Genomic DNA, 143,501 nt, shown 5'->3' with positions numbered 1-143,501 from the left:
CTGAACCCACACTTGCCCCCCGATGTGTCCATCGGGGTATGAATGTGTGTGAATGCTTAGTTTCCTGCACTATGCCCAGTGCTGTATGAATGTGTGTGAAAGGGTGAATGTGACCATTACATTGTAAAGCGCTTTGAGTGGTCCAAGAGACTAGAAAAGCGCTATATAAGTGCAAGTCCATTTACCATTTACCATTTACCATTTACCACTTACTGAACTGTGAGGAGTGTTTTTTTTAAAAGAGATTTGACATATGAGTTACTATCAAGTGACTTTGCTGTAGGAAGTCACTAAATGTGTCTTATTGATGACACTCAGTGAGGAGCTTTTTGACTTGGAGCTTTTTCAAAGACCTCTGCAAGTTTGATGAATACAGTTCCCTGAAAAATAGAATTTATTGCGTCTTCATGAACCACAACTCAAACCAACACTGTTGTAAATATAAAGTGAGTCATACACTGCAGCTGCATGATGTGTTTTTGTTTTGTTTTTTGTTCCTGAGACCAATGGTTGAGGATAATTCTGGGAAATGTAGACACAAACTGTTGTGATAATTCTCTTATTGCTGTAGAGCTTGTAGGTTCACACAAACTTCATTTAGCACATAAATAAACATGTCTGTGTGTGCCTGTTCATTCAGTTGTAAGCGGTGTGTGTGATTTGGTGTTTGTGCTTGGAGTGTTTTGGGGGCCACAAACAAACTCTTGTGTAGGACCACCAAAATTCTAGGGGCAGCCCTGTGGAAACGTGTTTATATGTAAGTAAGTTACCGAGTGTAATGTCATTTTATTTTATTTTATTAAATACAATTCTATTTCAAAATACCACTTGTAAATGTAAGTTTATATTTAATATGTTTTTGTTTTAAAAAATGTTTTAAATAATATAAAATCTTGCCAATTTCACCTCTATCTGTCTCTGACAAGAGTTGAATCCACAGGTTCAGCAGCTGCCCCTTCAATTGAATCAACATAGGCTATATATTGACATATAAAATATACTGTGTGATAATCTCACAAAAAAGGACAAACGTTGATTAACCTGCCCAATCTTTTTAATGAATGCTTTAACAGATCTGAACAGATGGACGGTGGTCTCAGCGTCCCTGTCTGGACCACCAACCTGAAAAGAAAAATCACATGTATCTGTCTCTGCTCAACACATTCATAAGCTAACTGTGGAAAAAACATCACTGCTGCCAAACAGGTGTATTAGTCCACAAAGAAAAGAAAAGAAAGACATGTTTTTCCTTGGCGAGGGGTTTATGAGAACATGGCCTACATAACTCCTGTGACAGACAATTTGTAGATGAATGACTTATTTTACTTGGCTCATGGAGTTCTCTGGCTGGAGTTTGTTCACTTCTCTTGATGACAAACACAGGATTGTGCTGTACTGTAACTGTTCGTTAATTTCCCAGAGTGACAAACAAATCTCATCAGATGTGTAAGCATGCAGTCTGGAGTCAAAACTGATGTTAATGGCCTGACTAGAGTTTGAATATTTGAAATTTGAAATGAAACACTATAGGCTCTATGCACAGCTCCACTACTTCCTGAACTTAAGGCAGCTCCTTTATTTCCTGTCTTACATTATTGGACAAACTGATTAATCCAGGTGTGTCTGAGTAGTCACAATGGTCAGACACACCTGGATTAATCAGTTTGTCCAATAATATAAGACAGGAAATAAAGGAGCTGCCTTAAATTCAGGAAGTAGTGGAGCTGTGCATATGAGCCCATTGCTTCTTCTACTTCATTACACCTGTAGCCTATGCAAACAGAACTCCATAGCTTGTATCAGTTGACTCAGCGCTCCCTCTGGTGTCTCATCATGTCAGATCTTTGAAATCATGTTTTAATGTTTCATAAGTCTTGAGGCTCTGTTCTTGTCCCAGGAGAATAATATGTATAGAAATATGAACAAATATATGGCTCAACCATATTCCCGCACATGTATTTAGCTCACAAACTGTTGCTGCTGTACTAAGGAAAAGTACAAAGCCCATAAGCTTAGAGTGTGACTCCATTGCTGTGGTTGACATCAATTCTCTTGGATGAACTCACTTTCTCTGACCAAGGCCCAATCAGCCAACTTTACTAAGGAAGTGAATAGCTGTTTTATTTTGAAATTCCCACCCTCCTGTGATTACCTCATATATATCACCTGTGTCCCATTTCCCCCTTGTGTATTTTACCTCAGTGTTTTCCCACTGCCTGTTGTTGGTTGGGGAAAAAAACAACCAAATGTGGCAAGAGAGGTGGGATGGAGAGGGTAAAGGGAGATGTTCAAAACAGCATCAACGGCAATTGGGCAGGTATTGGACACAGGACAGAGGAAGTTGTGATGATAACTAAACCTTTTACCAACCTTATCATTGATAAGGTTAAGGCTAATAGGTTACTGTACACTAAACAAGTCATGGAATATCAGACAGGATTGTGTTAGAGTTGTTGTGGTTTGATTCCCCACTTCTGCTCGCAGCATGTGGAAGTGTCCTTGGGAAAGACACTGAACCCACACTTTCCCCATTATGTGTGCATTAGGTGTGTGAATGGTTAGCTTTCAAGCACTGTGTTAATGCTCTATGTATGTGTGTGAGAAAGGTGGATGCGACATACAGTACAGTGTTAAGCGCTTTGAGTGGTCCAAGTGACTAGAAAAGTGCTGCTATATAATTGCAGGTCCATTTACTATTTGCCATCGTTAGGAGGAAGAGTGGAACATGTATTTCTAAGGTGTATGGGGCATAGAGAGAGGTGATGAGGAATAATCTAAGGTAGTAGGTTCGGGAATTCAATTTTAAAGGATTGCTGGACCTGATTGAGAGGGCATGAATGGGTGGTGGTGGATCTTAAAGGCCATTTCCAGTCGCATTGTTCCAGAGAACAAAGGCACGGAGTCCCTCTACTGTTGTGTTCTCTGACCCGGAAAGGAACAATGTGGAAGCCGTGGTAAGTCTGAATTTTGATTTAATTTAAAGCAAATTTTAAAATTTAAATGATGGTCAAAAGGACAATTACCTGCCACCTCAGAACAATTTTAAAATTAGTCCAGAGCCCATTAATGAACATTGAAAAAACGATAGATTCTTGAACAAAAACTAATATAAACGTCCACACGCTGCAGTTGGGAGTAGCCTATGGATGGTATGAAATGAACTAGCCCTTTAAGGAGCACAAGGACATGAGGTCAGCTAGAATGTATAGGCTATTATGTGTTTCTGTAAGAAAAACAGTATGAGTCTATTCTCCACTCCAGAGCAGAAGGTGGCGTTAATGCAACAAAGGCTGGGTGCAAACCGTCAGAAACCTACAAGAAGAAAAAGATTGTCTGTTGTTGGTTTGTATACGTTCTTCCTCTGTGTTGCCTTTGTGTTCCTGCCAGCCAGTTATTTTGTGTTCACTGCAAGTAAATAAATCACGTCTTCATTCTACCACATACCTGTCCTCCACATCTGAGTCTGCATTTGGGTCCAGTTCCTCCAATAGCAAAAACTGAAAAAATACCAAGGCACTCATCTTGAGGAAAAAATTCAAATGCTTTTATTTAATTATGGGCAGAACATAGTAAAAACAAGACACATTTTGGCTGGGAGCCATCTTCAGGAAGTGACTAGTTTGACTCCAAGACCAGTATGATTAAAATCAGCTGTGAGTCTGGTGTAGGAATTTGACGTATCAATTGCACCTTGGCCGACAAAGGTAGCCATTACCAGAACAAGACAGCAGAGGAGCTTATAACCACCTAGTCAAGAATATTATCACTACCTGTAAATACTGTAAAGTGTATTTCATGTATCGTATGCTTTACTACTGTGTTTGTTGTTGATCATCTTCATCGGGAGGGTTTTCTACTTTGATCATCCACTTCATGGCGAAGCCAAAATGCTTCCAAGTGCTTGTTAGGGCCACGGGCCATCGCATCGGGCACTGGCCCCTACAGCTATGAAATTGTTATTGTGTGTATATGTTCTTATTCTCCCTCTTCCGGACACAATTTCGTCCCGCTACTCGGGTTGCAGGACGAATTATATATCAAAACGCAAAAACTCTGTGTCAGAGTGCGTGACATCATCGGTTAGAGTGGGAGAGAGGCCAGAAAAATTCCAGATTTTTTCTCTTTCCACACTTGGCCTAGTCTCGCCTGCCAGACCCTCCTCCAGAAAAGAAGGAGACTTGGCCCAGTCACAATTTACAATCTACATAGGTACAGTACATGATTTTTTCCTAATTTGTTAGACAAATTTGTTCTGTTTCTCACCATGCCCTCTGAGTGCAGCCACGTCTGTCTCTGCTCCTCACTGACTCCAATACAAAGATTTTCTGACAGAAGCAGCAGCATGTTTTAAAATTGCCAGTGTCTCCAAAATATTTACTGTAGAAAGACCAAATCATACCAAATTTTTCAGGAAGTCCTTACAGCAGCGTTGATCTGTGTTTTTTTCTGATAGGAGTTACTGTTTTGTCACAGTAAGCCTAAATATGAGACCGGGCAGAGGCAGAAAATCGCTCTTTTTCTCGATGTTTCTGTCTGCCTCAGCCTGGGGGGCCCCTATCGTCATTGGCAACCACCTCAAGTTGCCGTGGTAACGTCTGATTCTCAGACCAGAGCTCGTTAACTTCATAAACAATTTTTAGTTTAGTTTATTTAGTTTAGAAGGACAGTGTGCAGTGACAGTAACTATTACAATCCACCTGGATCTCGTTTAGATGTTTATAAACACACACACACGTTAAATCAGACTAACACAGGATGCAGCTCATAACATGTGTCAAGTCAGTCACACACACAGACTCTAGAACCGGCTCTGGAAACTCTTCTCAGATCAGATTGAGCCACATTTACACAAACAGGTCTCATACAGTTCTCAGGTCAGACTTTATTCCTCCTGTTGCTTCCTGTTGTATTTAATTGACTTCTCTCTCAAAGCTCTGTGCTTATTATGGGCTACTTTTTTTTTTTTTGTACTTTTATACCATTGCTTCAGGCACCTTAGTTCAAGTCACTGTCAAACACAACCACACACACACACACACACACACACACACACACACACATCAAAACACCCAGGTAACATTCACATGTGCGCGTATGCTCGCACTCCTCTCCCACACTCCAACACACACACAGTAACTTCATGTGATAAAAGTTAGAGAGAGAGACACACACACACACGCAGATACACACAGGTAACCTAATGTGGTTACAGCTCCTCCTTTATAGAAAGATGATCATGTGTCTGATCAGCTCTGTCTTGACCTTAAGATCGTGGGTTTGATTCCCATGTTGACAGAGATGGCAAAACCGGCCTTAGCTCCCGTGGCCCTCTCAAAATTTCCTCTGGGAACTTTTGAGAGCTAGTTTTTATTATGTTCTGCCCATAATTAAATTAAAGGTTTTTTGTTTTTTTTTGCTCAAGATGAGTGCCTTGGTATTTTTTCTGGTTTTCCTTAGTCCTTAGTAGTTCCAGGCAGCAGTCATACTCTTAGCCGTTTTCTTCCAACATCGTGCTGAATTGGAAATGGGTTGCAAATGCAGAATGAATGACTGGGGAAGTGGGGCCTGGACACTGAGCTTCAGGCCTCCCAGTGAAATCCATCATGTTCCCCCTGTCATGATGGAAATTTGATTGCTGATAATCACAGAACCTGTTCCCCCTTTTCCTCATGTTGGGTTAGCAGAATGAAAATCAAAGGACTTGGGCCAACTGGCATGAGAGCTGTGACGTTCCTTTCCTTCTGAAGCTCTCCATTGGCCTTTGGTAGTGTTTGGATGGCGGTGGGGCTGAAGGGGAATGAGAAACAGATCTAATATTTTACGTACACATACAAAGCCAGGGATCAGTTTGCTAGTATAGAAATGAAGCATGATAATAGTGTAAACTGTGTCTTCCTGCCTCTTCCTACCCAACCTACTTCCTGACTGTCACAGGTGTAAGCTGCTTTTATGAGTTTGTTGTTTGTGTGTAATTATGATTCTTCCATTTTGTTCTGATAAGCTTTTGGGCACACAGGAACGAGTAACCCAGAAAAAGCATCAGCTGCATGTCACTGCAATGTTCAAAAGTTCATGCAGAGCAAACCACAGCAGAAAGTTCAGCCTGTAAGACATTTTTCCCAGAGACCATTTTGCCACAGAGGAAATGCACAGATGTGTATAATAAAAATGATTTATGAATTCCATGTTTGTGCTAGTTATTTCTCCCTACGTCTGAATGCTGCCCATATGCTCAGGTTTCTCCTACAAAAAGAGAACTGACAACCTGATTTTACGACTTTCTGGGGATAATGAACAAAACAGAGGCCTTTTTTTATGTTATTTGTGACACCTGCACTTCTAAGATATCTGTTGTGGAAAAAGGTCTATTTTAGCCTCAGCAGATTTTGTTGAACCTTTAATGAGCGTCAAAATCCACATACTGCATAGGAAACAAACCCTTAATTCTTTCAGTCCCTGACAAGCTAACAAGACTGTATCATAGTGGTTACTTACACAAATAGAAGTCTACTTTTGAAAATGCAATTGTACATATTACATGTGGAAGAAATGAAGAAAACATTCCTTCAGTTGCAGTTTCTTTCATTCTTCCAGTATGTGCCTGTGATGGAGTTGAAGAACCACAAGAGGGTGATATTTGGTAAGAAGAGATAAGGTTGACAGCGCGTGATGAGCAGCTTTTGGACAAATGGCAGTGGGCTTTTTAGTAATATCAATTATGTTTAAAGCTGTGAATTGCCTTGTTGCAAAAAACTAAAGCACACTGAGAATTTTAAGAAATTAAGTTATGAAATTTTAGTTTCTGTTTTTATTTCATTGTTAAGAATTTTTTCTTACACAAAATAAATATAGTTAGTAAGGAACATTAAAAACAGTTTTCATGTCAGGACAGTCAGACAGGAACAGCTGCTGCAGAAATAATCAAGCTTTTTTTTTTTTTTTACCACATGGCAGCACTTTATGCTGGTATCCCCCAACTTAAGTGCACTAAACCCTTTTCATAATGTTACTTAATTAGTGGCTGTAATTAAGTCTTCCCCCACAAGCAGCTGCCTTCAAATTTAGAAGAAAGCCTGTACAGGCTTGGTTTTAAGGTTTCTTCTGTTGGAGTTTGGAGCAGTTTGACAGCTTGCCTGGATAGAAACCAGATTTTCAGATGCAGAACTCAAAGCAGATGCAATGATATAATATGTAAAGTCAAGAGAGCGACTGTGTTGTCAGTGCTTAATTTTGCAGACTTGCACCACGTATACAGGAGAAATCTGGAAATAATTCTTTAATGTTGTCAGTTGATACAGTATGGAAAAATAAATGATTGCCTAGCCTCTTGGTCTACATAAAAAATATATTCTGTGAAAACAATATACATCCAATTGTAATGAATAAACTTTTAATTAAAATGTTTTCTTCTGACAATCTGCCCTTTTTCAAAGACATCAAATGCTTAAAGCAGAAGTAAGCGATCCGGTCGTTTTGGCTAACTTCTTGTCAGCCGATGGAGTTAGCAGTCCCCGCCCTCGTCCCTACGTCACCACATTCACGCGCATCCCTTGGCTGCACACACAGAGAGGACCGCCCCTTTATGCCGTTCTCTCTCCTCATTGGATAAAGGTTGTAGGATACAAGGAAAGTTTTCTCCTCGGCTTACAGCAGAGCAGAGTGACTGACAGACCCGTGTTTCAGACCAAACACTCTATATAAGTGATTGCTGTCGGAAGATATAACTATTTAAGACTTATATTAACACAAACATTCCGCTTACTTCTGCTTTAAATGTTCTGACCATGATCATCTAAAATGTTCTAATATGGAACAACTATTTGCAGCCAGTGGTTTATTATCCTATGCTTCAGTGTTCATCAACATTAAATTCAATCCTAAGCTAACAGATCAATTTAACTATAAGCGCACTATCTCAGCTAATAAATTAAAACCCAACAGTAAAGGTCATATTTGAACATGCAGCTTAAAGGGATAGTTCAACATTTTGGCAAAATGACCCATTGCCATAATCTCTATAGTTTTAGGAGTAGGTTTGTTACCTTTAATTGTCGTTGCAAGCTGTTTTTAGAATGGCGGAGCAGAACCGCGAGCTGCTCAGAGCTACGGAGGCGAATGGGATTTCTTGGTTTCCCTCATCAAACTCATCAAATACACAATCCAACAACTCCAAAACGCTCTGGTGGACAAGTTGTGACCTGCACATTCACCACGCTATGAGTGATAACGGAACGTTTTGAGACAGAGTTGTTTTCGAGGCAAATGCAGAGACTGCTTGCCGAAAAACTGCCTCCAACGGGAACGCGCATAAGCGGTTTTGCACAAATTTACCTCTGTGGAGCTGCTTTGGTTTCCCAGCTGCCCAGGAACTGCCGGGAAATAGAGGAGCCCTTCAAATACACTGCCATAAATAATGCTCTTGTATCATTATTGCTAAAGGAGGATTCAGGAGGGATAATTAAACTTAAGATACCCTGAGCAGAGAGAGCAGGAGTGAAAATGTCTGCAACAAGACTTCATTTATGTGACCACTTCTATACATTAAATAGTAAACACCTATTTTTGAAAAATTGTGCTACATCCTGCAGTTGAAGAAAATAAAGGCTAAATAGACAGAGGCTCCTATGATCACTAGGTGGTGCACAGGCCATGGGGATCTTTTATTCTTGGGCTCACATCTGCCCTGTGGTGCTTCTCTCTCTCTCCCTCTCTCTCTCTCTCTCTCTCTCTCTCTCTCTCTCTCTCTCTCTCTCCCTCCCTCTCTCTCTCATATCACTATGGCTGAAGTAAAGGCAAAAGCCTGAAAAAAACTTTAAAAAAGAAAGACACATGATACATGAGCTGCACTTCTAGTATATAGCGCTTTTCCGGTCTTATTGACAAGCCACATTTACCCATTCACACACACATTCATGCACAGCTCTTTTTTCTACACACACTAATGCAGCACCAGGCATCTAATTAGTGGGCAACCTGCTCCACCTCCTGAACCACAGCCACCCCAAATGTAATGCTTGGTGCTACTTAACAACCTGCTTAATGTGAGCACGTTAGCATTGTCATTATGGGCATGTTTTCATGCTGATTTAGCTCAAAGCACAGAGATGCTAGCATGGGTTAGCTCATTTAGACTTGATCTGATTTGTTTCTGTCTTTTATTCATAAATGTGATCATGATAGATTCTAATCTTTATGTTAATTACTAAATGTAATGACTTACAAGCTCTTTGTCAACAGCACAGTGGATGAGCACATTCTACATTTGTGCTGCTGTACACTGAGCAGGAAATCAGCATTTTGAAGTGTCTGCTGGTGCTTACCGGCCACTGGTTAGTGCCTGTTGACCTGGATAATATGTGTGAGCCCTCCAGCTGTGGCTGCTGAAGTGTGTAAAGAGATCTTAGTAGGGTGAGTAATACCATCATTGTCTCTTGATTTAACCCTCCATGTGAATTAGATCCATTTTCAGGAGCCAGGATATAGTTCATGATTTCTTATTGTGGAGTTGATTGTGTGAATCTCATTGAAAACAATGTGGTGCCATTCAAATTTATTTGAAAAATACATGTATTTTAGTGACTACCTTTTAATCGGTAAAAGAATTAGCTTCTCGTATACCTTGTGCAAAATTAAACCTCTCTGCGTTTTGCAAGAACAATGGAAGCTGGAACAAAATGAGCACTCAAGACCAGCAGCGTCTGTAGGCATATATTATTTATGTTAATTGATTCTGGCAGTTTGGAGACAGTACCTTGTAATGCAACACCCATCCAGGACAGGAAGACGATAAACACACACTAGTCTCCTCCAGCATGCATACTGAACAGGCTGCTTCCTGCTCACATGACTCCTCCCTCTCACATCAACCTGAAACAGCGAGAAACTGAGTGACTCAGGTTTTATTCTGGATGCTGGGGTGTGTTTGTATTGTTAGAGAAACTTGTTTCAGTGTATATAGTGATCTTTAGGTGGGGAGTTGTTCATGCAGCTAAAATGACCCCGTTGGTGAGGATTTGGGGTGTACAGTAGTGTTTTACATATTTATCCACCTACACATATTGTTTTTCATATCTCAGATGGAATAGTCCCACATTATGCAACTTACTGCAAAGCTACAAGCTGGATCTCCCATGCCGAACACATGTGTAACATTCACCACAGTTCATGTGAAAGATGCTCATATCCACAAACGTAATGCAACAAAATGAAATGCAGATTGTTCTCATGGGATGTGGGAAATGCTTTGAGGGGTTTTCTGCTCGTTTCTCAGTTCTTTCAGATCTAAACTGTGAAAATTAACTGAGTCCATGTTTTCTCCGACATCCTTTTATTTAATCACATGCTGCTAAACTGACTAGAGCCAAGATGAGACGTACACACTTACTTGGTAGAAGTGGAATGAGAGAAAAAGAAGGTCAAATGCATCCTCGTGTAGATGGCAGTGCACTCAGAAACGTGCTGCAATTAAAATTTAATGAGGCCTTTCCATTCTGCTCAGCTAGAGCAGTCAGATGTTACTGTGCAGATTCACAGTTCCTCGCCCTCTACCCCCCCCTTTTGTGCTTACAGCCTCATCACCTACTAGCTTCTTTTTTGTCTACTGGTATCCAATTTCAAAACAAACCCACATGAAAAATAATATTCAGGTTAGGCAGCTGATGAAAATCTCCAGCTCAGATTGATCTGGATCTTTGGAGATGGGGGTTGTGTTTCAACTACTAGGATCAGATTTCTTTATATTATTAATGTGAGATAACAAGGGAAGATTTTAAAACCTACCTCTCTTCTGAGACATATGGTTAGACCTGGAGTATTAACCACGGAAAGAACATCCTGTCTTGTACTGAAACACCTCCTGATACATTCACTTGTGCTTAGTGAATCCTGGATTCAGAACATATTTATTGTCATCCCTGTCAAATACGCTCCAATATCATGTGTTTACTGCTTGCCTTTTTTTCACATTCATACACAAACACACACACACACACATATACATGCCTACATGCACACATACATTCAGACAAATGTAAAATATGTAAAATGTACACTCTGTCATTTCATCATCTCTCTCTGTCTCTCTCTTTCTCCCTCCCTCACACATTCACACAACCCCCCTGCCTGAGCCTAATCGTATTTCAACACGGTGGATGACACATAATTACATATTTTCCATGTACTAATCTGCAACAGTGTCCTCATGTTAATTATGAGGTGGAGGAGCATTTGACACAGATCTGATAATCTGTATGGCAAACTGGGATGAGGGAAAGTGGCTCCACTGTAGTGGTTGAGTCACATTTATATTGTCAAATGCTTTTTTTTTCAGACTGGATTTTAAGCATGCTGGCAGCTTTTTGGATAGCAATGTTGGTCAGTCAGACAAGTAAATGGATTGTCATGGCACTTTGTTCAACATGGTTTGTGGTCCTCAGAGGATGAATCCTACTTCGCCCCGAATCCTCCTCTGGCACCATGTGGCATGGCATCGATGGTCTTGAAAGAATTGCAAGAGAGAGATGGATTGAGAATGAATTAAAATCTGCATCATTTGAACATTCATGTTCCCCCTAGGATGAAGTGTTATATTGTTGGTCTGTAGCCAACAAGTCTGAAACAAAACCCCCCAAAACAATCACATTATCAGCAGCGTTACCAAACTAACATGGTGAACCTGTGGAAAGACCTTCACAAATTCATATTTAATTCAGATTGTATTGTCAAAGCCTTGGCACAGCAGCAGCTTCAGTATTATGACTGACAGTCATCAAGGCGAGCAGGTGTTCCTCTCAGAGGGAAGCACTGTCGCCTCATTTTGTTTCAGCTGAACTGCTCCGAAAAAAACACAACAAAATGTGGTATTCAATATGAGAAACTGTGGAGATAAAATCTGTTATAATTTTAGTGGAATGAAGAACTTTCGCAATTTGCATGACTTCTTCGCATTTGCATAATTTCCATTATTCCATAAGAGGCAGCTTCGTAAAGCTGCTCTCATCTGTTCCTGCTCTCCTCTTGCAGCAAACTGGTGTTCTGGCTTAGTTTTACTAGGAAAGTCATAGGTGGACCGTCAACGGCTCCTTATTGATCAACTGCTAACAGCTGAAGACTGACTCAGCATGGTTGTTGTCTGTCTTGTGTTTTGTGATGTTAGACCTCTCCGTAACCTCCTCATGTGGAGACATTAAAGTGAATGTGATGTGAGCAGTGTTTTCTAACAAGCTGTCTCATGGTAAATCTGAGGTAAAATCTCTGTTTCTGAACTGAACAAACATGTTACTGTGTTTGAATCATGAGAAAGATACCTGTATGTTTTGACTAACCCTTTTGTATTGCAGTCTTTTGACTCCTTGCCTGCAGCATTTGGTAGAGAATGAGCACCGACAGTTTCCCAACTGCTGGAAAAATGCCAAGAAAAAAGGCAACAACAAATTAACCAACTGCCTTTGTTGTCTGAATCCAAATGAGCAAACTTGAGCAATGACCAAACACTTGTCAGCCTGTTTAAAAGGAACAGTTCAGCATCTTAGCATAGCAGAAGACTGATAGGAGGAAACTGTCCCCGTGCCAATCAGTCTGAAGGGAGGATGGGGCCTGCTGGGCTGTGGTTATCTCCATACCAATCATCTGCACCAATGTGCAGCACCCCCCACTTGCTCCACTATTTCTACAGATTAGTAGTAGGCTAAATAAGATGACACGTAAGGAGCAGAGTGGCCTCTTCATATAACAGGCAGTCTGATAGCAAGTAGGCATCAAGTGGTCGTGATTCTAGATCCTGTCTCTTAAAAAGAAGTGATTTCCACTCAGTGAAACTGTGGTCAATACACAAATATGCATCCACTGAAAAGTGCATATAGACTCAAATTTGTCAGAGCACGCTTGAGTCCCGTGATGGATTACAAGTAAGAAAAGCTGAGCTTTCATTTGGCTGTCAGGAGGAGCTGCCAGCTTCAGCAGTTCTATAACCTCTTAAAAAATGAGCAGCTTTATGGTAATTGCCACAAAAGTACTAAGGCAATAAATAACCAAAGGGAACTGTTGCAAGTGTTTTAACAAAAGCAATACACACATTAGCTGGTGTAACTGTTTTGTCACATCATTGTTGTGGAACTTTGCATTGGAATACATTATTGTCAGACGAGCTGTGACTTTGTTTAGACTCAATCAATATCATCGTCTGTGGTGCTCTCTGTTGATATTTGCATCCATTTGTACAAAACATGTAATCACAGTGCATTTAAAATTTGTATGATTCATTTTTTTGAATTTTTTATATCTAAGGCACAGTCAGCTGTACTGGAGACACAACTGCACAAAGAGTGCCTTTGTTCATTGATCTAAAGTCAAAGTGGAGTGAGTGAGAATGGATTTGCATATAAAGATGCAAAACTGTAGCCTCTTTAATGCTTTGGTTTTTAAAAGCTTGTTTTTCTCACTCAGGGGCCATTTTTCTTTTGCTTTGTTCACTGGTTCAACAGATACATATTTTTTTCATTAGAGGGAGGATGGCTAACCAAATATTTATATATAAAAAAAAAAATCAACAAACCACTGTTCTCTCTTGGTGCCTCTTTACAATGCTCCACTTAACGTAAGGGAAAGTTAGGTGGATTAAAAAATAAAGGTCTAAAAAGCCACAGGAGATGAATATTTCATGACCTTGAGAGAGCAGATAAAGTGAAAGACAAAAGCTCTGCTCGTGGTGCACTCTGGACGCTCAGATCAATCAAATGTCGGTCGCACTCATCTCTGTGTTGAATCTTAATCTGAGCAGCTGAGACTCGGACATGCAGCGTCTTTGAGGGATGCATCAAGTAAAGGGTTTTTGCTGCAGAGGGAGTGAAATGTCTTATATGCATGACATGCAGGATATTATGTAAAATGAGTGCAATGAGTGGCTGTGCAAGACCTGCAGAAATGTAGGGACAACATTCAGCAGGAGCTTTGTTTAACTGTCTCTTCCCTATGGAGTCTTATTACACTGTAGTGTACACCACAGTATTGTTAACAGAATTTGCATTTAAAGCTAAATACAGACATAAATATGATATGATTTGACTCATTCAGAAGATTAACTGGCATATTTTGCATAGATATATAAAGCTTTATTTTTACAGTGTTATAATGTAATACTCATAATGCTTAGTGCACATTGTTCCAGATGTATAGAGAAAGATTTTGTGATCAAATGTTTATTTAACAAAAATACAAGTTACAACCAAAAAACATGACAATAGAGACAGTAGAAAATTGACTGTAACAATTACATCTCAAAATAATAATAGCAATAGTGTTAACCTTGCACTTCAGTAAGGTGCAAGCTAAACCAAACCAAACCAAAGGTACATAAAAATAATAATGAATAAAATTATTAACAATAATAAAAAAATAAAAAAATGTTTAAAAAAAGAGAGAAAAAGGGCACCACCCCCCACCCCTACCCCAGCAATGTATAGAGAAAGATGTGTTCTTTTCTAGTCCTTCCTTTCAAATTCTTTAGTATAATGTTACATGTTGTATGTTTCACTTCTGCAGCAGTGTGTCTTATAAATCCATATGGGCTGGATACTTGTATGTGTTTGATGCAATAAATGACACAAATAACAAACACATCTGGTTCAGTCTCAGTTTTCCTTGAGCATCTGGACCCTGTCACACGCTTTTCACACAGCAGATAACTCCCAGTAAATATATAAAGAAATATCTTTTTTTTTTTTTACCTGTTGTTGATGAATCTGTTTCAGTGTGGCACATCGAGATATTCTAGGGACAGCTTGCAGGCGATTCATTTCTAAAGCCAACTGCATACAGGCATCCAGTAGCTATCACTAACAAGGTACCTTGTATGAAAATTAGCACTTGATTATTCCCCTTTGCTTCTTTCTTCATTTCTCCATTACCAGCACAACTTTATCATTCTCAAGGACTTAAAATGTAAATTAGCACTGTAACTAACAAACTGTTATCAGTCTGACGGGTCTCTGTGGATGTTTATGCATTTTATGAGGACAGGAAGCCAATCTTCATCAGTGCCGGTTCTATTACAATCAGGTGCAAAATAAGCGTGTTATGACTCCTAAGTAAAAAAAGAAAAAAGAAAAAGGAAATAAATCAGTGAGTGGCAGCGCAAACTGTAGAGCTTTGAAAAAGAGATGATTACACATGTTACACTGATGTAGCTGTACAAGAGAGAAGTTTACTGTGAACGTGTCCATCTGCAGTCCGACCCCAACCCCCACCTCCACCCGCACCCCCCATATCCTCACCTGACTATCTCCTACAGCCGTCCTAGCTCTGTCTGTCTGTTCACTTCTCTTTCTCATGCTCGAGGTTGATCTACGATACTGAGCACAGCACATTAAAGCCTGTTCTCTTTTCCCAAAACTTGAAATGAGAAACACACTAAGAATACAAATAGCCGTAGATCAAATGAATGGTTGGGGGATTTTCAGGACCTTATCTCACTCGGTTAGTCAGTTTGGAGTTGGCAGAGAGTGGACTATGGCCTCAGAGATCCTCCCAGCTAGCCCTCTGGCTGCGCTGGAAACAGGTATCACTCACATATCAAATATTAAAGGGACAACAAGGAGTTTCTATTCGGTTATAAAAAAGTCTCACGTTAATGTGGATGAATCTCCGCTACCCACACTTGTTAATGGGCCCATTTTCGATAAAGATATCGTTCTGTCTCTATCGTTATTTTGTTATTATTAGTGGTGGCGGAAATGCTGGTCGAGCCAACCAGCGTTTCCTTCGTGGCGAGTCATGAGAATAACGCAGCCGACTCGCCGTTTATGGTCGGAACTACGACGGTATGTGAACCATGTCTTGCGCCGGTCAAAGAATTTTACAGTGCGCGCGGAGGCTCATAAATGTAGTGTGAAAACGCTTCGCTTTTCCAAAACTCCTCGTTATCCCTTTCAACTTATCTTCAAATTTTTTATTATTTTATGAAAGCTTCTTGGAAGGATTTCTCCTTTTTTTTATTTTACATTTGCCGTATTTTGTCTATCTGATGCTGAATATATATTTCGTTTGTTTTTGAAAAGTTGACCCAAGAGACGCTATGCAGCATCTTTAAGAAGGGATTTTTTTTAAAGGCAGACATTAAGCCCACTAATCCCTATGTTATGCTTCTGTTGCTCTGGAATGATTTTTGACAGGTATTAAAAGTGGGGCTGGTATTTGAAGTTGTCTTTAGTCCACAGTTTGACGTTGGAGGTAAGTACAGACTTTGAGAGTTTGAGCCACTAAAAAAAAAAAAAAAAAACTAAAAAAAGAAAAAACCCACAGAAATCTCTTCAGCTGTGATGTGTTTAATCAGCAGTCATCATCCAACCATGAGAATTTAAAAAAGGGCCTGTTAATTTCCATAAAATTTCAGTTTAGTCAGGATTGATGGAGGGGGCTGCTGCTGCGTGTCAACCAGAAATGTGATTAAGTTCTGAAATATTCGCTGTCAATTGCAGAACCCTTATTGAGCTTTCACCAAAAGCAACTAACACGTTTGCTCACTCGTTATGCCTTCTACAGCAGAGGAAATGAAAAGAGAAAATTATCTGCTTTGAATAACCTTTGTTTAATCCCAAATTCAGCTTTTGGAGTCTGCACTTTTACTGGCAGAACATCCTCCGATGGTGCCCAATATTACGCTGCATAATAGGGTATACAGATAGGAGCTTCTTTCTGTTATCAGTCCTCTTGTTTTGGATATAGTTCACCTAAATTACAATACAACGTCACAAGCACACAGTACAATATCAAATGACCCTCTGCAGCCATGTGTCAAAACTGCTCTGTAACAATCAAACATCCTGTTCAAAGTAGATCATGCCTCTTTTTAAAAAAGAATAGTCCAGTGTTGGCATCCCCTTAGGTGATTAGGAACTGTTAACTGATAACTAGGAGTCGTAGAGGATGAATATACCTCACACTGAAAATAAAGCTCCACATAACACTGTCCTCCCACAGTCATTTTCACACAGTGCTTTAGGGAAAATGTATCACCAAGGGATTCTTTTTTTGTAATAGAGGAATATTACAGTGCCTATAGAGGAGCAACATAATAAAACAATGACAAATCTACCTCTAAGAACATTTCTGCGTAGGAAATTCACAAACAGCTCAGTGAACATATTTCCCCCAGCTCCCTGATTAATTTGAATGATCATCATATTTTGGGTTCATATCTGACTTGGAAAGAATAAGCAACAAAAACAGAGAGTCTACAACCATGCAAGAGGCATTCTAAGGCAACATCACATCACAATGCAAACATGTTCATGTTTAGCACGCATACTTTTTAAAAAATGATGTTCACTATCTTAATCCAAATTCAACAGATGACGGTGATGAAGTTGGCATTAGTTTTACAGGGATTTGCTCATGAACCATCATGTTAGACACATTTCTTTTTTTTTTTTTTACTAATGGTGATGTTACATTAATTTATCTTCCCAGGAAATGTGTAGGCTACCACTAATTAATTTAATTAATATTTAATATTCATCAAGGCATTCTGACAAGAGATTAAAAGAGTTCATCCTCTGGGAACAATGAATGTCTGTACAAAATTTGGTGCAAATTCATGTTGAGATATTAGATAAGAGAAAACTGTCACCTGCTGCAACATGAAAAATAAGGTCACAAAAATCTGTAAAATTCCACCTCCTTTTTCAGCTCTGTCCGTGTCAGTTTACAACTTTAAATAGATCACAAAGAACACCAGCTGACTGTATTCTGGGTTTAATAAGGGCATCAAGAACAGTGATAATGCCAGTCAATTGCAGGGATATGAGATACTCTCAGTGAAAGTGTGTGAGTGCATACATGGTTTTTTCAAAGGAGAGAGATATGCAGTCTTGCATCATATATGGCTGTAGCCTGAGAGCCGTTTCCCGGTGATGATATCATCCTCCTCTCTACTTTTCCATGGTGTTTTATCAGAAACTTGCCATCATGTACTGAAGAGTGGGGAATGTTGCATTGCTTTGAAACTTTGCTGAAATGTCCTCATGCATATTCATGCAAGACACATTCAGGCTCAAAGAAACATTGAAGCAGTTTATGACCATCTCTACATCCCAGTCAAAACTACTGCAGTCTGCAGGACACTGACACTTTGATTTACAATAAGATGGGATAGGTGCATTTATTTCCTGTTTTATTTTTTTCAGGTTTGCAGGGGTAAGTTGAAAGCAAAGGAGGGTTTGTCTTTTAAACACCCTGTTGCAGTCATGACTCAACATTTAAGAACATAACCAATTGTAAACTATAAGGCTACTCAATGAAGTTATATTAAGATTCACAATAAGCCAAAATCAAGAACATTTGACTCCACCTTCCATTGGCTATTAGTCGAAGTGTAGAGGAACAAATGTAGGCTATAGAACAAAATAATGTATATATAGTTTTCTACTCAAATAGTTTTTGTACATAACAGTAGGCCTACATCAAGTAAGCAAACATCAACTGTGTGTCAGAGTGTGAGAACTCATATAGAAATGTGAACACCATAATGTGTCACCAAATCATCATTCAACAAATAGCCTAAAGGAAATGTTGTAGCCTACATTTTGACCTGGATTATGAAAATGTTCAAAAAAAAGAAAAGAAAAAAAGGGAAATGGTTGTATTTTAGATGGGATATGTTAGCTTAATTTTTATTTTGCTTTATTTTGCTTTGTTTTATTTTATTTTACCTGCCAATGCATGTCTCCTCAGCCTTCTGCCACTAAGCAGCCCGCTAATTTGATTGGGTCGTGGGCGTGATGGAACCCTCGTCCTATCTCGCGATACTGAAAATCCTTCCCAGTGAGAAGCAGATCCCGAGCTGCACTCAGTCGCTGTTGTGGCTGGGAGGCGGTACAGCCAGCCACCCTGCTTGGCCCGAACCGAGGTTTTTTAGTCAGAGGAAAAATCAGGACTCTTTTAAACTGACCGACCCACCGAAGACGAGAACCCACTCCTCTCCCGGGACAAAGTCCTGCTCTCCACGACACCTTTGCTCCTCCAGGTAAGGCTGCTAACGTTGCGTCTTGTCGGCTCCCTCTGTCCAGACACTCATATGCAGTGCTAGCTGATATTTCCACAGTTCACTTTCACATCAGCGAAAAAAAGAAAAAGAAAAAAAGAAAAGAAACATTAAAACCCCAGCGGTCCTCGTCTCCTCTTCTGTCACGTCTTAGCCCCGCGAAACACCTGACTGTTGAGTCTTTAATTCAACCTTCATCTGGTCGGCTGCTGACCACGGAGCCCGGGGGGGAGTGCAGGAACTTCAAACCTCACTGTTGACTGTCTGTGAAATGCATACCCCTGTTAGCTTGTATGCTAACGACACATCTGCTTACTATAAAGTAGCCGTCCGCTGGCTCACTAGCTAGCTCCTGGTGTCGCCACAACATTATCGGCGTTTTAAAGTGTTGTCTTGTCTTGTCGGTGAGGTCGAGATGAGGAGGCTACGACACAGAGCCATGACAGGCTGTGTGTGTGTGTGTGTGTGTGTGTGTGTGTGTTTGTGATGTTTTTCTGTGTGTGAACAGACCGGGTCAGGAAACCGACAAACTTTACTCGTGCCACGGGTCGTTTTTAGGTTTAGGTAAATAACGTTTTATGTTTTTTACTACAAGAAGTTGCAACAAAATGATGACAGTGCTTTGTTTGAAACTCGATAGGCTAATTGAGTGTTCAAATGTAATAGAGTGAATAGGCTTTTACTCACCAAATGCTGTGGTCAGAAAAAACAACAAAATAAGTATATTAATAACTGTATTATTACATTCAATCAATACTTAATGGGACTACCTTTTGCATTTAAAATGGCACCACCAGATGTTCTTGGTACACTCCTTGGTTTCCCACGGTGTGCTTGTCAGGTACGCTGTCCCAGCATGTCAGAGAACTTGACATAGTTCCCCTGTTGATTTAAGATGTTTCAGTGTCTTCCGCCTCTTTGTGTAATTTCAGTCTGACTCCATGATGTTGCAGGACTTAAGTTTACCTTGTTGCTGTAGATGCTACAGTAGCTGATATTTTGGGGTGGTGGTGCTGCAGACAGGGTGGATCCGGGACCCATAAGATGCTTCCCTGATGAAAAAGAATCCAAACACCTAAACGTGCTTAAAAATCTGCAGTATTTTCCTTTCTAATTGCAAGTCTCCATCCTCAAAGATTTTTTTTCCCCTATCCTCGAATTCTCCACCCACACATCCGTGCAGCTGTCCTGTTGTTATAGACTGGATAGAAAAGACCACATGTGCAATTGTGCTTGAGGGAGTGCAGAAATTAGAGACGCAATAACGTTTTACTTTACTTTTTAGTAATCAATGCCATCCTTGAATGCACATCTTAAACTGTCTGCCCGTACCACTTCTTTTGAGTCTAATCCCTGTCTGTCTTACAGAACTGCTAACAATGTGTATTGTTAAGGCTCTTCTCTATTTGGTGACGAAGGTGCAAGAGTGAACGATCCCAAAAAACTTAATTCCAAAACCATTACCTATTGAAAATCCGGGTATTAGTTCATATAGTAGCCTATATTGCTACAGGCTTTATATTTCATTGATATGTGATGGTCAGAGGTGTAGTGCTTTGTCTGATTACTGGAGCACTCCTGTGACATGACAAAATAAGCCACCACCCAAATTTATTAAAAACATTCTGTGCTTTGTGTATGTCAAAGGTATTTTGGGTGTTATGTTCATATCAGACTCTATCAGCTCAACTTAGAAATAAACTAAAGACTAAAATAGAAAAGAACAAAAATGAACACATTTTATATCTGATATCTAATTTTGAACAAACACTGTTCACTTTGCTTGTTTTTTTTCAATGCAGTTTCTTGTAACATGTCGACTGGCATGCTTTTACCACTATATCTGCAATATGCAAATGTTGACCGATTTGTTCCAGCCCTAGTGTTATTGATCTAATGGGCAATCATACTTAATTAATCCGTTCATTTATGTGAAAATGAGGATTACCCTAAAGGAAATGAAAATCCTTTGTTAAATGTAAATTGTGCCATATGTCACATAATGAGCCCCAGATACTAGGCTATGTGTATTCCCCAAAAGGAGCTGAGAAGGTTAGACTGTGGATGTGACCGAGGACTTTGTTTCCCTGCTGGTCTGCACCTCGCTCACTTCTCCCCTTTGTGCCTTCAACAGAACAAATAATAATTCATGTTGGTCAACTCTCTGATTGTGCTGATGGTTGTTGCACACTGGGCACACTATAGGTATTTATGGTGGCTGACTATTAAACACCTTAAATGCTTCACGTTTCGCTCAAAATGAAGCAGAAACATGTTTTAGCATATCATAAATCCCACACCTCAGTAAGCTGACGTGTGCACAGCCACAATTTTAAATAACTGAGTTAAAGTAATACAAGATTGCATTTTTAAATGGTGTAAGAACAGGATGATTATTTCATCATATGTTCATATTTTCATCAGTGTCTGGTGGCACTCAAGACCTACTGTTGCTGTTGGTGACTGCTTTTGTGTTGGGGGGGGGGTTGAATCACCCAACTCTTCTACAGACTCTTGTCAGATATGGTGAACACTTGCGAGCTAATAAAGCTGAGAAAATCAGAAGCAGATATTTCTACAAGAGTGGACTCTAGACTCCACAGCTATCTATGTACGTCGACATCCTTTCAAAGCCTTTCAAAAGCATTTATTAAATTATGGGGGGAAAAAGGACTTGTTGAGGCTTTGTTTGCCACATCCACGTGTCAAAAACTGCTTTGTAGGAAAACTGCTTTATAAAGCAGTCAAAAACTGCTTTATAATTATTCCTCAAACTGAATATTACCATTTAAAAGAATAAACTAGTTTGATTGCTGACTTTGAGAATTCTCTAAATTCAAAAGATATGATAGATCTTAGTTAGGAAGTTAAAAGTGAAATATATACGGGTGTAATTATCCAGAAACATTTTTGCTCCAGTCGTAATCTGTGACATTATGGCAGCCATTCTGTCAAACTTGGCAACCAGCAGTGATTCCTGGCAGCCCGTCTGGCTACCATTTCTATAAGTTGCTGTCAGGCACTGTCTGGTTTCATTTGGTGCTGATGAACCAGAAAGGCAAAAAGGAGAAAAAGTGAAGGCAGAAGACTTAAAGTGATGCAGAACACACTGACACTTCAGAGGTGGAAGTGAAGAGCTACGGTTTTCATGGTGCCACTGAGAAATGGTGTAGACAAGATGCACACAATCTAGAAATATAAAAAAAAAAACACCTGTTCATGTAACACATATTTCCATTATATGTCTGTGTACGTGGATAAAGATAATCTAGATACACTTTATTTTTAATTTTTAGAGTTTGTGTTGTTGACCTTTACAGATAATTTTCTAGACTTTTTCTGAAAACAAAAAGCTGCATGGGGTACATCTGATATGGTGCTAGTTTAAACTGTAAATATACTAAAATAAATGTTGGTTCAACTAGCTTTAACCATAGATTGTCTGTTTCCTGGTTTACCCGTTGTGAAATTTCACAGAAGTTGAAGCTTAGTTTGGCAGAATAAGAGCTTAATACTACTTACTGACGAAAGCTGCTTAAAACTAAGGTGCCTGTGTTTGTGCCAGGTGGCTGGTGCAGAGCAGTGGAAAAAATACATGGAAATACAACGATGAAAACAGAGTAACTGTTAATTAATAAGAGTTGGTATAAGGCTTGTGGCTTGGTATATGGTTTCATAGGCAGGCAGGGTGTGAAGAAACGTGCTAACAAAGACTTAAAAACACAACTCTTCCCCGTACAGTGTGGAACTGAACTATTTTTGACTACAAAAGTGTTGGCAGGTTGCTAATTAGGCAGTCAGCGAATAAGACGACAGCACTGACAGGAAGGGAAGACAGAATAGACTTTATCGTACTAGAAAGTATTATAAGTATTAATATATAAATATAGATATAGGTAAATGGTATGTAAGCGAATACTTCATTAGCAGGAGAGGAGATTCTCAGTGATACTTTAAATACCAACAACAAGCTTTTAAAATCCATAAATCTCAGAACCTGGCAAAGTAATCCTTTAGTCACTGGTATTGATCAACAGCTCTATCCGCCCCTCTTAGATGTATTAAGGCCACTTCCTGCTGCGGTGCAAAATGTTCCTCTTCAGAACTCCAGCAGAAAACATTGTGCAGTATCGTGTTGTATTTATGTGCTATCATATTGCAGTTCTGTTCTACTACTATTATTAAATTACTGCTCCATTCGACCACGTTCGTATTTGTCTTTCACGACACCCGTGACTTGTTAAGAGTTTCCCACACAAAGAGCTGATGACGTGTCTCTGACGTTTTGGTTTCTCTTTCACACATATAAACTCATATGGACGCAGTCATTGTCACAAAGACCTATAGATGCAGCTCTGATCTGTGAGCCTGTTGCTGTTTTGTTCACAGCTTCTGTGGTGTCTTGGCAGAGTCTATTTACATGATTTTACCAAATCCTCACGACTCAGTGGCATTAAACGCGGCACAATCGTAGTCTCCATCTTCCCCCATTCAGTTCCTCATCTGCAGTAAAAAAAAATCTGAAACGCACACAGAAGCCTATCTTGTGCTATCTGCCGAGTTTGGCAGAGTGCAGTTTTGATTTATTGTTGATATATGTCCTTCCAAAGCCATTTCAGTCTCTTCTCTGATGAGTGCCCTTAATCAGCACATTTCACCACACTGCATGAAACAGTCAAGTGTCCTTGTAGCTCAAGTTCTCTCTCCTTGTTTCAAATGGTAACCGTGTTTTATGTTGAACTCTACTCCTTTCTCCCTTTCGCTGTGGTATTTGAGCTGCAGAAACTAGATATGCAGCTTGTAGCACGTCCAGGCCTTTGCTGTGTTCAGCGCAGTAATTAGTATCATTAAACCTGGGACCACGGCTCACTCGTCTTTGATCTACCCACTCGCTGGATTATGCAGTTGCCTTTAAATGAATATCACTCCTTGTTATTACATTGCTATGTCTACGGTTTTCTTTTTTGCCATGTCTTAACATGCCCGTGGATCCACGGGAGAAAGATCCGAGTCCAGGACTGATTACATATCCTGACAGTCATCTGCCTGTAGCTTGAATTTCTACAATAATGGTCACAGCGTGGACTTGGATTGAAGCCTGTGTCATCTGAGCAACAACTGATGTCAGCTGACGGTACTAATTTAGTCCTCCTTATCATATTGTATCATATTTTGTGCATGGCTCTAGGGGACTTTCTATTCGGTATATTTCAAAATTTTGATTCAGACCTTTTGAAAGTGTAATTTGCCTTTTCTAAGTATTACATGCTTTTTCTTTTCCTCAACTGATGATTGGAAGGAAATGTAATCTTAATTTTTATCTGTGTTGACACATCTTGATTTTGGAGTGTGTTTATCATCTTAATTAAGCTTTAAAAGAAAGGTCTCAGTTCACTCCTCACACTCTTTCCCATCTGTTTTCCTCCAGCAGCCCCAAAAAGGAATAATGTTGCCAAATGATATGCAGAGATAAGGGACCATTTATATTTCTCATACTGGTGCAACAGATCGTTGTTGATTCGTACGGTTCTCTCTCCACATCGGCACACAAGTGGTCCGCGGACTGGTCGATGAAAAAAGAAAAGTTGTGCATGTAGTGTGGGAGCACTGAGACTGACGCGCACTGCCTAAGTGTTTCTGCCCACCGCCCCAGCCGAATGACGGACATTTAAAGGGGACCTATTATGCTTTTCCAGCTTTTCAGACTTTTATATATGTTTAAAATGTTGGATAATGGTTCTAGAGGCCGTGGAAGTGTCATATCCTGAGGTTAATGCATTTGGAGGTAAACCCTGCTAGATAATTGGGATTTCTCTGCACACCTGTTACACTCGGTTGCGCTGAGTTTTTTTTTACATGAGCTCGCGTCTACGTCATGGCGTGCCGGACTCCCCTACATGGTCATGCCGAGGTCTCTGCTCCAGCCGGCCCCGCCTCCCCTCATGCTGCTCTGTTGTGGCTGGGGTCACAGCGGAGAGCGGAGCAGACTACTTCCTGCTTCTTCCCTGCATGTTTTAGCGCTGTAGCGTCACTTTACTTAGTTTTATTTAGAAGTTTACGCCGATGTTTCATGTAAGTGAAGCTGTACCTGTGTGAGGAGCGACGTACCGCCGGGGCGACGTTGTTCGCCGGACCGACGTAACGCTGGACCGACGGAGCACCGGAGCTCTGGAGCTGCAGCGGCTCCTCACACAGGCAGAGCCCGTCTGCAGGCCTCCTTGGCCGGGCAGGCGTCCGTGCTCATCGCGGTAGAGAAAACCATCACTAATAAACATACCCGCAGGTTTTTTAGACGTTTACCGCCGTGTGGTTAGTCTATTTAGCAGAATGTTGGTCTCATTGATGAAATCTTGTGGCAGTTGAATTAGTTTGAATGAAAAGTGAAGCTGTGAGAAGGAGGAGGAGAGGAGCAGTGCTGCTGTAGTCTATGTGCACAAATCACCATATTTACATCAATAAATAACTGTTTTACAATGAACTGACCATTCTGCATATATTTTTAATTTATTTTATATATTTATTTTTGCATTTTTATATTACATGTTACATGGTTACAGTAGCCTACATGGCAAAGACTACTCCATACCATCTTTGGTTAGGGTGAGACTAGGTCATGGGCACATTTCATTACACAATGTAGACTGGTCAGATGCATACTGGAGATCTGGCAATTTGCCTACTGCAGATTTAGCTTTTGTTTGCATACTACATTTTGGCCAAATCAGTATAGGTACTAGTAGTAGACATCGTCATGGTAACGCAGTGCTGAGGGAGTGGTTCATTTGCATTTAAAGGGAGGGGCCACTGAAACAGACCGTTTTGCAGAGCCCTGTTTTTGAGAATGCTGTGATGTTTGATCTTTGGGGTATTTTGACCAAAGCATGTCACAGACATGTCTTTAAGACACCCAGGAACTATTTTAGTTGGTGCAAAAAGGAGCATAATAGGTCCCCTTTAAAAAAACCAAGGGGGCAGTTGTCGGTCTGAGAAGTGAAGCTCACTTCCGCGTTCAAAAAACTGCAATCCCCTCAGCTGTCGCTGGGGGCTGGCTCCAGAAGGGAGCAACTCCAATCGAGCCCCATGTTAAAATAGCCGATTTTACAGCTTAAAAAAACATATTTACAGCCTGGTACATTTCATTTTTTTGGTCTCAACCGATAGTTTCTACCCCCGCACACACTCTGAGGGGGGTGAATTTTTTTAAAACTCTACCGTTTTACTATTATTAGGTTTAAAGTTCTGGCCAATTAGGGCGCGGAAACGTTGAGTGACAGGTCCGGAGACTGCTGCTACGAGGCCAGTGGGCGGGCCCTCGGCCGGCCAACGGCCGCACCGCTCCAAATATGGCAAGTAGAATCCAACATGGCGCAGCTCAAACCCCCGTGGTAGCGGCACAAAACAGACTCCCTTCAGAAACTGAGCCTTAAATGAGCTGTCACAATTTCCATAATTTTGTGTGTCATTTTGAATACTTCTATTTGAGTATGTAGCCTAGGTGCGTTCACACTGACCAGTATGTCAAAATGCAGTGAACTGTAAGTACCCGCATGGTGCACTCAGAATGGTCAAAAAGTTGAGTGTGGAATGATTTCCCACCTTCGATGATCGCCGTCTTGGCCACGCAACGGAATATAATATGTAAATCAACATACTGGCAGGCCAATGCTTTCTGATAGTAAGAGAAAGGCAATGTAATATCCACTAAATAGGTAGCAAGCAAAAAAACTTAATCTGAAACTGAAATCTACTGTAGATTGTTTTCAGTCAGTCAGAAAACAGTCAGCTAGTGACTGAGCCTGATGGACTTACTGTCTTGTTGTTACTCCAGAAGCCCAGGGAGGTTTAAAATGTTTTGTAATGATGTGTTGAAAGAGGTTTACTGAAATGTTACATTACATTTTTCAACTGGAACAGATTTTACTACAAGGTGTCCCTTCCTAAATTATTTGTATAAGGGCATTTTGGGGAAAAGTTGTAAATCAGCAAGCACAACAACTTTATTGCAGCACTCGGCATATTTTTAAATTAGTGCGATGCACTACTTTGAGTTTGCAGCTACTTTATTCACAGGATTTGCCCAAAACATTCCCACCTGGTTGGATTTAGTTTTCTTTCTTGAATATCAAGACGGTCATCTTGAAATTTGTCTCCTCGACAATGACCGTCAGCCTGGAAGCAGTCAGACCGGCTGCATTGTGCATGTTGGACCTTTGAGAGCTGTTACTGCTGTGACCTAGTATCTGTGCTCTTGTAGTCTCGCCTGCTCAGTGGATATTTCATATTAGTAAAACTGGCTGGTTCTGTATCCACTCTACAGACCTCTGTGTAACCGTCTGCCCCAAACTTTAGAGCCGCCAGTTCAAAGGCTCAAATATTGTGAACATTGGCAGTAAAAAAGGGACAACTGTTCTACTGTCCTTGAGAGTCCACACTGTCATTGTCTGTACCATCCGCACCCTATAATAAGAAGTGCTTGATGTCGCCTCTCACTGGGAACTGAAACACCCCAGCTTGGACCTGCTGGGTGTGAACTTCCTTCTTTCCTCTCAACACCGGAAAATAAACTGCACTATTAAATTCACTTAATGCACCACATACCGCCTCGACTAATCTCACAAAGCAAAGCTCGAGTTGTGTTGAGAAAATGCAACAAAGGCAGCTGAAGTGAAAGAATGTGGCCCAGTATTTGCTGGATAAGTTGCTTTCCATTAAGAATAGCACCTCTTTAACCCTTGGATGCATGAGCTACCAATACCTACACTCTTCCATGAGTGGGGTCAAAAATGACCCCAATTAGAATCAATGCGTTTTTGCAATAAATGTCTTTAATTTTGGTAAAAGATGATGATTTTCATTATATTTTGGTCAACAAAAGAGCGATTTCATTTTTGACTTGTCCATTTCTCACTTTTTATTCACATTTGATCACAAAACATTCAATCAAGTATCAAAAATGTCAAAATCCATTGTTTGTGTGTCCGTCTGTCTGTTTGACTATGGAGGACAAAAAGAGAACATTCAGTAGATCTGGGGACCATAACACTGTCCATACATATGTAAACACACAAACATCTTCTCTCTTCTCAGTGTGCGGCAGGATCACTTGTCAGGCAAGGTCCTCGGGAATCCTAGCTGGCCTCCTGTAGCAGCCATGATACTTTAGATGAGAAAACATAAAAAGGACAATGTTTGAATGGTACATAAAACTACTGTATAAATGAATACGTAGCTATGTAAGTCAATTTCTGGGCATTTATATGTAAGTAAATACACAGACATGCATACACACACACACACAGACACACCATATACATCACATCAACACACCATACATACATCACATCAATAATCATATAACGGGTTAGCTTTTATTATAGGGAAGTTATAGGTATATTAAGAGTCTCACTCTCTACACAACAAATGCAGTTATGTTAGCTACCTTACTATACTAGCTAACATCAAAGTACTAACATTACTTTGCAGTTAGCTAAATTGTGCCTACTTTGTAACAACAAAGTAGGCTAATTTGATGACAATAATACTAACGTTATACTCTATCACAGAAAACTCATGGATGTGGAAAATAAGTTCATAAATGAAGATAATACTTACATATATGTTGCTGTGTAAAAATGACCTCCTGGGTGGTGAGACTGCTGACATTAGATGTTTAAGTGGGACAGTAACAGTATACTGACAGTCAGTGTTGATGAGAATCAAAGGTTCCTTGGAAATTCCATAGGAAATGCTTGGGGTCATTTTTGACCCCGCTTATGGAAGAGTGGGGTAGTGATACAAAAACTGCAATTTCTTAAAAGTAATGAAATATTTTTAAAAAATACAAATGGCCTCATGTCACAAACATGTTTTATGAGGAATACCTGGAATATGAAATTATAATTACTTTTAATTTCAAAGATTTTGAAGAATAACAACGCATGGGGTCATTTTTGACCCCACTTATGCATCTAAGGGTTAAAAGAATGAGAGGCATTAAGAGCTATTGTGGATTGTAAGTTGTTGAAGCCAAGCTATTATACCCTCCTTCTTCAGCTTACCTAAATAATGTTGTGTGATATCTGCCACACCGCTGTAGCTGCTTGAGCTTGCACATGCAGGGATTTATCTTTAAAGGGATAGTTCAACATTTTGGCAAATTGACCCATTGCCATATTATCCCTATAGTTTTCAAGCTATTTTTAGAACGGTGGAGCAGAGCCATGAGCTGCTCAGAGCTATACGCTACGGAGGCTAATGGGATTTCCTGGTTTCCCTCATCAAACTCATCAAATACACAATCCAACAACTCCAAAACACTCTGGTGGACAAGTTTTGGAGTTGTTGGATTGTGTATTTGAGTTTGTTGAGGGAAACCAAGAAATCCCATTAGCCTCCGTAGCGTATAGCTCTGAGCAGCTCGTGGCTCTGCTCTGCCGTTGTAAAAACAGCTTGCACCGACAATAAAACTTGCATCTACTGCTAAAACTATAGGGATTGTAGCAATAGGCCAATTTGCCAACATGATGAACTATCCCTTTAACACAGACAAAACCAGGTTGAAGAAAAAGAAAAAGGTCTGCTTGCATGACACTTCCTGAAGCCTTACCCCCCTGGGGCTCAAAATTAACCCCAGTCACAAGAATCGCCGCTGTGCCCTGATAAGTGCATCACTGTTCTCAGGAAGCTGGCAGGTCGAATGTTGTTTGTCTGTTTAGTTTTGCGAGAATTCAACAACATGAACTGCACAATGAAGGTAAAACGTCGGAGGACATTGTTTCATGCAGGGGTCAGACCTTTGAAATGCTCATCGTGTCCCATTAGGCGATCAGAGAGTCATAAATTCTTACCGTGACTTGGCAGACTGCGCAAAGGACCGACCAATCATAGCTTGTCTTTCATGACTTGATGATTGATGGTCAGGAAAGAGGTGCCATGGACTGATTTCACTGTTCCACCTGACAGCGCCATCATCCTTCTTCTTTTTTTCTTCTCTGGCACTGTTCAGCCACAACAGCATTGCTGCTATGGAGTGCAGAGGTGATGTTGAGTACTCTGTCTGTCACTGCAACAGCATCACAACATCATCACTAAACTGTGCTGGTGCTTATTTGTGATTAGAGGGATGGCTGATCCATGAAGACTGACATATTTATGTAATGTAGTAATGAATACAGAACCCTTGTGTCATCAAACATAAGGTGTGAGCCCACTGCAGAAGGGTCTCATGTTATACTCATGTATGGAAGCTGCTTGACACATTGTGATCCTTTAGGTCAGTGGTTAATTTGTCCATGAGGAGGTCCCAAAACACAGAGGGGAGGGGGGACTATACAGGCACTGATGCACATATGCCCATTAGGCCTGTTCGATTAATCGTTTTAAAATTGTAATCGCCATTATTTAGTTAGGACGGTGTTAAAAACGTGAAATCATAAAATCTATTTTTTAATCTAACAGCCCCCGTTCATGTATCTGGACTGCGTTGGGTTACCTGGTGACTTCCGCCTCCTTCCTCAGCTTGACTCGGTTTAGGTCTTTTTCAAGTACAGCTGAGTTCTTCAGGGGGGGCGGGGTCGTCATATCACGGCGGCTACGGCCACGGCCACGTCGTCTTGCTCTTTTTTTTTCGATCCTCACTCGTCTGCACCTCGATTACGGACCACAGTGTTGTTTTCCACACAGCAGCCATTTAACTCAGGTGACACAATAACAGTCTTGGAACAGATCAGTGGTCGCTGCTGTCGGTGTTTGAAATTTTTTTTCTTTTTTCTTAGATTAAAATGCATCCAAAGTAGGCAAACGGCGATCTATAAGTAACTTCATAGAGAAATATAACACCTACGAAGCACAGATACAATGAGATACACCCATTACACGCAGTTTATGTACAGATTTTGATGATCGAGGACAGATGATCGAGGTTCAGGATCCAATCAAATAGGTAACAGTCCCGACTGGCCAGGTGCTGGATCTTGTTCCGGCAGGATCTGGCACAAATTAAGCACTTCTTAAAGGGACATTGTGTAACTTCTCCTGTTATCTATTCACGAAAATCGATTATTTGGTTCAAAAGTATGTTTTTCATTAATCAGTAGTCCCCCCCATCAACAAACTGAAGTGTTCCAGTAAGCTCTGAATTTGCCGTTCATATCATTCATATAGCGGGTAAGCTCGGTGTTGGCTGCCATGTCGTGTCTCCATGTTTTTACGTTCAGTGGCAGCGTGACGGTAGGAAACCACGGAAACTCAGCGGAGACACCGGAGCTGTCGGCTCAGGTTGAGGCGGCGTCTGTGAAAAGTCACTGCGGTAACGCAGTGAGGAGGAATGGAGCGTTACACTGATGCTGCATTCACCTGCAGTCGGGCAGACGGCCGTTGGTAACAAACCAGATGTCATTTTAGTCACAGAAGTCCAGAGAAAGAAAACTTGGGTCGGGTAAACAATACCACATCGCCATGACAACATATTGTCACTTGTATTGTTTTGTCTCGTGCTGACGGACCACTTGCTTACATAGAGGCTTGTTTATGCCGTTACCTGCAGCGGCTGTCGTCCGTCTGCCCAATTTCATGTGAATGCAGCATGAAAAATACGATTGAGTTGCTTGCGGTATACAACCACAACGCTAGATGGGAGGAATTCCTACACAATGTACCTTTAAGATCAAAGCCAGGAAATATAGAGAGCCTAAGCGGAAGCAGGAAGTAACGGCGCCATGGGACCTCAACTCTGAAAAACTCGCCATTCAAATGAATGAGACTGAACATTTTATTTCGTGATCCGATTGAATTGCGCCATGAGAAAAAAATATGTCCTCTACCTGTTTAAAACATCACGTTTCATGCCGAGAAATCAGCCGTTTATCATAAAACGGCAACAGAAGAATGTATTTTGTGTAAAGACCGCTCCACGGACTACAGATCTGTGTCCCACAAAAAATACGTCACCAACTGACACGGGAAAGGGCGGCATTTGGTGTGTGACGGCACCTACGCGACTTGTAGTCTTTCTGCTTACAGATTCTTCTGAATTCTATTCTACAATAGCTTTACAACAAACGGCTGATTTCTCGGGATGAAACGTGATGTTTTAAACAGGTAGAGGACATATTTTTTTCTCATGGCACAATTCAAACAGATCACGAAATAAAATTTTCAGTCCCGTTCATTTGTATGGCGAGTTTTTCAGAGTTGAGGTCCCATGGTGACCGTTACTTCCTGCTTCCGCTTAGGCTCTCTATAGTAGAATTTATTGAACCAAATGAGACAAGGTAAAATAAATAGACGTGGGAGTGTTTTTTATTTGAGAGTTGTGAAGTGTTTTGATTCTTACCTACAGTATTTTCTTCTACTATGACACAGTAAAAATAAGCAATTTAAAATGGTCTCTTAGCGGCTGTGAGGTCATCCAACCCTCATCCTGACATCACATATTTTGTCTTTTTTTTAAGCATTGTATTTATGCAAGCCACGGTATAAGTGTGTTACAAAGTTTGAATGTGGATTGCCCTTGGAAATTCTTAACAAAATTCTGCTCAGAAGTTCAGAGCCCAACAAGCCCCTTCATAATGGCTGCTTTGTTGGCTTCTAGTTCACTTGTTTCTTGTTTTTCTAGCCTTCATTCTTTGTTAATTTCTGGCAGGGTTTGGAGGAGGGGGGGGGGGTGGTGGTGGTGGATGAGTCCAGCCTCTCTGTGGGACACCACTGTTCTAAACCCTGGCCCTGTGACCCCCACAGTACAACCAGGCATGGCGTGCTTCAAAGGCAACACACAGACAGCTTATGTCTGCATACTTTGGAACCATAACCCTCCCCCAGGCACCCTCCTTTATACCCCTCCTCAGCGCTAAGCACCAACGACCCAGCACAACAAAAGATAGTGGCCCCAGATGCCCCTGAGGCACGCAGACAACAGATACGCTCCCCGCCTCATTATTCTCCCTACCTTTTTGGCTTCCATTGAACACATCTTTCCAAAAAAAATATGTCTTGTATTGTGGATGCAGCCAGGATTAAGAGCTGGTAGGTCCAAACAGGCTTTCCAAGGAATTGTAACACTCTATGGGGAGTGGGATGCTCTGGTTGGCTGGTTCATGATCATGTGTGGACTGCTTGTGCCTCTGCCTTCTGTGCTGTCTGTCGGTACCCGAAACCCAAGAACCCCACTGCCCTGCCCCTCCACACGTTTGGCTTTAACCACACATGTAAGTCAAGAATGAAGTGCATGGTCCTCTCAGCCAAAAGTGTCCATTCAGTGGCGGTGAATGGAAATGCAACTGTGTCGTCTCTCGGCTTATATTCTGTGGAGCCAAAGTTAATAACATCCCTCTTGTTATACTAACAAGATGAATGCTTCTCACTTCATTTTTTTTTACTTGCCACAGACTCATCATTCACTTCTCCAAAGAGCTCCGGTCCATAATGGAACTGAGGTTAAAAACTCAACTTGGCACCAGCTATACAAACAGCATGTTTGCCTTCCCCCGTCCATGATTGTTGGTTATTTGTGCCAGTGGAGTGTCTGTATTGACTCTTCATTGTTTTCCTGCTACTTTGTATTCATTGTGTATTCAAAGTGAAATTACAGCATTATGCCAGTGGGTCTTGCTAACTGTGCGTTCGCCACCTGAACTTGTACTGAAATAAAAATAAGTTGCTGCAATTTGGAAAGCCAATTTGAGCTATTTTTCAAGCCACAATACCAAACATTACCCGATTCCAGCTTCTCTTATGTAAAGACTTGCTTTTTTTTCCTTTGTGTTGTTTGATAGCAAACATACAATCTTTGCATCCTTGACTGCTGGTCGCACAAAGCGAGTGGTTAAACACACCAGCTCAAACATTCAAAACAGTAATTGAGAGATGAAAATCTCAAGTCAACAGTAACTCCTGCTCTGTGCTGGAGCTACAGAATTACTGAGCACTCGCACATTAGAGCAGTCAACCATGATGCCAGTGCAACTCACATGAGGCTGCTTACAGCCATGCTTTGGCCCTGCTCCCAAGCAGGACCTTGTAAGTGTGTGTGTGTTGCATGGTGCTGTGATTTTCTTTTCTTTCTTTTTTTCAATTTTGTCCTTTGTCGGAGAATTTAAGCAGTTAGTCATAGGACTGATTTCAAACCTTCAAATGGTGCTGTATTTTTATGAATGAGTTTCTTTGTCGTCCAGTTTGATGATTAAAAGACTCAGTTCATGAACCTTGTGAAGTAAAATGTCCCTGGACTGCAGTTTTGTATTCACTCTCATAAGAGTCATCCCCTTTTTACTACTCAGGAAGGATAAAGGATGTCTTTGTTAATTGTTTTAATGGCCTCCTCCACAACTCAAATATTGCAAAACTGGGAGACTCATCCTCCCTGAACTGAATTAGCCTCCGTTGACCCTGCTCTGCCATGCCTCTGTGACATTCACGCTTGATTAGGCTTGCAAATGAGGTTTTCCTTCTTTTGAGGTAGGAGGTACGACCTTGGCCCCGGAGACCTCTTAAGTCTTTATTGGATTGACCAGACCATAATAAGCTAGGAAGATGTCCCAGCAGTGTTTTGCTGCAGCCAGTGCACCTGCTTCATCAGCAGTTCTTTCAGCTTTTCTTTGGAACTCCATTGTAGCCTCATGTTTGGACACTTAAGTGTAAGGTAGTGTCCAAGTGCTTTCTGTAAAGATGAACTACCAGGGTCAAAGGAACCCCCATTTCTCATTTGATTATTCTACTGAAGCTTCGCGGTCTCTCAGCCACTTCAACCCACTGACACTGCATACAGGAAGTATTCAGACGCTGTCACATTTTCACATTTTGTTATGTAGCATTTTTGTCATCAGCTGTCTACACTCCACACCCCATAATGACAAAACAACAAAACTGAAATGTACTGAAAAAGGAACAACTGAAATATGGCAGGTGCCTCCCGTTTCTATTGATCTAATGAGATGTTTCTATTGGGGGTATACCTCCCAACAGAGACAGAGTAAAGACATATCCTTATATGGGTGTCAAACTTCCTCCCAAATCAGATTCAAATTTCTAATGCTTCTTATGTTAAATATTCAAATTCCTAATGTGTGTGTGTTTTTTTTTTAGCTCATTATATACACCTATACCAGCTTATTATTACGTCCCGTGTCCACTAAAGGGCATTCCAACCAAATCTGTTATGTAACATTTGCAACACACTCAAGTCTTACCAACTCAATATAAAACTTGAAGAAGGGAAATCAAAATATTGTATTATTATATATTATAAGTAGCGGTGCAATGGATCACAGTTGATCTGTGATCGGCACATAAGTGGTCCGCCTGATCGATAAAAAGAAAAAAAGAATGTGCGCATGTAGCGTGGGAACACGTAGGCGCACCGACCCAGCCAATAAACAGGCATTTAAAAAAAGTGAACAAAATTTGAAGCTGCAGCTCTACAGTATGTCAACAGCAACTAAATAGTTTGTTTTATCAACATGTTTACTACCCCACACATCGCGATGCACTACGTTAATTTGCGTTGTTGTGGAAGGCACACATTCATACTAGGGGTGTCACGATTTCGATTTTTTATCGAAATCGATCGAAATTACGTCACGATCTCGAGCATCGAAGTCAAAGAGAGGATCGACGATCCCGCCCCCCACCCCCCACCCCCCCCGCCCGCCCGCCCTCCCGCAAAGCTACAACTGCCCGTTGTCCCCATTGCGCACCAAGCCTCTTGTCAGTCACTGGCCTGAGTTTCCCTTTACTTTTTATTTCGAGACAACACTCACTCATTCTCTCTCTCTCTCTCTCCCTCTCTCCCTCGCTCTCTCTCTTTTTTTTACCGGCGGTGTCAGCTGATGTGCACGTCTGCAGCAACCCAAACAAATGCACATGTTGACCGGCTCTATTCCAGCCACATGATTGGTTAGGCGCAGCGCGACTCTCAATATCATTGGCTATTTGCCAAAACATGGATGAATGAAAACTATCGACCACGTCTCATTTCTATCGAAGAAAAGTTATTTCACAATTTATAGCGTTTTATCACCCAGCCCTGGTGGGTTATTGTCCCCCTCCTACCTGGGAAACAGGAGGGAGACACAGCTCTAACTACACAACACCGACAAGCACTGAGCCGCATGTTGCAGAGACGTTATAAGATTAAAAAAAAAAAAACCCCGCAAATAATAAGCCGACGAAAAGGTGCAACTTGCCACTTTTTGTCGATGTATTATTTGCGGGGGCTTTCGGGGGATCTGGTGACGGTGGAGGATCCGGGACTGATTGACTGTGGAACACCGCCAGTCTGATCAGGACCTGATCATCAGGTCCATGGCAGCGCTGCAGCTGCAGCTCTGCCCCGCTGTCTGTCACATGACTCTCCGTATCAGCGCAATCTCGTTTACATTACATTAAGCTGACATCAGGAGAATAATGAGACACGACGGTAAATTAATGAAAATTAAATTATGATAATGTAAAGATATAAATATATTTGTTTCAAAACCTTGGGGGCAATTTTGGCCCCTGGATCATGATTTTTGGGGGCATGTTACCTTTATATTGTAAAGAAATTATTTAAATGTGACCATTAGTGCCTAATGTGATACATTATGGAAATTGCATCACTTTTATATGTCTCCCATCTTTTGAAATAAGATTTACTGTACAACATTTGATGAATAAAACCAATGATCGTAGACTAGACTAGTCTGAAAATAGCATAGGCGTCTGTGCTGTAAGAAAAAGAAAAAAAAATCGAGAATCGAATCGAATCGTGACCCTAAAATCGAAAATCAAATCGAATCGAGGATTTGGAGAATCGTGACACCCCTAATTCATACGTCAGTTTTCACCTTTGAATGTTCTCATTTTGAAAATAATTTGAATTCTGTTCGAATAGCGAAGTTCGATCTGAGAGCCCTAAAGAAAACCTGGTCCTGGGTCACTGGGTCACTGGGTCATAGGTTTCACCTCTACAGCCAAGCCGACTCAATTCTGTGGACTCTTTTAAAGGGACAACGAGGAGTTTCTATTTGGTTATAAAAAAGTCTCACCTTAATGTGGATGAATCTACACTACCCACACTTGTTAATAGGCCCATTTTCGATAAATATATCGTTTTGTCTCTATCGTTATTTTGTTATTATTAGTGGTGGCGGAAATGCTGGTCGAGCCGACCAGCGTTTCTTTACTTTCGGTTTCGTGGCGAGTCATGAGAATAACGCAGCCGAATCGCCGTTTATGGTCGGAACTGGTATGTGATCGCCTTCCAACCTCTGACTTTAATTATTGATGAATGAAAACATGAGTCCGTCTTGCGCTGGGCAAAGAATTTCACGGTGCGCACGGAGGCTCATAAATGTAGTGTGAAAAAGCTTTGCTTTTCCAAAACTCCTCGTTGTCCCTTTAACATCTTAAAGGGGACATATGTAAATTTCACTTTTTGAAGTCTTCTGGGTGTTTGTCTTGCTGTCCAGCCCCCAAAATATAAAAATTGACATAAAAAATCTGTAATGTTCAGGCTCCTGGGATTGAAATCCTTGTGGTTTTTACGAGCTGTTACCTAATTTTTCATCCAATGATGTCATTAGTTTTTGAATTACCACCCCTACCTGTGAATACTCATTTGCGTTTAAAGGGACAGACACTGAAACCAGCCGTTCTGAACAAGGCTTTTTAAAATGGATGAAAAGAGCTGTGATGTTATGTTGGTATTTTGACCAAAGCATGTCACAGACATGTCTTTAAGACACCTGGGGACTATTTTGATTTGTGGAAAAGGGGCATCATATGTCTCCTTTAAGTGAAACTTGAAAATGGCTGTCCGCCGATGACCTCACCCAACCATTTTTTAACACACACATTGTTCTCAACTCTGCACCCAGTCTGCAGAATCTCTATGGCCCTGCTCTGTGTGTGTGTGTGTTTTGCTTCCAGTAACGAATGTAAGAGAACCGTCACAAATATTGAAGTTTATAATTGCAACACGTCTGCCTACACTGGTATGACAGGTCACAATGCGCAAAAGGACAAATGACTGTTTTTAAAAGCTTTCACTAAGAGTTACAAAAAGAGTGATATTGATTGGTCTCCTGGATGTCCAGCATTTTGCATGAACTTAGATCGAAACTGTGTGCTGTGCCATTTCTAACCGCATTGACTCTAGATCTTGTTATTGTTAAAAGTGAGCCCAGTGATGAGAAGGGTTCTTTGAATGTGAGCAGGGAGTTGGCTCTAATAGGCCTCTTTCACAGCACACATCCTAACTCGTCATAGGAGCAAGCACAGGTGTTACTGATAAATTGAACAACGGCTTTGTTGTAACTGAAGTGGCCTATAAGTCGTGACAGCACATGTTTTACAGGACCCTGAAACCTAAGCTATCAGCTGCTGTTAACGTGGTTATTTACACTTGTAGGCCTCAAACTAGCACATAGTTATATGAGCTAAAGTTAGTGCCTGTGTTCCCAGTGTAGCCCAAGCTATAAGTGTGTGACTGATGTAAAGCACAGCACTTATTTATCAGTGCTTATTGAATGTCAGACATGAATTTGTCAGATTTAGGTTTAAGATTAGTTAATTAGTTATTTTAGCTAATTATACATTTGTCTGCAATCACCAAAGCTGATAGGATACCATTGTAAGTGTCTGGAGTTTATTTCTTTATTTCTCTTCCACTGTGCATCAGTCTCAGACTTCCTAATTTACCTCACCATTGCTTCTCTTCCTCCTACAAATGAGCAGGATGTTGTTTTGTCATTTCTGCTAATGAGCTTCTGCTCACATTGGCAGGCCAAAGAGTATTTAAGTTGTAGTAGACTGCTTGATTTCAGCCAACTTTTTTCCAAAATGACTACAAAATGAAAACTTGTGGCGCAGTCAGTTGGTGGCGTACGCTGTGCTGTCGCTCATGAAGAAGGGTGCTCTGGTTTTCCTCCCACAGTCTAAACACATGCAGGTTAGGTGAACCGAAAAGTCATCCAGGGCCCTGTCGATGCCCTTCAGAAAAATCAGAAAAATCAGATATTCAATGAATTATTAAAGGGCGGTTGTGCTTGTAAGCATGTGAACTTGTAGCATGCAGTCTTCTCATTTTCAGCTTAGTTTCCTTCAGTTTAATTAAAGGGATAGTTCAACATTTGCCATAATACCTGTAGTTTTAGGAGTAGTTACCTTTAATTGTCGGTGCAAGCTATTTGTAGAACGGTGGAGCAGAGCTGCGAGCTGCTCAGAGCTACGGAGGCTAATGGAATTTTTTGGTTTCCCTCATCAAACTCATCCAATACACAATCCAACAACTCCAAAACACTCTGGTGGACAAGTTGTGACCTGCACATTCACTACGATATGAGATAATAACGGAAGCAGCAAGCAGTCTCTGCATTTACCTCTAAAACAACTCTGTCTGGTAACGTTCCGTTATTATCTCATAGTGTGGTGAATGTGCAGGTCACAACTTGTCCACCAGAGCGTTTTAGAGTTGTTGGATTGTGTATTTGATGAGTTTGATGAGGGAAACCAAAAAATCCCATTAGCCTCCGTAGCGTAGCTCTGAGCAGCTCACGGCTCTGCTCCACCGTTCTAAAAATGGCTTGCACCGACAATTAAAGGTAAAAAACCTACTCCTAAGACTAGGGATTATGGCAATAGGCCAATTTGCCAAACTGTTGAACTATCCCTTTAAAGATAAACATTTGTCGGGTCACGCCTCTATTTTCCCATGTAGACTTGTCAAGCTGGGACACTGAGCTGGGCTACAGTAATAATCATCAGTGTTGTTTATTTATAAGCCCAGTGGACTGAGACAGTTTTTTTTTTTTGCTTTTCCACTAGCATCCCAGCGCGATGTCCGACACAAGAATCAAACCCGCTAATTTTAAAAACACATCTGCGACAGCGACCACTGATCTGTAGCTACTGAGACTGTTGTTATTCTGTCACCTGAGTTAATGGCGGCCTGCCACTCCTAAATGAATGTAGAGGAAACACTGGTGTTGTTTGACATCTGCCTCGTCATTACGAATGCTGCTGAAGCCAGTATGCCGACTGCAGGATAGGGATTGAATTTACTGTCTTATCTCCAGTTACCACATAAGTACAGGAAAGTGTCCTGCTCCTCCAGCGCTTGTAACTACTTTATACCACCACCCGTGCCTGAGTAGAACATTGGCTACTCAGCTCAGCTCTGACAACAGTGACAAATGTGATAGACAACAGCTATCTCAATGTCCTGTCTTCACCCTGCTTTTGTCCATCTACTCTAAAAGACAGTATTTGAATGTCCAAATAAGCAAATACTCTTGTGTTTGTGGGATAACATGTAATGGAATAGTGCTGCTGCCCATTCTCTCACATTAGCTGTTTGATTGTGTGTTCTTTCCTTTTTTCGTGTTATTTACCTTTGACTTAGTGTAGATATTGTGAATTAGTTCATCCTTATACCTGCAGTAATCTCATATTATACATTTTATGTGTATGGTTATGAAAAGGTAACTATGGTGACACAGACACAGATGCGCGCACAGCACACACACACAGACTTCTGTCATGGTCAAAGTGACTGTGGACACATTTTAAAGTTAATGTCACATGAATTGTTCCAGTCATTGTCGTGGATGTTCTGGGTTCCGACCTGACTTGCAAGCTGATAGATTTGTCACCCTTGTCAAAGAAAAGGCCCAGCCTGGTACAATCTGTAAAACCTGAACAACATTGTATTCCTCAATCACCTGAACTGCAAACAAACAGACGTATAATAACATCAAGGCTTTTAACATGCGGCTGCAGAAACTCGTATCACGTAAAGATGATGCAGAGATAGGGGGAGGAAGTGGCCTCAGAGAGGATGAAGAGATTTATCAAAGAGCAATTACGGAGAAGAGAGAAAACGGGAGGATTGGCAGGACACTGCTGCCCTGACTGGAGTAATAATTTGCTTGGAAAGGCCTCTTATAGGTAACTCTGCAGAATATGGCAAAGACAAGGTCAACCAGAAAGAGCAGTTTTTACATCACCCCCAGGCTTTTACCTCTCTCTCTCTGAGCAGGGCTTCTCCTCATTGCCCCACATGTTCAGCCTCGTCACTGGACGACCCACAGACTCTTGACATTTCTGCTGAATTCTTAAGCTCGGCGAGACAAGGTGCTTTACATATTAAGTCTCACCACTGACTCCGTCTTGATTATCTCCACTGCAGCTCTTCAGGTTTTGACAGTTTTGCTCAAGTCGGACATGGAAAGTCTGAGATACTTGAACCAAACACTAATTTTTTTTTTAAAGGGTGAAGGAAGGACATATCGCAAAACACACCACCAAGCTCAAATCTAATCTCCTTGCAAAGTTGATTTTCTCTGCAACAGGAATGATGTTATTAAATCAACAGTTTGTCTTGGAGTAACACAAAGACATACACAGCGCACATTCATGACTTTTCAGCAGGACCTTGTTTCGGTAATTATTCCTGCAAAGACCTCTGGCTATCTAATCATTTATCACCAACCCGACCTTGGATCCCTCTGGAGAAAAACCCTATGAAACACTTCCTCTCCCACGCAGAAACCACGGCAAAGAGTTCCAATCTGCTTCCTGCCTCCGTACCCCTCCTCAAAACAGTGTTTCTTTTTTTCCATCGTCATACCCTCATTACTGCCCCCCCCCCTCCACCCCTCCACCCACCCAGCACTAGGAGAGCCAGGAAACAGGGAGCGGGCTTTCTGTGTCGTCCAAAATGTCATCTCATCTGGTTGTCTTTATCTGCAGCTCCTTCCCTTTCCTCCACAGTACAGACAGTGCAGTGTGTGTGTGTGTGTGTGTGTGTGTGTGGCCTTACAGCACAGAGCATCACACACATGTAACTTATTAATGCTGCAAATGCCGCCTGCATTTAGATATTACTGGAAGTGAGACAACTGAGTTTGGCTTACTTGAGTGTGCCTGTTATGATCAATGACCTGAAACATTTTGGCGTCCCACTTTCTTTTTTCTTTTTTGTCTATTTCCGTCTCTGTTGCGTTCCCCTCCGTCTCTTCAGTCGAAAAGTCTTGACATTTCATGAGCAAGACTCTCTGATTGAGGAATAATGATATATGCATATGCAGAATTTGTTCGGAGAGAAGAAAACCTCCGCCACCCTCCTCTCTCAGGAGCCCTTTGTTCCCCTGTCTTTATTTTTTCATTCCGTCATATCTGCTGGAGATTGAGCGATATATACCATCAAAGCCTTTTTGAAGCCTCCACTCTCTTCCAAAATCCTTTTGATTTCCGACAGCACGAGCTGCTTAATATTCCAAACTAGTCGGTGGCCTTTTCAGAGAACTAACAAGGTTCTGAAGATGCAAGTCTTGTCTTGGTGTGAAAGGCAGCTGGGGCACAGCCCTCTGCTTTTCCAGAGCTCACACCCAAGTGTTTGTGCTTCCAACAAGTTCAGAGCTGTTCGTCAGAAACACACACTCTGATAAGACATGCTCTGGTGTCATTTGTCTTTCTTGTACATGGCTCTGCTAGAGTGCCCGTCCTCTATCCTGTCAAAAACCAAATGTTTTCGCCGCATCATGGTGTGGTTCTTTATTTTTGTATTCTAACGGAGGGGAATATTAGTTGATGTGTGTTTTAATCATTTAAAAAATGTTATCACATTAAGGTGAAATTGATCTGCCTGGTTTTAGAGCTAAAACTAAAATATGATCAACTGAAAATTAATTGGAAGTGATTTTGACAACTACACATTTAAATTTCATTGTACTGCGTGCAATGACAATAAAGGCATATTGTAGGAGCTGGCACTGAACAATGAACATGTGAAAAAATCAATTAAAAAGACGGATCAATCACACATCGGAAAACAAAACATATCAAATGAACACAACAATGAATCTCAATAAATTAATTGAGAATAAATGAGTGCATGTATGTAGTGCTGCCCCCAAATAATCGACCAAAATTTCATGGTTGATTGGTCGCAGGAAAAAAAACAAAAACATTTGGAGCCGTGTTTTGTCAAAATTAAGTCAAAAACAATATGACTGAACTGTATATGGAAGGCTATAGGGCTTTTAATTTGAAGGACCAGCTACAGGAAGTCGTGACACTCCCTATGTGTCCCTATTTTATTTAATTTTTTTGTCAAAAGCAACTTTTTCCGATGTTATTACGTTTCTGGTTTGGAGACTCTTGGATGCTGCTGTTGGGGGGTCAATTAGTCCACTAATCGCCTTGAATGACGACTATTGGTCGACCAATAGAGTCTTTGGTCGGGGGCCCTACATGTACAGGTAATACTCAGAAAATTAGAATATCGTGAAAAAGTTCATTCATTTAAGTAATTCAACTTAAAAGGTGAAATGAATATATTATTTAGACTCATAACAGGCATTGCAAGATATTTCAAGCTTTTATTTGTTAGAATTTTGATTATTATGGCTTACAGCTTATGAAAACCCCAAAATCAGAATTAGACTATCGTGAAAAAGTTCAATGCTGTAGCTCAAATTGTCACAGCCTCGTCAGCCAATTAATCCAAAACACCTGCAAAGGGTTCCTGAGCCTTTAAAAGCTCTCTGTCTGGTTCAGTACAGTTCGCAATCATGGGGAAGTGAATGAACTTTTTCACGATATTCTAATTTTCTGAGTATTACCTGTATGTGCATTGTGCATTTGCATAAGAGTTTTAGAAACTAGCAAGATGGCAGCTTTGCTCTCTGTGCCAGTGTTGCTTGGTTGTGTGTGTGATCTGTGTAGGTTTCTGGTTTTCTCCGTATTACGTCATCGTTATCTGAACGTCTTTGGTGTTTGGACTGTTCCAAGATAAAAGAAGAAATTTGAAACTCGGTCTCTGCAAAACTGATAGCTGTGTTGTTGTTAATATTTTTTGTTCTTTCAATGACAAAGCAATTCGTTGCTGAAACAGTAAATATGCAGAATAGTTGGTGATTAAAGTTGCAGCTCTCTTTATTTAAAAAAAGAAAATCAAGATTAATCTGGTCCTATTCTTTGGAAGTCAGGTCTGCTACAACAGTATCTTCTTTTAAAAGCAGACTAAAACATTTCTTTTCTCACAAGCTTTTAAAAAGTTTTTAATTGTTTTTAATTGTGCTTGTCGTATGAAATGTGCTATATAAATAAAAATTGAAATGAATTGAATTAAATCTGAACCTAACACAGGGAGCTTCACCTCTGGGTCTGCAGCGTGATGTGTGGTGTCGCAGTGGATGCTACTTTGGTTGCTGTGTTTTCAGTTTCAGTTGTTTTGCATACTTAATGGTATACTGGATAATTCCTGTGCCTATAGCTTCATCGCTGGTGTTTGAACCTATTTATTTGCTCAGTCTGTGGTTTATTACTAGAATCTGACGGTACAGTCTTTTCCATCAGCAGCTTTTTCTTACAAGCATGAAAGCAGAGTTCACTAGAGACAGCGCCACAGAGGCTTGACAGGCACCAAGGGTATTTACTCAGCCTCCAAAAACTTCCAAACTCTTATTTACTTTCATCTTGGCTTCCTCTTGCAAGCTTGCCTTTGCTGCCTCCTACTCCAAGTCGTATTCTCTCATCCTGTTTTCTTCACTGCAGAGTTGGAGTGTGAAGCAGGAGACTCTCTCAGACACACTTGAGTTTTCAAGTTTCTCTGTTTTGTACCGCATTTGTGCACCGACTCCACCCGCCTCCCCCAAGCCTGAGTTTTTGTTGCCTCAGCCTTTAACTGTGTCACTCTTAACACTGATATCACCACAGTCTAATGGCTGAATACTAAACAAAAGGAGCTTAGAGTATATGTTTGTTTAAAAGGTTATGAACACATGATGGTGCTACAGGTGAAGCGTGAGAGTGTGTGGTTTGTGGGGAATTCACAAAAAAAAAAAAAAAAAAAAATTCTGCATGGGGGGAAAGAAAGTGAGCGGGTAAACGGCTTCACCCAATCAGAGTGTATTTCTCTGCAACAGATCTGCATTTCTCCACAAGCACAAAGAGAGAGAGCAGTGGAGCCCCTGAGTGTATGCAAAGCACCACTAAATAACATCAGAATCTACTGTCCGTATCCCTGAACGCTTGTGACAGCCACAACGCATCTCTGGTCACGTGACGCAGGCCCCGCTGAAACCCTCTTTGTTCACTAAATCCAGTGTGAAAATTACCCCAATGTTTTGAGAGTTGGGAGAGGGCGGCATGGGGCCAGTGCTTTGGAAGAATATGCCTAGCATTGATGACTCGCTCCAGCCTTTGGGTTTGTGGCTTTTCACTGGGGACTAGGGATGGGTACTGATACCGTACCGATACTCTGTACCTGGGAACCGGTACCGGTACACAACAGTACCTGTTTTTGGTACTTTTGCGTGTATATGTGGTAATTAAAGTTCTGAATTTTGAATATTTATTTCTCAACAACATCACAACTCCTCAGCCATTAAAGGGATAGTTCAACATTTTGGCAAATTGGCCCATTGCCATAATCCCTATAGGCTTAGGAGTAGGTTTGTTACCTTTAATTGTCGGTGCAAGCTGTTTTTAGAACGGCAGAGGAGAGCTGCGAGCTGCTCAGAGCTACGCTACAGAGGCTGATGGCAGTATTTCCTCTAGGATTTTTTTAAGGAGTGACGGAGTGGCTAACACAACGTATAACACACGCGTATAAATTTCACTTTCACCTCGCACTGCTGTCATGCATGCGCGCTTTTCTGTGTGTGTGTGTGTGTGTGTGTGTGTGAATGCCAACATGTGGCGGTTGTGTATTTGCAACAATTAAAGAAAAAAAAATTGAAGGAGCGGCGGCTAGGATTTAGGAATGGCAGCCCGCCACTCCTAAATGAATGTAGAGGAAACACTGTGATGGGGTTTCTTGGTTTCTCTCATCAAACTCATCAAATTCACAATCCAACAACTCCAAAACGCTCTGGTGGACAGGTTGTGACCTGCACATTCACCACGCTATGAGATAATAACGGAACATTACCAGACAGAGTTGTTTTCGAGGGAAATTCATGCAAAACGGCTGATGTGCGTTCCCATCGGAGGCAGTTTATCGACTAGCAGTCTCTGCATTTGCCTCGAAAACGACTCTGTTTCATGACGTTCCGTTATTATCTCATAGTGTGGCGATGGCTGTTTTTCAGTCGAGGCTCTAATATTGGCATCAGACAGACCCTCCTATAGACTACTGACACATGCGACTCGAAGGTGCGTTCAGGTACTGAAGTGTGGTACCGTTTGACTTCACCTGAATCGCTGCTCGTTGCTTTCGGGGGATTTGGTCGGTACCAATGAGAGTACCTACCCTCCCTACTGGGGACATTAATTAAACTCTGTTAAAAGGACTGTCATGGAGAGGTGCACAAAGCAGTGGCCAGTGCCTGTATTTTCTGGGTGATGATGGAAAAACCTTAATTGGTCATATTTAGTTTTTGTGGCCAGGACATATTTCTCTGATTCAATCAGACCAGTATTAATGCAGCTCTACATTACATTCTTTCACTGCAGTCTATATTAGGATGTACCCCCGGCCCAGACTGTCTCATTCTTATTGCTTGTGACAGGTCATAATAAATAGGTAATGAGCAAGAATTTCAATTATTTTTGGAGTGCATTTTTTTGTTTAACCTTTTGGTATAAGCACACATAATGTAAAATAGCCTGAAAAGAGACGCCTTGTCTCTTTTTTTTATTTTTTATTTTAATCTCCCATCAGTGATGGACTGTCTCTTCTAAATTTAGCATGTTGTCCCTGTGTCTCTTTGTACGCACACAGAACAGAGCGGACCACGCGCGTTTATTGGTTTTGACTCGGCACACAGATGTGTGCCTTCAAAAATACATAAATCACCGTATGCAAGCAGACAGCACCTGGAGAAAAAAACAAGGCTGTTTCTCATCCAGCAGCTGCTTTCCTGTTGAACTCACTCATTTTGAGTGTAAAACTGAAATGCACGATACAAAGTGATCCCATTTCATCAGTTTGTTTCCACTCTGCAAGCAAGAACCCCCAATTCCTTGAGCTCTTAACTTTGCAGAGCTCTTGGACATTGCTCTGGGCATCAGATGGTCACTGATAGCTGGCACCGTGGTGGCATCAGTGGTGCGATCATTCAGTGTTTGGCTAGCCACCGTCTCCCCAGAGGAAATATATGTATTATGAATGCCCAACAGATGGGTCCCCATCCCTCTCTCCCCCCTCCCCACTACAAGTCCTGATAGATGTCCGCTTGTGTCAGGATGGCAGCAAATGAAGAGCGACTAAAATAATTAATGACCTAATATCATTCTCAGTCAAGCTGCCGTTAAAGAAATATCCTCGGCCTAATGTTGAAAATGTATTCACAGGAGAGAGCCATAAAGTTGATGTTGGTGATTCATACCCGAGGTGTCAGCGCCTGGCCCAGGAAAGGTCGATTGAATGGGACGGTATGTAAAGGCTATGAAAACAGTGTCAGTGCGGCGCGGAGCTGCAGAGCCACATGCTAAGCCACCTTGAAGAGCTGCAGCAGAGTGCAGCTGCAGTCTGGCTCTCACTATCCTTGATTACACATCCTGAACAGACTATTTCTGCCCTGGTTCAACTTCAACTTTAGAAACGACAACTTCACAGAAATTTTTACATGTAAAAATCTCTTGGGAAATGAACTCTTTCATCATCCACTCTGATGTCAGTCAGGTTTATTTTGGAATATTTCAAATAAAATAGCTTCTGCCACGGCCAAGATGCTAATTTGTGATCACACATCAAAAAAAAAAATCTGAATTTCTGGTAAGTCCAGATCATCATGAAAAGTAACTGGGCTTCTTTTTCTTGATGTACTTTTTGACAATACTCACTTTTGGATAAACACTTACTGAAAATGATAAATGTTCTGACTAAAACATATAACAGCAATTATGTGTCATTATTCAAATTAAAATAGATTAACAAGAATTACTTTTTCATTTACAAAATATAGCTGCATTTTCTGACTCATAAATAAATGAATAATCAATAATCCAAACTTTCGTCTTCTTCTTTAGCCACTGGTCCCGCTCGGCTCTGCACTTCTCCTAAAAAGTTGGAGCAAACTCCCAAACAGGAGTCGTTTGGATGAACTGACCACAGACTGGGGTTACTTTCTCGCATGAAGAAAAAATTAAACTGCTTTCAACTGCTACTGATATTGCTGTCGGCCCCTGACCGTCACCCTCGTGCGCAGTTTGGGATTGCCAATTCGTTATGGAACACTTTTTGCGGGGCGAGCATGAAAAAGAAAAAGCAATTCCCTGTTTTGTTTTTCTTTTTTAATTATGTAATAAATTACAACATCTCCAATTGCTGGAGAATGTTTTGAAAATTACATTTTAAATGTAATTTTCTTCATCATTTTAATAGACATTGCTTTGATAAAAACATTATGATCAAAAATGTTAAGGTTTTTAAAATTGTTGTAAAGCTTTGGCTTCATTCAGACTTTCCCTACACAACAGAGGTTTACAGAGTTGGTCATCAATCCCCTGCTGAGCTAAATCAGAGAGTTCCTGCTTCGTCTTATCTCATCATCACTGTAGGTGATGGTCCAAACAGTCACCTCCCTCATTAAATATGTGACCTTGGCTGTGTTATGTATAGTGCCACTGCTTATCTCCCCTAAAGCTTAATGAGCTTAATATTATATTTTATAAAGTTGTCACAGTTTAATCTGATGAATGTGAATGCGTTCTCCTAAGCCACCTAAAACTAAAAATAGTTTGGAAATGATTACTTGACACATTATGTCCATTTAGTCGGCATCCATGTTGTTAACCTGCGTAATTCCTCTTCTGGTAGCCAAGCCCTGTCTGTGCAGTAAGGGTGTGTCATCTGAGGCCCCTCACGATTCGATTCAAATACGATTCAATTAGTCCACGATCATCACAATATTAATGATTATAACGAATATCATGGTTTTCGATGCATCTTCTCGGTCTGGTCTGGTCTGGTCTGGTTAAAGGGAAAAAGGAAAACAAGGAAAACTGTCTAACCAACCAGTTTTAGCTGATTGCTGTAGGTTAAGGTTAGGCTATGTTTTTTTTTATATTATATTGTCAAAGTTGAATGATAATAGTCATATAAACAGACATGCTCACTAACGTTAGTTAATGTTAAAATTACATTACACAGTGTAACCGATTTGTTAATACAATCGATGTCTCTGTGCATGTGGGTTGTTTCATGCAAGCAAAGCAGGTGAAAATGCAGATGTCAGACATAGGTCACTTCTAATAGAACATGTCAGCAGACAATCAAGAAAAATGATCTGAATCAAGACCTGTAGTGTAAAGACGGCCTTATTCACACAGAGGAAGCTGGTGGCACCTCCACACACTCGGCACCTTTAGTAGAAAGAAAACAGAATGGTGTTATTTTTGCTTGTCTACACACTGCACCACGTACAGATTAGTACTCTTGACCATCTTTTTTTAAATTTTTTTTTACTTGTGACTCAACTGAGATGCTTCTTTAAGGTGTGCGAGGCGATAACCAGATGTTCAGAGAGTGAGAGGAGATACCTGAAACCAAATGTTGCCTAGAAGATGTCTCGATAGCAGGAGTGGTGCAGGATAAGCTCTTAGAAGAAAGAGCCTGGGTGACATTTGCTCTCATTTTCTACCTCTCACCATCTGCCTGCAGCACACCTGCCTCCAGAAAAAAAACAAAAAAAAGCATCAATAGTACGCCCATACAGTAGCCGGGGAATATTGATTAAGACTGCTGACATTTCTACTTCCCTTTCTCTCTGGATGGGTACAACCTGTGCCATCTTTCAGATGAAGGCGGGTTACATACATACATCACTGCATAATGTCCTCGCTGTGATATCAGGTCAGAAACACATCGATGGAACCTAACCTTATGCAGCTTGGATCGTATGTGCAGCTTGTTGCAACAGGCTTTGAACATAAATTACTTTTAATCACAGGAATTTGGCTTCTAGGGCCGGAGCTGTGGCACAGACTGACATGCAGAAAGGCTGCAAAGCTGCTGCATCTTCTGTAATTACGGGTTGGTACCAGACAAGCTGTTGTATGTTATGAGAGAGTTTTAGTTACTTACTTGGTTAGGCATCGGCAATCTGATCTTTTACTGATCTTTACATTCTTCAGATTTATACATTACTTGTATGTACTGAAGAAAGAAATGTGAATCAACATTAAGTATCAGATATTGATGTGCGGTTAATTACACCGATGGCAGTTAAGTGCTACTTTGACTCATTTAACTCATCCCTAATTGGATTGCATAATGATAAAATACCACTGTTTGGACTCGTCTCATTCCTGGCCTTCTCTGTCTGTCTTCTGTGAAACAGCAGTGAGCCATGTGATGACAGAACAGAAGCAAGCCCAGCTGGTTTAATTTTCAACAATATTTAATCTAAGTGCTTTGTCAATAAGCACATTTCATGAGAAGATCAATATGCTGTCTTTGATGTGGCGATTTAGCACCTTCTTTAGTTTAATAGCCTGTTTCGACGGCAGGCTAGAAATACATTGGTGAGATTAATTGCAGTGTAAAGTATCCATGTCACTCTCTGCATATTTGCACTGATAGATTGGTTGTACATTAATGACCCTGCTGTCGGAAAGCCTATAAATTCATCACGGCTGCAATTACAAATATGAGTTTGTTTCTTCATTTTGGTTTACAGTGCATCAGTGTCGCAGTCTATGGGCCATTGATTTAAGGTTCATAATTAGCCTCAGTGGGGGAAAAATAAATAAATAAAAATAGTTCATTTTGTTTCCCCTCAGAAAAAGTTTATATGGTAAAGTGCTTAGCATGCAGGAGCCATCAGTCACATTTCACCTCCAGATACATTGAGCCTGTCAAAGGATTTCATGTGAAGAATGTAGCGGCTGCTTGAACCGAGATGCATGGAGGGAGTACTGACTTAATCCCTCTGTGTGATTATCAGCTGATCTGAAACTGGGACTGCTGCTTTAAACCTTGCATTTGACTTGATTAAAATGAGCCTGGGAGCTTGTCACCTGTCTAGTGTTTTTTCTTAAAGCAGATATCATCGGCACGGCCGTTTCGGCTAATGCTGTGTTCAAGGCAGGCTTTTGAAACCGTAAGTTACAGCTTCAAGTCACAACTACGACTTGGTAGCGTTCCAGGTAACCCGTAGCTCGTGTTTTTACCGTCCTGTTGTCTGTGAAAGTTCCCTATAACGGCCACTCGTAACTTCCGACCCGTGAACTCGTACCAGATCGAACTGGTATGACTTCACAGGAAGGAAAAACACAAAGTACGAGTTTCCTTGAACGCACCATGAGTTAGCAGCCCCCGCCCTTGTCAGGCATCAATTGGTCCTCGTGCTACGTCACCACATTCACGCGCATCCCTTGGCTGCACACACAGCCCTTCATGCCGTTCTCTCCCCTCATTGGATAACACTTGTATCCCACAAGGAAAATTTTCTCCTCGGGTTACAGCAGAGCAGAGTGACGGAGAGACTCGTGTTTAGGCTGAAATACTTCATGTAAGTGATTGCTGATGGAAAATAGGACTATTTAGGACTTATATTAACAAAAACATTCCACTGATATCTGCTTTAACTTTCACACAGTGTGTAGTGAGATCGGTGCCTGAACCTCCATATGACCCTGAGAAAAGCAGCTATTAAGATTACATTGCCAGACTGGGTTTGAAGCAGTTCATTGTTTATCGATGGCCTTGGTCTGTCTCTTTTACATCCCTTCATTTACATGTAAATCAAATCAAACTTTTGTGAGTGCATTTTCAATGATGCACAACACAAACTCAATGTGTTTTACAACAATTAGAACAGTAACAATACAATTGAGGTGCAATAATAGTGCAAATGAAACCTTACATACACATATAGTATTTCTACATAGACACTCAAAGACACACATGCGCACACACCCACCTACAACACAGCACTGTTGTATAATAGTGTTTCCACTCTGATTTTTTAAGTAATAACCCCGCCAACATTGTTTACTGATAACCCCCCTAAAGTGTCTCAATCTGCTGGGCTTATTATTTTTTGTCCGTTTTCCACTAGCGCGACTCGGCTCGATACGTCTCTAGTCTACTCGTTTTTTGGGGGGGGTTTCGCTTTTCCACTAGCACTCGAACGCATTGTCCGACACCAGAATCAAACCCACTAATTTTAAAAACACAGTGACAGCAGCGCCCGTAGATCTGTACTGAGACTGTTGTTATTCTTTCACCTGAGTTCACTGACTGCTGTGTGGAAAACCACACTGTGGCCCGTTGACGGGGTGTAGACCAGTGAGTTTGGAGCTGACGAGAGGATCAAAAAAAGAGAGCGAGACGATGCGGCCGTAGCTGCCGTGATATGACGACCCCAACCTCGCTGAGGAGGAACTATGAAGAACTCAGCTGTAAAGCTAACTAGTAGTGGAAATCCTGCTTTATGTTGTTTTAACATCTAAAAAGAAAAAAAAAAGATCATTTGCGGTGCGCCACGATCAATTACATGCAGAAACCCTGTATAAAGATTTTTTTTTAACCTGTTTTGAAAAGAGGTGACTGATGCTGCTGGTGTCCATTCATGACAGACTCAAGGACTCTTTTGTCCCTGTAGCCATAAGACTGCACAACACTGCCCAGCTACAGCATGGGAAACAATGATAGCACACAACTCGTTTCTTTCTTCCTTTGTACAGTTTTATAGCTTTCTACATTATGCATATTTAAGTTGCTACAGTTTTTTCTTTTTACTGTCTATTTATTCTATTTTACCATTTTATTCATAACATATGACATGTATATAGTGTATATATTTTTCTTACTTTTCTGTGTTATGTTTATATATTGCTCTTGCCCATACTATATTATATGTATGTCTGTGCTACTGGATACTTGAATTTCCTTTGGGATCAATAAATAATCTTTAAGTCTAAGCCTCTTAAGTCTAATGTCATGCATATGAATGAGGATGTATGGTTATATACTGTACCTTCATTCATAACTTTGAGCTGCAGTAGTGGAACTCTTCTTTATCCTCTCATCTACAGGTGCAGACAGTGACAGAAGATCCATCTGTGTCAACACTCTGATGAACATCAAGAGGATGCTGTGCATTTCTTTGTGAATGGATTAGAGGTCAGTGTGTGTGTCCGTGGTTACAACAACAAGCCTGCATGGAGCAGTTTGTGGTTCAGCTCTCTCGGATTCAGTGTAGATCGTTTGTCCGTGCGCACTCTGTGGTTATTATCATGTAGTTGTGACACTGGCTAATTTAGTTTGATGAAATTAAATAACATGCTGCATATGCAGTCTAACCTCTTTTGCATGCAAATTTGGTGCTAGACTTCATTACATGGACAAATTAAATCTTCTGCATAGTCTTCTCTCCACTGTGGAAAGGGCCTGGACTTGCTGGTATGATGAAACGAATAAGCATGGCTGTAACGAGTCGCCCCTAAGCCCTGCATTCCTCCTCTTGTCATCACTGAATCATTTCTGATTGCATAAGGAACGCCAGAGCTCTTTGAACTAACTCTGGGTGCATTAGCTTGTATAACTGGGGTAATTGTGTCTGCATGAAGAAAAGCTGCTGTACTCAGGGCGCTGACACACACCCCGATACAGCACTGCCATACTCACACACATTTTGTACATAGACAACATAATTGGAATGCAGTTTATTATTTGTTTACGTTTTTTTTTTCTTCTTCTTCTTAAGTCGCTGACAAAACAGTTAGCATTCAAGAGCTGCTATTTCCCTGCTAACTGCAGATTCTTATTACAGCCCTTGCAGAGCATGTGTACCAGATTGTACCATAGCTTTTAGCACCTTATACCAGTCCATGCACCATATCTTAGGTCCATATTTGTTTCTATGTCGCTGTGCGGCAAGCAGCTAGCACGACCCGCCTCTAAAATGATGCATTCATTTTTTTTTCTCTTGTCTCCCCTCCATTTGATTAAGAGTCCGCTTAATCCCTCAGTAGGCCGCAGTTATAAGCCTTTTGGTAATGACCTGCTTAATCCTTCAACTGGAGATAAAACACACAGGCACATTAACTTCAAAGCAGTTTACTCACTTCCTCGGCTGCTTCTAAACAAACTTGTGTTACTCTGTTGCTTTATTAGACCAGCGCCTGTCATTCTTTTGAGTTATTCTAGAAGACAGGTGCAGGAAAGGCGTGTTAAGATGGTGCATAGTTTTACAGGTTAATGTGCATCACACCTAAGACCACCATGGAGTTGTACATAATATGAAACTCTGTCACAGTGAATTGATTCACCACCTGACAGGGTTAGGTTAACCTGAAAATTAATCTCAATATATTTTCTTTTTCTCATTAATCATTTTAATTCATTTTACATAATTACTGAGGACCTGCTAGTTCTTTTACACATGTCATAATAAACTGAATATTTCTGGCTTTGGAGCTGTTGAATAGGAAAAAAAAAACAGTGAAAATGATATGTAGACATCACATTGGAATTTAGGGAATTGTTACAAATCATTAATCCAATAACTAGGATGGTATTCTGAGTTTCAGACATGATCTCACTAGATTTAAAAGAGACATATTCTGCCCCCTTTCCACAAATCTAAATAGTTCCTAGGTGTCTTAAAGACATGTCTGTGACATGCTTTGGTCAAAATCCCCCAAGGATCAAACATCACAGGTCTTTTCATCCTCTCTAAACAGCCCTGTTCAGAACAGCTGGTTTCAGTGTCTGTCCCTTTAAATGCAAATGAACCACTGCTTGCCCCGCCCCTTCCACTGGTCCCAGGTAGGGGTGGGGTTATGCAAATTGGAATCCTAGTTACATCACTGGAAGACAACTTAGGGAACAGCTTGTAAAACCACATGGATTTCAACCTAGGGAGCCTACACATTACAGATTGTTTTGTCACATTTTGGGGGCCGGAAGCCAAGACAAACCCTAAATATATGTTAAAGAGCCTTCAAAAAGTGGTATTTCCATAATATGTCCCCTTTAACAACACTTATGAACCATTTAGAACTTGATTTAAAAAAGGGGGAAAAAAGGACATTAATACATTTAAACATTAGTGAAAACACAGTCAGCATCCCCGGTGCTGCCCTATGAATATGCAGGCCTCTCTGCTCGCTGTGACTGCAGCTCTGTGGCATCAGCTGCTCTATGGCATCAGCTGCAGTCCGTGAGAGAGGTGAGAGAGGGAGGATCTGCAGAAACTGGTGACTGCAGATTCTTCAGAAAATGTATGAAATTACATTGATTAGTTTGCTCTGGTTACCAACTGTACAATTTAACCTGACCCGCACACACAGTGAAGAAGCGTAGCAGGATGTGAAGTGAAGGGGATGAAGGGGTTAAGGAAATCTGTATGCGTAGCCTTTGATTTATAGGCGTAGGATTTGATTTGAGAGTTCAGAGTCACATTTCCTCTGCCTGGATCCTCGCTCCTGCCAAACAGGATGTATGTGTTGTCAATGATGGGGCCGTATCATGTTATATCTTCCTTCCAGTTACTTTGTTTACAGTCTTTTATTTGCTTAGTGATACAGAGCGAAGGTGAGATGTACACATATGGTGGAGTACAAAAGTCGATCAGAACCTGTGGGAAGGGACTGAGCCAGTTGGTCCCATCCAACTTTAAATCAGAGTCTGATTGTTTCGTTCACCTGCTGCTTTCCAGACAGACACATGTAGCTGTGGGAGCTCTAGGCCCTTTTCTTTACCAGTGATGAACCCATATCAGTGAGTCAGCTAATCTCATCTAATTTTCTGTCGTTTAAAGCAACACAATGTAACATTTAGTAGCTGTGGTTGAGAAGGGCAACTGTCTACTACTTGCTACTTGCGTCGTAAATAGGACTGTATGCTGCATCCCCAGAGAAGCACAGTAGCCTATGTGAATTTGCTGCCGGTGCCAAGCAAAGAGGGTTTTGTGTGTGGCGGGAGCTCCGGATAACCGACGCTCGTTAACCGATTATTAACTGTTAACCGATAAGATTACAACGTGCTGCACGATTTGATAAAAATGTGCGATTGCGATTATATTGAGATTTGCGATTGCGATTACGATATTGTAAGTCAATGCTGTAATGAGTCTATTTGTTGATTATCAAGCACAACACAGGAAATAACCATATTTTAGGAGTGTATTTCTCAGCTCAAACATAGGCAACACATTTTAAGTAATAAGTGTTTCCTTACAGTATATATGTTCTTCGTATTACATAAAAGCAGGTAACTTTTTTTCCTCCTCTCTCACAACACACGTGCTTCTCACACCGGTAACACAGACACACACACAACGGAGGAGAAGAGAGGAGACAGCAGATGAGTGTGGCTGTTACTTTAAAAAAAAGGGGTCTGCTAAGCTGCAAACGTTAGCGGCTCCGCTCCACACACTACAGGAGAGATAGTCCTGTTTACAGGCTCACACGGTCACACATTTAAATTGCAAAATCGCAGACTTTCGTGCGATTGCATAATTGCACAGCGTGACATCGAGATTACGATTGCGATTCGATGAATCGTGCAGCACTAATTACAACGCTTGCGGGGCGATCACTTTTTTTAGGCTACTGGTACATTTGTTGTCTGACCTTCTTTCACAGGGACTGCACGGCACATAGCCTACTGTCAGTCCTCCTGTGTAACTTTTTGCTGGGAAATATGACTGAAGGCACGTGGAAGTTTGCACGTGTCGACACGCCCCCATGAATTGACGACATAAGGAGCTAATAAAAAGTCATTTTTCTTTTGTTAGTTGTTGCCTACACAGTACACATGATCATAATCAGGCTCGAAAACCAATCATCACCAATCACACATCCACAACACACACATAAAGACCCACATACACCATCCCATCTTCACAGGAGCAAACAGCCGCACAGCTTCAACACAAGCCGATGATTTACAGGCAGTCTCACACCTCTACCTTACTTCACCGGTGGAGGAGAGCGCTGAAAATGTCAGGAGTTTAAGCAGAGGGGCTCCAACACCTGCACCTCGCACATACACCATGGTTTCTGCTCCAACAGCTCCCCAAGGGTGGCTCACCAGCACGCAGCTTTTATTGCTGTGATGACGGCTTGTGATTTTTACGTCAGAGGAGGACAGCAGCAGAAGAAAAACAACTCCATTCACCCCGTCCCCGCGCCGAGCCCTGCAGCAGTTAGACAGCGCTGTAAGTGTTGTACGTTCTGCACCGGGGACCCAGACGGCAGATTAGCAGCTAGTTTCACTCCAAGTGCATTTAACAAGGTCACAATGTGTTTTTATTTTTTGCCTTTGGAAAGGTTGGATTTCATGCACTGCTCGAACTGAGATGTTTCTGTCTCATTATTATCAAAGACCTGCTGATACTAGATGCCCACTAGAATGTTCCCAGCCTTATTACCAGGGATCTGGGGATTAAAGATATCCAAATATTTGCATGTGCTATTAAGTTGTTATCTATGCACAGCAGAATTAAAACCCTCAGGGGTCCCTCGGTCCTTTTTTGGACCTTTTTCCATTTTTCTTTTTTGATTTGCTGAGCATTTTGGCTGTGTTACAGCCAAAGGTTTGGATTTCTGGAAGAAAGTTTCTTTTTTTGTCAGGTCATTGATAGACTGGTAACACTTGTTACACCCTTTTGGGTCAAAAGAACTGCTATAAAATCATCAATATCTTTTTCAGCTGTTTGAAGACATCAAACTGGCATTTAACAGGTTAAAATTCTGAAAAATATTGAATGTTTGGTAGTTTTGAGCAGAGCCAAAGATGGTTTATAAACCAAGACCCCCCATGACGAGTCAGCTTCCTGTATATATGTCATGTGGGTTTTTGCACGGCCACGCCTTTTTAGGAGACTAGCAGCAGCCTTGAGTGTATTGACTCCAATGGGAAAATTGAACGTGAACACAGATTATGGTCGATCCTTTCGCCCCACAGTCACTGAAGTAAATTTTGAACTCATTCCTCACAAGCCACATCTCTTCTGAACATTTTGACTGTCTCAACAACACACTCTTGCCAGATTTGGCACAGATCTCATAGGCAACGTCAATAAACGGCCGCAAACTCCCGTGAAAATTATTTAAATAATTTTCGTCATGCTAAATATGACTGTTAGTAGTGTAAATATTTAATGAAAATATAAATATCTCACTTTCATCTACCTACAAATTTTATAAATCCACGCACGTTCACAGACGAGGTGGGGTGACGGTTGGCCACGCCCATTTAGGAGACAGGAAGAGTAATTTCTATCATTGGAGCAGCCTCTCATGGGCTATCTTGGTAAATAGAGTATCTTTGGCAGAACTGAAGTAGCTTAAGAGATTTATGCCCCCCCCCAAAAATCCGGAAAATATTGATATGTGATGATTTCTTTTGTGCGTCCATTTTTGGCCACTAGGGTGCAAAATTGAAAATCTGACTGACACCACATAGAAAGTAGTAATGCAATGAAATCAATGTTGGTGCTAATTTTTTGACATATCTAGGACTCTAATAATTAGCAATGCCCCAACCCCCCCCTATTCATTTCATATAAAAAATCTCATATTTTGTGTGCGTGTGTTTTTTTTTAGAAAACAAGAGGCAACATATCTTCAAACTGGCAGTTAAAATCCCCCCCCCCCCCGAAAAAAAACAAAACAACATTTGGTAGTTTTGCAAGCAGAGCTGAAGTAGGTTAAGAGATTTATGCAAGAAAAAAATATTGATATATGATGATTTATAGCAGTTCTTGGAGGAACCCACAAACCACAGTTTTTAATCCAGGAGATTGCCTCCTGCGTTTGGTGAAGTGAACGTCAGGACATCAGGAGCTGCACTTGTACCAGTTCATCGCAGCTCAAAGGCAAATTGCTCACAAAGTCCGACGCCTTTGATGATGTGCAGAAGCAGCAAGAAGCAGCAGTGTGTGATTGGACATGTGAGCTCCCTGGGACCTCAGGTTGTCAGGACTGTGAAGTTGCTCGTCTTGCCAGTGCGTATGATCGCACTGCAACCGCAGCGCCGAGCTGTCAACAGTATCATGTAGGATTTATCAGCCTGGGATCATGGAGCTTATAGTCAGACGTGACTTACCAGCTATTTGTTGGTATTAGCGTATTTTCTGCAGGGCCGTTTTGCATTTGGTAAATATAATGGCTCCAATGATTATAATTATATCTCTACGGTTGCAATCACCGTTTTCATTATTGATGAATTTCTTTATTGTTTAATCACAGAAAATGTGTTTTACAACTATTTCCCTCTGGATAGCAACTCGGTGAACGTCTGTGAAATTAGTAGAATGGTAATTATTCTTTTTAAAACGGCACAAGCCTCTCTTAGTTCCTCTCTCTTCCCCCCCTGCGTTCATCAGTACACAGGTTTTCACAATGACTGAGGCCATTGTTTCAAAATCTGAATGTCTCACCTGCTATTTCAGGCACTTTTCAATTTCCCGTGGAAGGACACTGGGTGCATGTAAGCCGAAAAGCTGCTTTTGTTTTTGCAGTATCTTTCACCTTTATCTGTCAAGCAAGGAGGACTTTTATCCTCCGACAGGATTGCCTTCCACCTCCTGTCTAGTTGCATTTATCTATCTTTTTTTTTTCTATGTCGGTGTCGTTTTCCTTCAGGATCACAGCAGCGTTGTTACCAGTGGGATTATATCGATGCAAACTCTCCTAAGAGCTGATAACGAGTGGATTACACAAAGGTCCATCCATGTTGTTTAAACAGCAAATCCTCAGACTTGATGACCAAATAAAAGTAATGCAAATATCCAGAGACAGAGCTTCCTGAACTTGTTTGATCTTTTCTAGTTAAAGATTGTTGGTTAAGATTAGAATAGAAATCCCCAGTGCTGAATTCAGTCTGAACCCCGCTGCCCTAACAGGTTGGGTAGTAGTACAACTTTCTCTGCTGTTGAATGAGAACCGTCACATCTTAACATAAGTCATTCAAGGCTTTTGAACAACTGATACTGTTGTGTTCCCACCGAGAGGGGACTTCTACAAGATGTAAGTGAATCTGGGTCAAAATCCACCGGAGACAACGCAGCTACTGTACTGTCTGTGTAACTGGCCAAATGTTGTTTGTTTGCCTTGTAATTAACTTGTGCACAGCAGCTGATGTGATTTACATCTTCGTTTGTCAAAACCCAGTCAAGAGGACATCAGGAACAGTCTTAACCTGAATTGTTCACACATCAACTTAGTTTACACAACATAAAATAAAAGTTACTCTTTTTTCTACACTCTGGATCCTTTTAAAGGTCCAGTGTGTAAAATGGAGGGAAAACTGTAATATCTAGCGTTCAGATTCTAGGTTGCAGCGCTCACTCACTGTCACACGTCTCTATTTTAGTTGTCAATTCATTGCCAAACATTGCTCTTAAAGTCTTTTTCTGATCATTTTATGCCACTATTATAGTATAAGCCTAAACATAGTTTACTAATACACATACACCTTATGAAGAAGAAGAGACATTTATAGGCTTTGCAACTGAATCCATAAGGCTAATGTCAACAGATGCTCATTGAAATACGATTGTTGTCGGCTAAGGGCTGGGAGAAGTTTCAGAGTCCTCCGTGCCTTCTCTGAGTTACAGCGGGGCTCCGTGCAGCACTGCATGTCCATATGACGGTTGAGAATGGAGCTCACTTTTCTTTGTCCAAAAAGACACACCAAAAAACATCTGAATACCTCCATAGTGCTTGTCTGTAATGTCCCTCTTGTATTGAAGCCCCAACATGAGAAATTGCTCCGGAAAAAAAAAAAAAATCTGTATTTTAAGCTTGTTTGTAGTGGAAGCTCCCAGCACTGCTCTTCCTGGTCCGTCCAAATCTCGCACGATTTGCACTGATGCCGGCGAGTTGGTAGAGCACCCACCCCATGTGTTGAGGCTATAGTCCTCACTGCAGGCGGCCCCAGTTCGAAACCCATGTCGAGCGGCCCTATCCTGCGTGTCATTCCCCCTCTCTGCCTCCCGTTTCCTGTCTCTCTGAACTCTCCTGGTCATTAGTAAAGGCAAAAAAGCCCCTAAAAATATATAAAACAGCCCTGTTCAGAACGGCTGATTTCAGTGTCTGTCCCTTTAAATGCAAATGAACCACTGCTTGCCCCGCCCCTTCTACTGGTACCAGGTAGGGGTGGGGTTATGCAAATTAGAATCCTAGTTACATCACTGGAAGACATCTGAGGGAACAGCTCATAATACCACATGGATTTCAACCTAAGGAGTCCAAACATTACAGATTTTTTTTGTCAATTCTCACATTTTGGGGGCAGAAGGCAAGACAAACACCTAAATATATGTTAAAGAGCCTTCAAAATGTCATATTTCCATGATATGTCCCCTTTAAACCACGGCAGATGAAGCCTGCGCAACATGATGATGTCATTAAAAGAGGACCATGGAACCGTTGAAAACGAGGCGGAAATAGTGATGGAAATACGACATGTTCTGTTTCATCCAGCTGTTTTTTATACAGATGAATGGAAATGATTTTAACATTTAGGCTAAATGATTGCGGTCAGCTCAAACGGCCGCGATCAGGCCATTATTGTGACAGGCCTAGTAACAGATTCATATATTAAAATATTTATTAAATGCTACAATACTGTCCAAAGGTTCTCTCCACGAAGAATCTTGCCGGATGATGTTGTGTTGGAGGAACCGTGATTTTTTTTCAGATTATGACTCAGTGATGTTTTGCCATGCAGTCTATACAAAGTCATGTACAATATGCACTCGCCAGCCTTTCTTCAGTGGAACACTCACTGTGAGCACTTTGTGTTGAGTTGTGTACTGCTCTCTGCCTGGACGTTGCACTGAATAGCTTTGTTTGCAGTCGTTTTCACATTGTTGGACATGTTGTGGACATTGCAGTCCTGTGTTTGTGCTGAATGCAATCCTCACTCTTATCAGTGCAGCGGAGTGGTGAGCACCCCCTCCCTACGTTGCCCTGGGAATGTCTAGAAAAGTTCAGGGTCGCAGTGTATATATGAAAGCAGCTTATGAATACCAGTCTTTTGCTTCCTCTAGCTCTTAAATCTGAACATGTGGGTATTCCACTTTAACAACCTGCATTCAGCTCTGTCCTTGAATTCATAGCATGTGTTCTCCCTTATAAACTTCATCAGATATAACAAGCTACCAGAGGAAAAGGACAAGTTCTGGAGGAAGATGTAGCATCGACTCAAGTGTAGCCCTTTAACTCACTGATTAGAAGCCAGCACATTTACAGACAGGCCTGGTTTACAAAGATAATAATATTAACCTTTTTCTGAGGCCCTGTGAGAAGGCTGACACCCATGTCTTGAGGATATTATCCATCTCTAGATTGGATCCTGTCTTAATAAAACATGCTTGATATTTGCAAGTCTCACTGCCAAATAACTTATTCACAAGTGACTTTTCAACTGTGAGTCATGTATCACATTAATCCGTTTGACTGTTCCTGAGTTTTCTCTGCGGCTATTTTTTTAATTTATTGCAATGAAATATGGAATAAGTAAAGTTTTGGTCGCCCTTGATTGAATTTAGTTCTCTTGCTTGCTTGTCTCTCTTCTGCACACTCTCTGTCTTGGTCTTCAACTTTTTTATAAGAATTGTTAATGTCTCCAGTTGGTTCCTAGTTTGTATTGGCCAGTCTGTTTGTGCCAGATGTAAGAAAAACCACATGAACTTCACATATGAAAAATTTTGCACATGAGAATCGTGTTATTTGCACATGGGAAACATGTGGTTTTGGCCCAATTTTATGTGAGTCACAGGTGAATTCCCATGTAAACCCATTTTCACATGCGTGGCTGGACCGGAATCAGAGAACTCCTGAATTTTGATCCAACTTCATTTGTAATTTGCAAAACCTTTCTGCAACATCCAGTGGGTGTACTGCTCTGACGTCAGGGTAAATAGCGCCTGTGAAATGAGACATGGCTTTAGACGAATCGTCTCCAGTCATTGTGAGGCATTAGGATCCTCTCCATGCTGCAGTGCTTTAGCCCGTGTCTATCCACCTTCAGCCTGAGCTCAACACAAGTGACGAATCACTATAAAAAGAGCCAATTATTTATAGTTGGTTCCCTGACAGGCTTGGTCCTACTTATCTTTCAGGGTGCAGTCCCAGGCCCTCCGCCTCACATTTTCAGCTTTGACAGAGCTCCCGTCGGCCCAATCTTTCATTACTGGGCCAGGCTGACATTTCTCCAAGTATCAATGATAGTTTTTATGTGTGGCAATAATTTATCAGGCACAGAAGACCCACCAAAGCTTTCTTTCTTCCAACACTGACTGGAAGACAATGGCAAAAAAAAAAAAGTTTTAAACCAGCGCATCTTTGTAAGAAAATATTTAAAATGTTTTTTGGGCCTTTCTTGTGGCTCTAGAGTGAATCAGTTGTGTAGTCGAAAAACAATATGTTCTATGCCAGTTTTATTGTTAGACACGTACTAATCCCTTTGTAAAAAAAAAATGCCTTCATTGACTTTTACAGTTTTACTCCTAGGCTTTAATTTAGATGGAGCCCATTCTTCATCTTCTTCAACTCCCTCAGCATTTTTGCTTGTAAAGCACTCTGGGGGTCCTCTCTCCTATTTAAGAGTCATCGGAAATATTAACTTTGTTCAAGAGGCTGCTGCCACTATAATTTGACTCTGCAATGCTAAAGCTGATTACTATTGTCCAATTATTGCACAGTAATTGAGCTGACCTTTGCAGCAGCTTGGTAGGTCTTCTGTCATCCCGAGACCCGGCTCTGTTATCACTGTAATAGTAAATTCTACGCGCTGTAATTAGTGTGTAGGAGAAGACTTCAGTATGGTGTATTGATTTCTAGCTGGCTTGGTGAAAACACCCGACACACACGAGGCACGACACTGACCGACTCATCCATTAACATGGCTGATTGGCTTTGTATGTTGGGTCAATAGATAACTTATAAGAAACCTGGACTTTCCAATTCTGTGTTCAGGATGGGGGGGGGGGGGGGTGGTAGAGTCTTGATAAACATATCGGACAGCTTTTATTTTGAAACGACATGCGGGAAGTTATCTGATGTATCGGTGGAACGCAGAAAACTACGATGACAGGCACCTTGGATAAAGCGTGTGTGTGTGTGCATGGGGGGCATTCAGTGCGTCTTTTGCGCACACACTTTCAATGTAGACGCGCGTTATGCACGCGGTGTGCCATTCATTCGGCGCGCTTGTTTTTCCGTGCACGTCCGCAGCACACAGCTCCATGGACCTGCTTCTACCGCCAGTGTTCTGTCAGACCGGTTCTGCTCCGTTTGAAAGGCGAAGGAAGCTCGTATGTGGAAAGACGTCACCGAGATGTAGAATGTGTGTTATAGAAGAGAAACACACTCCTTTCATGTGCTGCGATTTTCAACCCCCTTAAGCTACATACAATGCTGTGAAAAAGTATTTTCCCCTTCCTGATTTCTTACTCACACTTGTTATTTAAGATCATCAAACAACTTTTAATAGCCTAGACAAAGATGACCAGAGTAAATAGAAAATGCACTTTTTAAATGATGATTTCATTTATTAGGTGGAAAAGAGTTATGCAAACCTACCTGATCCTATGTGAAAAAGTAATTGCCCCCTCTTGTTAAATCATGAACTAACTGTGATAAACCTTTTTATTTTTTTGGAAAGCTGAGTTCAATTTCCACATCCTTTTTACTCTCCAGAGTTTGCAGGTCTGCCTATAGTTTTAGGAGTAGGTTCATTACCTTTAATAGTCGGTGCAAGCTATTTTGAGATCGGTAGAACAGACATGAGCTCTGCATGGCATGTGGTATTTCCGGGCTTTCCCTCATCGAACTCATCAAATACACAATCCAACAACACCAAAACACTCCAGTGGACAAGTTGTGACCTGCATATTCACCACGCTATGTAAACATAATGGAACGTTACTTGACAGAGTTGTTTTCGAGGTAAATACGTAACCGGGACTAAATTCCCGACACAGGTGCTCGGCAGAGTGACTTCAAAAGCAAAATTAGTTTGGAGTATTTGCTTCATGTGTCATAATGTTACATAATTATACGTAATTATCTCATTTTGGGCGTTTTGGAATTGTTGGATTGTGTATTTAGTTTGATGAAGGAATTGTAGAAATACCATGAGCCTCTGTTGTGTTTGCTGAGCAGCTCACGTCTCTGCCCCGCCAATCTTAAAACGGCTTGCACTGATAATTAAAGGTAATGAACCTACTCCCTAAAACTATAGGGATTATGGCAATAGGCGAATTTGCCAAAATGTTGAAATATCCCTTTAATCAGTGAGCTTTAGAAGTACTGGTGGATTTTGCGGCTAGCTGTTTCTTCCTGTTTCTGGACTTGATGCTAAGCTACGTGCAGACAGACATGACCGTGGCAACAGTGTTTTCATCACTCAGCATATTTCCCCAAATGTTGAGCTAATGGAGCAGCTTGTGAGTTTCAGACAGGAGCAGACCTAACTTGAAATCCACCCAAAACAAGAATCAAATATTACCCAAACACTCCAAATACTGCTCCATATTGCAGACAGTGGTTGATTGTTGGGTTATAAATGAGACACCGGTACAGAGTGGCAGTGAGAGCACAGATCAGAGCTTCTCATTGATCATAAACTTGCACTTTTGCACATCAGACCACACGGTTTGATTCTGTTTGGAGCACACAGACGTAATTAGTAACAGACTCTACGTTCACCATCCCTGTCCTGCTCCAGTGCCTATGACTCATCCCCAGCTGGGCTGTCTCCTCACCAAACAAAACTGAGTGGAAATGTGATTGATACAAATTACAACTTGTCATCTATTTAAGGAAACTGCCTCCTCTTTGGCTCTATGTAATCACTGGAGAACAGTTGTTGTCCACTTTCGCTTCTAAACTGTTGGTTCATCTTGATTGTGACTTTTTTTAATTTTCTTTTTTAAATTGTTTTTACCAACCTCATTTAATTGATCTATTGGGTTTAGCCGCTCTTAGTATTAATAAACTGGCTTTTCATCGATCTAGAAAATTAAACTTGCAAAATTAAAAGTGCTGAGGGCTGTTGTGTCGTTCAGAGGTTATGAATTTACATCCGTTTAATTAAACAGGTCACAGCATGTCACATAAAAAAGCAGAATCCTAGTCTCAGTAATCAGGGTAGAGGATCAGAGATTTGAGTCTGGATTTTCTCCTGGAGAAAGCTGCTGTTTTGTACATGGGTATTTAGATAATCTCCAGTCTCACCGTGAAAGATGCACAATGAAGGACCACTGCACAAATGAATGCATCTTTGTTTTCTTGACTGTCATTTACTTCATAGTCTAACTGGATTTGACACTTAAGTAGCCTCTAGAAGTGTAGATGAGTCAGTTTCCTGCTAAATTGGTAAAAGAGATTGTGAGTAACATTCGGCCGTTTGTAAAATTCAATCAATCAAACAAACTTTATTTGTAGAGCACTTTTCATACAGCAAGCAGCTCAAAGTGCTTTATATGATAAAAAAATAATAAAAACAGAGTGGGCATTTGAACATAGACACACAAAAATTAAAACACTGAGGAGATAAAAAATACTGAGGAAACGCAATCTTGACTTGACGATTTGTACTTGTGGGGAGTGGGTAAAAGACTAGAGAGCAGATAAAAACCAAGATAGAATAGGTAAGAAAAAAAAAATATATATATATATAGATATATGTGTAATATATCGATAATTCAAAGTTAAACAATAACAATAAATAGTGCTATGAATCTTAAAGGGATAGTTCAACATTTTGGCAAATTGGCCCATTGCCATTATCCCTATAGTTTATAGGAGTAGGTTCGTTACCTTTAATTGTCGGTGCAAGCTATTTTTAGAACAGCGGAGCAGAGCCGTTATTATCTCATAGCAGGTCACAACTTGTCCACCAGAGCATTTTGGAGTTGTTGGATTGTGTATTTGTTGAGTTTGATGACGCCGTTCTAAAAATAGCTTGCACCGACAATTAAAGGTAACGAACCTACTCCTAAAACTATAGGGGTTATGGCAATGGGCCAATTTGCCAAAATGCTGAACTATCCCTTTAAGATAATAAAATTCAGTTAAACGTTAAACGAGTAAAAAGATGTCCCTATTTTTGCGTTTCAGACATGTTTGTGTTGAGAGGATTTAGTGTGTATTGTCACTACAGATTATCAGACCAACATCTTGTATGCATGTAAATGTTGTCAGTGTATATTATGGAGTGTATGTAGGTCGGTGTTCAGCTCTGCGTCCTCCAGGTTGCTAATGCATCCCTTGTGTTTGTGTCACACAGGCGAGACGTGACCATGCGCTGCCTGGCCGCTCGGGTCAACTACAAGACCCTCATCGTTATCTGCGCCCTCTTCACACTCATCACCGTGCTGCTGTGGAACCGATGCTCCAGCGACACCGCCGTGCGCTTCCTGCCTCGCGCCGCCGCCGTGGCCCCCAGCCCCAAGGCGGGGGACGCCAGCATCAGCAGCCAGCAGCACCCTCCGCAACCTCCGGAGCCCCCGCCCGTCGTCGGAGTCGTGGGCGGGATCAAGTATGAGGAAATCGACTGCCTGATCAACGACGAGTCCACCATAAAGGGGCGGCGAGAGGGGGGCGAGGTCTACCTGCCCTTCAGTTGGATGGAAAAGTACTTTGAGGTGTACGGCAAAGTGGTGCAGTACGACGGCTACGATCGCTTTGAGTTCCAGCACAGCTACTCCAAGGTTTACACGCAGCGAGAGCCCTACCACCCCGACGGAGTCTTCATGTCATTTGAGGGATACAACGTGGAGGTCCGGGACCGCGTCAAGTGTATAAGTGGAGTGGAAGGTGAGACAGAGCAACACAACATGGGATTATGATGAATCTCAATGCTATTTTATTTAAAAACCCAAACCCTTCAAGATTTTAAGATCTTCACATTCCCTTTTTTTTGTTGAGAACATTTTGCAAATGTTTTTTTCAACTTTTTGTACAGTTTTTAATTGTCAGTGTGCAGGCTTATGAAGCTTACAAGTTACTAGGGCATAAAATACTTAACAAAATCCAATAAGACAGTGCAAAGCTTTTAAACTAAATTCACTACATTTGTTATGTTGGTTCCTCCTCCATGCTAACTGAAATAAACAGCTGAGTTTCTACACTCATTCTGTAACTCCACAGATACAACATAAAGTCAGTGTGTGTTGACCAAATACCTGCAACTGGGAGTTTATTTCCTACTAAACTTTGATAATAATAAACCCCATGTGTCTCATTAAAGGGATAGTTCACTCAAAATTGAAATTTCACTCATTATCTACTCACCCTCATGTCGACTAAGGGCTGGGAGAAGTTTCAGAGTCCTCCGTGGCTTCTCTGAGTTACAGCGGGGCTCCGTGCAGCACTGCGTGTCCATATGACGGTTGCAAATGGATACCACTTTTGTAACAAACTTTGTAACAAAATGACACACCAAAAAACATCCAAATACCTCCATAGTGCTCGTCTGTAATGTCCGTCTTGTATTGAAGCCCCGAAATGCGAAATTGTTCCGAAAAAATTAAATAAGTCTATATTTCAAGCTTGTTTGTAGCGGAAGCTCCTCTTCCTGGTCCGTCCAAATCTCGGGGCTTCAATACAAGACGGACATTACATACGAGCAGCATGGAGGTATTTGGATGTTTTTTGGTGTGTCTTTTTGTTACGAAGAAAAGTGGTATCCTTTTGCAACCGTTATATGGACATGCACTGCTACGCCGAGACCCCCTGTAACTCAGAGAAGCCATGGATAACTCTGAAACTTCTCCCAGCCCTTAGTCGACATGAGGGTGAGTAGATAATGAGTGCAATTTGAATTTTGGGTGGACTATTCTTTTAACATTACATTAACTTAATGATGTCTGGTTCAAAAAATATGATGCATCATAAATGCAATGATGTCATTTAAAAATCAATCATATTTAAAAAGAGGTTTCTGCCACCATGTTACTTTAAAGCCAACACCGTCACATCAGCTTTTCTCCGCTCAGATGCTTTGTGCGTCACTTTGTAGACGTCCTGCTGGATCTCCATTAAGTGAATGCATCCTTCCTCGTTCCTTCGCACCTTCTGTCCATCCTCCACGCTGTTTTCTTTTCAAGGTTCCTTTTAAAATAATTGCCAGGGAGGATCAATAGCTCATTTTAAAAGGCTATTAGTTTAAACCACATTATCAGCAATATATTCCGTGCCCCATCGGCTAGAAGAAGTGGTCCTTCATACTTGCCTGGAATTACAAAACAGATATTTATTACCCTTCCCTTTTTGTCAAATAGTTAAAGCCCCCAGTAAAACAAAAGCACCAGTATCACACCAGACGCTCAAAGTGAAGTGTCCATCCCCTCAGAATTTCAAACCTATCAGTGACATCTGTGAAAATGACAGACAGGGTGTGACAAATAGTTATTGGACCACAGTCCTGGGTCCTTTTCCTCTCAGTAGTTGATGAGTAATGATGGCTAGTGTCTGTAAGAGTAATTTGGCAGCAGTAAATTGGTGTTTTTGCTGAGATGGATGGTGCAATTTTCGACATTGACTTTTATTTTTTTAATGTATTGATAGAAATATTCTTGTCTGCTCTTTGCACAAACCTCAAGGCAAAGACAATTTCTTAATATCAAAGTCTGTAAGAGACATGTATGTCATAATGTCATATACAGTTGAATTGGGAGGTAGCTGAGAAAACACTCCTGTTCCATTAGCTTCCCTGACTTTTGGTGTTTTCATTACATTCATTGTTTCTTTTTTAAGTTTTTTTAATACGAAAGAAATGTAGTTCTACTTAACATCCTTTATTGGGTTAGGTGCGCCCAGTGGTAAAGGTAACATAATACAGCATAGCGTATTTTTGGGTGGGTATATATATTATAAATGGGTCAGCCAAATCTGTCAGTAGTTAGTGGCTGAGGAATAGACAAGCTATTCGCACCCTGCAGTGGCCTGCAGAGTTTCTTTTACTACAGAATTAAGGAGCCCTATGCGCACACGCTTGTGCACGCATACACACACAAACACACAATTTATCAAGCTCCATTAATTAAGCCCAAGGCTCTTTGCTATGTAGCACTACACAACTGCAAGTATACACACACCTCTCTTCAACTTAGCATATTTTTATAGGTGAAAATAGCAGTTCATTAATTAGCTTGTCACAGTCAGGGGTACCTCAGGGCTTAATCAAGGTCACGGGAGCATTCTCTCCCAATGCAGGCTGTTACCCACAGAAAAGTTTCCTTTAACAGGACCCTCAGCAATATGCATTTAATGCTGAAATGACCCTTGTACGTCGCTGCAGCAGTCTGGTATTTATCACCTACCTTAATTGTACTGAGAAATCCAGCTCCAGCACTCACCTGCTTCTTTACACTGTGATAATATTTGGATGTAAAAAAGAAAAATATTCAGCCATGAAACACTTTTAAGAACACAGCACTTTTATGTGTTATTACTTGTCACAGCTCCTGGAGGGTTTGTGGTTTTATAGAGGAGGGTTACTTCACCGGAGCCTCCACAAGACAAAGAACAGAAGCTGAGAGAAATGAAGCTCCAGCAGCCGGGGCACTGTCATTAGTGGAAATAGATAATCCTCTCTAACAGCACCCTCTTAAATCACTATCTGCCTCATTTTTGGGTTTTCCCTTCACTTCCTTTATCCTCACACCCTGTTCTATAGCAGACCAACAACACACACACACACACATACAGACCATAAACACGTCTTATAGTCTTTCATGTGCTTGATTAAAAATGCTCACATTCTCTCTTGCAAGCTTGGAGCAAACACATACATGATGCCAGATCTTCCTTAACCTAAACCCTGTGCACACTCAGCCTGCTGACAAAGATAAATATAGCACTTCCTAGAGAAGACAGAGGAGGACTCGGAACAATAGTCTGGGAGAGGAATCCAGGACACTGTTGCAAACCACTGTGGTTAAAGCCCCGACTCCTAACCACAGAGTAATCTAAACAGACAACACTTTGATCCCGGTTCAATCTGGGTATTGTCAAAAAAGAAAATTGGTTGGAGTCGGTGTGCAGGCGTTAATGTTTTCATTTGTGTTGGTCTCCAAAAGGCTTGCAACCCGAGTGCATGTGATTTTCATATGATTACCTTTTGCACACGGGTTACAGCTGGGTCCAGCATTCAGCCCCATATGCTCAGCAGCAGGTAGTGCAACATTCAGTAAAATATCATGACGTAGAATGTCCTGTTATGAAGTAATGCAAATGTTAAAGGTGTTAGCTACAAGTTTAATTCCTCCTCACGTATCGCACTCACACTCGCCCACTCTCGCTCCAACCTTCAATTGTACTGGTTGCCTAGGGAGCGGTTAGTAGCTAAAGCAAAGCTAACGCTAACCGTATTTAACGAGCAGCAGACAGTATTGACAGTGGACTGGAAACACATCTGAATCATTTCACACTAACTCACCTGCAGACGAACCCGACAAACCTGCAGCATCACACCTGCACCGGAAACGTTACAGTACCGGCTGACCGTTAGTTAGTTAGCGTTAGCATTAGCATTAGCGGAATGCCATTTCTCCACAGAGCTATCAGGATCTGGCGAGCTCCGCCTCATGTGGCATCAACGTTCTAATGCTGTTGGCACAGAGATCATTTCATGTCGATGTTGCCAACGTAAATATTTATATATTTGGTAAAATTAAGTTTGCCATTGAAACCATTTGGGCTCCACCAATGTCTGAGCTTGTCTGTTTATCTAAAGGAACCCACTGAGTTGGGTCTGAATTCCCTGTGGTTTCATCACAGTTATCAATCCCAGTGTATGACATATTGGAAATATTGAACATCTAGCCCCTAATAATCAATTTTAATCTCTACTTAGAAGTTTCACTGACCTTTCAGAGGTCAAAGACGGCGACGAAAACCGAGGAAGGGTGTTGTTACACAACGACGGGATGGTGTGGCACTTTTTCTGCTGCATTAACTTCAGTGGGCTTAGAACCTGCTGTAATTGGCAGAAGACCTAGTTTTCCAGATTTCAAGTTCAAGTCCGCTCTCTAGAGTTATGAAAATATGTGTGGGGGGGGCTTAACAGTCAATTCCACATGGATTACTCTGCGTTATTCAGTGAGTAGCACAGCGTTATAGTGTTAGGACTTTGACAGTCATTTGACTTAAGTTGTCAAGGGAGATGCCAGTAACAAGACAGACATGGAGGAAAGTCTGGCAGGGGGATTGGAAGTGTGTGTGTTTGTGTGGAGATGGAGAGTGTGTGTGTTTGAATACAATTTTTTCCTTACTCTTTTATGAACACATTAATCAAATATATCCAGTCAACAGGAAGCATTTGTGGGACTTAACTTCATCAGTGTGGTATATAACCCTGGTCCCTGCTCTGTACTCTTCATATTCAATATAAATAATAAGAAGCAGCATAAATTCATGCTCCATGAGTCAAAGCCAAAGAAAATGCACAGTTTAGATCACTCACTTGCTACAATAAAGCATACTGTGCATGATTAACACTCAATACTCATTTTGTAATTAAAAGCATCGTGTTAAATTCATTATAAAACAACTGTTAATAATTTATCACTAAATAACATGTGTATAAAAACCGCAGATTCACAGTCATTCATGCAACAGCTCCACATGCCACACCATGCCTCTGTGCATTAAGCATGGACATAAAATGAACATAAATACTCGACATAATGTAAAATATTCCTTCTGCCGACCTGTTAACCACCTTAGTACAGGAGCAAGTAGAAGAGGGGCACCCAGGCAGTTGTATCCACCACCCATTCATTCCCCACATTAAGAACCTGGGTGCAGTCCTCAGGGATGGTGCTTGTAGCTGTGGTTTGTCAGGCTGCAGTGAACCAAATGACCAGTGTAAGTGGACGGGACGCCAGGGAGGGATCATGCCCCTGTCACTGCATCCACTCCTGCTGCAGAGGGGGATCAGGGACGGGTGGGGTGGAAGGTTCTTGTTAAAGGTTCTCACTGTCAAGTGAAAAATTGTTAGCCACAACAAAATCTGGAAAATAACATAATTCCGAAGAATCTTGCTGCTTAACCTTAAAGGGATAGTTCAACATTTTGGCAAATTCGCCTATTGCCTTAATCCTTATAGACAATAGGAGTAGGTTCATTACCTTTAATTGACGGTGCATGTTGTTTTTAGATCGGCGGGGCAGAGTCGCAAGCTGCTCAGCTAACGCAGCTAATGGAGGCTCATGGTATTTCCCTCATCAAACTCATCAAATACACAATCACAACTCCAAAACGCTATGGTGGAGAAGTTGTGACCTGCACATTCACCACGCTATGAGATAATAATGTATAATCTTAAAACTATAGGGATTATGGCAATTGGCAAGAGGCGAATTTGCCAAAATGTTGAAATATCCCTTTAATTTAATAATTAAAAAGATAATTAAGTAAGTGAAGTATTATTTTACGTTGATTTATGTCCAGAGTGTACAGTCAAAAAAACAGTGAAGTTTTATTTCCCTCATCCTTTTAACTCATTTTACACAGGAAAGTACAAACAGCAAAGTGACATGAAGTCGTTATAGGATGTGTTTGTTTAGGGAAACAGCAGGAGGAGAGTAGAAGACAAGTGATCAGGTGATTAGTCTAGTTTAGAGCCACATTATCACCAGCTCTAATCTCAGCATATTACACACTTCTTCTCAGAAAGATGGGGTTTGGATTTCACGTGTGCTCTCTCTGTCACAAGGTCTTTAAGTGAACTATCTGTTAATCAGAGTAATTCTTCTGCCTGAGCTATTCCTGGCTGTGTGAAGAGGGAAGCTCGCCTCCGGTGGAACGCTGTAGATTAGCTTGGATTTCACCACACAGCCGGAGCCTGTATCATCATCGCTGGTGTGGTGTTGCTCTAACCTTTTTCTGACATTTTTTTTTACTTTGTTGTCTTGTTTCTGTAGGCCCACATTTGAGTCTCAGCTGGGCTCATCCAGTACTCAAAAGTTTTCCAGCACTGAACTGATTTAGTCTTTCCTCGAGCCAGAAGAGCTTCTATTCAATGAAGGAACATCTACTTGAAATAGACAGCAGAGAGCCTCAAAGAAAAACCTCCACATAAAACAAGATTTATGCTGTAAAAGTGAGGAAAAGGGAGAAAAACAACTCCAGCCGTGGTATTCGAAGTGTACTTTTTCTTTATTTAATTTGACATAATTCCTTCTTATCCTTCTTCTCCATCCAGGCGTGCCTCTGTCCACTCAGTGGGGCCCTCAGGGCTACTTCTACGCCATCCAGATCGCCCAATACGGTTTGAGTCATTACAGCAAAAACCTGACCGAGCGCCCCCCGCACGTGGAGGTCTACGATACGGCCGAGGAGAGGGACAGCCGCGCCAGCACGGCGCCCTGGAGTGTGCCCAAAGGTTGCGGTCTCAGCCGCGTCCACGACAAGACCCGAGCTACCTCTGTGCGCCAGTTCAGCGCTCCAGGTACGTGACCCCCCCCCCCTCCTCGGTGAGCACCACACGGCCTCAGGGCACGCAGCTTATCTGCTTTCACTGAGTCTGTAGGAGGCTCGATATGCCGCTGCACCCCCAGGACAGGATGATAGTCAGGGGTGAGTCACCACAGCGGGGTGAGGAGGAGACAGGCAGGATGACTGCGGACCAGCCACAAACAGCAGAGAGATGGAGAGGGAATGTTAACCCTTTGGGATGACCTGGTTTTCTGCATCGATTGGTCCAAAAAACGTAAAACAGACATACACCGATCAGATATAACATTGTGTCCACCTAACTAATATTGTGTTGGTCCCTTTTGCTGCCAAATACACAACAAACTGCGCTGCACTGTATGTTGTGACAGCTTTCTATCAGAAGCAGCATGAACTTGTTCAGTCTGAGCAACAGTATCTGGTCTGTTGGATGGGAGCACACAGGCCAGCCTTCGATGAGCCTGTGGCCGCTTCACCACTCTTCCTTCTAGGGGTGATGTCGAATAGTCGACTATTCAACTATTCGAGGTCTGATTCGACCATCAACCTCGTCGTCGAATTGTCGCAAAATGTGGTTGTGAAAAAAACAGATATACCATTCTGATCATATAGGGGTGCTCCCTGCTGCTGAACATCTGATTTGACAGAGAATTTCTTCTGTTTTCAAATGAATGAGTGAATGAATGAATGAATGAATATTTATTTTCGTGTCATGCCACCATTGTGGCTCATCCCATATGGGATTACAAGACATATTTACTGACAAATCAAAAACTAGACAGTCCTTCCTGTCACACAAGTGCGACACATTAATAAAAAACGTAAGATTACTTTCAGTACTCATCTGTATATCGCTCTTCGTCTCATTGCCCAGGCATCGTCCAACCACACAAATTCTTCTTATAATATAGGCGAGACTGTTTTGATACAAATATCACAGTGAGTGGTCGAGGACCGGCGCACCAGTCTCTCTCTCTTTCTCTCTCTCTCTCTCTTAACTCTTTTCTCCGGAGTGGAAACAGACGGATATGAGATCATGAATCAACAAGCGGAAAAATAACATGATTCGACAATTATTTGACTATGTGCAAAATCTGAGGAATCAGATTCGACTATAAAAATCCTTAGTCCAGGACACCCCTGGTTCCTTCCTTAGACCACTTCTGATAGATCCTGACCACTGCAGACCAGGAACAGCCCAGAGAGCTGCAGCTGTTCACATGAGAGACCCAGTGGTCCTGGTCAAACTGGATCAGATCCTTACGACCATTTTTCCTGCTTCGAACACATCAACTTTGAGGACAACATGTTCACCTGCTGCCTGATATACCCCACCCACTAACAGGTGCTATGATGAGGAGTTATTCAGTGTTCACTTCACCTGTCACTGGTCAGAATGTTAGGCCTGATGGGTAACCTTGTGTGTCCTGATGAACATCCACATTGAACATTCCTGGCGCTGTTGGAAGTAAAAGTAAAAATTTGACGATTTAATACTTACAGTATTAAATCCAAGGATTCACGTGGAATTTAACAGGCTGAATCTCTGTTGGTGCCAATAATCTCACAACCTTCTTCAGCTCAGATACTTGAGAATCTCTCTTCAGGTGGTCTCACAGCTTCCCTACTAGATTAAGGTCTGGGCTCTGACTGGCCCACCCCAGAAGGTGGAATTTCTTTGTCTGTAGCTGTTTTGTAGGAGATTTTCTTTGATATTTGGGGTCACTGTGCTGCTGTGGCACTCAGCTGCTCCTGAGCTTCGCTGGGTGTTGTCCTGGAAGACATCTTGATAAAGCTGGGAATTTATCTTCCCCTCTACTGTATAATGACAAAATCAGCCCCAGTCAGGATGTTCTCTCCACCTTACTTCACCTGTGGGATTATGTGTTCCTGTGTTGGATTACAGTGAGTTTTTCAAACCACACCTAGTGCTCCATGCTCCTCCCAAATAACTCACAGTTTCATCTGTCCATAAGTCATTTTATCATTAATGTCATGTAATGTCAAGATGCTTCTGGGTAAACTTGAGGGATGAAAGCAGAGTTTTGGGTTTTTTTTAGCTATGAACAATCATGAAAATTTGTTACTGACGATTCTGTGTGTTTTTGGAGCCGTCTTTTCCGGGCTCCCACTTCTGGAGAGTGAAACCACAGAACCACAGAACTGAATCATCTCCATTTATAGACATTTTGGCTGTGCACTGATGGAGATCTAACCCAGGGGTGCTCAATTAAAATTCATAGAGCTCCAGTTAGACACGATTTCCTCAACTAAAGGCCTGGAGCAGGGGTCCTGGGAGGGAGGGGGGGCTGTTGGGTTAAAAATAATAACTTCTCTAATTATAATTAAATCTTCTTTCTCATTTCAAGGTCAATAAGGGCTGTAATTAGTGAAAATACATAACAGAGAGCTGTTTATCTTCAAAGAAATCACTTGAAAGATGAATGCTTTTCAGTTGCAGTTTAATAGATGTTTTGTGAGTATTTAGAGCAGGAGGACACTAGATGGGGGATTGATTTAAAACTACATGTTCACCCACATCAAGTCAAGTTAGCCAATGCAACTGTGAAAGTCACTGGTGCTCTGTGGCACTTTTTTTTTTCTTATTTTGATCAAACCATTTATAAAAAAGTACAGTAAAGTCTGATAACAGAATGTATTTAAAGGGATAGTTCAACATTTTGGCAAATTGGCCCATTGCCATAATCCCTATAGTCATAGCAGTAGGTTCGTTACTGTACCTTTTTAATTGTCGGTGCAAGCTATTTTTAGAACGGTGGAGCAGAGCCGTGAGCTGCTCAATTTCTTGGTTTCCCTCATCAAACTCATCAAATACACATTTCAACAACTCCACAACGCTCTGGTTGACAAGTTGTGACCTGCACATTCACCACGCTATGAGATAACAACGGAACGTCACGAGACTGAGAGAGAGAGTTGTTTTCGAGGCAAATGCAGAGACTGCTCGTTGAAAAACTGCCACAGACGGGAACGTGCATCATCTGTTTTGCATGAATTTACCTCTGCTCCACTGTTCTAAAAAAAAGCTTGCACCGACAATTAAAGGTAACAAACCTACTGATATGACTATAGGGACTATGACAATGGGCCAATTTGCCAAAATGTTGAACTATCCCTTTAAGATACCAAGACAATGAATTGACATTAGATAAAATTTCACTGAAAGCTTTTTGTGTCTTTGATAGTGAATTGATGAGATTCACAAGTATCTCATCCGTCTGCGTTGCCTCTAATTTGTTGATTTCTCCATAAGTATGTGATTAACAGGAGTTTTATCACCTGTAATAAAACTGACTGACTTTGCACCGTGTCGGCTCCGACCAATCACATTTAATTCACCTCGCTCTCTTTGCATCCAAGGCTCACGTGGTGCCGAGGACACTCTGCTCCAGCTGCCCTCAGACCTTAACAGTCATTTGTTATTGTGTGCAGTGTTCGCCGTCTGTAAAGAGGGAAAATATGAAGGAAAACAGACTTTAGACGTATTGTAATTTTAATGATGTCCCAGACAGAGTGGTGTTCAGGGCTACAGTATGAATATACGGTGAGGAAAAATACCGTCTGACTCAGAGCTGGTGAGATTTGAGTTCTCTGTGACTGACTGAAGAGATGCAGCTGCGTATAAATGGTGCTGATTATCCCTGTTCCTGTAACTAATGACAACTGTTTCTGGGAAATCGACTCCACTGCTGTCGCCTAATGTTGAGCTTCAGAGATGTTTTTGTCGTTTCACTTCAAGGGTCTTCTAAAAACCGAACTCCTGATGTCACTAATAAGTGGGTCGCAGGCTGAGTCTTGACCGTGGCGCCCTATCTGAACCTGCACCTCTTCACCTATGAATTATTTAGAGTTATTCAGTGCGACAGTGTTTCTGTTTTAACCGGTGCAGCTTCTCGAGCCTTTGTGGCTCTGGTCACATGATACTGCACAGCCGCAACTCAGGGAGTGAGATAGCTGTGCAAGTGCTGTCACTGCTGGAACTCAAACTTCCCTTTCAATTTTTTTTATTTTTTATTATTAAATTAAGCACTCAATATTGATATGCACATCATTCAGAAGCTCTCTGTTATGTACTCATTATAGCAGCTATTTCCCTTTAAAAGAGAAAAGAATATTTTAATTATCATCATAGTTATGTTTGCCTGAGGAAATTCTGTGTAAATGAACCTGGATTTTTAATTGAATACAGTACTGTACAATAATACCTATCTTAATAAAAAATTCTGTGAAAATTCTGTGAAAACCAAACAATTCAGAGGGACATAAAAATAAGAACAAAAGCAATATTTCATAACTCTAGGCAACGTAACACACAGAGCACAAAAACAGGTGCAGCTTCATTACTGGATCATTAGTGCAGTGTAAATGACAGTCTCAATATCAGTCGGAAAAATTGCAATTTGAATTTAAAGCAGGTCAGCTGTACACACGCCCTGCCTCATCTACATGTGCTTCATGGTGTGAACGTTGAGCTGTAGTCCCAGCCCTCTAAGGTCCTCATCCAGAAGACTGACCCAGGTTCTCTTTTACAGGGCATATTGGTGTGTTGAATTGTTTTCTTGCAATTTAAGGTGTTTCCATTCATTTTTGTACTAAATCACAAAATAGAAGGACATTCATCCTTCGAGCTGCTGGAGTCGTTGCCTGGAAACCACTGAGCCATACTGCTGCCAGCCAAATTAAGTTGGTAAATAGGCTAATGTACAAGTTATAGGCTATGGGCTGGCGATTATAATGCAACATGCCTGTCATCAGAAGACAGTGGCGTGTAAACACCATTTTGATGCAGATGCAGTTTCACCGCGTGTTACTGTAAATACTACGGACACCGGAGGGGCCTGTCACCTGTGGATTGTGATTGGCAGCGCTTAAAAAACACTAATGGGAGATCGTGACACTTCACATGAAGCAAGTCTGTCGCCTGTACACCTGCATCTTTCTTTGTTTACTCCCGCCGTGTCTTTGAACAGCTGGAACACGTAGCGCAATCGACACAAAACATGATCGCAACTCACATTTATCCGGGAGAGAACTGTTTCCATCATCGCATAAACATTGTATCGATCAAGAGAAAATCCGATGAGATCGACCGTATTAACTTTTTATCGATATTCATAAAATGTAATTGCATTTTAAGGCTCTTTAATTCGATATTGCTCAATGCGAATAAAAACGTGTGGATGGAAACATGGTTAGTGTTTAGGTCGACCCAGTTGAACTTTGCCTCAGAAGTGCGGTGCGGGTGGGTCAGTGTGAACTCAAAAGTCAAAGTCAAAAGTCATTTATTAGTCTCCCATGGGAGAAATTTCTCTCGGACAGAGACCAGTGCTGCTTCACAACAAGACAAAAACAGTACAAAAGAAGAGCTGCAGGAAAATACTAAAAACATACAGTAAAAATCATTAAAGTGCAATATGCCTCAGAGTGTACTGGTGGCAGATGTACGGACACACAAACATTCATACACATCATCACACAAGCTGCTCATTCATAAATTTAATGGACAGAGGGATGAACGAGTTTTTGAGGCGATTGTGCCTGCACAGGGGGACTCGGTATCTTCTACCTGAATTTAAGAGCCCATATTCAGGGAGAAGTGCGTGCATAACTACCGCACCGAGACCTGCCTGAAGGGGTGATCTCAGTGCTGCTGCGGTCAAACTCTGGTGTGGTTAGTCTGGGGCCGTCTATTTTGGTAAGCAACCGGAACCAGGGCGAGAGAGACAGGATCCGGAATATGATGGATGCTCCTTTCCATCAAACACCAAGCTACAGAAATGCAGCTTTTTAATAATAATTTACAAGAAAATCCCTGAGCTAGTTAACCTTTTTCTTTTATTGACAACAACTCCACACTATGAGATAATAATGGAACATTACGAGATGGAGTTGTTTTTGAGGTAATTGCAGAGACTGCTTGCTGAAAAACGGTCCCCGACGGGAACACGCATCAGCAGTTTTACATGAATTTACTCGTAACGCTCTGTTATTATCTCATAGCGTGGTGAATGTGCAGGTCACAACTTGTCCACCAGAGAGTTTTGGAGTTGTTGGATTGTGTATTTAATAGAGGGAAACCAAGAAATCCCATTAGCCTAGTAGTATAGCTCTGAGCAGCTCGCGGCTCTGCTCTGCCGTTCTAAAAACAGCTTGCATCAACAATTAAAGGTAATGAACCTACTCCTAAAACTATAGGGATTATGGCAATGGGCCAATTTGCTAAAATGTTGAACTATCCCTTTAACTATATGCCTGATTATCTGTGCTGATAGAGACTGGGAATCTAGCCTAGTTTTATAGCTGTAAAATAACCAAGACCACAAGATAGCTGGCACCAGGCTCCTATCTGGAACTGGAAGAAGTCAAAGTCTTTTATCCACAGTTGTCTGTGGCTCTCATCTGATCCCCTGCTGATACTTCCCCTCTCCCTCTGTCTCTCTCTCTCTGTCCTCTATTGAGCCACCGTCTCTACTGTAATTTTCCCCTCCTCCTAATTCTTCAGCTTTCAGCCTCTCATCATCAACAATTTCTCTTCATTTCACCGCTCCACGCCTTTCTCTCTCTCTCTCTCTGTTCAGCTCCATGCTCACCTCGCCTTAAAGCTCCAGCTCATCACCGCAGCTCCGTCTTTCCTTTGACATCATCATGGTTTCATCATCTCCCCTCAACCCTCCCTTGGCAGTCTTCATTCTCCATTAATCTTCCTGTCTATTGCTAGACTTAAGTCTTCCACCTCTATTTGCTCATTTCTACCCACTTATCACCCCTCGTCCCTCACGTACCCCCCAAAACGTTGCAGTCGTATCTGCCCCGTCCATTTTAATGCCTTGTTCTGCTGCCTCATTCAAACTTCTTTTTGTTTTCCTCCTCTGCTGTCAGTTTCTCTCTCCGTCTTGTCTCCCTCCAGTTCCTCTCCCACTCCCTTCCTTTTGTTTGGGTCTTTTTTCTTCCTTACTGTATCTAGGGCACCGGTGTTGAACAGCCTCTGAAATCCTCTGACAAGTGGATCAATCGTCTGTCCCCTGATAATATCCAACCATCTGCACGTTGCTGCACGAGCGCTGTCCTCCGCTGAGCACCTTTATTTTCCAGAATTTCCTCGTGTTCGGTCGATCGTTCAAAAATGTAGTTTGTACAAACAAACCCCCTGTTTGAATTAGCGGGGTGTTGGCGGTATGCAGATGCAGATGCAGCAGCAGCTGTCACCAGCTCCAGTGCCTTTAAAAAGTTTTCACTAAGCTTTGATGTTTTATTTCCTTGCAGCATTAAATCACTGTAGACAAACCCTAATGATTCCAGTTCTGGTTGATCCCGAGCAGCTGCTTCTTCAGGAAGACAAACATGTCAGTTGGTCAGATGATCTCATGCTGCACTCTGTAGAAGCAGTTTACCAGGGAACTTCAACCCCAGTTTCAACATTCTCCGTACACAGCCAGCTCGCATCGATCCAGGTCGATTAGATCGCACCAAACAGAGCACCCGGTAAATTTCAAAATATAACACAATGGATCATAAAATCATCACTTTGTCAACATCAGTCACACCCGCTGGCACAAGCCACATGTGACCAGTCAGTCGGAGGGTGCTTAAGATAACAGGACCTAATGGATGCAGGACAATTCATCATGGAAGTGGAAAACTGCAACATTTTATGATATGGTGGATATGGCTACAAAACACTCAATCATCAAGAACATAAACAGAAAGTTAAAATTCATTGATTAACAGCAAATCAACCTCAGGAGAGCAAAGTGATCTGTTGTTTACATTTTAATCTCACTGTATACATCATGTTGCTTGCAGAGATGCTAAACAGACAGGATCTTAATTTTCCTGTAAATTCCTCATGTTTTGATTGACAAAACTCCATTAAACTCCACCATCATCAATAAAAGCTATTATACAGATAGATATTTAATAAGTCTACATGAATAGCTAGTGGAGGAGAAATACTGACGTGATGGGTTTGATTTTATAACTTTGATGTCAAAGTGGATGTAAGTTGGCCAAGTCAGAGTCCAGATCTAGATTCTTCTGTTTAAGATTTACATGTAATGGCTTGTTTTCAGATATACATTGAAAAAGGAGGAAAAACATTTTCACAAAGATTCAAGGTTGTGTTCAGACACAGTTAGAGTGGGCACACAATATTGTGAATACATATACTGTGTATATATAGTATATATACTGTATATATAAGATTCAGAGTCTTTCATACTGTATCTAACCCATAAAACCTCCTCTGATTCAGTGTTGTAACATGTCGCACTGAAGCCATGAGTCAAGTAATTGATTCGTCAATCAATAGGAAATAAATAAGCAGCTAATCTCATCATCGTTCAATTGTGTTTAGTCATCTGTCAAGTGAAAATCACCAGAGACAATTTGATGGTTTCAGCTTCAATCTCAGATATGAAAATGTTTATTTTTGTCAATATGCGTTATATTCAAGTTTTATGCATTTTCCACTACTTTCCATGGTTATTTTCAAAGATATAAATAATATCAATTGAGGGAATGACCAATAATAGAAATATGAACATTCAAACTTCCTGCGGGGGCTGGCTGAGTATTTTTGTAGCCACTGACTCCTGTCTGTGTGTGGAGAATGTGTTTTGCTAATCACAAGGGCATTGACTAATGTGTTGTCACTTTCATCTTCTGTATCCACTCACATCCAAATACTTACCGTACGCATATTTTCAAGTGTTCGTCTTTCACACTGGCACTCACACAAGAGCGTGGCTGACATATTTCTAGCTGCGTGTCATCTCCGTATCCTGCCTCACTGCTAAACAGTCAGAGAGCGGTGGAGAGCATAGGAGGTGGAATCTCGTCTATATTCCCTTCCCATCCTTTATTGATGGCAGAGTAATCACAGGGCCAGGGTACAAATCCACTTACTCTCTGCATTGCCTTAAGTAATGGATTTATGAGTGCATTAAAGAGTCGTAGTCATCCAGCGGCCCCTGCCAGACTGGCTCTCTCCTTCATTCTCCTCCTGATCGACTGGCTTTGTGTCTCAGTTGGCCTCGTCTACTTCTGCTTTCTCAGCTCGTGTCATGTGAGATCTCTGTCTCCGATCCTCAATTGTCTTCTCACTATTGGCTCATTTTCACTCTCTCCACTCTCAGCCGTGGCTTTAAGAGCAGTTGTGCGACTCATCATTCCATTACCCTCCTTTTTTCTTTTTTCTTTTTTCCTCCTGACTCCTACATGCGTCCCTCCCATCGTCCTTCGGGGAGCCGTGATTATTTTTTATTTATTTTTTATTTTGCTGTTCAGACCCAGTAACAAGGCCAGAGGAGGGTTAGGATCATTCCAGGAGCTGGTAGTGCTTTAGGCTGTTGAAATGAAATCAGAGCAGCAGCCGAATACTGAGAGTTGATAGAAGTGAAAGAGGAGCCGAGGCGGTATGGAAAATGAGAATCCTCTGAGTTTGTATCTTTGAGATTTGTAGGGAGGAGATGTTGTGGAGGGAAAAGTCACGACAGTGAATCGACTTTTTTCACTCCATCTTGCCGCCGCTCTGTTCTTCTTTCCCTCAGTTTTCTCCCTCTATTCCCCCCAGTCCGTCCTCCTAATTAAGCTCAGTGTGCAGTGACACATCTGTACTCTACATCCCATGAGAACTTGTCTCTGTGTGTCTGTCTGCTCTCTCTCTCCAACACTCACACTCACACCCAGTGAGGCTCTTCACACAGGTAATAATGATACAAGAGCTCAGTAATAAAGAAGTTTTGACCACAGATCATTTTTTAAGTTGTCTGATTTTTATCGGTCTGAGAATGTGATTGCAGAGTGTGAAAAGACGAGGTGTCATAGGAACACACCATCAACAGAGATACGGACGCACTGCAAAAGTGCTTTCAGTCAGTTTGCTAAAAATAGTTCATTGTCATCCAGTAACTGTTGAAGTTCAGTCAAATCAGGTTAAGCAATTTATTTCTGATAGAATTTGCTTGAATGAACCCAGTGGCATTTCCTTTCTCCTGCTGGGTAACACTTTATAAGAAATACACACTATTAAGCTTTAAGCGTTAATAAACACTGAATTCTTCATTTATAACGCATGAATAATTAGTATGTAGTTTATAAATACAGTTAGTGCTTATCAATGATGAGTAAAACATTTTAACTGTGTTTATAAACTACATACTAATGAGTATCCATGTGTTATAAATGATGAATTCAGTATTTAATGCTTAATAGTGTGTACCTATTATAAAGTGTTACCTCCTGCTGTTCTCATACATCACGCCCACTTTTATATCTGCTGCACCCTTCCCCACACAGAGTCCTCAGAGGGCGTGTCCCTCCAGCTGGGGAACTCCAAAGACTTCATCCTCAGCCTGGACATCAAGTTCACCTCCAACGGCAGCGTGTCGGTGGTCCTGGAGACGACGGAGAAGGGCCCTCCCTTCACCATTCACTATGTGACCGGCACGCAGCTCATCGCCTTCAAAGATCATGAAATCACGTACGGAATCGGGCCGAGGACCAGCTGGACCACTCTGACCCGGGACCTGCTCACCGACCTCAGGAAGGGCGTCGGCCTGTCCAACACCAAGGCTGTGAAGGCCACCAAGGTTGGTGCAAGAAATATACATGTAGCCATGTGAAAATACATTTTTCCATCAACTGATAAGGAATCGGCCGCTAGGTTGATCATTTAGTCATTTCAACACCTGGGAAAGTAGGATAAACATTTTTCAATTTTTGAAAACTGCTAATCAATTTATCAAGGAAATATTCAGAAAATCCATCAATAAGGGAAAGAATTCATAATAAGTGTCATGGGACTTAACGCTCTGAGGCACTGACCTTTACAGCTCTGAAATAGTGACATCACTGGCTAGAGTAGACTTTTCTTTGTTCCAAGCCACAAATTACACTCTAATTTTTTCACGATGTGCTCAGAAAAGCAGAGAGACTTCCATAATTTGAACTGTGAGCCTCTGAGTGAGGCCAGGTCCGTTCCTGCTGCCCATTGACTCCAATACAAAGATTTTCTGTGACAAACAGGAAGGACTTCTGCTTTTGACTCGCACAGGTTTCCAAAATATTTACTCTAGAAACAATAAAAACATATCAGAATATTCACAAAGTCCTCTGGACGCTCACGTCTGCTTCTTTTTCTGATAAGAGCTGCTGTTTTGTCACAATGAGCCACAATGTGAGACCAGTGCTGAGACAGAAAATTGTCCTCTTTCTCTGTGTTTCTGTCTGCCTCAGCAGGTGTAAATCGACTATTATCGTGGCAACCCCCTCAAATTACCGTGGCAACCTCTGAGCCTCAGGCCAGAGCCACAGCTGAGACCAATTAATTAATCAGGGAGTCCTCTGATATCACTGCACATTATCCACTTCTGACCCCTATCTCCCATACATTTATATCAAGTCTCTGTCAAACACAACCACACACATACAGGTAACTTTATGTGATTACAGTCACACACACACACAAATGCACACAGACAGGTTGACAGCTCCTCAATGTCAGTGTTTAGAGCAGTGTTTTTCAATCATGGGGTCCCCTGGAATTCAAATGGGGTCACCTGAAATGTCTAGTAATTGATTTAAAAAAAAATTACTGATTAAAATATTTTTAACTAATTATTATTCTTTTAGAATTATGATTAACACCACAATCGTAAACAACTGTATCCTATACTTTCAATTTCTTTCTTCTTTACTTTTCTTGACTATAAATTGAGTTCAAATAAAATGTATAAAAATATAAAAAGATTTGAGCTGGCGCATCTTGATTGACAGCTGCGATCGCAGGGTCGCCAAAAATTTGTGATATCACAATGGGGTCAGGAGCAAAAAATGGTTGGGAACTACTGGTTTAGAGAAAGACCATCAGGTGTCTGTCTGATTAGCAGTTCCTTGACCTTGAGGTTGTGGGTTTGATTCCCATGTTGACTGAGGTCACACCCTCAGTAGCGGTCCCCGTGGCACTCTCAACATTTATGGAAGGAAATTTTCTAGTTAGATTGACTTACCTCTAAGTTAATGGTATCAACAAGCAACAATTATTGCTTCATTGTAAATATTGATCATATGTAGAGGTATTTTTGTAATATTTGTAATATCCATTCATTCATTATTTTATCCCCCCCCCCCTCCTCTCAGATCATGCCCAGGCGGGTGGTGCGGTTAGTCCTACATGGGCGCGGCTTTGTCGACAACGTCACCATCTCCACCACTGCCCACATGGCCGCTTTCTTCGCCGCCAGCGACTGGCTGGTGCGCAACCAGGACGAGCGAGGCGGATGGCCCATCATGGTCACTCGCAAACTGGGCGAAGGCTTCCGGCCCCTGGAGCCCGGCTGGTACTCGGCCATGGCTCAGGGCCAGGCCATGTCCACCCTGGTGAGAGCCTACCTCCTCACCAAGGACCAGCTTTACCTCAACGCCGCCCTCAAAGCAGTAGGGCCGTACAAGGTGCCTTCAGCGCAGCACGGGGTGAAAGCTGTGTTCATGAACAAATACGACTGGTATGAAGAATACCCCACCACGCCCAGTTCCTTTGTCCTCAACGGCTTCATCTACTCCCTGCTGGGACTCTACGACTTGACTGAGACCGCCGGAGAGAAACTTGGCAGGGAGGCAGGGCAGCTGTTCAGCCGCGGCATGGAGTCGCTGAAGGCCATGCTGCCGCTCTTCGACACGGGGTCCGGGAGCATCTACGACCTGCGTCACTTCATGCTGGGCACCGCACCCAACCTGGCGCGCTGGGACTATCACACCACTCACATTAACCAGCTCCAGCTGCTGGCATCTATAGACAACGCCCCCATCTTCAAAGATGTGGTGAAACGTTGGAAAAACTACTTAAAAGGGATCCGTGCCAAGCACAACTAGGTAAAGCGTACCCCACACATGGCATACATCTGAGATGAGGAGAGATGAGCAGAGGAGGAACAGGCTCTATGTACACGGACAGAGTGGATAATTGAATGTGTGGTGGGTGCTCACAGCGTGTGTCTGTGTGCATCCCAGTTTTGGTTGAGGATGATGTTTTAAAAGATGAGTCTAGTCAGCTGCAGCTCTCAACTCTAAAACTTTCTCGTGTGCTCTGTTGCAGGTTTGATAGTTTCTGCAACACTGACTGTAGCGCCCCACGCCTGTGTTTCTTCTTTTTTCTTGAGCTAGTGTTTGTAATTATGCACAGACCTAGTTTCAGAGTATGCGTTTGCGTGCGTGTTTGTGTGTGTGTGTCTGTGTGGGTGTGATTTAAAGTATCTTTGATGTTGGAGAAAGACAAAACTTCTCACATCTCTGACATTCTTCCTCTAGTCTCTTCTCAAACTGTATTTTTTTACCATCTCATCCCAGATTTGCAAAGTTTATTGAGAGAAATAAACTGTAAATAACAGAATATATTATAAATTATTTGGAGAATATTGCCAAAAAGATATTGATATAAGATACTTTTGGGTTGTATTTCAACACAGCAACATTGTTTCATCCCATTAACTTTGAACACGTATAAGGAGGTTTGTTTCTGACGTTGAGGACTCAAACGCTTTATGCTTCCAAACCAGAAACTTCCAGGTCTTTTCTGAAGCCCCTTTTCTCTCAAATACAGATAAGTAATCACAAATAAGTGGGAGGGGTATGTTATTTTGTGCTTGAAATACTTTTTATCTTTGTGTGTGGATGCGTGTGTGTGTGTGTGTCAAGGTGCTTGAAACAAACTTGATTTCTAAGAGTTAAACCGATTCCGCTACCAGTCACTCTCCTTGGTTCCTACCCATAATTCCACTGTGTTTAGCATTCAGTCAGAGTTGCCTGCGTGACCGTGTCTTGACTCATGTGACTTACACTTGCTGTGTTTCAGTTGACATCAGCTCAAAAAAGTCCAATAATAATCTGAAGAAAAGAAAAGAATGAAAAGAGAAGAATGAAAACCATGATAAATCATTTCTCTTAATGAACTGTGTTGGAGCTGCTGTGATGCCATCGTCTCTGTGTGTGATGTTTAGAGATCACATCCTGTTTGCTACCATCCTTAGGTGCTAACAAAAACCAGCTGTCAGCCGTTCAGAAAAACTTAGTGAATAATTAACGTGCTGAAGTAATTAGTTCTGCATCACTCAAAAGTTCAGCTCGATTAGTAAAGCAGAAGTTTCCCATCTCAGAGATCCTGGCTGAGAATCCCAACGGAGCCGAGTCAAGGCTTTATTAACAAAAGGCTAGTGTCTACATGTGTGTATTGCCTTGATGTGACAGACTGTATGACACACAGATAATATTGCTGATCATTTCTTCAGCTCTTTACAGGTGTCTTTTACTGTTGTGACCACAGGGAACTGCAGGTTGAGTTTTAATTAATGTGTGTTAGTGAGTCAACTAAACAGCAGATCAGTCTAAAAAAGGCCCATGGGTAAGGTTAGAAATTACTTAAAATTCAAATTTCTGTTCCATGACATTTCTATAAAAAGCTGCAAATGGATCCCTGTGTTTTTGTTTAAAGGGATAGTTCAACATTTTGGCAAATTGGCCCATTGCCATAATCCCTATAGTCTTATGAGTAGGTTTGTTACCTTGGTTTGAACACCAGCATTATTAGCCGTAGCTACATTTTCTTTCGTTTCCATGCACTCTCTCTGACCTTTCTAGGTTGTTACTTGCCTACAAACGCCTGTGCAAAGCTCTTCTCCTATAATTGAATCTTGCAGATGATAATTGCAGGATACAAGTGTAGGCAGTGTGGATGTCTGCGTCGTGTGTTTGAGGAGAAATGTGGGCAGCGGAGGCACAGCTGCATCCTACCACCATTCCAAATTCATAGCATTTAAATAGACAAAGCCGGAGGTATAAGAGGAGCTGGAGGTAAATTATCGATAAACGACACAGAGGGGCTTGTCAGTCCAGGGCAAGGCTTTCGTTTCTGCCCTCAGCCGCTGTGGGTGCACAAACTCATCGTTTTTAATCCGAGCGCTGCCCTGCTGACCGCTGTACGAGGAGAGATGAGCTCGCCGAGACACTAACAATTCACCGGGCTAATAGGCTGGAGAGCGGTCGCTAGTCAGGGGATGAGTCAGCATTCAATGGCATCGCTCTGGAAAACAAACCAGAGCAGAGTCCTCGGTATCAATGAGGCTTTCATCGATCTGGCTTAAAGATTATTAATGAGAAGTGTGAGAACCAGGCCGCCGCGTTCCTCCAATGGTGGGTTATCTTCTCTTGAAACTGGTGTAAACTTTTTAGATGAGTTCCATTTCCCCACGCAGGCTCATGTCAGGTTGTCACAGTGTGAGCTATTAACACCACATCAGAGAAGCTGGTGATTCATTTCAATATAACAGTGGACAGAAAAGAGCTGCTTTGGGGCCGACCTCGCAGCTTCAACTTGCTTTCAGGGTGAAGTGAGGACTGATGATGCAGTACTGTAGCCTCTGTTAGATACAAACTGTCTGAGACTTAGTCAGAATAATTCAGGAATAAAGTCATAATGATACATGAAAAGAGGAATAATATTAATCGGATGAAAACAGTACCAGTACAGTCCATACTGTATAGTGGATATACGGTATTAGTCATGTACAGTAATACAACCATTCTCTCTCTTAATGTGACTGAAAAATATTGTGACTTTGAAATGTTGTGACTTTTTCTACTTATTTTTTCCCTCGGAATACTGTAGTGTCTCATTCTTCACAGTGGCCCAGATCCTCTTCCACCGAGGTTTCTGTTGTGGATGGATGAGTTAGACTGAAGGTATGGGCACACACACTTGCTGGTGTGTTCATTTCCCGGTGGCATTTTCTTCCCATGGACACTTGCATAATTCATACTCGGCCATTTTGACAGGACAGTAGATGTATGTAGTTTAAAAAAGGGAACATTCAGGACTTGAGGTTTTGTGTGTGTGTATGTGTGTGTGTGTGTGTGTGTGTGTGTGTGTGTGTGTGTGTGTGACATACAGTATGTGGCTCCATTTTGTTTATACCAAAGTCATTTTTTCCAATTACGGTTTGAATTTGTCCACTTTTGTTTTCAAGCCCATTTCCATTCAGCATTTAATGATGAGTCTCCTTGGGGATGTCGCTGAGAGACACTGCCTTTTGACAAATACTAGTTTTGCAAATGTAGGTTGAATAGATTATAGCAAAACTAAGACATGTAACTTGCTTATCATAAAGGGGATGTGTGCAACTAGAGATTAGCATTTAGTCAGCTACTGTTTTAAAGGGAAATGAGCCAATTGTTGCAAGTTCTCCTTGAAAGGTTTTGCTTTTTTTTTGGTTGCTTTTGTTTTGTTTTTTGAGGATATGTGTGGGTTTTTTTTCATCATTTGTTGGATCAATCAATTGCATCAGATGTTTGTTTGTTTTTTAGATAGACAAAAGCACAACTGCCGTTTAATTATCACATTATTTGGTTGTATTTCTATTGGATTTCTTGTTTTCTTTCTTTTCAGGACAATGTGCAACGCCTTCATCAAGAAAGCTGCTATTATTGTTCACTGTGTGATTGATATTTTTCCTCATTTTAGTGGTATTTCTGTCTGTCTTTCCACTATACACTAAAAGACTTTAGCATATGACCACTGAGGTCAAATGTGATTTATGCAATAAAATGTTTACTGGGGTCTTGACGCCACAGGAGACCCAGAGCGGTTGTATAGACTTTGCAATCCAAGCACAATGTGCAAATGCTACCATTTTTTAGTCCAAGGAAGAGACGTGTTTATATACAGAGTAAAAATCTTTGTGCTTTAAAAAAAAATTGCTTTTTAAAGGTGTAAAAAGAATAAAAGCATTTTTCTTAAACTTGTGGTCAAATCTCCAACTCTCCTACAGTATATAGAACATGAACCCAGCAGTGTGATGAAGATGTTTGGATCAGTGTTAGTCTTGTGTGTCTGGTTTATTATCCTGCCACTGTTCATCTGATACAGTTGGCTGAGAAATCAATCAACAGAATCTTCAACTGCAGCTGTTTTTAAGAATGAGTGGGTTTTATTCTCAAACAATGCAAAACATTGTCAGTTTCTGCTCCTCAGTTGTGAGGATTTCTAACTTTTCTTAGTTTTTCATTTGATCAAACACAGAGCGTCCATGTGTTATGAGCTGTTGATCAGACAAAACAAGATGCGAGAAGTTCTGTGAAGACAGCTGCAGCAAATCATGGACATTTTTCATGCAGGCCAAACAGAATTATGAAGGAAGTTGCAACTCATCAAATTATGTGGATGGTGTAAAGATAAAACTTAAAACGCAAATTAAAAACACATAAACGATACTAATGAATAAAAAACCACTAATAAAATAAAACTGACAACCAGTCAGTGAAACGGTGTGTAAATTAAACCCATTAAAATAAGAATAAAGTGTGATTCACAAAAGTTAATTAGAAATGAGTAAGACCAATAAAAGTAAAATGAAATGGTAAATTAAGACCAGGAACCCAGACGATAGATAGATAGATAGATAGATAGATAGATAGATAGATAGATAGATAGATAGATAGATAGATAGATAGATAGATAGATAGACAAAAGATTACAGCTTACGGAGTGCATTTGTGTCACGGTGCGCAGAGACGAGAGCTGGGACACCGGGGCGGCGACCAGGTACTACACTGATGTTGTGCCGTGAGACGCCAGGTGAAGACAGAGAGTCTCCGTTCTCACTCGTAACAAGTCATGAAGTTAACAATCACAATTACTGATCTTTTTAATTATGGTAAAAATGTAGCATAGCCACGGGAAAAATCCTACTTAGTTCCTCTTTAATGTTGGTGCTGTTGAGTCTGATAAATATTGGTTGAGCTGCTCTGGTCCACTGTGGAGCTGCTCTGACTCTGCTGTAGAAAAACAGTTTATACTGAACGTCCTTCTCTGCTGAGAAGAAAAACAATCCTGATTAATAATTTATCCTAATTAGGCTATTCTGATCCGCTGAGAGGCGCAGACACCTGAGAAGGACTGTATCTTCTGCCACCCGCTTGCATTTTTCATTACCTTCTGGCATTTATACAATCCAGCCATAATTTCTGCCTCACAGCCACTCACTTCACCCCACGCATCCCATTCCTCCTCTTTCCCCCGACATTAATGATATTACCATCCCTCCTGACAGCGAGTCTGTCTCCCAGTCCTGTAATTAGCCCTACATAAAGCCAACAAGCTCAGTCTCTTCACAGCCTCGGTGCTGCTGCCATTCAGATGCCTTTGAGATGGCCGTGATAACAGCACTGTGAGTCATTGCTATTCCAGCGTCTGGAGGCCAGAGCCTTTATGGAGTCCATAAATTCACCCTCTTGATGAAATTAACACACTGTTGACCCCTGCATTGTTGGATGTATAGCGTGTTGTTCGGGATCTCAGGGAAGTGGAAGCATCCAGCCAAAAGAGAACACAAACACAGATTACGTTCCCATGAGTCCCACAACATTTTGGAGGTTTCACCTTGATGAGTGTCTTTAATCTCGAGTTGGATATTTGGGGAAAATTTCTTTTGCTTTTTGGCAGTGAATTGAAAATCAATACTCTCACATCTGTCCATTAATTATATACACCTAAGGCTACAGCCTGCAGCCATTCAGGTTAGCATGAGCACAAGAACCTGGAGGGGAAACAGAAAGCCTCCCTTCAGATAGCCAGAAAAATAGTTCATCTTACAGTTGTTTTTTTCAATATCTTCATTGATTTTCTCTATATGATTTTCTTCCTGCGTGGACTATCAACACTACACGTAGTAAACACAACCATATACTCAGTACAAATACACTCGGCCTTGCCAAAAGAAGAAAGAAAAGAGGGAGGAAAAAAAAGGAAAAATACATTTCTGAAGTGACCCTGGGAACTCAACACACTGCAACTTGAGAAAACATGCAAAGACACAAACACACTAAATTCAGCAAACAACTTCAACAAAGTGCTGCAACTGTGGAAGAAAACTCACAACTCACAACTCAACGGAAGTGGTTCTGTGGACTTTAGAAGTCATGAGGTGCGTTGGTCTATTATAAAGGCACTATTATTTAAGCTTATAGCCTTTAGCTGGGTGCATCACTTTTTGTGTCCCCGGAAACACTTAGGTAAATGTCAACAGTTTCTTCTCAAGCTTGTGCATTTCATTATATCCAGGGGGTTGTTTCCAGAGTTGAAAAAAGTCTTTCCACCTGCCCTTTAGCAGTGTAAGTTAGTCTTTCCAGACCTTTTTATATCCAGTCTGTTCCAGACCAGAGAGAGCTCCTTTGTCTATACAGTCATTGAAGGAGCATCCCCATTGTTCCAGCCCAGTGCAGTGTCCTCCTGCCTGAAAGAAGTTCTGAGTCCAAGAGTTTACTCTAGTTTGATGTTTGACATTTTTTGGATCTATTCCAGTTTGGCCTTAAAGGATAACAGACATGTTATAACATTGTTCCAGAAGTTTCAGAGCAACCTTCCTGACTCACATCGGGAACATGTTTTGTGTGTGGTAGCCTACCTGCTAAAACAAATGAAATTGTACATTAGTGAGCTGCAGAGGTGCTGGTGGGTGGGTTTTAGCTAGCTCTCTCCCCCTGTTAAGAGTCTTCATGCTAAGATAAGCTAACAGCCTTTGATTGTAGCTTCCTACTTGACGGACAGACGCGAGAGAGCGTTCAGTCTTTTTTATCTGATTCTTAGCAAGGGAGACGAGTATTCCTTTAAATCCCTGCTCTGTTATCAGCAGCTACCTGGGCAGTCTGCTGTGAAGCTTTTCTAAATCATTAGACAATCAGTGTCTGCTCCCCTGAATCATCCCCAAACTTCACTTCATTTCTTGTTTCATTTGTGCCATTGAGCAGACACAGTCAGATTCAGCTCAGCTTCATCCCCTCTGCCAAACCGAACGCTATAGAGACAGATAAATGGTCATTACACTAAAATGGAATCTCCTATCTCCATTTCCAAACCTGGTAATTGCTGTATTTTGTTCATTTACGAGCAGCTGGCTCTCTTTGGTTTTACGTGGTGGAGAGTGGAGTCACCAGCCGAGTCGGAGACGGTGATGGCGCTGGAAGAGAACAATTAGGAGACAGAGCGGCAGTGGGGGGTAGAGTAAAGTCAGAGATGATGCAGAGATGTACGAGAGAGAGAGCGAAGGAGGAAAAGCAGCAAAAAGTCTGAAATTCAGCAGAGGAAGAAAAAAGAAAAGAGAGCGCCTGGAGTCTAACAACTATTAATAATGTATCAGGAGGGCGGCTGCCACACATGCTCCTCATTTGGAGACACAAACTACACCTCATCAGCCAAAACACCAGGGAGGCACCAACTCTTTGAGCAGCTGCAGTGCAGTCTAACACCCATCTGTCCCTCTGTAACCCCACAGAGCCTCCACAGCACAAAGTCTTGTTATCATCATTACAAATGGTTCAATGTAAAGTCAGAAAACTACTGTCTAATGAAAGAAACGACAGTAAAACATCAGATAATGAGGCATTATTATGCTTGCATCTGAACTTTCTCTGTATAGATTCAGTGTTTTTATTTATTTTATTTTTTTGGTTCTATTAGGGACACCATACTTTTGTTCTCCAAACAGCCTCGGGCCCTCATGTCATGGATTCCACAAGATGTTGGGAACCGTCCTGTGAGACTCAGCTCCATGTCGACATGATTGCATCACATTGTTTCTGTAGAGTTGTCAGCTGAACGTTCAGGCTGCCAACCTCCTGTTCCACCGCATCCCAATGGTGCTCCGCTGAATTCAGATCTGGTGACGGCACTGAGATAGGCTGTGGTACAGTCAGCTGGTATTCGGTTGGTATTAAGGGGCCCAAAGTGTGCCAAGGAAACTTTCCACGGCTTCAACACAAGGCAGGTTGGGTCCATGGATTCAGGGTTGTTGATGCCAAGTTCTGACCCGACCATCTGTGAGATTCAGACAGAAATCCACATTCATCAGACCGGTACCAGGCTGCTGTGCTGGTTCAGTCTTCAGCTGCTGTCCACTGCAGCCTCACACTTCTGATCCTGGCTGTCAGGGCTGGAACCAGTTGTGATCTTTTGCTGCTGTTGTAGCCCCTTCACCTCCTCTGACCTCTCATCTACAGACTGATTCTGTCCACTGAACTGCTGCTCGCTGGATGCTTTTTGTTTTTGTCTCAATTTAACCAACATTCTTTTTTTTTTTATTGTTTTCACAACAAAGAATTTACACTGCATTACAAATGCATTGACAAACATGTCAATTCTCCTCCACCCCCCTCCCTCCAAATTATTCAAATTCTTGGTTGGGGATCAGGTTAGTGAGTTAGTCCATATTAGTTCATTGTATAGGAAGAAAGAAGAAACATATTTCTGCATTAGGTACATAGTAAATAAGGGGTCCCAAATCTGATGGACATGATGTTGTTGATGTTTTATTGTACAGTATGTGTAATTTTCTCTAAGGGGAGAGTTGTAGAAGGCTCAGACAAGCACCTGCTTACATTTGGTCTTCTGGCGTTTTTCCATGAGAGGGCTATTACTCTCTTTGCCATTAATACTCATGAGTCTACAAATATCCGTTGATTCCTTTTAATCTTCAAATTATCTGGATATAAACCTAATATAAACAACTGTGGGACTAAGGGTACTTGAATGACGTCACATTTTTACTTATCCTGATGTTTGATGTGAACATAAACTGAAGCTCTTGCTGAACCTGCAGGACTTCATGCATCGAACTGACTGTCTGGTTAGTTAGATAATTGCAGGGATTAACAGGTGGACAGGTTCCTTATAAAGTGTATGTCCACAGATTTCTTGAATATTATAACCCACACTTGGCTCCTCTTTGTTTTATAGACTGGAGATCTACAACACATCCCTGCATTAGCTGAAAGCATTCACAGAAAACATGTGTGAGGTCGTTCATAATCTTCTTTGTCTCTATGAGGACATGTTCAGTGTTAAGCTGCTCCAGGGGTTTAGCCAGTAACTGTAGAGCTGAGCAAAGAACACCTTGGTGTTTCTTTTTGTGAATGAAAAATTTGAAATACTTTGAATAAAAGAGGAATAAAACATTACTGGTTGTAGTTTACATAAGCCTATAAATTCATTTTATGAATAATACATCCACTCTTTTACTTTTTCATCCAAGACTTGGCTTGTAAAGCAATATTTTTATATTGCAGTTTTCCTATATCTGATTTCATCTCTCCATTTTCTATTAATATTAGCTTATCGTTATTATTGACACAATAACATCTAAGAGGGATTTTATTGTTGTTCAACTCGCCAAAGTGAAGTGAATATTTAAAGTATGACTATAGAAATAGTTGAGACTGATGTTGTGAACTCATCTTGTGTTTTCTCTGTAAAGATCTGAACCTGCAGAGTAACAGCTGTCTAGTAACTGTAGAGGAGGAAGAAGAGCCACCCTGTGAAATATGGAGGAACAAGAACTATAAAATGGAAATACTCATGTGAAGTACGGGTTCTTTTCCACCGCTGCATGCATTAAAATCATAATAGCTCAAGAGTGAGATTAAAAGGCTAATGTGTTGTAAGCCTTTGGACCATCTCACCGCCATCTAAAGTGAACAAAAACAAAGTTATTTCCATGTTAAAGAAAGCAACGTTTGCATCAGCAACAATGACTCGGTGAATGCTTAATGTGAGAAGCCACTTAGTGGATGTGCTGATGTTACACAAACATTTAGGGCTTGCCACAGGAGGCTCAGCATGGCTGCATGGTCTGGAGAGAGAGAGGCGGGAGGAGAGAGGGCTTTTGGCCTGAAGCGAACTTGTTACTTTTTCCTCATTAACAGTCTATAAAAGAAGCGAGAGGCGCTGCAAGACCTTCGAGTCCCTGCAGTGGTGCACTTTAATTCCCTGTGATGTTTCCAAAAAACTTAAGCTTTGTGCCCTAAGGTCACAGAGAAATATATTAATTTAACAAAAAAAAAAAAAAAGAGGAAACAAAACCAAACAGGAAAAGTCTGTTAAAGTCTGAGGACGCCGAGAGTGTTTAAAGAATGAAAAGCTTTTTTTGTTGTTTTTTTAGAGGAATGTTTCAGAGCAGTTTACCTGTTCACAGCAGAACCTGAGCAGCCTCTGTTGGACAGCACTGACACCTTGTGGCAGCACAGGACAGTACAGGCATACAGTATAGTATACACCTCGACATAACAGAAATCCTCCAGCAATTGTTAAATGGACAGAAGATTAAGTAAAATAAGTACAAAGAGTCTACAAACTGTTGTGGAGGGATGAGCAGTGCAAAAACATTGAGAGGAAGGATGATGGCGGTGAGACCTGCACTAATTCTTTGCTGGGTTGTGTTGTGCCTAGGCTACATGCTGTGTTTATGTTCAGCTGGGGGGGGGGGGCTGGTTAAATCCCCCTGCACTGATGATCAAACAGCAGCAGGAGGTCGAGCTGCTGTGATGAACTCTGGCAGAGCTTTGGCAGATCTCTTCTATTTGGATTCAGCTGAGTCTGGAATGTGATTTATCGTGCTGTTGGTGTTTTGTTAACCTGTTACACAGAGGAGACAGGCATGTGCTGTCTGTGTTTTGTGTTGGCTGCCATGTTCAGGTTTTGAAGTAAGTGCACACCTGACCCCACCTAACCACCACACCCATCTATAGAGCAATAGTCCTGAGACACACAGTCTCAGGTTGGTGGTGATAAAGTGACTTGTTTAAGAAAATGTTGTGAGCACATACAGTGACATGCAAAAGTTTGGGCACCCCTGGTCAAAATGTGAACAGTGCAGAAAGTGGAAGATGAAATGATCTCCAAAAGACATAAAGTTACAGATGACATATTCCCTTTACATTTTAAACAGTAACATTTGTAACACTTTGTATTAACTACACACTATTAAGCATTAGTTAAGCATTAAATACTGAATTCATCATTTATAACACATGAATACTCATTAGTATGTAGTTTATAAACACAGTTAAAAATGTTTTACTCATCACTAATGAGCACTAAATGTATTTATAAACTACATACTAATGAGTATTTATGTGTTATAAATGAAGAAATTACCTAATGCTTAATAGTGTGTAGTTATTGCAAGTGTTACCTAACATTTTATTTTTTATCTTTTACATTTTTAAACTGACAGAAAAGGAAAAGTGCCCACAGCACAGGTTTGGCCACCCTGCATAGTTAGTAGCTAGTAGCCCCCCCTTTGGAAACTATCACAGCGTGTAAATAGTAAATATCTTGTCTGATACCATGGTCAAAGTTATCTGAGAGCTCAAGTCTCCTTGAAAACAAAAATAATACACTGATATTGCTTAAAATGTTGCAAAAAAGTGTTTCATGTTTAACTTGATGCCTTTTGGAGATCATTTCATCTTCCACTTGCTGAACTGTTCACATTAACAGAAATTTTGACCAGGGGTCTCCAAATGTTTGCATGCCACTGTATGGTATCAAAGTATATCAAATACATGCAGTTAAAGTGAAGAAGCTCAACAGATGTGTTCAGGTGTTCATCCTCTCTCAGCAGACACAGTGTGGTCACCATAGTCCTATGAAGCAAAATGTTTTCATCACCTGATCTTGTTTTCTATCCTCAGGTCCTCTCGGGACATAACCTCAGCTCACCACTTTGTTTATACTGGTGCCATTGAAAGTCATGATGACTTACATATTAACCGACTGGGAGCCAGACCACAGTGACTTTCAGTCCAACATGCTTCTGTTGGTTTATTTATTGATTGATTTGTCTAAACCTGCACACCGTTGCTCTGACTCTGACTGCTGCTCCGCTCCCCTGAGAGAGAGCAGAATGAGCTCCCAAGGTGCACTGCTGTAGTCCATGTATTGGTTCATCACAGTGAGCTGTTGTGATTGCAGCTTAAATAACAACACGGCGAATGACTGAAAGTGGTTTTGATGAAATGTGCGGCCGGTGGTTTGGAGGGTAAACTGTGGTTTGGACTTGTTCAGCATAACACAACCAAAGAGTTTACAGGAACATTGTGATAAATAAAGTGTGAATGTGTGTAGAAGAGTGTCAGACTTGAACAGTGATTGCACAGAAGCCTCATACTGAGGATTTGGCATTCAAAACCAGACTCATTTAGGTTTTCCATAAAACCTTTGAGATGAAGCATTAACTTATCATTTGTGTTTAAACCTTAGCAAGTTCAAACACAGTAAGATTACAGTAATGATTGCTACAGATTTACCTCGAAAATTAGGTCATAAAATGGCCAAAGTAAAAAAAAAAAATCACTTTGCAAAAATAACTCCTTATTTTTTTACTTCCTAATTCTGCAGCAGCAGTCAGATGTGTTTGCTTTCACCCCTGCAGAGTTTGAACAAGATAAGAGTCCGGGGAGCTGTGTCTGGGCTCGGCCACCTCTGCTGGGTGTGACGGCTGCCGTTCGTCTCAGGGCAGATGGTGACATGTCAGTTTCACCGTAAGACGAGCAAGAAAGTAGCATGAAAGGAACTCTGTTGACTTTTAATGACAGAGCCATTCACGCCCTTTATTCATTCATGGAGCCATGCAGGTTTTATCTGAGCCGCCTGAAACTCAGGACAATTTCTGAGCTGAGCTTCTCTTGCTTTTGAGTTCTGGTTAAAAATTGCAAAAAAAAAAAAAAAAATGAGCCCGAGTTGCACACCTTTAATTCCTGGAATTCACTGAAACCTGCTCTGCTGCCTCGCCTGTCATTTCTTTGTGTCCGGAAGATAATACAAGACTGCAGGACTTTTGTTTTAGAGACAACTGGATTGTTTTATTTTCATGTTAATGGAATGTTGTGATTAGATGGAAGAATAGTGGCCATGAGTTGGATCCCATCCTGAAAAACTTGTCTGTCTTTTAGAGAATTTAGAGAAGTTCTGTGTGTGTGTGTGTGTGTGTGTGTGTGTGTGTGTGTGTGTGTGTGTGTGTGTGTGTGAGCATACACCTGTGTGCACATTCTCTCCACCTCCACAGGGACAGGCAGCCGGAGGGGGGAGTGGCTCAGGTATGCTGGATATTCTCGCTGGGTTTGAGTAAGGGAGGAGATGAAGGGGAGGAACGTCGAGGACGGCATGGCAACAAAAACCTTATAAAGACGGAGGAACACCCCGCCGGCCGCTTCAGACCAGATCACCTCCCAGACAGCAACGGCACCAGGGCCATCATGCTCAGCCTCTTCAGACTACCACGAGTCCTCACCATCAATCAAGTCCCCAAAGTAAGTTCATCTTCTGTACTGTAGGACGTCTAGCTTTCACGGTCAGACTGAGCTGAGATCAGTTAGAAGGGAGTGTAACAGGGAACCGTAAGACAAGAAATGCCTCTGGTTATTTTCTAGAAGTCAGAAAGCTTGTTTGAGAAGGATTCTACGTTTTGAACATCCAGTTCTTACTTCTATCAAGCCCAAAGTTGCTGCCATTGAATGAAATGTGAAGTTCTCGTAAATCTGTGCTTCCACCTTTATGTGGCTTGTGACAGAGAGGAAGGAATTGTTTGAAGGACTTTTGATAGTCCTCAAAAGATGAAGGTTTCCAGCAGCATCAACCTCATCTTAACCTTCCTCTTGTGTTCAGGTCACCAGTGACCCGTTTTTAGTGTTTTAATGCATAAAAGTACCACATAAATTTGTTTATAGCATCAAAGCTTTTTGACTTTGTCAGGAACCTCTATTTAAACAAAAAAAAACAAAAACAATTCACAAAATTCTAAAATGTTCTGGTTAGAATTATGACATTTGTGGTGTTAGGGTTGGCTTTGACCTGGTTATAATGATAAGAACAATAATGGGAGTTCAAACTGAAATCACAAGTGAAAAACCAACCTTTTCATGGATAAGGAAGCCTGACAATGTAACCAAGAGATGAGAAACAAATGGGATGATAAATAATTGTTTTTAATGTGTTTTACCGCTGATTTAAGACTCGGGTCAAAACTGACCTAACACCATAGATGGTAGCAGAAAGCTGACAAGAGGAAGGTTACATTGAAGCCAAGGAGTATACTGACAAAAAGGCCCAGGGGCCCACACCAAAAAATATTCAAACCAATATTTTCATGGATATGAGGCCTAACAATGTAACCAAGAGAAGAAAAACAAATTAGATGAAAAAAATGTTTTTAGTGTATTTTACATCTGATTTCTGAACCGAATTGACCCGAACACCATAGATGGTAGCAGAAAGCTAACACAAGACAAAGGTTAATCAAAACCAGGATTAAGTCATGTGACACCTGATATGAATCTTGGGGGGACACTGAACCACTCTGATAGAAACATACAACTCCTGCACCACTGAACATTTTCCAGTTTTGCGTATTTTGTTACAGTTTGTAAAAAAAAAAAAAAAAAACGTTAAAACAGGCTTTTCCAACTTCTCATTATGACAGTGAACTAACCAAGAGTTTTTCTTTGACAAGGTTTTTCATGAGGACAGCATCATCTCCGGGTACCGACACCCCCGCAGCTCCGCCACCGACTGCATCCTCAGCCTGTTCCAGCTGACCAATGAGACGCTCAACATCTGGACTCACTTTCTGCCCACATGGTACAGCTTGACAGATGTTACTTTTTCTTTGGTGCATCACACGTTCTCAGAGTCATAAACATGTTCACAAACCTGTTCTCTGGATGGGTGCAGTGAAGCCATTCAGGCAAACTGCCCCAGAGGTGACAGCTCAGAGAACAGTGCAGTTTTACTTTACACAGAGAGGAAAAAGTATTGTTGCCTCATCCATGCAACATGTGGTTAATTGTGTGATTTCAGATTTTGTCAAACTGAACACATGATTTTCAAAATTCTCACTGAAAGAGAGTAGAGTGTTCCCGAGGAAGCTTTCTATGGTTCACATTCAGAGGCAAGATCTTGTCAAGGATTAATCTAGAATCTTTTCTGAACCTGTCTCACTTATCATGCATCATAGAGGTCACACGAGTCTGATGCAAGTCAGTCTTCTTTCTGATCACTATGATAAAGAGAAAGAGTCCCTTCTAGGGATGTCACGATTACTTGTTTTCACAATTAATCACAATATTAAACGCCACAATTAATTTATTGTAAAGATTCCTAAATACAGTCACTTTCCAAAAAAGATTATGTTGGAACCATATCGACAGATGTGCACCCAAGTAAAGGTAAATGCATAGATACTGGTCCATTTACCTAACGTAACACTGAACTGGTGTCATTTGTAATTAACAAAACAAAATAAACTTCAACATTTGACAATTTATGACTTGAATATTTCAAACACTTCCCTTTGGGGATTAATAACTGATCCTATATTACAATAATAAATACTTCAATCGTACCAACAAAATCTGTAATCATGACATCACTAGTCCCTCTTTTCACCATACAACTTCAGATTTCAGGCTAGTATCCACTTAGATAAATTTCCATCCAACATCCACATTTTCAAAAAACTGGCAAAAGAAACTGGCAAAAGAAACTGGAAATGAACGCGTGTTTCCACCCATTACTGTTATACAAATATTAGGAGTTGGATAATCACAGGAGATAAACATCTGGTGGGGCTAATTTTCCAGTTGGGTGCCATTAAACCATCGCGGAGGAAGGGAACACAATGGGGTGATGTAATTAAACGAGCAGCGGTCAGCTCAGAAACGATGGAGCACGTATAGGAAAGGATGAGAGAAATGTGACATTTCTGTTTGTTCTCTCTGCTTCTGTTTTTACTGCGTACAGAGGGGGGCTCCAGCAGTGTGTGTTTGTGTGTTCTAGGATTGATAGTAACTACAGAAGCTCCTTCACCTACTAGCCACACTGCACTTCCTCCCAGCTGAGATACCAGTTGCTTTGGTGCTTTAGTCCACAGAGAAAGTGTGTTATGTGTTTATGTGTGAGCACTAGTGTGTGTGTGTGTGTGTGTGTGTGTTGGGGATATACTCAGGTCACTTGGGTGTCTGTATCATGGGATCCAGCATAAACCTACAGGACGGTGGCTAATGAGCACATCTGTGCCTGAGGCTTTCATATGAGATGCCACAATTAGTTAACTGCTCAGTGACGGGGAAAAGCACAAATAAAGTTGATTTGTTAATGAGGTGCACTGAGACGTGGAAGCAGTAGCCACGATACACAAGGCAAACTATAGCCTCCTGATAAGATTACGCTTTTTGTGTAGAACTGTTTGCTGTTGTGTAACTGATGTATGTATGATGTAACTGGGTGAAAACTCCATGATACTTAATTATCAACATCTTGATTTTTCCCTGCACTGCGATGTGCGGATGAGAAGCCTATTTAACATCCATCCATCAGCTTTACCGCTTATCTGTGCATGGGTCACGGGAACTTTTAACCACTGAACCGCTGTGTCCCCCCTTCAGTTACATATAGCTAATATAAAGGGATAGTTCAACACTTTGGCAAATTGGCCCATTGCCATAATCCCTGTAGTTTTAGGAGGTTCATTACCTTTAATTGTCGGTGCAAGCTATTTTTAGAACGGCGGAGCAGAGCCGTGAGCTGCTCAGAGCTACGCTACGGAGGCTAATGGGGTTTCTTGGTTTCCCTCATCAAACTCATCAAATACACAATCGAACAACTCCAAAACGCTGTCGTGAACAAGTTGTGACCTGCACATTCACCATGCTATGAGATAATAACAGAACGTTATGAAACTGAGCCGTTTTTGAGGTAAATACAGAGACCGCTTGCCAAAAAACTGCCCCCAACGGGAACGCGCATCAGCAGTTTTGCATGAATTTACCTCTAAAGAGTGGAAGCAGAGAGAACAGCTCTATCCACAGGTCAACACATTCACAGCTCAGAAATGAACAGTAACACGTGTTTGTTTGATCCTTGAACAACAAAGTTGTGGGTTTATTGTAGGCTTCACATTGTGACTCTGTCAACAATGTAGACTTGAATGAAGGTGTGTTTACCCTGCACTTACACCCATATTTGGTGCATGATGTATAGATGTCACACAGCACATGTTAGGCTACTCCCTTATTCAGTGTTACTACTATGCTACCAGTAACCAATCACATCACCCCCATCTCTGCTCCCTGCACTGGCTCCCCTTAGCCTTCAGATGTCATTAAGATCCTGGTAGTGACTTTCAACGCCCTGCATGGGGCAGCCCCCCCTTACATCTCTGACCTTCTCCAGCCCTACGCCACCTGCCGGTCCCTAAGGTCCTCCGACCATCCTGGCTGACCAATCTAAAAACAGAAGATGACTGAACCTTTCAGTCTGTGGCCCCCAGGCTCAGAAATGCCCTCCCCCCAGACCTGAGAGCCTCTGCCTCGGCAGATATATTCAAGGCAGAGCTAAAAACGTACCTTCTTCAACAAGTTTTTGAATAGCAGGATATTTAATTGTTACATTCAATGCTGTTTTGCCTTGTATTCTGTGTCTTTTTTACTGTTTGTGTGAAGCGCTTTGTGACTCTGAGCGGCAAAAGGTACTATATAAATAAAGATTATTATTATTATCATTATTGAATATTCAAAAGCCTATTAATCTAAATCAATCACGCAGCATCTGATCCAACGTAATCAACTGGATGTGTCTTGTTCCTCCTCACAGGTATTTCCTATGGAAGCTGGTGACAGTGGTGCTGATGCAGGCAGCGTGGCAGGACTCCTTCACCTGGCCTCTGCTGATCTTCCTGCTCTCGTGCTGCATTTACCCGCTGGCGTCCAGCTGTGCTCACACCTTCAGCACCATGTCAGCACGGGCACGACACATCTGCTTCTTCTTTGACTATGGTGCCCTCAGTTTCTACAGCCTGGGTAAGTGCATGTGGTTCACTGTCGCATGGCTCACCAGACACCAGGGGGAGAAATAGTGATACTGTTTTAACAACTTAGTATCAGTAACAGATATGATGTTAAAGGGATGGTTCAACATTTTGGCAAATTGGCCCATTGCCATAATCCCTATAGTTTTAGGAGTAGGACTGTTACCTTTAAAGGGATAGTTCAACATTTTAGCAAATTGGAGTTGTTGGATTGTGTATTTGATGAGTTTGATGAGGGAAACCAAGAAATTCCATTAGCCTCCGTAGTGTAGCACTGAGCAGCTTGCGGCTCTGCTCCGCAGTTCTAAAAACAGCTTGCACCGACAATTAAAGGTAACGAACCTACTGCTATGACTATAAGGATTATAGCAATGGGCCAATTTGACAAAATGTTGAAGTATCCCTTCGAATAATAAATAAAATAACCCTAACCCTAACCGCATGATATACAGTATGAATCTTTTAAAGTGGCAGGTAAGTGAAAATATAAAATGTTGTGATTCAAGACATCAAATTATATCAAATCAAAATAAGTGGTTAGAGCAACATGCCAACATGAATGAGTTGCCAGTGGTGATACTCGTGACATTTTGTGTGTGAATAGTCTTTGAACTCTACAGTAGAACAGCCCTTGAAAATGATGAGTAATTTTGAGGCACTATAGTTTATGACGATGGAGTTGAGCTGAATGGCGTTACCTTGATATCTGAATGTAAATTCTGCTGGATAAAATATATAAAAAAAAGATCAAATGTTCTGGCTGGAGTGTGCTACATCATTTACCTGATATAAAACACACACCTCTTATGATGACACTGCTGATGTTTTGTCGCTGCAGGGTCAGCAATCGTCTACTCCGCTTACGTTTTCCCGGATAAATGGGTAAACGGCCTCTTCCACCAGTGCTACGTCACCATGGCTGTGCTCAACACTGTCGTCTGCACCGGGCTGGCCTGCTACTCCAGGTATGGAGAGAAGATTCCCTTAACCCAGCTCCCACACTCATTCTGTCCCTGTCTGGGTTTGTCATGCAGGTTAAGATGATAGAAAGCTGTGCATCTGTTGTGATGCTGCTTGCATGATGTGCATGTTAACTTTATCTTTTTCCCACTTTCAAGTCACAGTGCTCAGCATTTATTTTTTTGAAAGACAAACTTTCGGTTCCATTTTGAAAAAAACCCACATCTGGTTATAATAGTGCAGGATGAGGATCTCTGCTGATTTTAGTATGAAAACATAAAACAGTGGAAAGTCACATTTCCCATTATATAAAGCTGACAAATACCACTGACAGGATAGCTTTAATTTAGATTCAAGTTTCACAAGATACGCTATAACAGCTTGGATGATAAAGTTGCAACTTGGAAAACAAGTTGAATATGTTTTTGGTATGTAGTGGGTGGGGTATTTTGGAATGGTTGGACAGTTTAAAGGTGTGGAAATACCTTCAAAAGTGTGTTAGTGATTCTGGGTTTCTTAAACAACATTCATAAGAATCAGGGATATTCAGTGGCCTTCATCACTGAGGAGCAACGTGCCACCGCCTCTCGCATTTACAGCTGTTATCACAGTGAGTGCTGTTATTTTCTACATGTACTGAATTAATGTTGGCTTGTTCTTCTTTCACCCGTCTCTCCCCGCTGCTAAGGCTTGGCTTACCATTTCTACAATATAATCATGACACCGTAAAGAGGTAAACACCGTGCACTTGCCTACAACTTGCTCTTTCTGTCTCCTTCCACTCTTCTGTCTCAACTGAAACTTTGGTGTGCCTCAAACGCTACAGGCAGTTTCCACCTTTAAAATGCTGACATGTCTTCACAGTTACATCATCCAACAGACAGTAGGCTACTGACTGGGGCTTCAAATGCAGAATTGAGCAATGCACAGTTAAATCCAATGGGTGTTACCTGAGTGTGGCTATAGAGACCAACACAAAACAGTGGTTAATTGTAGGTGTAGTTCCAGCTGGGCCGGTCAGAGGAGCTGACTAAACCAGTAGCCAAACATGTTCTGTAACAAACTGTCTCTAACTTTAACCACTTTTTTATTCACTTACAATTTAAATAATTGGGTGTTCTTCTAAACAACTTTTTTTTAAGAAAAAAAAGAAAAAACTGCATATGTGACAGTTCTGTGCAGCATATCATTGTGATGGGATATCCAACATGCAACAAAACAATCCTTAAATCTCTTACAGTCTGTCACAAATGTACATAAATTGTTTCAAGCTCTTTGATTCATTTCACATTTAATTAAATCGTTTTATAAACAAATTGTACCTAACTGAGACATCATCATTAGTGATGATGTACAACATGTTGTCATAGCTTCCTCCACGCCTCCAACACAGTGTAACCATGGGGTATATCTTATATTATATTATATTAGGGGTTGTTGTCATTCATTACAGTAAACAATATCTTTCATTTCAGATTCCCTGAATGCCAGAGTCCAAGGTTCAGCAAATGCCTCCGTGTTGTTGCCTTTGCCTACCCCTACCTGTTCGACAACATTCCTCTGTTCTACAGGGTACGGCCACCTGCACACCTCACACACGTGCATCTCCACACATTTTAAAAAAAACACAGAGAAGAGTGTGTAAAAAAAAAAAAAAAAACATAGTCCAGTATAAGGCCCTACAAGACAACTTCAATGAGTGAGTGAGACAATACAGTATTTTACCTGACATAGATCCATCACTGTGTTTTGGTCCTGGTGCCCTGTGCTCACACTTTACATTGTATCAGTGATCATGATGAGGGTTATCTCAGATGTCTTATGACTTCAAGTATGAAAATTGTCCTTCAAATGCACAGAAGGGTGACACAGGCTGTGATGTGTGATATGAATCTGGCCCTGCCACATTGACAGAGTTGTGAAAGAAGTTAAAGAGTTGATGGAGAAAGGACTGTGTGTGTCTGTCTCTTACTATCACTATCAGCATTAAGGCAAAAAAAGAAGGGATTTTTTTTTTTTTTAATGATGAACTTGCTTGGACACTTGTTATTTAACACACAAGTAGACGTTGAACAAGTTCATCCCTGTTTAGTGTCCCCTGGAAACATTTCAGTAGTGGCTGTGTCTTTTCATGCGTTTCCTAGAGTTTGCAGTGCGTTGAGCTCTCAGGACCACCATTCTCTTTACCTGAGATATTTACAAAAATGGAGACTGTGATATATTAAGTTACATTTCTGAACATGCACATTACATACAGTACCAAATAAACAGGTCAGTTTTCTTACATCATTTGGTAGGCTATTAAACTGTTATCGAGCACTGGAGCAAAAATATCTACAGGGGTTTGGATCTTTGGGTAACAACAAACTAAACGGCCAGTGTTTCTTCAATGATGCAATAAATCTGCAGAAAATTCCTTTAATTGGAATAAAAGTCTAACAAACCCTAACTATTGGTAAAATGACCATGAAGGTGTTGTGAGTGATTGTGGGTCTGAGGCTGCAGCAGGACGAACACACTTTTACTTTGTGAAGATTTGCAAAACATTAGCCAACATCAGTCCGCAGACACCTGTCAGCTCCTCCTCTGGGTGGTTGAGTGGCTCCATTTTTAAAGACAAATGATACTTTCTAAAGAGGTTTGAGCCTTGCTGATACATTTGAAGATGATAAAAGTAGTTTCCTGTTTCGTGAATGATGGTGACATCACTGTTGCCTCTGCTCTGTGTGCTGCGTTGGCAGGTGTTCCTGTGTGTAGGGGAGGGATGCACAGACAATGATACCAACATCCTCCACTACAACCACATCGCCTTGGCTTCCCTCACAGGCTTCCTGTTTGCCACACATTTGCCCGAGCGCCTGGCACCTGGCAGCTTCGACTACATAGGTAAGACTGATCTGAGGAGTAGATGTTGTTGTCAGGAGTATGTTAAGCATCTCAGATAATCATCACCCTGCTCTGTCACTTCCCCTCTCTAACCTACTGTGTCTTTTGGCTCATTGTTTCAGTTTTACAATTGATGGTTATGGTTTACTGTTGTTTGGTTCCCTGTCACACAGTGGAGCCAAAGAGACAAATATTTTCTTTAGGAAACTGGTGAGAACCAGAGCAGAGTTAATAGAAGAAGGCTAAATAAATAAATAAAAGTTAAAAGTTGAGCCATAATTGCTGGCTGTGTTTGCCAACAAGTTTCTCATATCAACCTACAAGATGATCACGGTTGACTATCTCACTGTTGTGTTTGCACATTCTTTCCCACTGTTGTCCAACGGACAAAAAGTCAGTTAGCGCATATTTAGGTTAAAAATGTACAGTACAGTCCCGTCAGTTTATTTTAAATATTGTGTTGTTTCCAGAATTTATATAGGAACATTTTCACAATATTTGATCTCTCACCAGTTTTCTCAGCTCAAACATGACTCGACTGCTCCCTCTGCAGGTCACAGCCACCAACTCTTCCACGTGTGCGGCATCCTGGGCACCCACTTCCAGATGAAGGCTCTCGAACAGGACATGGTGACGCGGCGCACCTGGCTCCTCGAACACTCCATTCCTGTCACATTTTCCAACTCAGTGGGTGCAGCTCTGCTTTGTTTGCTGCTAAATTTGACTATTATCATCCTCTTCAGTCTACCACTCCTCTGCTCCTCTGCACCAGCCTGCCAGGAAAAGAAATGTGGTAAAACTCCAAAGAAAACCTCAGCAAAGACAAAGACCTGCCCCTGCTGGTAAACCTCCAGCTTCATAAACCACAGCTGAGGGATCTTAGAGACACATGAACAGAGTGCATGATGGGTGATATGAAAACATTGTAAAGAGCACTTCTCAGCTTAGAAGAGCAGACTTGATGTTTAAAGGAGTGATAGACTGCAGTCTGCACTAAAATCATGGTGGTATTTGTCCATCAGACATCACTGTGATGGCTGCTATCAGATGTGGTGGTAAACGGAAAATAAGGGCATCAGTTGCACAGTTATCCAACTGAAAATTAACAAAAAAACGTTATATACAATGAATCTACCTAAATGTTTCTGACGAAACTTGTTCCAATAAAAAGCTACTAATGTAGCAAATTAGCTACTTTATTGGACAGTGCTTTGTATGTTATGTCAAATATAAAATGTAGATTTACTGTTAATTCCTGCAGACACTGTATCGTTTTATATTTATAGTGCTTGTAGGCTATTTGCAAACAGCTTGTGCTGAAGGACAGTCTGACAGGAAATGTAAATAAGTTATTAAGTGACAGCTGACTGGATTGTAGGCTACAGATTGTAAAACCACTGTGACATAAAACACATCATGACAAAAGAAGGCGAAGATTTTGCTTGGAGCTGCCTGCAAAGGCAACCTAATAAACTAAAAGTTATGCCACTGATGATGTATGGTTTAAGCAGAATGAATGTTTATTTCCCTCACATGATTGCTTTGTCTGTACCACTGGACACTGTCATATTATTATTCTTTTGAAACACTGAAAGTATTTAAGAAGCCTACAATGTTATTTATTAATATTTTTAAAATAAACTACACATGACTGACTGTGTGTCTTCCTCCCTCAAATGAGAGTCCCCAATGCCACAGCTTCATTATTTTTCCTTCAACTTATACACATTAAAATGTGTTTTTAAAGCATGGAAAAAGAACATCTATGCCCTCCACATCCGAATGAGACTTGGAGAGCAATCTTTGCACGAGTTCAAAGATTGACTCCTCTCACTGCTGTGGACAAGCACTCATGAAATTTAGAAAAGTCAAAATATCCTAAATACCCTACATCTATACCTCCTAGGCTTGTGACATGATGTAATTGTCTCCAGCTATTATGCAGCTATTCACTCATCTAGTCTGTATATTGTATGCACTGTGGTGTGTAGCATATTATTTCACACTTAGAATGTAGGCTACTGTTATTTATTGCTTTTCAGAAGTACGTTCTATGAGTAGCCTAGATTTTGTTTTTGTTTTTCAGATAGCCTACAAGGACTAAAGACAGACTAAATATGAATATAATATTAAATACACATAACACATCTTAGAGTGGTGAGTTATTACAGTTTACTCAAGGGGAACTGGAGTAACAATTATTTTTAATGGCTAATCAACGCTGCTGGTCCATGCTCCAACACAGCAAGGTGGCAGTAAAGCGTCTTAACGTGGCCTCCTGACCGCCATTTTAAAAGAGAAGAAGAGGAGGAGGAGAGGCGGGAACTTCCGGTTCGGAACGCCCGGCCTTGCGCTGTGATTGGCTGAAATATCTGACTGTTGGGCCAACGTTTCTCAAGAGGGAATTTTTAAAATCGTGAAGAGGCGCTCTGTCCGAGAGAGAGCTGGACATCAACAATGCAGAGACCAGGGTGAGTACCGCCGTTTGTTCCTTTAAGGTTAATAAACAGCACACAGTCTACAAAGTACACAGTGCGGTAAACATTATGGAGTTACGAAAACTAACCTGCGAGCAACCAAAGAGTAAAACGGACAATGAGAGGGTTTAGTTCCGTAGCGTTAGCGTTAGCTCGTCGTCTGACCAACGATGGCGAGTTGCCTGACAACTGGTCGGTAGTGGCGAAATAATAACTTAACACTGGAGCTAACTTACACCATCTGAGACAGCAGGCACTTTCACACGTGTGAAAGACGCTCTAAGTTAACCCTCCAGGTTAAATTAAAGTTGTAGTTGGTTGTTATATGTCTTTCTGTTGACGTCGTCGTCTTTCCAGAGTGTATTATCTTACGTCTTTTTGTTTCCTCATTCAGCTGTGAGGTGACTCTTGGTTCTTTATTTTGGATCCGTGTTATCTTTTTGTCGCTATGTGGTCGTTTTCATCTCAATGGTTGTTTTGTGTATTTTGTCTCGTCTTAATTGGCCTCAGAGCTCCAGACTGCCCCTAAATTGGGGCATTTTGCCAGACAGTGCAAGTATGGGCACACTAGATTCCTCCAAATTCTGACCTTGGCTTAGCATGTTCTCATTTTTGTGATGAACCCATTTCTCTGTTTCAGTTTTGTGTGGAAGGGTTTGACTGCACCTTCAAGATTAACTGTACCTGAATTATGTGAGCCTTGTGTCCCCATACATGTTACTTAGTTTAACTGTCTCACACACACACTCACCTACACTTGTGCCCTCACTCATAAGTTTAGCTGTGTTCCATATGTGATTTTTGAGTTACTCTTGCTTCTTGATTTTATGTTTCTATGTTTGCTTATTCTGTTTACTGCTGTGGTCTTCTAATTTTTTGTTTTCATGTTACCAAGGTGAGATCTCCTTAAACCTTCCAGGTTTTTTAATCTCATCTGCACATTCTGTTAACTGTATTTTAATTATTTTTGCTTGCTTGATTATAATATTGTACAAATAATAATAAGGTCTGTATTGCTTCATCACATACAGCAAAGGCAAAACTCCCCGGCGGCCAGGCCCAAAGAAGGCATCCAACATAGATAAAGATCCTGTTGGAGTAAGTAAACATCACTTATTTTGCTAATCCTCAAACTGCAACACCATCACACCACAGTCGTGCTAAAAGGGTAACATGTTTCTTTTAGCCCCTCGTGAAATGAAAGAAAAGTTGTACCAATTACCCATTTGACCAAAACTGTATTAAACATGAGCTAGCCTAGGGGTTCTAATAGATGCACAATTTTAAGTGTTAAGGCAGTGGATGACATGTTTTAAAGTTGGCCAAACACAGAATTAGTAGCTAACATTGCTGCCTTGTAGAGCCTTCAAAATATTGCATTAATTAGTTGTTTTTTTTAATGTAGTTCTTCTTCCTGCTGTGATTCTTTCCTCCACTGTATCTAGGTATACTGCCGTATACGACCGTTAGGAGCAGGAGATGAGGAATGCTGCATTGAGATGATCAGCAGCTCCACTATTCAGCTGCATGCTCCAGATGGTCTTAAAGCCAACCGCAATGGGGAATACAAAGAGGTAAATGTGTTGCTGCCCTTGCTGTCTGACCATGTAAGACAAATCCATTGTTGCATATCTGTCGATCTTTGGCACTAACCAATTAAATGCATGATCATAATGTATGATAACATCACATTTTTGGTTTAATTCTATCGATGTGTGCTGAATGTTTTCTCTTTGTTTATTCATTAGACGCAGTACTCCTTCAAAAAAGTATTTGGTATTAATATCACTCAAATGGAGCTGTTTGAAGACGTTGCCAAGCCGCTGGTAGATGACCTCATTCACTGTAAAAATGGTAAGTTTATTGCAAGGCTTGTACTGTTACTGTATGACATGTCATGTGCTGTGCAGAAACTGTAGGCTATTTATCCCCTGATGGTGAAAGGATTTGTCCATCGGTTTAAAGTTTGTTGAACAATTTAGAGCTGATGAGTATTAAAGAGCACTCTAATCTTTTTGTTATTGTCACGTTCATAGGTCTGCTGTTTACGTACGGTGTTACTGGAAGTGGTAAGACATTCACCATGACTGGCTCACCTGGAGAAGGTGGACTCCTGCCCCGATCTTTAGACATGCTCTTCAACAGCATCGGGCCCCTTCAGGCCAAAAGATTTGTACGTCTCTCATTTATTTATTTTTTGTGCAGTTGTTCTTAAAATAACTGGACGGGCATACATTTACTTGAAATGTTTGAAATCTTTGATTAGGTCTTTAAACCGGACGAAAAAAATGGGATGGAGATTCAGAGTCAAGTTGATGCTCTCCTGGAGAGACAAAAGCGAGACAGTCAGCAGTCGGTGCCCAAAACACCATCATCCAGGTAGCTGAGTCATTTTATAATACATTTCATTTTCTATGCTAATTTATGGTATTCATCAATACTGATTAAAATTGTCAGGAACTGATTTTAAAGTTGATATTTGCTATTTTTAATGTTATTTTCTTTGGTCTCTTTATTTATTCAGGCAAAAGCCTGACCCCGAGTTTGCAGATATGATCAGCTCAGACGAGGCATGTAAATCTGAGAATGTGGACGAAGACTGTTGTTACAGCGTCTTTGTGTCCTACATCGAGATCTACAACAACTATATTTATGATCTCCTCGAGGATGCTCCCTTTGACCCAATCAGACCAAAGTAAGAAACCAGCTTTCAAATCCTGATGTGCTTCATAATACATATTGTCATGTAAAATCTTACTTCAGGTTGTTACCTCAACCTTTTACCTGATTGCATCTGTGTCTATTGGTTTGTTTGTTAGTTTTTCAGTAGAATTTAGCAAAAGTACCAAACAGATTGTACAAGATTCAAGTCAACATTTTTTTTGTGTTACTTTTCTAAACACTGTGAGCATATGAGCATATTTCAACACTTTAATCAGTCTCTCAGGACGAATACCTCTGAGTGCCATTCTAGTTTATGGTGCTTCTTGTGATGCAGATGGAGGCTCGTATAGATCCCTAACTGCATCCACACACTTACACCCACTCATGTCAACTATGAATGTTTCTCTAATTATTGTGCAGCAATGCATTCCTGTTTCATATGCACTATGTTCTCTGTGCACCGCGTAAGTTTTTCTTGCTTCTGTGTTGACGAGATGCACTTTTTAAAAAGTCCTATTTTTGTCAGGTGGCTTGGTGGAGGCACGCCTGTACGGAACAATGAGTTCATGTATGTGGCCAGTAAAGCAACATTTACACAGTGGTTGGTTTATTTGTAGTTGTGACTTGGCTGTAGCTGACATGTTGTGTGTGTCAGTCCTGTAAATAGCATATAGCATAGGTGTAGCTTACTAGCTTTGTGTCATGTCAGTGGCTGTTGTCTTTAACGATTGGCTCCCAGCTGTTACTGTTAATGCAAAGACACATACATCTCGAATGGCTTCAGCTTGTGTGTAATCGAGTTGTGCATGTGTCTGTGTACCCCTCAATGTGTTCATACTGTGTGTCTTTACATTGTATTTTGTTGTTGGCACTAACATCAAGCATTTGCCATTTGACCTCTTGCCGTTTGGCTTGCTAAGTTGGCACATTATTGTTACACATTGTCGGTGAATGTGTTGACTGATGTGATTAACTTGTTTCAGAACACCCCAATCCAAGATTCTCCGTGAAGATCAGAACCACAACATGTACGTGGCTGGCTGCACAGAGGTCGAGGTCAAATCTACAGAGGAGGCCTTTGAAGTGTTTTGGAAGGGTGGGTGCTAATTATTGATTTCTCTGTTATAGTTCCATTGCATTCTGTGTTCTGTGTGTTCCTTACATTCAGGCTTTCTGTATAACATGATTTGGTACAGCAAGACTGTGGAAACCATCAAATCTTTTTTTGACAAAATTAGAATTTTAAACCTTTTTCTAAACCTTTGTATTTCATATAAGGAGGCCATACTGATATGCCTCAGGGCAGTTTTGAGCTTTATCATACGTCTACATCGTATTCAGTTTGTCAGCCAGGTCAATAGAAATAATTGGACAAAGTAATACATTTTTTATTTAGCCTCTGCTATTATTGATCTCACATGTCTTTATGATCTGCTCTGGTTTCAGGACAAAAGAAAAGGAGGATAGCCAACACTCAGCTCAACCGTGAATCCAGTCGCTCCCACAGCGTGTTCACAGTGAAGCTGGCCCAGGCACCACTTGATGCAGATGGTGACCACATTCTGCAGGTAACATGACAACGTCTCCACATCCATTCTGATTTTCAGTTTAATGGGATAGTTCAACATTTTAGCAAATTGGCCCATTGCCATAATCCCTATAGTTTTAGGAGTAGGTTTGTTACCTTTTGGAGTTGTTGGATTGTTTAGTTGATGAGTTTGATAAGGGGAAACCAAGAAATCCCATTAGCTTCCGTAGCGTAGCTCTGAGCAGCTCACGACTCTGCTCCGCCGTTCTAAAAATAGCTTGCACCGACAATTAAAGGTAACGAACCTACTCCTAAAACTATAAGGATTATGGCAATGGGCCAATTTGCTAAAATGTTGAACTGTCCCTTTAAGCCATCAGGCCGAATAAGCATGCAGTCTGTGTCGCGAATGATTCCTGAACTGCGGTGACGCTAACGGTGTGTTGTTGAAATACAGGACAAAAACCAGGTGAATGTGAGTCAGCTGTGTCTGGTGGACCTCGCAGGCAGCGAGCGCACCAGCAGAACCAGAGCAGAGGGAAGCCGTCTCCGCGAAGCCGGTCAGTTTATTACCAACACAGGACTGAAGTCAACTAGAGGCATTTTCCCTCTACCTGCAGATTTATGAGGTGTCTTTGTGTCATTTACAGGGAATATTAACCAGTCCTTGATGACACTACGCACATGTATGGAGGTCCTGCGTGAAAACCAGATGTGTGGAACTAATAAGGTTGATATTTTCTAATCTGTTTTATTTCTATGTTCAGAAAATTCCGTTTCATTCTCACTGTTGGTCATTTTACAGTGGATCCAGTTTCACAGATCTTTTTTATTCTCTTCCAGATGGTGCCATACAGGGACTCGAAAGTCACACATCTGTTTAAAAACTACTTTGATGGAGAAGGGAAAGTCAGGATGATTGTGTGTGTCAACCCAAAGGCTGATGATTATGAAGAAACTATGGTATGGCAATGTAATTGTTTTATACAATGGCTTCATCAAATCCTAATGAAAATTTGGCCAGATTAGATTTGACCACATGGTTTTGTTGCTGTGTCCCCTAAACAAGCAGAATTCCTCATCTACATTTATGATGGACTATTCCAAAGTGCTTTAAGGAATAATGTTTCTAATATTGCTTCTCTGTGTGTGCTGTAGCTGGTGATGCGCTTTGCAGAGATGACCCAGGAGGTGGAGGTGGCTCGGCCTGTCGACCGGCCAATCTGTGGCCTCGCTCCAGGACGCAGACACAGAAACCAGGCCTTCAAAGACGAGCTGTCACGGCGCCTGGACGAACGAGGAGGTCCTGCTAATGCTGGTTCGTCATCATTAGGTCTTCAACACTAGCTACTCTTACATGTCAGATCTGCATCTTAAAAATGTCACATCCCGGCTCACACAGGAGATGACCCAGCTCTGCTGAATCAACTCATAGAGAGCCTTCCACCACTCCCCCCATGTGAGCTGGTGGACCCAGCTGATGATCAGACGCTCCCACGCCTGATTGAAGTCCTGGAACGGAGGCATCGCGTCCGTCAGATGATGACGGAGCAGTTCAACAAAACTGGTACAGGCCTGTTTTCTACATCAGAGATCCTGCGTCAGTAATTTCATTCATTAGAGCCATTGTAGTGATGGAAATGTGATGGCAGGGTTTCTGGAGTATTTTTTGTTGTCTCAGCTGAATTATGCTGCATTCACATGGAATCTGGGAGACAGCAAACCAGATGTTATTTTAGTGGACAAGAGGCCGGTAGAGATGGCCACGGTAAACGGCCATGTCGTCCGAAGTTAAAACATTTGAACTCTCTACCATCCACCGCTACGGAATTCACAACCCGATATGATGTTTTTGAGGGAATTTAACATAAGTTTCAGTTTCAATGCAGTTTCAAGAGAAATTAGAAATTCAAACCCATATATGTATAGCTATGATAATAACATTAAATAAAACACAAGAATTTGTTGTGAACACCATTGGCATAGCAACATATTGTCACAAGTATATTGTTTTGCTGTCGTGCCGTTCTGTCGAACCATGCTGAATGCAGCATTAGAATTTAAAACATTTCAAATGGTTGAAGACTTACATTTATTTTTTTCTACAGCCTGTACACTGAAGTCCATGTTAGAGCAGTTTGACAATCAGATCAATGCAAAGGATACCTTCCTGCACGACCAGCAAAGCAAGCTGAGCCAGAAAGACAAAGTTATCATCGGCCAGAAGTCGGAGATTGAACGACTGGAGAAAAAATCCAAAACATTGGAATACAAGGTGTTTCCTCATTCACTTCCTCTTTTATTCTCCTCTAATCTGGATTTGGTTTGCAACCTTTTAGATGTGTTTATAACATTTCCTTTGGGTTTTTGATTGAATTTAAGAGAACCTTGTAGTTACTGTGATGCTTTATTTTCTGTCTTTTTGTCCCTCACACTGCTTGTCCTCTTCAGATCGATATCCTACAAAAGACAACAGACATGTATGAACACGACAAACGCTCACTTCGGCAAGAGCTGGAGACCCGCGAGCAAAGGCTCCAGAGAGAGCTGTCGGAGAGGAGGCGCATGGAGCAGCGCATGCAGGGCATGGTGGCAGACACTAAACACAAGTGGGAGAAGGAGTGTGTAAGTGGCGTGATTGACAGCAGTCTTACTATTTGGTTTGTATATCAAGAGCCTGTACATATTGTTGTAGTGGTAATCAAGTATATCAGAAAAGTAGAAGAAACTCACTATCTAGTTATAGACTTACTTTCATTACTATTCCATTACTCACCAAAGCTGATCTTAGTTTGTTACACAAAACGATGAACAATAATTTGTATTAATATAAATTTATCTTCTTAAAAAGGTCCATTCAAAAGGATGGAGCCAAGATAAGAAATTCCATTTACTTTTTTAATATGACAAAAGATTAAACAAAAAACTGTGGTGCTGACAGATTGCAGCTTTGACAGTGGAAGATTCTGTTCATCACTTGTAGTCATTGATGTATGACACCTTCAACAGGTAAAATTTGTGACACAAAACAGTTTTGGAACAAAAATAATTGAGAGCGCTGCATCAATAGTTTCTGGTGTTTGTTTTTTTGTTGTTGTTTTCTTGCACTAGGAGAGACGAGTGAATGCCAAGCAGCTTGAGATGCAGAACAAGTTGTGGGTGAAGGATGAAAAGCTGAAGCAGCTCAAGGCCATAGTGACAGAAAGCAGCAGCAGCAGCAACGGTGGTGGTGGAGGCTTTCTCACTGAGCGTCCAGAGAAGCCTGAGAGACCCTCAAGAGAGAGAGACCACAACAACAAGAAGAGATCCGCCTCACCCTCACCACTTCCTGTGAGTCATACCGCCCGTTCCGTCAATGTACATTTGATCACTCTCTTATCTTTAAACCAAGTTTAACACGGACAATTTGCATGGTACTAATTACTATTGTAATAATCTTAAACCTGAATTCTCAGATTTTTGTGCACAGATGCTTCTATACTTCACATTACTGTTGTTTATTGTGTTAGTCTGGAGGCACAGCTAACATCCACACTGCTTGGCCCCATTCCCTCATCACTTTCAGGACTTGAGCCAAACTCCTTGCCACCAAAATCCAGCCAGTGTTAGGTCAGCTCAGGACACGTACCCCAGCTCTTCCTCCAGCACCTCCTCTTTCCGTTCAGTGGCCTCCTCCATCTCTGAGTGGGAGCAGAGGTTCCCTGTAGACTCGAGCAGCCAGACTAGGTACCCCGGGACTCCCCAGGGCAGGAGCCGAGCTCCCGCTCCGTGCCACGGCACCAGCAGCGTGGGTCGCAGGAGAGGCCAGCGCTGGGTCAAAGACACAGAGGCCCCTGCTACGACTCTCGTCCGTGGGCTAGACCTAGAGGCAGGCACAAGGGTTAGTGTGTGTTAGACTGTAGAAGCTGTTAAGAATATGCTGTTTTTCTCTGTGAGCCTGTAGTCTGAGCTTTGCCTCAGAGTAGAGCTTTGCCTGCGAGTGCACCGAGTAGAACCGCCCGTCCGTGTCGTGCAGTGTGCTTGTAAATCCTCTAGACTTGCATCCGAGGCCAGGCCCGCTATGAGTAGTTCCATCATGTTCGTAGTTCTTTCTGTTCCCTGTTGCTCTGTAGAATTGCTTTTTCCTTGTAGTGTATCATCACACATTTCACCACTTCAAATGACAAAAACTTGCCACTATAACAAGCCACATGGCTCCTGCAGGAGTGGATGAAAAAATTGGTAGGGAAAAAAACACGTAAAAAAAAAGGTAGCACTTGACACTTTGAAAACATCTTTATTGTTCACTATTTGCAATTGCTGTCATGATATCATCTATTTTTTCTTGACACCTCAACATGCAAGTTTCTGGCTTTTATGGATCCAGTTTCCATGACGGTACACAACATCAAGTGCCACTACAGCTAAACTAAACAGACACATTAAGCAATTTAACAACGTGGTCATTATGTTGAACCCAGAAAGAAAGAACAAAATAACAATTTAATGCTCAGTTGCTGTTTACAGTGTTCTGTCACACCACAAACTGCTTCATATTATTAATATTAATATATTAATATTTGAACACAAAATTAAACATTATATTTAATACTTATTGACAACAAGCTGTTTTGCCATTCTTTAAAGGAGACATATTATGCCCCCTTTGCACAAATAAAATAGTTGGTTGGTTTCAGTGCCTGTCCCTTGAACCACTGCTTGCCCCACCCAACCCCTTCTACTGGTACCAGGTAGGGGTGGTATAATGCAAATTCAAAACCTAGTTACATCACTGGAAGACAACTGAGGAACAACTCATAAAACCACATGGATTTCAACCTAGGGAGCCTGAACATTACAGATTTTTCTTTTTGTCAATTCTCACATTTTGGAGGCCGGATGGCAAGACAAACACCCAAATATATGTTAAAGAGCCTTCAAAAAGTGATATTTCCATAATATGTCCCCTTTAAGACTATACTAATGGTAAAGACTTTGCTGTGCAGTTATTTCTAAACATCCATGTAAACACTGCATCAGTCATCCATGCTTCGGCGTACATCTTGCCCTGAATCTAAAAAATATTTCTGTGCTGGTTCTGCATGTAGTTTTTTAAATCCTCCAAACATTTCTTTACATCTGCGCTGCTTTGCATGCTAATTTCTACTCACTCCACTGAACTACTTTCAGTCCAATGGGACTTTTGTTACTTGGAAAAAAATGTACTGCTGGAAGACCATAATGTTTCTTTGGATTGTGATTTAATTCTCCCTGCAGGAGGGCCACAGGACCTTGGGAAATTTGTCTCCTTTGAAATGTGAAATGCATTTCCACACTGATTATATTTAATGGGACTTGCCTCGTCCCTGCATGACTTCCAGTAGTACATTTATTTTCAGTACAAGCTAATACCCTCTAATGATCGACCCTCACCGCTAACCCTTAACATCAAATGGTCACCAGTGGTGTCACATGTAAATAACTTTCTGGTTTGTCTTTCTCACACTGGGATCACCAGACGGCCCCTCCAGTGCGTCCAATGCACAGACGCTCACACTCTGCGGGTGGGGAGAAATGGGTAGACCACAAACCACCTTCTAATTTGGACCTAGACACTGTCATGCAGCCAATCATACCCAATGCAATCAAAGTGTCGACCCCTAACGAGAAAGCTCTGTCTAAATGCCATAAATATGTACTTAGACATCAAGAGCTTGCCTCTGACGGGGAGATCGAGACCAAACTGATCAAGGTAAAATTGCATAATTACTTAATTTGAGACTCTTCATTACTTTATATCTTGCATGAATTTGACTTTTACCCCCATTCATTTCCATTTCACACACGGGTCCTGGTTTGGTAAACCAATGATCCCTGTTTTCATCCCCTTCTTGATTTTTTTTTTTTGAGTATATGTTTCTCTCTCTATTGTCCCTTCAACATTTGTGTGAGTTATTATTTGAACTTCCCCAGGGTAATGTTTTTAAGACCAGAGGTGGAGGACAAGCTGTGCAGTTTACTGACATTGAGACACTAAGACAAGAGTGCCCAACAGCAACAAGGTACAGTATTCTCTCAAGTACTACAGATACTTCTATGTGAGTGTGCATGGTAATAGTCTCATAGTACCATAAAATAGGTATCCTTACTTAGGCTGAGTATGTATGTACTTTTTATAAATGATATTTATTTGACAGCATCATGTCAAGATTTCAAGTCCAACCATGGCTTAAGATGTTGAGTTAAAAGCATCAATCACTTACTCTGTGGGTGTGAAAATGTATTTAGGTGCCTCAAACACTTAGTCTGAATGAACATTGTAAATGTTCCACAGGATTAAAGAAATGTTAAAAATGCCCTTTGAAATCTTTGTAGGTGGAGAGTGTAAGCCGTCCTTAAAATGTTTAGTCCAGAGAACTGACAAAGTTCCATTTCTGTTTTAGTCGCAAGAGGCGATCGGGGTCTGGAGAAGGACCAGTTCTAGTGGAGGACATCGAAAACAGAGTAAGATTTTAAATGGAATAAACACAAACATGAAATGAATGTTAAATCATTCCTATTCTTTTTTAGTCATGTTAGCATTAAAGTTAAGACATTACATGTCTTCTATGTGTTTTATGGTATCGGTAATTACGATCTTTTTAATTTGATATGAATTATGTAGATGGTTATAGTACATAGATAGTTTGTTGGGTTTGTATGCATGTATGATTCTAAAGCAACATTTTCCTCCCATTAGGCTCCGGTGGCCAGCACAAGTACAAGCTATGGTTATCAAAAGTAAGCAATAAAATCCTTTGTGTGTGCGTGCATGTGCATGCACTCTTCACTGTTACTGTTGCTTTTTATTTAAATGAGTGTTGTTAATGTTTTGCTTGTGTTTTTGTTTCTTTCTTCCAGACGCAGGAAGCCATAAGTAGCTGCACATAAAAAGGGACTTTTTTTTTTTTTGTCTTGGTAACATCTAAGACGTTGCGTTGTGAAGGGACCACCATATGGAACTATGCATCCTTTTTGAGAGTCAGAGCATTTTTGTCTGTATCTGATCTTGTTTGAAGAAATTATGGTGCAATTACTATTAAATCATAGCCGACAAGATGTTAAGTAAAGCAGAAAATTTAAAAATGTAATTTGCTCAATTTCTGTGCTTTTCCTCTTTGGAATACAAGCAACTTCTTAAAGACATGGACATATTAAATAGCCCAATATGAATATTTGTGATACATTTAAAGTTTTATTTAATCTTTTCACTGCTTTCTATTGCTTCCCAAAGATTAAAACATATGAGCTTTAGAAAATATTTTTTTTTTTTATATCTAATGCTCCTGCTTCTTTTTTTTGAAAGGATTATCCATTTAGTAGATGTAACACTGAGCTTATGACTGCTTATAAAAAAAACAGTACAGAACGCAGTTGATGTAGAATTACAATGTGTAGAGCTTCAGCTGTAAAGATGACACTGTTTAGTAGGTTTTGCCGTAACAATCTCTGACCACCCATGAACAAGTATTGTGAGACTTTTTTCTTCAGTTTGATGACACAACTTTTAAGATGTGTAACACACTACTCTTATTGGTGGCATTAAAATTATTTGAACACCAAATCTTGTCATAATGATTTCTTAAACTGTGAAGACAGGAATTTAATTTCTTCATTTTAAGACCTGGGGCATTATTTTCTTATAGAAAACTATTAGGATTTGTTTCACTTCATCCTAATTTGTAAGCAGTTTTGAATTAAAGGGACAACAAGGAGTTTTGGAAAAGCGAAGCGTTTTCACACTACATTTATGAGCCTCCGCGCGCACCGTGAAATTCTTTGACTGGCGCAAGACGGGCTCATGTTTTCATTAATCAAGAATTGAAGTCAGAGGTTCGAAGACGATCACATACCGCCGTAGTTCCAACCATAAACGCTGATTCGGCGGCGTTATTCTCACGCCACGAAACCGAAAGTAAAGAAACGCTGGTCGGCTCGACCAGCATTTCCGCCACCACTAATAATAACAAAATAACGATAGAGACAAAACAATATATTTATCGAAAATGGGCCCATTAACAAGTGTGGGTAGCATAGATTCATCCACATTAACGTGAGACTTTTTTATAACCAAATAGAAACTCCTCGTTGTCCCTTTAAGTAGTGGCACTGGATTAGTCTCCACTTGTTTCATCACAGCAGAAAGAAAGTTGAATAAAATCGTTGATTACTATTTAGAATGTGAATTTTATGTTTTTGGGTTTTGATGAAATCAAGATGTATTTTTGGAAGCACTTGAACTCTAATTCTGGGGATATTTGAAAGATGAATTGCATTTGTGTTATTGTACTATAAATGCTAACTTTTTATTAATCTTAATGCCAATGGGACCACCTGTCAAGTTGAATAAAGACAGACTGTACTCCATAAACTAGAGGTGAAAGCCACAGTGGGCCACTCAGCTCCAAGTCAAAGGCTCACTTTTAGACCAAGCACAACGTTTGCCTTGCTGAAAAGTAGACACTTTATGCCTGTTTGTGCCTCATGTTTAGCCTGTCAACAGGCAAGACATGTCAAGCCAAACTACACAACCGTGTAGGAGCACTCTTAAGCAAGTCTGTTTTCTCTTCTCACCTCTAAAATCCTGCGGACTGGGACACTGCTTGCATTTTGGTTGTGTGAAATTCCACCAGTGTTTCAAATGGTTTCAGGATCATAGTGCCTGAACTGGTGGAGTGCTGATGCAAAATACCAACTCTGTCATCCTTCTTCTTCTAATATCAGCTATGGAAACTTAACATTCTGTTTTTTCATTTGTTAGTCTTCAATTGATAATGTGTTCAAAGGAGAAACAACGTATTTATCCAGTGAATTAATCCCTTGGTCGGGCTGAAGATCCTGCTGGGCACACTCAGCAGAGGGGATGGAAAACTTGTAATTTCCAATGTGACCAGCAGGTGGAACCTGCAGAGCACAGATGTCTGCATGTTGATCACTGAAATCAGATCTGCTTCAAATGTAAACCATTAGAGCATGGGTGGGTATTAGTGCAAAGATTACTGAAATAAATACCAGATAACATTCATGATGGCGTATTTACATCAAAAAGAACTGACAGTGATTGGTTGAATATTCAAACAAAGGTACCAAAACCATCTTAAATCCTAAGACTACTACTGTACATGTATAAACCTACAGACAAATGACTTTAATGTATGATAAAGAGACATTAACCTTTGTTTACTTCATGGTATTACACCAAAAAAAGTATTAGCTCTATGGTTATATTTGTTGTCTATGGGACGTCCATTCTGTCCTGGGGCCCAGCTAATTTAAGCACTGGTTGGAAGTGGTAAGAATGTGGCTAACAGCTATCAGCCAATCTCAACCCTGGTGTCTGCAACTTGCCTGTGAAAATATTGACCCTTCCTTCCCTGCTTGTTTAACTAGCCAGCCTTTAAGCAGTGTTGGAGCAAATACCACATGACAGCACTGCTTTACTAAATGGCTTCTTTTACTCAAACAGCCGCTAATGGCTGCTTAAACACAGCCCCTCTTATCCGCTGTGGACTTTGTGTTTGCTTTGGTACATTGTATTAGATCGGTCACCTTTTTGTCTACTGCTGAGTGAAAGTGAGAGATTACAAAACACTGGATTTGATGTTTGAGGCTTTATATTTAAAGTTAATTTCCTTCTGGTGTGCACAAATATGATGTGTGCAAGGGTGGTGTTGGCTTCGACACACACACACACACACACACATTTGATTTTGTACAAATAAACAAAATGGCATAGAAACAAACATTTTGTTCAGTGTGGCTGGTTGTCCACAGGAGTGACACTTGGAATATCATTTGACTTTTTGTCACACCTTTAGAAATAATTGGAGTTACCTGACTGGAGTTTTTTTCCACCTGTAGCTACGCTGGCAGAAATTCACCAGCTGGAATTCAGTAGGAGATGACCTCACATATTCCACAACGAGTAGGCTAGTTCAAAATTCTGCTGCAATTTTACAAACAAAGACTCTCCATCACTCTCATATCACTCCCTATGCTGGTTTTCTGTGAAATTTTGGATTTGATTTTTAAATTCTTTGAATAACATTATTGGCATAACAGGTTAGTCCCTTACAGGTCTCAGGCCATCAAAGCAAAGCGAGGCAAATTTATTTATATAGCACATTATCATACAGAGAGGTCATTCAATGTGCTTTGAAGAAGTAAGAAGCAAAAAGCACAATGAAAAGTGTACGAACACAGATTATTAAATAGGTAATGTTTTACCCAAAGCATAATAGCAAAACTGAAAAAATATTGTAACACTAGAAATGCACAGTAGGCAAACTCTTTTTTCCCCCCAAAGATACAGATAACCGTGTGTTAGGCAGACAGGTGTTTGATCCACCAATGAGGTAAACACCTTTCTGAATTAAAGGGACAACGAGGAGTTTCTATTTGGTTATAAAATAGTCTCACGTTAATGTGGATGAATCTACGCTACGCACACTTGTTAATGGCTCCATTTTTGATAAATATATCGTTTTGTCTCTATCGTTATCTTGTTATTTTAATTAGTGGCGGAAACCCTGGGCGAGCCGACCAGTGTTTCCTTACTTTCGGTTTCGCGGACGCTGCCCGGTGGGTCATGAGAATAACGCTGTCGAATCGCCGTTTATTGTTGGAACTACGACGGTATCTGATCGTCTTCGAACCTCTGACTTTCATTGTTGATGAATGAAAACATTCTTGGCAAGACGTCCTTCTTGCACCGGTCCCAGAATTTCACCGTGCGTCCGGAGGCTCATGGTAAATGTAGTATGAAGACACTTCGCTTTCCAAAACTCCTCGTTGTCCCTTTAATGCAAATCAGCTTTTCATTTTGTCAGCTACATCCTTCCAAATCAGAGCCCACTAAGGCCCCGTGACTATATGCACTATAGATTTTTTTTAAATCTAGTGTGTAACTTCTGTCAATCCCTAGAGGAATCCTACGTAATTACAAACTCTTAATTGTTGTTGCACTTCAAATTGTTGTTGCGCATTGCTGTTGCAGTTTATTAAAAACAAAAATAAAAAATCAGATGACATGTTTTCAGCTAATGCATTCCCTACTGGTTTATTTTGTTACTTTACGTAGGCCTAGATGACATTCAGTATCCCACTTAGCACCATTTCATTTTGAATATTAAGTGTAAATCAACCCCAGGCTGCACTTTTAGCGGAATTTGGTACCATTTCAGATTAAAAACCATAGATGGGTAAAAACATGCGAGATTGGGCGATGATTTGTAATGACAGATCAGAAAAATGAAATAAGTTTGTAGTAGGTGTGTAAATGATCAATAATCAGTATTATTGGCAGTAATAGAGGGCCTAAAATTGCTTGCGCCCCATGGAGGCTTTGCCTGGCCCTGTCCCAGATTATCACGTAATTTGTGGAAGTGGAATCAACACTTCTCAACAAGTCCAATAAAAACTAAAGGTAATAACATTTACCAAGGATGTGTTTACTGCCAGGTTAGACGGCGTTTGTTTTTGTGAGCTTGTTGTTATGGAAAATTGGGCTGTTTGTAACCTAGTTTGAAGTGTGCTAGTTTACTCCAATAGAGCTTCATAAACACAGACGTCTGTGGTCAGTGTGTGTGTGTGTGTGTGTGTGTGTGTGTGTGTGTGTGTGTGTGTGTGTATACCTGCTAAGTCAAGCTGTCTCTAAGTGGGAGCGCAGGAAGTCTAAATCCTTCCCAGACCAAGTTTAGCCATTTTTGTTGTTTTTCAAGTGGTGGGAGAGGATGATCCAAGACTGAATAGAATGATGGTCATCACAGCAGGTCATTAGCACAGTGTCACAGCGAGAGATAATTTTTAATGTCTTGCTTCGTCTTTTTAAATGTGTGGTATTTGGTGTGAGTTTTCTCACACGCGTGGTCTCAGACAGTCTCCAGATGAAGCCATTGGTTACATTTAGAGTTGTCAGTCACACTTGGTGTGTCTGTGCTTAGTCCGACAATAGCACTCCAAAAAAGCTTGACTTGCTCATTCATTTCAAAGAGAACAGTGCCTTGGCACAGCGAGGTGCTCTCTCAGGGGGTCTGGCAGAAAGTGTGAACCTGACTCAACACAATGCAGCAGCATCTGGTGATGATGGCAAGTCAGGTACAAGCAGGGCCCCGTACCTGGGAGATTACTTTGTAAAGCGTGATTGTGCTGTTTACTTCATTTGTAAAATCCTGTCTCGTAACATCATAAACCACTGTGTAATACTGCACCGTCTGATAAGACTATAAACAAACTCAAATGAATGTCACACTCAGACTGGACTTTCTGGATTGTATTACATCTCCACACCGATAAATGGAGCCACATGCCCATACTAATTTGTTTTTAACGCAGGGCTAGTTTTGATCTGATTGCTTACCCAGGGAGTGGGAGATTTGCTTTCATTCTGTGTTGTGCTGTAGTTTGGTCTCAAATGAAAACAATGGTGAGGTTAAATTAGCTAGCTGTGGCTGATATGCACTCCATTGTTTTGTAGGATAAGGGACTTTCAGACGGCGTTAGCTTTCCTTTATCTTTGGCTGTACACAGCCGTGTAAATACAGTAGATATGACAAGCCATAGATGTGGTGTATGTTGATTTTGGTATGAGTTGCCATTGCATGCACATTTGTAACAAAGAAAATGATTGCAGCTTTATTAAAAAACAATGTGTCACGGCAAAATATATTGATTTAACCCCCTAGTATTTCTAAATTACACTCTCTGCCACCATTGTCTTAGAAAATATGACACCCCACCCTCACCCCCTTTATTTGTTTCCATCTACCTCCTGTGTCTCCTCCCAAGTCAACAGACAGTGTTTGTACAACCGTGTGTGTGTGTGTGTGTGTGTGTGTGTGTGTGTGTGAGAACGTTCAGAGTAAACAATGGTGGTTGGAAGCAGGACTGGTTTCCCTTGTTTCCCATTTAATTTTATGGTTGCACCTCAGTTGTCCTTACCTATTGCCTTAGACCGTACCTTGTTGAGTGCATGTCAACACAGGTTTATCACATTTGTGATAGTAAAACAAATGCGTAGCAGCTGTGAATAATGTTTCACTTAACAGGGATGGTGTTTAACCAATGGGATCCATTCATTGTGGAAGGAAGGAAAAGGTCCTTTGAGGCATGAAAAGCAAAACACAAACCTGTCTCCAAAAACTCACTTAATGATTTTGCCTTATACATTTTGAAACAACAGCTTCCTGCGTTGTGTTCACTGGAAAGAAGAGCTACATTCTTGTACTGCAGAAGAAGTGGGGAGAAATCGAACTGAGCTTTTTTCAAATAGCTCTGAGCTGCATAAAATGTAAATTTAGCAGAATCTCATTGTTGTTGATGTACTTTTTATTTTTTATTTTTTAAGTAGGCCTATATTTTCTTGAGCTTTTATTTTTTAATAAGTAGGACAGTAGAGAGACAGGAAATGGGGAGACAGAGAATGACATGCAGCAAAGGGCCACTGGTGGAATCAAACCATAGCCTCTATATATGGGGCGCCTTCTCAACGCAGTGAGCTACACAACACCCCCCTTAGATGTTCATCCTACTAGCCTAAATAATCATTATATGTCTTTTCTTATGTCTCTGAGAATTTAATGAAGTAGCATGAAATTTAGCTTAAAGGGATACTTCACCCAAAATCAATTATTCACCAATCATCCAAGGAAGGGTTTCGGAGAACTTTCAGAGTTATCCAAACGCTTTTGGAGTTCCAGTTGGGGTCCAGCTGGCAACAGATTTTCATATAATGGCGGTGGATAGAGCTCACTTTTGAATCGTCCAAAACACACACTATGAAACATCCAGATACCTCCATACTGCTCGTCTGTACTGACCCAAGTGTCCTGAAGCCGCCACATGAAAAAGTTGTTCGGACAAAATTAATGTGATCTCTGTTTTTAGCCTTGTTGTAGCAGTAGCTCCCAGTGGCTGTGTGAGATGCGCGAGATTTGCTGCGAGATGTTCTTCTATGTTTACATCATACATCCAATGGTTTACATAGGGTGTGTTTTATTTAGACCATTCAAAAGTGAATTCTATCTGCCGCCATTATGAAAATCTGTTGCCAGCCGGACCCCCCCTGGAACTCCTAAAGCGTTTTGATAACTCTGAAAGTTCTCTAAACCCTTCCTTGGCATGATGGTGATTAGATGATTGGTGAATTATCGATTTTGGGTGAAGTATCCCTTTAACCTCAGATCATCATCATCATCAGTGTTAATGTAAAAACACTGTATACACTCCAGCTCATGGCTGAGAACATTTTTGTGACTGTAGCTGAGATGAGCGTTTGTTTGGTAGTTAAAGGCAGGTTTTGTGTGCTGGGTAAAGCTATAACATCCTCCACATGTGATGGCCACTGTGGAGCCTGTTTACCCGCTTTGCCTGTTGATCTTGCTAAAAGCCTCTCACACCCCCTTAATACATACACACTCTCACATACACACACACACACACACACACACACACACACACACACACACACACACACAAACATTGAGTGTGTGTACCTAGTTTAAACACACACATTAATAACAACTGTAATGCCATTCTTTGTCGAGTGCTTTTACAGGTTCAACATTGACCTTGGTGTTTAATCTTCCTGCACAAACGACCGTCACTTGATATGCAAACAAATCCTTTGTCAGTGTCAGCCAACTCCCATGTTCCTCTGAGAAGGCAAACACAAGGGCAAAGCTGAGACTATCCAGTGTCCTGACATAATTAAAATATAAGTCTGTGGAGCCAGTATAAGTTATCGTCAGTGCACTGATGACATTAGAGGTCAACGGGGGCGTTCTGATGCTGGAGTTTATCTTAATGAAATTTGCATGTTTTTTTTAATCAACTGTTCCAAAATTTAAGAACCCTGTACTTCACTTATTGAAGTTAAGTTCAATTCAGTTTATTGTCATTCAACATGCCAAAAATACGCAGGTCCAGCAGCTTATAGGATAATAACATTTAGGAAAAATAGACTATAATGATAAATCATTTAAATAACTTAAAAGAAAGAATAGAAATAGGCCCATAATAAAGATTATACTAAGAAGCAAATAGTCCCAGCAGTGTAAAGTGCTGTGGACAGATTTAAGGCATTGAGTTTTCCCCATATATTTTTCATAAACATGTATGAGAGGGATGAGCAACAGAAAGGTATGTGTGCATAGAATTTGTGACAATCAAATTAACATCTCTCTTTCTTAAACAGATGCAAATCTATCTAGTGCTTTCTCTTAAAAACACTAAAACACTTGTAAATCCTCCCCATCTCAAGATCTCATACAGTGTACACCCCCATGAAAATGTCTCTTCATTACCATTTTAGTGTAATAAGCACAAACCTGAAGCTAGATGCCAGAATAATGAAATAACAGTTTCCTGTTTCTCCATCAGATTAAAAGTCTGTAGAGTCAACCACATGTCCATCCACACCCTCCCCTGTCTTATCAGTAGCTGCCACTAGATGTCACTGCAGTCCATCCATTCTTGTGTCTCCCTCCTCATCCTTCCCCCTCCAAACTGTTGACTCTTTCCAATAGGAAACAGATGGGAGACCTTTGCTGCAGGCTGCAGCCAAATGGAGCAAATTCTCATTACAATGTCTGCAAGCTCTGTTTATTCTCTCCAAGCTTCACCTCCACCCCTTGCACCGTTTTGCCATCTGATGTGTTCGACACTTGTTTCCGACGCAAGCGTTTGATTTTCAGATGCCCCGTCTTGCTGATTACAGGATATTTAACATCCTTTGCACACAATAGGAAACATGCGTAAGTGTTCTGTCGGGCTGCTTACAGAGATCTTTTACCTTGCCATGCAAACTATGTGCTCACTGTCCTGTGAGAAACCATGTATCACCAAAACACCAGGCTGAGAAAACAACCCCGCTTCTAGCTTTGTGGCAATGCATCTCTAAGCCAACCTGTTGGGTTATTGATTGGTTTATTTAGTTTAAAAAGTTGTCCTCAGTCTATCCCCTAATAATTGATTCATTCTTTTGAATATGGTTTTAGTTTGTCAGACCATAAAACAATACAGATGGAACAACAATCTCTTGATTTAACTCTTCACAGTGTTCAGTATGTCCATTGAGCTAGCAGCTAACTGTTAGCATGTTAGTATTGGCCTGAGAGGTGTTGATTGATTGATTGATTGATTGATTGATTGATTGATTGATTGATTGATTGATTGATTGATTGATTGATTGATTGATTGATTGATTGATTGATTGATTGATTGATTGATTGGTTGGTTGATTGGTTGGTTGGTTTGCTCCATTTCATCACTTACTTTATGTTAATTTACCTTAAATATGACAATAGCCTACGTTTTTAGACGTTATGGTAACAATCGCTTATTTGGCCTAATCACAGCAGAGAACACTACTCTGTTGGCAGCTGGCCTACGGACTTGTTCAGTTGTGTTCCTAATGTCTAATGGATTTTTTGGTTTCTCTGACAGACGGCTCCAGGGGGGTTTTGGTGCAGTGATGCTACTGATGTAGAACTGAGTATGAGCTGCACAGTCCACAGACAGTATGCACACAGTCCATGGTTCAACTTTTTCCCAAGGTTTAAAAATTAAAAAGGTAAACAAAAATAACAGAAAACTGAACCCTAGTGTAATGATAGTATAAACTCATCCCAGCTCTGCTACTTTACCGTGTCTCTTGGTTTGGGAGCAAATGAGGATAAAGTGGACAAAGCTTCAGAGATCTTTAGAAATTCATGTGAATATATAAACCATTTGCTGAACACATTTCGTCCCAATGAACGTTGTAAATAGGCCTCTCACATCTTAACAGTGGTATGTTTATGGCCATACAGTGTATGATTTAGTTTTTAGGCTTTTACATCTCAAGCCAGACACATTCAGATATAGTGAGACAGTCTTTTCACTCTAACAGTCTGCTCATCTTCGTCTATTTCCATGCCGTCTATACCCACAAACTTTTCCTCTCCCTCTTACTCTCTATCACAGACAAATCCCCAGCTCTTTTTGAGTCCCCTGTCTGGGAAGCCAGCACTTCGAATGGAATATAAATGACATCATTACGTAATATTCAATCTGTTGCTGCAGCAATATTCTATTCCACAGATAGCCCCCCTTCACCACCCAACCCATATGCTCCGGACTCGCTGGTCTCCTGTTCTTTTTCATGGAGAATATTAAAGAGTTATTAAATTAATCTGTGCTCGCTGGCGCATGTTATTGCAGTGCAGAGATTTGTAGGGCGAATGAAGCCATTAGGCTGCACCCTAAGCTGATTTATTAAGGGTGCCGGGGAATCACCAAATAGACCTGATAACCTGTTTTATTTTGCATAAGTGAACACTTTCCCTCAAATCCGCTTATGTCGCTTCCCCCTCCCTCCCTTTTTTTCAGTTTAGCTTTTTTCTTGTATTTTTCTGTGACCTGAGGCCGTGCAGCATTATCATCACAGTGTCTTTTTTTAATACTATTATTAGAGGTAATAATTTACAAAAGAGTGAATGGCACAAGTCATGCTTTCATATGATGTAACGTTGCTCATATGATGGGCTTCTGCTAGGACAGTCTTTACTCTGACTTAGTACTGAAAAATTCTTATTTCTCTGGTGGCAGGTGATGATTGACTTTTCCATTAGGAAAACAAAACATAAAATAATAGAAAAGATGGAATATAAAAAAATCATTTTCATAAAGATGATAAATATTCATTTCAGGCAGGCACACAATTTTTTCTCATTTTTCTAACCGTATCTAATCTTACTTCTTGTCTAACTTTTACGTTCTAACTCGGCAGCCCCAGTGTAAAATACTCACAGCGGTAAAAACACAGCCAGGGGATGTTGGATGGCAACAAGTGTGTTATGTGCACAGCCAGGCATCTGTGTGTTCTCTCGCCCTGACAGAATCTGCAGTTTTAACACCCATTGATTCCACCCCAGATTCCAAACCTCATTTATCAGAGTGTATGCCAGCAGTGTAAACATTTAATCCGGCGTGAGATTTTTTGGGCTCCTTTGGGTCAACAGTTTAGCTGTTACTTCTTTTTTTTTTTTTTTTTTTCCCAAGCCTCGAGACAAAGTCTGCTTTCAATTATTTCTGCAAAATTGCTTTACAGGGTCCATGCATGATTAAATATTCATTATGTTAAACTAAGCACTTTCTTTGTATATAAATCCATATTAGATTTGGCTGGCAAGTTGCCTGAAGCCACATGAGAAGGATTTCTGGTGCAAAAAAGCCTTAGACCTCCTTAGCAGCTCCTTTCTCCTGGGTGTGTTTGTTTTTGTTCTGATGTAAATGATGACTTGTTGATATTTTCCAACCTTTTTTGTCCTCCTGGGCAGACACACACAGGCCTTTTCATTTGGGGGGGGGGTGAAATGTTGGAATTTAAAGTGGGCATGGGAAAAATAAACAAGCGTGTCAGTTGGTCTGGCGACAGGGGAACAGCACTGATCAGTCCAAAAAACCTGGATGGCGTCTAAAGAAAAGCCGTTTGTGTATGTATCTGTTTCTCCTGCACAACTATGTGTGTGTGTGTGTGTTCACAATGGAGGTGTGTGTTTCCATGTGTACACTGTACGTGTTTGGAAAATGGAGGGCAGGGGGTGAAGAGGGAAGCCATTCCATTTCAAATATGACAAGCTTCCTTGAAAATATTTACCTAATATTTTTCTCTTTCCAAGTAAAATTGACCTCTTTGATTGCAAAGATTGCTCCAAAGACCTCATGGAAAATAAATTCGGGAGTATTTGAAATTCCTGAGTGGATTCGCCAGGGCTGCCTAGCGTGAGCCCATGTTTATTTGTTTTCCAACTGCAGGAGGGATCAGGATTGTGTTGACTCAGAAGGTATTTGGTTTGTCTTCTGTTACAGAAATCATGAAGGGACTCTTACTGCAGACGGTTAGAAATTGGACAAACCTGAAGCAGCTGTGTACTCCTGTTTCCCCTGAAAGACAAAAAAAAATGTACCTGACTCTCTGCCAAGTAATATGTTTTATAATTTGCTACTGTGGTATTGTGTCTTATATGGCTTTATTCTATCATTATTTTAGCTAAAGCAGCATCTGATAAGTGCAGCCACTTTACTAGTCATCTTGCCTTTGGCAGACGGTGCAACCTGCCCCTGCTTGGCTCGGAGCTGTTGGAGTGCGGCTAGGTATAAGTGGCTGAGGAATGTATATCATTCTTGAATGAACTGGACAGGCACTGACCGCAGAAAAGAGAGCCTGGTGTTCTGTAGAAAAACATCTTTAGAGAGGGAAAATTTAATAGCAGACGGTTTGGTCCCACCCTCTGTGCTCCATAGCCCTCCATAAGAGCTGTGTGTCAGGCCATGGCTTACAAGGGTGTAAGAGCAAAGGACTCCTATGTAAATATTGCGGGTGGTCCATAGTACGTGTGTGTGCTGTACTTAAAAATATAATGTGCTTTTATTATCCCAAATCGCTTCATCAGTTCCCAGTTTTAATCAAGGCAGCAGTCTGTGTCATTTGTTCACCTATCAGTGACATCATATCCCATTTGTGCATGTGTGAGTGTCTGTGTGTTAGCATTGTGATCATCTGCAAGAAAATTACTTTTACCTGAAACTGTATCTTCACAAAATTCAGAAAAATGGCTTTGCTGAGAAAGTTTTTTTTATTATTATTATTGCAAAATGAGGATCATTATATACAGATACAGCTACAGCTACACTGACTACTGTTTACCCATCTGTGTGTGACTAAACACACCTCTGTCTGCCATGACAGCAGCCACACACTGGCCCTGCTAGTTGACTGTCAGCCTGCACGGTGCAGTTAAAACACTGGTGGTACCTGAACCTGTCAAGACTGACTAAGTCCTTGTTCTCTAACAAAACAGCTAACTAAGGTGTAAGGCTCTTTTATTGTCATTGTATGCATACCTACAGAAGGATACATATACGACCAAATGATATTGCGCCCAGTTAAAAAGGGCTCTGTTCTGTGTCCAACACAAATTTGTTTCTACTGCTTGCCCTCCCACAGATAACTCAGATACAACTGAATCAAATTATCATTCATTTATAGAACTATTTCATATTTTACCAGTTTTTATTTTATGCCTTGAAATTTATTTTAAAGCCCCAGTGACATTGTAAACACAAACTGGCACCTGTCCATATGTATGTAGAGAACAAATGTGGATGAGTTTGTATAGTTGAGTTTGTATTGTTGTATTGTTTTGGATGAGCTTGTATTGTTCTTGGTGGACTGCCGAACAGAATTGCCCTCTGGGATTAATAAAGTTCATCAAATCAAATCAAATCAACCGAGCTATATGGCACGTCCGAGCAGCAACCTTTTTTTTAATGCTTTTAGACAGGATACAACCTAAATACAACTTAAGTGAAATGACTCAAGTGTCCAATTAAACCTGAATGCTGAATGAACCTGAATGAATCCTGTATTTCATTCAGAGACACAACATTAGACTGTTTATATCCTTGCCAAACAGGAACTTGATACTCCTGCCTCCACCACTGCAGAGTATGGTTTTCACTTTAGTAACAGTGCTTCCTTTTTCTTCTCAGTAATGGCATGTAAACATTGCAGGTAAGAGGTCAGGAGAGGTCTTTTTTGTATCCATTAAGTCTTATCATACCTATTTGCCCATTTGATGAGATTGCTCTCCTTGAAAGGTGCTGCTGCTGCTGCTGCTGCTGTTGAAAGCCTTATTTTCTGACAATTTGAGCTGACCCTTAAAATGCATGCAACAACATTTTAACTGTTGAAAACCAGGAGTCATTTGCCAATTGTTTTGGTCAAGACACATTGGATTTGCCAACGAGCAGCTTCTCTGCTTCTCCTCGTCACCTTTAAATCGACTCTCCTGTCCTTCACTGTCATCATGGTCCCAGCCCAACACGAAATCCCACTCACAGGATATGACTGGCACCTGGAATGAAGAGGACAAATGGGGAACAATGGAGGAACAAGGGCTTTTCCATTATGAGAATTAATCTAATCACAGCTCCGAGCGGCAAGCAGGCTTTGTTAATGGGGCTTGTACAGTCAATTATCTTAATTGTTCCATTTACAGAACCTGCTGCATGTTTCAGGGGCAGGCGCTGGAACTTGAGGGATGGGCTCAATCACTCTCCATAATTGTAATTGTCAATAGATTTACTTATGAACGTCAGGGTGGCCATAAGAGGGATGAGGGCAATCGCAGGTCGTTCAGAGAGCGTGTGTGTCTGTGCGTGTGAGTGTGAAGGGGGAGGGTTACCGAGAAAATGAGCAGAGGATGGAGGTTCAATTTTAACGGTTCTAAACTGATAGTGAGATGATGTGATTATATATATTTTAACAATTTCATTAAATGAGACATATTCTGGCCCCCTTTCCACATATTAAAATAGTTCCCAGGTGTCTTAAAGACATGTCTGTGACATGCTTTGGTCAAAATCCCCCAAGGGTCAAACATCACAGCTCTTTTCATCCTCTCAAAACAGCCCTGTTCAGAACGGCTGGTTTCAGTCTCTGTCCCTTTAAATGCAAATGAACCACTGCTTGCCCCGCCCCTTCTACTGGTCCCAGGTAGGGGTGGGGTTATGCAAATTCGAAAGCTATACGTCACTGGAGGACATCTGAGGAAACAGCTTGTAAAACCATGTGGATTTCAACCTAGGGAGTCTGAACATTACAGATTTTTGTTGTCAATTCTTGCACTTTAGGGGCCGGAAGAGCAAGACAAACACACAAATATATGTTAAAGAGCAGCAGATGTCAAAAAGTGCACAGTATTTCCATAATATGTCCCCTTTAAGTCATAAACATTTTGTGTTATTTTGTTGTGTTAAATGTTCAGACTAAACTGACAAAAAAAATCAATGAGGTATACAGTTTAACATTTTCATTTCTCTGGTCCTCCTCCAACGCCTGTTATCCCTCACAGATTGCTCCAAAGATGCTGCTGCAACCGGTGTTGAACCACAGGAATTACATTCATAAATCACAGAGTGGAAGACAGATTATTTTCACCTGCTGCTTTGCTCTGATGCGCTGTCACTGTGAACATCAAAGCCCAATCTCCAGCAACACCAGTGCTCCTGATAGCGAAAAGCCACAGTGCAGGAGAGTGCTACGGTTGATGGAGCTTTCAAAAAAAAGAAAAAAGAAAAGCCTGACTGAGGTGGTCTGCAGTCCCTCTTTGTCCCCACAAACACTGCACTATGACATACGCAGAGTCACTGTCACACCATCAGCTCCTTTGGGGACGCCCAACCCTGAGTCAGTCAGCTACACCAGGGATAGACGGAGGAAAGAGACCCTGAGGGGGGGAGCAGCTGAAAGCGTTTCCTCTCTTAGTTGCGTTCTCTTTTTCCTGTCTCTGTACATATTCGGTATAGTTACTGTTGCTCTCTTTCAATTTGGAATTGCCGGAGAGTGACTAACATGGAGGCCCCTTGGAGAAGGTCAAGCACTGGCACCCATTAAACTCACTTGTCTATGATATCAAGTACTCTGGTTTTTCACCATGTAGTGTTTGATGAGCTGCTCCATAATATAATCACTTGTTCTCTGCATCACGTCGGCCTTTGTGAGCAGTGCTGTACAACAAAACTACAAGATTTTAAAAAGCAAGTCACACACAGAGAGAGGGAAAGAGCACCGTTTGGCCTGAAAGAGAAGATGGGGGTTGTGAGTGGGGAGATTAAAATCCAATTTTAGACAAGCTGTTGTATGAAAGAGTGAAAGCATGGTGGCTTTTGCTTCATCTATTGTTCTTGGCGATACATACTTTACTAATTTGGCTTATTTGGTTGTTTTTCTTCCTGTTAAAGCTTCCAACTGACTGTTCACCATTGCCTGTCCCCTTAGCTACTGTCGTTATGCCTGTTAAGCTGTTCTTCCCATATGGCACATGCGTTCACAGTGGTAACAGTGGCACATTCACCACTCCTAATTTCATTTTAGAAGCAATGGTCCTTGATTTCACACTGAGTTAGACAAAAGCAGACTTGTCATTTATAAGTGGTTCAAATGGACAACTTGAGTTTTTCTTCAACATTAGAACTATAAATTGTCTCCTGACGTCTTCAATTTAAAATGAGGACCATAACAGACTCTTTAAATATGTGCTTGAGGACCAGATATGATATTCTGTTAAAAGACAGAGGCTAAAACTACATGTCACAGACAGATAGTCAGCAGTTCCAATGGGTTTTACAAATGTAACACTGTCTCAGATAGTGTGGCTGGGATTAGGGTTAAACTTTCTTAAATCTAAAGAGCAGGATGCAGGTGCAAATTTCCTCTATACTCTGATTTTATATCATTTTGTAATACACAATTAACATTAAATTGTGTAGGCCCATCGACTGTATAAATAATGGTGTGTGCGTTGGCCCTCGAGCGAATGCTAATTAAGTATTATGTTTAGTAACAGTATAGGTAGATCCATCCCTTACTTTTGGAAAGATGACAAAAGAGCAACCCCCCTCCAGCTTGGTTATTATTTAGCGTGGAATTTTTCCTTGTAACCTTTTTTTGTCATATATAAAGGTCAAAATGACAAGTTTCTAATATAAAGTTTGGTCTGCACCGCACTGGTTGTTACAACCCAGGAGGATGTTCATTTTCGGTGACCCTTGGAACTCATCAGCGAGCTTAAGCACACAACAAGATTTGGCTGCTGTTCAGTCCAGTCCAATAATCACATTACCTCGGAGTAGAACTGAAGACATTTTTATAAATAAGCAATCAGCACAGTGGCAAATTTAATTCAGTGCTTCATAATTAACCTTGGGAGGAAAACTCATTTAAGTCTATTAAATCATCAAATGAGCTCAGGTAAAGCTAAACTTGATTATGCTACAAAGAAAAAAAAAATCTAGTTACAGTCTTTGAGGTGAGGAAATACCGTCGTTTATGAGAGCCAAAGCAGCTCTCTGTTTGAGCCGTTAAATTGTGGCTCACACATCAATGCAATTAAACTCGTCAGAGGAATACTGACTTTCTGGTTGAATTCACAATGTTAATTAGCCAGTTGGGATTTTTTGAAATAAGTTATTGCTCTGCTTTATCTTGTGCTCTGGGTGAGTGATTCTCATAAAGACTAGAGCTTCTCTCTGTGCCTTCCTATCATAGGCAACGTGTAGGGTGAACTTGCAAAGTAATTGCGAGGAAGTGTGTTACTAATGATTTCCACAAAGCTGCAGCACATAATGTGTTGCTGTTTAAAATGCAAATTTCCCCTTGTTTATTCAGTGTGCATATTCAAATTCTAACTCACAAACCTCGCACTATTCCACAACTTAGATTCAGTTCAACTTGCAAACATAAATGGGTTTTCCTCTATCTTGACAGAGGCCTAATTGGTATTTGTGCCATTTTCACATTATTCTCTCAGTGACACTATATCAGCATTTTTATTAATTACCTATGACAGACGTGATTTTAGTTGCACTTGAATATTCAAGTATAGATTATCCACTATGTATTTGAAGCTATCATTTCAGCTTGATCTATGAAGTAGCCTAACCTGTTGTTTGCCAATGTGAATATAGCGATGCAAAAAACCACTGAATGCTGTTTTGATATGTACTTAGAGATCTCCATCAATAATGTCTGCATTTTAAGCCACAAGTAAATTGTTGATAGGCAGGTTTCCCTTCAAAAACAGTCAGAGTCATGGTGGTTGCCCCTGGCATCGCCCGTGACCTTTGGAGCTGCCACCAGTGGCCAGTTGTAATCTATCAAGATCTAAACTTTCCCCTGTGCTCAGTCACACACATGTGGGAGAGCGACCACTGACATTAAAACTCAATTAGTGAGGCCACTTCCTAAATAATACATTAGCAAAGTGCATTAGCTGCACATCGTCTGTTGCCCAGAGCACAGTTCTTGCACTACATCTCAATATGTCAGAGCTGCAACTGTCTTGGAGCTAATGTGTTGGAATGGGGGAAACATTGGGATGCAGATGAACTCTAGCAACCAGAGCATTACTATTAAATATGAAGGAGGAAGCTCTTGTTGGCCTGGATATTTAGTGTTTTTCTTGTCTATTAGTGGCTTTTATTGCTGATATCAGCTGCTATAAATGTCAGGTTAATAAAAGAAAGCAATAAGTAATACATGCAGTTTCTAAGTGGTTAATCTTGGATAAACACTGTCATGGTGTACTATACCTCTTTTCATTTAATAACTTTATTGCTAACTCTCATGGGAAGGTGATGTTGAGTCGGATATTTCAACGACTGCAAATACTATAGGTGCCGCCTTGGCAACCACTAATCTTCCTGGGGTCCATAAAGTACATAATATCTAACATAAATGATAACATCCAGGACATAAAATAAATACATATACATTTAGCATAACAACAATAATACACACACACACACACACACACACACACACATCAATTATATATGCATAATATCATATATATTAAGAACACTATAATTAAACTAATACACTATAATAGCACAAATATAGCACCATACATTAGTAATATATTTTCAGTCACTACTATCATAATAATAATTCTACTAATTTCAATATCAATATTTTTGTTTCTTTTCTATTTTGTTTGTGGCTAATGTTAGCTAATATTAATAATGCTTTTTTAAAAATATTTTTTTCAACATCAATAATAAATTCCTAGCATATTGTCTTAAGTCATTTTATTAAAGGTAAATTGTTTTGTGAGTGAGGAGGTAAAGAGTTCCAGGACATTGCTGAACGGTAGATAACTGAGTGTTTGAGGATTACTGTAGTTCTCGGAGTTGGAGGTATCAGGTATTCAGAGCTGGCATTTCTGGTGTAGTGGTTATGTCTGTCTCTAGTTGGTTGAAAAAATATTCAGGTGTCAGATTGAATATGATGTTTCTAAAGAACATCAGGATGTTGTAGCTTACTTTAACCAAAGTCTCTTCAACTGTTAAAGCAGAAGTAAGCAGAATATTTGTGTTAATATACGTAAGTCTTAAATATTTATATCTTCCGACGGCAATCACTTACATAAAGTGTTTGGTCTGAAACACGGGTCTGTCAGTCACTCTGCTCTGCTGTAAGCCGAGGAGAAAACTTTCCTTGTATCCTACAACCTTTATCCAATGAGGAGAGAGAACGGCATGAAGGGCTGTGTGTGCAGCCAAGGGATGCGCGTGAATGTGGTGACGTAGGGACGAGGACCAATAGATCCATGACGAGGGCGGGGACTGCTAACTCCATCGGCTGACAAGAAGTAGCCAAAACGACCGGATCGCTTACTTCTGCTTTAACCAGGAAAGTCGGGAGTGCATATCAGCTATATTTGTACATGTTGAGCAGTGAAGTGCTAGTCTAGCCGCTCTGTTTTGAACCAGTTGCAATGTATGTATTTCTTTCTAAGCTGGCTAGAAGACAGTTATCTTTCCGTGCTCTCCCTATAATGCAATTGTATTGGTAACTATTGGGTTGACAGTGTCACATCATTCCTCCATCTTGTCCAAATTTTAACTGTCCAACACCTTGGTTTGTGACCAACTACCTGCAAAACTAATAACAGCTCTAACTGGAGTTTGTGTTAAGTGCTGATTCTGTTAAAATGCTGAAGCTCTTAAAACTATGGTAAACAGCCTGGATCTGTATTCTTGTCTGTAACTGTGTTCATGTGGACCAAGAACTTTGAACTCTTCCTCAGCATTTCACCTTTCACTAGTGGCAGCTGAAGCCAAGAGCAAATTGGGAGGATACGCTAGGGTAATGTTTTGCATTGTTGGACTTATACTGTACATACATTTACTGAATGTGCATGGTTTATACACTACCATATTGGTAATGATGTGAAAGAGAAGCTGCTCTAAAATGCATCTGCTTGCAGTGCAGTCATAATACCATACATAACTTTTGAATTTGACTGTACAAAATTCCATTCAGGAACGCTACAGCTGAGCGGGGCTACATTATCAGCCACAGCACAAACATAATACAAACAAATACTATAAATAGATTACAGAGAGCTCGATCCTTTATTTTCATAGAAAGACGCTCTGCATTTACATTCAGAGGAGAGAAAATGTGCTAATCTGACTTTGTTTCACATGGAGGCCTCATTTGTCATCCTATTGCTCTCCCTGCCTGAAAAGCACACCAACTTTTAAAATGGCTAGTTGTAATGTGCTGGGTCACCTGGGTTTTTTTCTCTTTTCCAACCACTAACAGGTGACAAATGAATGTAAAAAGCTGAGCAAATGAGTGGAAAAACCAAATGAATGAAGATGCTTCCACACAGGTGCACTGCATGGTATGATTAGACAGTTAACATCCAATCATACTCTGTGGCATATTTAAAATTCTGAGTAGGCCATTTTGTATCAAGATTGCAAGGTGAGTGATCTGAGGGGAGCCCTCTGGGCCCACAAGGTATTCAGTGAAGGCCTATAAATATTGAATGAATTTTGTGCTCCTAATAGGTTTTTTCATTTGTTTGTTTGTTTTAACTCACTGAAATAATACTGATAAATTCTAGATTATTGTTATAAACAGTGATGGGAAAAACAGCGTTATAAGCGTTGTTACTGACGGCGATACTTTTTTTTTTTTAATGCAATAGGCCTAGTTACTTTTCCTGGTAATTAGTTACTATTATGTAGTAATTCACTTACTAACTCAGTTACTTTTTTGGGTAAAGTAGTCTTGTAATGTGCCCAACACTGGTTCTTGTCTTGGAAAACAATGGGTTAATACAAACTTTGTATTAACCCATTGTTTGTAAAGACAAACAATTGGTCCATTTCCCCATCAAACAAATTGGGTACGCCTGGGGAAATGGACCAATCACAATATTCCTTCGGATGGTATCTGGGCAAGTGATGTTGTTGACAGGTGTCTTAGCCAATTATATTTTGCTAACTTGTGGGCGGAGTAATTTTTT

At 41.1% G+C, this 143,501-nt stretch overlaps 3 protein-coding genes across 5 annotated transcripts; all 3 read left to right on the top strand.

Moving 5' to 3' along the window:
- The first annotated feature begins 53,003 nt into the window (after window positions 1–53,003).
- On the top strand, window positions 53,004–91,206 carry glceb (glucuronic acid epimerase b). The gene is made up of 5 exons (XM_085772789.1): window positions 53,004–53,093; window positions 67,224–67,753; window positions 74,148–74,393; window positions 84,716–85,008; window positions 86,558–91,206. The coding sequence occupies exons 2-5, from the start codon at window positions 67,237–67,239 to the stop codon at window positions 87,287–87,289; spliced, it is 1,788 nt and encodes a 595-aa protein (XP_085628915.1). The 5' UTR covers window positions 53,004–53,093; window positions 67,224–67,236; the 3' UTR covers window positions 87,290–91,206.
- A 9,095-nt stretch (window positions 91,207–100,301) lies between these two features.
- paqr5b (progestin and adipoQ receptor family member Vb) lies at window positions 100,302–110,040 on the top strand. Of its 2 annotated transcripts, XM_085772781.1 has the most exons (8): window positions 100,302–100,549; window positions 101,749–101,876; window positions 104,889–105,094; window positions 105,941–106,067; window positions 106,751–106,795; window positions 107,538–107,634; window positions 108,804–108,948; window positions 109,502–110,040. In XM_085772781.1, the coding sequence occupies exons 1-8, from the start codon at window positions 100,496–100,498 to the stop codon at window positions 109,792–109,794; spliced, it is 1,095 nt and encodes a 364-aa protein (XP_085628907.1). In that variant the 5' UTR covers window positions 100,302–100,495; the 3' UTR covers window positions 109,795–110,040. The 2 variants fall into 2 exon arrangements, with proteins under 2 accessions (XP_085628907.1, XP_085628903.1); XM_085772777.1 differs by lacking the exon at window positions 106,751–106,795 and having other exon boundaries at window positions 100,347–100,549.
- A 1,280-nt stretch (window positions 110,041–111,320) lies between these two features.
- Window positions 111,321–123,199, top strand: LOC146990406 (kinesin-like protein KIF23). Of its 2 annotated transcripts, XM_085772770.1 has the most exons (23): window positions 111,321–111,419; window positions 112,457–112,523; window positions 112,871–112,999; window positions 113,174–113,279; window positions 113,462–113,598; window positions 113,692–113,804; window positions 113,950–114,120; window positions 115,073–115,185; window positions 115,536–115,657; window positions 116,075–116,177; window positions 116,268–116,347; window positions 116,461–116,580; window positions 116,776–116,935; window positions 117,020–117,184; window positions 117,726–117,892; window positions 118,069–118,242; window positions 118,729–118,947; window positions 119,183–119,497; window positions 121,115–121,348; window positions 121,570–121,658; window positions 122,040–122,100; window positions 122,336–122,376; window positions 122,497–122,726. In XM_085772770.1, the coding sequence occupies exons 1-23, from the start codon at window positions 111,406–111,408 to the stop codon at window positions 122,510–122,512; spliced, it is 2,916 nt and encodes a 971-aa protein (XP_085628896.1). In that variant the 5' UTR covers window positions 111,321–111,405; the 3' UTR covers window positions 122,513–122,726. The 2 variants fall into 2 exon arrangements, with proteins under 2 accessions (XP_085628896.1, XP_085628890.1); XM_085772764.1 differs by lacking the exons at window positions 119,183–119,497; window positions 121,115–121,348 and having other exon boundaries at window positions 122,497–123,199.
- Window positions 123,200–143,501: the final 20,302 nt, after the last annotated feature.

This window comes from Trachurus japonicus, chromosome 3, assembly GCF_045865225.1.
Source record: "Trachurus japonicus isolate A0001 chromosome 3, Traja_1.0".
NCBI lineage: Eukaryota > Metazoa > Chordata > Actinopteri > Carangiformes > Carangidae > Trachurus > Trachurus japonicus.
The sequence above is the reverse complement of the archived record's forward strand: the minus strand, read 5'-3'. Positions and strand labels throughout refer to the sequence as shown.

Excerpts from the sequence above, each read along its gene's own strand:
- glceb (XM_085772789.1), top strand. The coding sequence starts at position 67,237 with ATGCGCTGCCTGGCCGCTCGGGTCAACTACAAGACCCTCATCGTTATC. Across the intron at positions 74,394-84,715 it reads GCGCCAGTTCAGCGCTCCAG|AGTCCTCAGAGGGCGTGTCC; the intron begins GTACGTGACCCC and ends TTCCCCACACAG. Across the intron at positions 85,009-86,557 it reads AGGCTGTGAAGGCCACCAAG|ATCATGCCCAGGCGGGTGGT; the intron begins GTTGGTGCAAGA and ends CCCTCCTCTCAG.
- paqr5b (XM_085772781.1), top strand. The coding sequence starts at position 100,496 with ATGCTCAGCCTCTTCAGACTACCACGAGTCCTCACCATCAATCAAGTC. Across the intron at positions 105,095-105,940 it reads CCTCAGTTTCTACAGCCTGG|GGTCAGCAATCGTCTACTCC; the intron begins GTAAGTGCATGT and ends TTGTCGCTGCAG. Across the intron at positions 107,635-108,803 it reads ACATTCCTCTGTTCTACAGG|GTGTTCCTGTGTGTAGGGGA; the intron begins GTACGGCCACCT and ends CTGCGTTGGCAG.
- LOC146990406 (XM_085772770.1), top strand. Across the intron at positions 115,186-115,535 it reads CTTTGAAGTGTTTTGGAAGG|GACAAAAGAAAAGGAGGATA; the intron begins GTGGGTGCTAAT and ends CTCTGGTTTCAG. Across the intron at positions 118,948-119,182 it reads CCTCACCCTCACCACTTCCT|GACTTGAGCCAAACTCCTTG; the intron begins GTGAGTCATACC and ends CATCACTTTCAG.